The sequence below is a fragment of the Neomonachus schauinslandi genome, chromosome 3 (genome assembly GCF_002201575.2).
Source record: "Neomonachus schauinslandi chromosome 3, ASM220157v2, whole genome shotgun sequence".
Classification (NCBI taxonomy): Eukaryota; Metazoa; Chordata; class Mammalia; order Carnivora; family Phocidae; genus Neomonachus; species Neomonachus schauinslandi.
The window spans coordinates 97,156,978-97,301,156 of NC_058405.1; the positions used below are offsets into that span (position 1 = coordinate 97,156,978).

Genomic DNA, 144,179 nt, shown 5'->3' on the forward strand with positions numbered 1-144,179 from the left:
TTTCATCTGTAGCCTAAAGATGCTCTCCCAGTCTCTAAAACCAGTTCAGGTACTTTCTAATTCATAAAAATCCAGTTATGTCACTGACAAGTTTAAGTTTCAGTAGGAGATCTGCTAATAGGTACATAAATCTAGCTAATTTGGAGAGACATGGCCAAAATGTGCAAGAGCTCAAATATACTACTTGGCCTAGATCACAACAGTTCAATGTTTCAAAGGCTGTTCTGTATACAGAGCGGTCTCTTTTTTCTTTCTCTTTTTTTAAAGAGATCATTTCCTCATAACATCCAATTCAGTCTCCAACAGACTTGCTTAGTTTTAGGCTCTTGCTATTAGCTCAGCACTTTAACCTGCTAACTATGGGCATCACGCGTGATTTGGTAGACATATTGAAGGTCATTTAATACCTCCCTCTCATCAGCAGCATCTACAACAATAATGGTATCAGCTCTCCCAACTCAATGGGTCATTGCCAAGTAAATTTTGAGAAAACTATTTAATAAGCCATATGCTATTCAGTATAAATAAAACATTAAAAAAATCATTACCGAGTCTTATTCTGCCCCTAACTACTTATATGGCCTTTGCCAAGTCACTTATAATATCGGTGTGTTCCCTCATCTGTACAATATGATTAGGACTAGACCAAACTGAAAATTCCGTATTACTGATGTCAGTTGTTTGCATGAGTGGTCTCAACCTTAACTGCATCCATTTTTAAGTTGCAGTCCATGCGTGAGGACAGCAGACATCCCCAATGCAACCCGCCACTATTTCCAACTTGCTTACAGTCATAACACACTCACCCCTGCCCACAGTCACTAACTGTTACTCAGGCTGCTTCTTCCATACCTAAAATATCTTCTCTACCTACTCTCCACCTACCAAATTCTTACTCACCATTCAACGTTTTGGGAAAGAGAAATCAGTCTATTCTAATAGAACTGCTCTGTACTTTGGTCATCTCAAAAAGGTACAAGAGATCTCTAAGCATTACTGCACCAAAGCACAAGTCTCATATTTTCTTACTGCACAACCCTCTGAACAGTAGATTCTTAATTTGTTTGCAGAAGATACTGTGTACTCCTAATAAGAGAACGAATGTACTCTCAATTCCAGTATCAACTTTCTAATAAGCCTCCAAGAAAGAGGAACAATCTACCATACCAATGATTCTCATTCACTGAAAATGGAGGAAATTTGGGGGCACCTGGGTGGCTCAGTTGGTTAAGCATCTGCTTTCGGCTCAGGTCATGATCTTGGGATCCTGGGATAGAGTTCCGCATCAGGTTCCCTGCTCAGTGGGGAGCCTGCTTCTCCCTCTCCCTTTGCCCCTTCCCCTTCTCATGCTCTCTCAAATAAAGAAAAAAGAAAAGAAAATGGTGGAAGTTTTGATTTAAGTCATTATCTCTAAATTATCTCAAAATGGGATTTGGATAAGAGAGAATCAAAACTGGTCCACAAAAAAGCAAAGCTAGAAATTAGTAGAGTTTCTACTATTGTTGTTGAATGGTACCAAATATTTTAAAGCATTTCAGTTAGCATTGTACAATGCTCAGCTTTAGAGTGCACAATCATTTATACTACAAAGACTTAAAAACTACCAAAACCTAAAGAACTACTGAAGGCCCACTTCAGAAAATTTATGATCACTTAATAATCCTTCACTGTTTTATACAGAATATCACTGTTTTATTTAAGATAAAAACTAGAGGAACAGAAAAATGTAGTAATTCAGTTTTACTTCCTCGATAAATACGGGTATTTTTTAAAGGACCAAAAACTATATACACAAATTACTCAGTTTTAATTTCACAATGAAAGATGGATTTTATTCACTCATCCATTCATCTATCAAACACATTTACTGAACCACTACTATGTGCCAGGTAATATGTAAGGCACTAGAAATACCAAATGAATAAGAATGATCCCTACTATGAAATTACTTTCTTCAACTATTGTTGGATTTAACATTTCTCACTGTTTTAAGAATGTCAGGAACACATAAAAGACTAATTTTAAACAAGAGCCACACATTGTAACTTTTATCGTACTTAGCCGAGTTTTTTTCCCTCAAAACCACCACCACAACCAACATCATCTTTATGAAGAAAAATCCTAGGCTTATTAAGACATCTCTGAAATCTCACTCCTCTGTGTATTTACCACTACACTAGCTCAGGACAGAAAGTTTTATTCATCATCAGACACAGTGACTGAAACACAGTATGTGGTTAAGAAATGCCTCTGGGACTGGAGGCCCAAAACCTGATGCAGTACATGGGTAGTATAAATGAGTTGTAGTGTTTGAATAAATGTGAAACCATTTTGATTCAGCACCTTAGTTTTAATGTAATGTATAAAAGTCACCAAAAGTGAGAGAATGCTGAAAAACAGTAAAGATCAATCATTTGTTAAATCAAAATAACACAATTTTTTTCTAATTTTTAATTTTCTCAGTTTTTTCTTTCAGTTGCCATTTTTGCTAAATCATTCATTTGTATTTTTGTACCTTTTACTGCTGCTGCATTCACTTGGAGCAAGATTAATACAATTCTGAAATCAAATAGGTGTTATTTAATTCAGCTCCCAAGTTCCAAGTGCCATCAGTTAAACTGGGTTATGGCATAGAAAGTACCAGAGACAACCAGATTTTAATTTATTTTTGTTAAGATTCTATCAAGACCAAGCACATTATCATGAAAGTGCTGGTATGCTGATAAACAAATACTATGGAAGACGAATGAACAGTATTGAGGAATCATCAACAAAGAGTAGCAGAAATCCTTTCAAGTCTCCAGACCCTCCTACAGATTTAAAAATTCTTAAGATCAGCTTAGATGTGATATGGGCCTAACTATAAAAACCAAGTACTTATTTTTAGGATTTGCTGTAAAAGTTCCCCATAGCTTCTTGCTGACAAATCTGCCCATGGCCAAGAGTATAGGCTACATGCTATTACACTGAAATATGCTCTAGGGCACAGAGTAGGAGGTTTCACTCAGAGTTTTAAGTATGTTCGTTTCTGTGTACTTTAGGTAATATATTTAGTGACATTAACCTAAGTTGGGAATCTAGGTGCTAATAGCTACAGAGACTGCAGAAGGCTATTGGAGGTACTCAGGCATGGTGATATGAACCAGATAAAGGAGTAGAAGGTCACAGGAGTCAAAGCTGAGCTGGTAAGAAAAGCAGAAATACACTGGACTTTATCACGGACTGATTAGTCCAGTATTTAGAGGAACAACAACACTCTTTACAATAGCACAAATACCCTTTGACACTATAAATAATTTCATCAACAATGTTACAAAGTACTCTGGTACCACCATTATGGTTATCTGAATGAAGAAAGTTTCTATTTCTGTAGATATATTCTCTAGGACCTCTCTGGAGAAAGTAAATAAATAATATAATAGCCTATTATCCCTATACTTCATATTATTATTTCTGAAGATATTCCTACAAATAACTGCAGGAACAGTTATTTCAACTTGTTCAAGTAGCTTTGAAAGCAAACCAAAAAATTATATTGGTGGACCTGAACAGATAACTGCTGTATCTTTTATCAAAAAGGAAGGCAGACCGGAAGAAGGTCTATGCCATTTACTAAGGGGTAAAGATTAAGTTGTGAAAACCAGCTTACTGAAGAGTAGGCAAGTTCGAGAAACATCATCTACTTTATTTCTGTCCGTTAATATTTCCCAATTGATGAAAGCCCTGCCTATTAAAATGGAGACATCAGAAAACATCTTTACTATCACAAATGAATCAATTCTCACAAATCATAAAAACTGCATTGTTAATCCATACAATTCATATAACACCACCTTCTATGTAAACTAAATTAAGGTCCAGAAAGTTCAAAGAATTTGTCTAAGATTATACAAATTTATCTTCCATGTTTTAACAACAACAACAACAAAATTAAAGTTGAAGGAGTTCTAACATCAATTTGTAGAACCAGAATAAAAATTTCAATCACTGGTCTCAGTTTGGTGTTTTTCCAATGTACCACGCTCATGTAGCTTGACATCGAATCAGTGTTGCAGATTTGAATTCATCTTGGCCAGCATCTATACATATACAACCAAAGGTGCTGTAAGTTGAAAAATGATATACAGTGATAGGAAAGATGTGAAGAAATAAGAGCACTGTTTCTATCATATTATAGCTAAGTCCTATAAAGGCAGAGGAAAAGGGTTATCAAGAAATATATAGCAAACGTTTGAGTCTTCTTGTTTCCCTAAATACATGTAAGTTTAAAGGAAAATTTTTGACCTTCACATTTTTATATCAGTTAACATCTTTATAAAGTATGCATGAGATTGTAATCTGTGGCTCTGTAAACATGTCTTTTGAGCTTACTCATTTACTATTCAATAATACTAGGTGGAAAAGACATATTTAAGGCAATGCTAATAATACTTTATTGGACCAAGAGGATGAAATCTTTAATGCTTATCCATTTAGTTCTGTATCAAAAGATCTTTGAAAAAGCAGAATGAAGAACAGTATATGTAGCAAACTCTAATTCATGTTAAAATAAGGGAGCTATACTTCTTTCTATATACACAGAAAATTACAAGGACACAAGGACATTTCTAACTGTAATGGGAAAATAAGAAAAGATAGAGTGAAAAGGAAACCTACTTTCACTACTCTTTGGTACTGTTTGAATAGTTTTTTGTTTTTTTGTTTTTTTTAACATGTTCATGAACTACTTTTTTAAGTGAGGGGGGGAAAAAAAAAAAGATCTTTGATTCTGATACTACCACTACCAGAGGACATACACTTTGCTCTTTACTCCCATACTCAAAGTTTCACAGAAATGATTAATATAATTTTAAGTATCCTGCCTCATTCTAAATGAAATCTAAAGTTTACTCCTCAATTCTATCTTTATATTAAATACAAACAACAAAGACCCTTTCATTGTTCTTTAACTTTTAGATAGACATATACTAATTCTATGTGCATTTTCATGGATAATGAAGTTCAAGTGTTCACTGGCATTAATGCTGAAGTTCTAAAAAGCCTAAAAAACATCTTCTATTTTTATTCTTCTATAAATATAACTGGTAAAATTTCAAGTTCACAGATATTTTCTACCATACACATTATAGAGATTTCAATGAATTCCACTATTCCAACAGAAACAGAAATCATATAAAATACATACACACAAAGTAGAATGACACTGCTTCTAAAAAAAAAAAAAACATTAGAAAAGGTAATTCAGTTTTAATTTATTTTCATCACTTTTTCTTCATGGTCCAGATATTTTAAAATGCAAAGAAAATTAACTTTCCATGATATGTCAGGGACTGGCACTAAAAAAATTTTCAGACTGCAAATGAGTTATACAAATGAAAATATCAAATGGAGATCCAGTTATCAAAATGAAAGCACTCAATGTATTAAAATTTCACAATTATTTGTTTAGAGCACATAAAAAAGTCAGCTTGCTAACCAACTGTTGTGATTTTAAAGAACTATTGCAGAGGTTTGAAGAAAATAGATTAGTTAACTTATAAAGAGATTAAAGAGCTTGAAACAAGTATTAAAAAGAAATCTGTGCCTTTATTAGAATGGTGTTAGGCTTTAAATATACCAATTTTGGTAATCAAATTATTTATTTTTAATAAGAAATGACACTACAGAACTGCAGTACTGGTCCAACAGTCTTATCTTTACTTTTTCTTTAAAGCAAGAAACAGGATTCGAGTAATCAGAAAGCACTAGTGGGCATCAGTTAATCCAAGATACTAGCTTCTTAGTTCCAAAAGCACTTGCAAAGAAAACCACTGTGGGGTACAAGGGGGTGGAAGCCATTTGTAATAACTGGAATCCCATGAGTGTGTGTGTACGCCAAGTCTCATGAGGCTTTTTTTTTTTCTTAATTTATCCTTTACTTGGTCACTTGTTTTTCCTCAAATACTAGTTTTTCTTTGACTTTTTTCCTCAAAGTATAAAAAGTATGAAATATAAACAAGCTCTTGCATTGCACACTTAGAAGTGTACAACTCAAGCATTATAGAGCTATCTACATACCGATAAATCCCATCAAATCTTGGATAATTCAATAATATACAAAATATCAGGGGCACAGAAAGAACTAAAACCCACTTCTTTTTGTTACACATAAGATTCAAATATCCAGTCTAAAGAAAAACACTTAATCATTTTGGCTCTCCTCTACATTCTCATGTTGATATACTTATTAAAATATTCCTGTATAATTATGTTTGGTCTTCTTACTTCAAGTCAGGTTTAAAACCTCAAAACCAGCCATCCAGACAAAACAGGTAATCAGAAAGATTATTTCTTCCCCACCTCCCTAACCCCAATAATTATGAAATCAATTTTACGACATGACTCCAAACACTGGATTGTGACGACAAATGCTAGGTCCAATTTCTTCATAATCCTTTTTGGTGTGGCATACTTGGTAGAACTCGGGCTGAAAATAAAAACATGCATTTTTACAAAGGCCAAAAATGTACCACCCTCTCAGTATGCTTTAAAATAGATTTGTTAAATCTAAAATGTTTATTATTAGTCCATCTCGATATTTGAATGAAGCTTAAAAATTCTAGAAACCGTGACTTAAAATCAGCTATAAATCTTTATCAGAAATGAAGAGTAGGATTTAACACATGTCCTAACACATATCCCCCTACCTCAGCATGATTCTGAAATTCTGAGGACTGGAAGACTGATTCTCAAAAGCTCAGACTATTTTGATAAGATTTCCCCACATTGTACAATAAATCAGTACTCTAAAAAAGCAGCATTAATCTCAAATATAAATAAGGGGCACCTCAGCAGTGCAGTCAGTTAAGTGTCCGACTCTTTAAGTTCAGGTCAATGATCTCAGGGTCATGGGATCAAGCCCTCGTTGGGCTCCCTGCTGAGCGCTGGGGAGTCTGCTTCAGATTCTCTCTCCCTCTCCCTCTGCTCCCCCACCCCCAACACTCACTCTCTTTCTCACTCTCTAAAATAAATAAAATTTTTAAAATAAAATAAAATATAAACTCCTCTTAGTCATATACAAAAACTTCTAGATTAACTTGCTTTCCTCACTAAAGGTCTGGTATAGACAGAGGCGCTCTCTCTGTTAACTTCTTCAAAGGGCAAACTTACAAACTCACCAGGTTATTATATGGCACAAACAGAAGATAACTAAAATTAAGGAAGAAAGTAACTTTTACCTCTTATTTTTAAATGGTTTTAAAAATCCAAGTTTATGTAATTTTCAGTAATTCAGATAAAAGCTTCTTCATTTTATTTAATATTATGTGTACTACAGGATAAAGCACTGATATTTAATAGGCTAATGATGCTAAATTACCTTTTAAAGAGGTTTTAAGATGTTTTGGTTTGGGGAAAGGACCCTTAGAATAATTCCCTCTACTAACTTTTGAACATCACACTTCCTATGCAGTGATCTTAGTGTTTTTAAATATTTGCACAAAAAAACAATGAACCTTCTAATATCTGTATCATCACAAGATTAAAAGAACTTTCCCTACAGATGAATTTTAAAACTAAATTTTCACTCTAAAAAACAAGCAAAAAATAAAATCCAAATAACTTCTACTTTTTAAAATACTATGTACATATATATGTAACCAATTTTAAAACTTCCTCATGTAATATACAGATATATTGCAGATAAATTTAAAGAAATTTCCCTTGTTATTCTATATTATATATGTATTGGCTATTTCTTCTAACTGGAAAAAAAAAATCAAATTTTAAATGTAAGCTTTATCTCACCGTGGAAGCCAGCATGGATCCTCCAAACCAAACTGCATATCGCTGCATGTGGTGTGTAATGACTTGTACATCAATAGGTTTTGGCTAAAAATGACAAAGTAAGAGCAGTTCAACAGTAAATTCAAATAACAATTTCTGTATCATTTAATTTTTAATGTATATACACAAAACTGTATATTCAAAAGTAAATAAAACTTTAAAAGAGGCAGGATGCACATAAAGCAAAACAGAATACAACAGAAACAAATTCAGCTAATTTTATTTAAAAAAAAAAACAAAAACAGTAACAACCACACTGAAGTGGGGAAAGGGACTAACCCAAGTAATTTATGAACACAGTATTATGACTAGCCCTCTGTCTTAAGATAAAAACTAAGTAGGGGGCCTGGGTGGCGCAGTGGGTTAAGCCTCTGACTCTTGGGTTTCAGCTCAGGTCATGATCTCAGGGTCAAGAGACTGCTTAGGACTCTCCCTCCCTCTCATCTTTTTTAAAAAAGATAAAAACTAAGTAAATATTGAACTCCAGTTAGTATACTTCTCACTGTGTGTGGTATGGATTAACAATTCTGAAAGCACTATAATAAGTATTCTAGTTCGAGCAAAACATCAATACACTGTAGATAATGGAAGCCAAGTTTCTCACTGTCAGAGAACTGCATTACAAACATGAAAAAGTGGAAGGCTACAATGAACTTCTGGTATTCTGGAGCTAGTAGTATCACTATGAATTAAGAGTTCTTAATTTATATAAATACAAAACTGGATACAGATGTGTGTGTATATACATGCACACAAGTACATCCTAGTTCTGACTCCCAAGAAGGCTCGAGGCAGTGACCCTCAGTAACAATGAATATACCTAGTGTCCAAAATTTGGTTCCTTTTTTTTTTTCTTAAAGATCTTATTTGTCAGAGAGAGAGAGAGAGCATACACAAGCACGGGGAGTGGCAGGCAGAGGGAGAAGCAGGCTCCCTACTAAGCAAGGAGCCTGATGCAAGACTTGATCCCAGGACCCCGAGGATCATGACCTGAGCCGAAGGCAGACACTTAACCGACTGAGCCACCCATCCCCAAAATTTGGTTCCTTAATAGCATTTTCCACTAAAAGGAACAAGGGTGTCTCAGGGAAAAAAAAAAAAAAAAGGCTGATTCTAATATTGAAGAACAGAAAGTACAAGATGAATCTGAATTATTTTGCTGGGTCAAAAAGTAGCAAAAAGCCTAAAGAATACTAGGGCCACATCAAAAGGACAAAAAGCCACCTTTAATGGCTCCCACTGGCCAAATCTGAAAAAAATTTGAGCATCAAAATTAAAGATATTAATAGTATTAATGATAGGTTATTTTATCACAATGATATTGATGATATAGTCTAAAGAATAATATGAAAAATCAGGTTTTTATAGAGGTATTACTGAATGAATGAGAAAGAAAAATTCTTCCTTACAGTAAAATGAGACTAAAAACCATAGAAGGAATGATGGAATTTGCAAAATACCAGTTGGCAACTACCACACAGTGGTAACTATTTTAGGAAAGAAAAATGGATGTTAAAACCAGTGGTTGAAAGTTTGAAAAGAAACAAGATAGTCTGAAAGTATCTTCCCATAGGATTCTTATTACACATAAAGAAAAAATAATAACCTTATAGAGAAACCCAGCAGACACAACTTTAACCAACTGATCAAAATTAACATCTGGGACAAATTATACCATGTGTCTAGTGATACAATCCACTAAAAAAGGATACAATATCATTTCTGTGGTATTACTGCCAAAAGTACATAATCTGAACCTAACTAATCATGAGGAAGTATCAGACAATCCCAAACTGAGAAACATTCTGTAAAATAAATGGTCTGTATTCTTCAAAAGCAATAAGGTTAAATAAGAATGACAAAAAAGGGGCACCTGGGTGGCTCAGTCAGTGTGGAGTCTGCTTCAGATTCTTTCTCCCTCTCCCTCCCCCTCTAACCCTCTCCACTCAAGAGCACTTGCATGCACTCTCTTGCTCACTCTCTCTCCAAAATGAATAAACTCTTAAAAAAAAAAAAAAAAAAGAAAGAAATACAAAAAAAAGACTGAGTACTTGCTCCAGATTAAAGGGACATAATAACTAATTCAAACATGTGGTCCTAGACTGGATTCTAGACCAGTATTTTTTTTCTTCCTTTTGCCATAAAGGACAATAATGGAAGTGGTGAAACCTGAATCAGGTCTATAACTAGATTTTTTATTGTATCAAGATTAGTTTTGTGATTTTGACAACTCAATGTCCTGTTCTGGGACATACGCACTAAAATATTTAGGGGTGATGGGACATTATATTTCCAACTCACTCTCAAATAGTTCAGAGAAAAATATTTGCATGTGTGTATATTTGCATAGGTACGTATCTTTATAGACAGAGAATAAAGCAAATATAAAATGCTAACATTTGGAGAATCTAGGTGAACGATATAAAGGAATTCCTTTAGGTTTTGTATCTTTTCTGTAAGTACGAAATTATTTCAAAATAAAAAGTTTAAAAATATTTACATGTCATAAAAAATGGCTTTTTTTTTGTTAAGAAAAGCTATTTAGTTGCCTTTATTAAAAATTACAGATTGAAAGGCAATAAAGCCAGATTTAGATACAGATATATTAAAATGATATGAAAATCAGTAAGAATATCAAGTAAAATAAAAAGGGAGGCAGAGTCCTCCGGTAAACTGGATTTCTCCTGTATCATTAATGTCAGTACAGTGCTGATATCACGGAGGGGAAAAAAAATTCCTCATTTCTTGTTTTTTAAATGTACAAGCCTAAAAATGTTAAATTTTCACTTTATTAAAATATTACACTCAAAAACAGCATGTTTCATTTCGTATGTCTATAATGAGTCCATCCACAAACTAAACAACTACTTAAACATACTTTTTTACTGCTCCCCAAGAGATAAATTTAAGATAAATCAAAATTTAGGGGCTGAAAACAGTCAGTAGTCATGCAATTTCTAAAGCAGCAGCAAACCCTAGAGGATTGTATTTTACTTTTAAGTAATTTTGAACGACTAGTAGTCTCAGATGAAGCCCTAATTCTTGATAATTTTCCAAGCTGAATAAAACGTGTTATTATTAAGCAATGTATCCTCTAAATCAATGTTTTGCTTCAATATTCTACATTGAACAAGGATGAAACATAATATTTACTGAAAAAACTGTCTCATAAATATAGAAAGCAGATATCTGAGAATTTAAAATTAATTTTGATTTTGACAGCAAACCCAAAGTCCAGGACATGTAAAAGAAAAGTTATTTCTGCTAAACCACCAATTCGATTTCACACTATGAGGCTGCTGTGGGGGACGCTAGAATGAGTCTGTGCAAGCAGGCTTGACCCCACAACATCAGCTTCTCTCTCAACTCGGCTATGTTGTACTGCTATAGTACTATTTAAAATTGTGTGGATCCTTAAGGAATATTATCCCTAGAGTATGCAAGGAATTCTTCTCTATATACGTTATCTGTGAGAGACATATGAAATAATGTCACTCACACAGACTAAGAATATTTTCCAGAAATGTTGATGATATCCTAGAGGAATCAAATGACCAAGAATATCACAAATATGATATTCTTGAATGATTCCATATATGTAAATCCTTTAAAAACGTATGTTTTTCTGAATACATGCATAGTTAAAAACATGAACTGGATATACCTAAATTCATGACAGCAACTACCCTCAGGAGGAAAAAGAACGAACTGAAACCAAAGAGAGAAAGGAAAAGGTCTGAGGAAGGTAAGGTACTCTTTTTGTTAGTATTTTATTTCTTAAAATAAGATCTCAATATGATTAACCACTTTCCATTAGAAAGCCTGATAAAAATCCTTATTTTCCTAAATAAAAGCAAAAGTTGGCTGACATCTCCCATCCCTATTACAATAATCAAGGCACCATCAACCCTCCCCCTAATAACTAAGAAAACCAACCTTCAATCTGCCACCACTCAATTCCTCACTTAATTTCAGCCTGGCATCTACAGTTCTTTTCAAATCTCTTTGCAAGCGACGTCCAAAGTCCCTGAACATGGTTGAACCTCCAGAGAGGACAATATTCTATATTAGTGGAGAAAAATAAATAAGTAAGTATGACTTTTAGAGAGAAAGAGAAAAATAAAGACATAAGAAATAGTATTAAAATACTATCATAGGCTTTTGAAGAGAGGATTTTTAAATTTAATATTCAACAATGGACAGAAATATAAAGAAGTTTTTTAAAAGAAGACCTTGAACAATTTTGCTGTAAATACTGACCTTGTAGAGAGGACGTCTGACATCAATAGGGCAATTCTGAATTACTTCATCTACAACTTCTGAGATAGGTTGAGTAAAGTCTGGATTAGCAAACTGAAAAGTAAGTAAAGGTGGATATATGATAGAGATTAGATCACTACTAATACATATCACAATAAAAAATTAAGAAAGTTTTCAGTTTAAAAATAAAAGAACTTTTTACAAACAAATTCTGGTCTCTAATTCAAAATTAAAGACACAGAAATCAGAGATTTCAGAAGAAATCAAATTACAGTAATGATGATATATACCATTTCATAACTATCAGAATAGCAAAAATGTAAAACCACACATATAGCATGAGCTGGTAAAAATCTGTAGGCATGCACATGAGCAGAGCTCTGAAAATGAGTTGACCGACACATTTGTAGTTGAGGTCAAACAAGGAAATGCTGTCTATTCATTTCAGCTTTTATGCTGTAAGTAAGTGTCCTTTTCATGATCTATTTAGTGCCACAGTTTCCACATTTTTGCAGGTGATTTTGCTATTTAAGAGGGTCCCCGGGGCACCTGGGTGGCTCAGTCGATTGGGTATCTACCTCCAGCTCGGGTCATGATCCCAGGGTCCTGGGATCAAGCCTGCGTCGAGCTCCCTGCTCAGCCGGGAGTCTGCTTTCTCCCTCCCAGTGCTATTGTGCTCTCGCTTGCTCTTTCCCTCTCAAATAAACTTAAAATAAATATAAAATAAAATAAAATAAAAAGGGTCCCCAACCACAGTAGTGCCAAAGTGCCATCTACTGTTCCTAAACTTAAGGCTGTGATATATGTCATGGAGAAAATACAGTTTTGGATAAGGTGCATTCAGGCATGAGTCACAGTTTTGCTGTTGGCCGTGATATCAATGCTAATAAATCAACGATATATATTAAATAGTGTGTCTTTAAACAGAAACACAAATAAAACAAGGTTTCATGTTCAGCTGACAAAAGTGTTGGAATCTAAGGCTCACAGAACTGAACCGTTTCCCGCTATGAGCAATGGTTCAGTATTCACTAATTCAGCGTTCACAGCAACTTTATAGGAGTATCTACTATGAATAATGAGAACTGTATACTCACATGATGATACACCATAGTTAAACTATTTCCAAATAGCTGACACTCAAAAGCAAAACTCATTTTTTAAAAATATAACTTCATAAAAACTTGAGTTATTCCAAATATGTAAATCCTTTAAAAATATATGTTTTTGTAAATACATGCACAGTTAAACATAAGAACTGGATATACACTAAATTTATGACAGCAACTGCCCTCAGGAGGAAAAAGGATGGAAACCAAATAGAAAAGGAAAAGGTCTGAGGAAGGTAAGATACTCTTTTTATAATATTTTACTTCTTAAAATAAGATTTCAATATGATAAATATTAAAATATTACTATGTATTTATTTGGAATGGAAGGTACACGTATTACACAAAACTTTTCAGAATTCTTTAACAGACTGGATAGGTAGGTTTGAGATGTAAAGCAGTTTGACAACTTCAATTATTATGGAAACAGAATGAGGTTAAAAATTTTTTTAAAAATTTTATATACAACATCAGGTCTTATACAAGGAGAAGTAAGATTAAGGAAGGCTTCCTTTCTTCCCCATCATTTATTTTTACATGCAGGCCTATGACCCTCCAAAATCATACTGTGTATTTCCTAAGAGGAACTATACAAACATATACGTACATATATATATATACACACACACATATATATAAATAATTTGGAAATGTTAGATCTCAGAATTAAACTTGTATTCTGGAACAAAGACCTAATTTGCAAAAATATATGTAAGTGGCCATGTATTACTCTTTAAAATTAGAAAGGAAATGCTACATGGGATTTTTCTTTTTTCCTAGGTATTAAGGTCAAAATTCAGCTCTAATTTGTCAAAATAAACAAGCCTATTTTATTCAAATGAATAAAATTTAAAGTAACTGTCTAGAAAATGAGTTGCCAACCACCTCTCTTGGCCTCTCATTTTTCCCATTAGCTTGTCTAATGGGAGAAACAACATTCCTTTGTTCATTAAACGGATTCTATAACTTGACTGGTAACTATTAGATGTGTCCATTTTTTCCAGTTATTAAAATTAGTTTGAAGTTATTTAGAGTCTGGGCATACAATGAAAAGAGATTTAATGTTACTTAAGTGATGAAGCATAATGATACAAGATATTTTAATTTAGATGAAGTAAGATATCCCTAACAAAGATTCTACTGACTTCTGTTATCATAGTAAGAGAAAAAAATGGCAGCCAACATCTATCCTTCTGAAGCATGCTGATGAGTGTACATAAGAAACCCTAACAGGGATATAGAATTCCTTGGGATAATGAATACCTAAGAGTGGGTATAGAAATGTGGCTCATACTGAACCTTGAGAAAGCAACCTATGGACTAATTTGTTCTGTCAGAAGTTGTCCATATTGTATTCTGTGAAAATGGGAAAATATAACTCAACTTGGCTGGCTCTGTATGCCATGTATACACAAGCTTAGTTTAGAGGCAGAGAATGGCTCAGTCCACCATTAACTAGAATGAGCAAAAGAATTGGAATCCTGAAAATTTTATTTTGTGACCTGTAGAAATTCTCTAGATTTTAGACTATGAAATTTCTAAGGAAACTTAAGTTCTCAAAACATGCTTTTATGATCCCATAATGATACTTCAACCTGAGACCTTGTCATGAGATTTAATCCCCAAAATGTGGACAAAGAACATTAACAATAGAAAATATTAACGATAGAAAATATGTTCTACAATATCTTAGTATCTTATCAACTTATTAATACAGAACTTACAAATTCTCTACACTGTCTTTGTTAGCCATATTCCTTCAATATTTACCTAAACAACACACACACACACAGAGGAGCGCGTGTGCTCAACAGATTAACCCTCCCATAATTCTTTCCTTAACCTTTAAGACAGTTTATCTGCTATAACATGAGCAAGTAAAAGGCAGGAATAGGGTCATTCATTCCTGTGCTATGCCCTTCTCATAACAATTTTTAATCAAGAACATACAAAGGAAAGAATTTATACGAGCTTTATATATTCACATACTCATAATCAACCCACAGATACTCTGATTTGCAAAGAAAGAAATGAAGTCTGATTTAAATACATCTTCACAAAAAGCTCATGGACCATTGTGCTATATAGAATCCCAGGTGAGAATGAGTAGAATATGTAGTAAAGCAGCAAACAATGGATACTTAATAAAGGGAAAGAGTAAGAATTAACAATAAATTGTTGTAGGTTACTCAATACTTGACTATGCTCAACCTAGGGTCCCCACTAAGAATATTTTTAGGCCTTTTGGTTTCACTTTCAGCAAAAGGATTAGTCCTGTCTCTAAATGCTCTCTGATCAGGTCTTAATACTACTGCAAGTGGCTATCGAGGGAGGAGTATCTAACCTCTTTTCTGAAAAATTTAGAGAATACACCCAAGTAAACAAAGCAGTCCAAATAGCTTTGTCAAAAAAATTTAAATTTCCCTTAAAAAAAAAAAATCAGAGTGCCAACCCCATTCCGTCTAAAAACAGTTCTTTCAAGCATTTGTGATGAATTTAGCAATTCAAAAAATAAATATCCTTACTCTTTCATACAGTTTATGTTTAGTGTCCAAGTTTAGATACCTACACTTTCATCTAGCCAAAACAAAAAACAGAGTGAATTTTCCAAGTGACAGAGGATATCTAGAACTACAGAAGACAGAATCTTAAAATTCACTTGGGAAGTGACACAGTTCATAGTATACAAAAAAAAAAAGTCTATTCTGGAAAAACATGGTGAACTAATAAGCACACATATCTCAACTTGTTCTCCGTACTAAAAGCACCAATAAAGAAATTTTTTTAAAGATTTTATTTATTTATTTGACAGAGACAGACACAGCAAGGGAGGGAACACAAGCAGAGGGAGTGGGAGAAGGAGAAGCAGGCCCCCCGCCGAGCAGGGAGCCCGACATGGGGCCCAACCCCAGGACCCTGGGACCATGACCCAAGCTGAAGGCAGACACCCAATGACTGAGCCACCCAGGCGCCCGAAAGAAATTTTTTTAAAAAAAAGAATAATCCCAAATGTATGGAGAGAACAGAAAGAGAAGAAACAGCAACAAAATTTGGCAAACTGCAATGTTTGCAGATGGACAAGACCATACACTCCCTCCAAAACACTCAGTAAGTCATCAGTAGGGAAAGCCAAGAATAAGGCTGTTTTCTATCACCACCACCACCACCACCCCCAAAAAGAACTGGCTGTACCTATCAGCACTGAAAGTGAGGTAGAAGAAGGACAGGAAGGAACAATGGTTGAAAGCCTCTGTGAAAAGCAAAGTCACAGATCCCAACTACAGACGTCTATGAAATACCTCCTCCTCAGCCAAGGAGAAAGGTGGCTTATCTATTCTCTAAAGGGAATAAATTAGAGAGCCCCCAGACTCTTATACATGGCTGAAAGGAATGAAAGCTGGGGGCTTTTAAGTGAAGGTATGCAGCCCACTCCAACACACAAATGCTGACCCTCTTCCCATTTGGCTGCCAACCTCTACCCTCCAGGCAGTAATCTTTTTGGGAATCGAACCATCTGAAATGATCTAAGGAAACACACATAGGGCATTCCTCCAAAGTAAAGACCATAGTCAAAAGCCCTACCCACAAAGCTCAGATTTCCAATCAGGTTTTTAGTGTCCCCTTCTTAAATGAGTGGCCCCCAAAAATCTCTAGCATGAAAAATACAGGAATCAAAACAAAGAGAAAAAGCAACCTGGAACAAAGAGACTATGCAGAAAGAAGAAACCTTCAAAAAACCTAGACTAACATCCTCAGAGAGCCAGAAGATATGCAACCATGAAACAAGAACACAGCATCATAAAAAAGAAATATTCAAGAGCAGATGTAGGGGAAACCCTTGAAAATTACGTATGTTACCAGAAATAAATTCAACAGAAGGTTCAGAAGGTAAACTGAAGAAATCACCTAGAGAGGGGAACAAAAAGAAAAAGTACAACTAGAAGAAAAAACAGAGAGAGCACATGAGAATGTCAGGGGAACAAAGGGATAATCTACAAGTATCTGGAAAGAAAAAAAGCAGGCCCTGTACAAGGTTTAGAAATCAGAACAGTTTTTTACTTCAAGTTATAATGGGAAGCAACTGAGCTAAGGCTTCAAAATGCTGAAGAAAAATGATTTACAATCTAGAATTCTACACCCAAATTATCAGACAAGTATGAAGATAAAATGAATACATCTTCAGACATGCAAGGTCTTGAAATTTTCATCCCTCATGTGCCCTTTTTATCAGGAACCCCAATGGGAAATGATTTCCACCAAAATAAAGAAAGGGAAAGGTATGGGATGGAGGGAAGAGGGATTTAAGTGAGAGGCAACAGGAATCCCCACAATGATGGTGAAGGAATATGACAACTCTGTACCAGGTGCAGAAGGAAGCAGGTTCAGATTGGGACATGTGAACATATGCTCTGGAAAAATAAATTGCTTTTAAAACCCTTTGCATCTGAATATCCTGAGAAGACAGTTATAAAACTGGTGGATAGAGTTTAGAGGTGAATTAAGGATCATTATTTTAAAACTAAGCAAACAAGTTATTGTTTCCCATGGAAAACAAAATACAGGACAGGAAAATATTTCATGGTAAACTGCATGACTCAGATCTAATTAGAATTTGTGTTCACAGATCTGATTAAAATTTGTGTTCACAAAAATGTAGGCATTGAATTTTTACCTAACTGAAATTGTAATTATTGGGACAAAAAGGTATGGAAAGGTACTGTTTGTCATGGCAAAAAAAGGGAGAAAAGGCAATCCTCTTCCTCCATAGCTGGAAACTGATAGAAAATGCCTAAAACTGAAAAAACTTGAAGTTGCAATGCAACCAAAGCAAACTGTAGCTATGGAGGCAATCACCAAAAGAATCAACTAAAAAAGGTTGAAGTGCTTACCTCCAGGAAAAAAATTAGGGAGAGAAGTATGCAGGACACTCCTAGTTTTTGTCAGAATTTCAATAACTAGGACTTTTAAACAATGTGTATATACATAACTGATTTTAAAAAACAACTTTGAAGAAAAGAAAAACATGGATTTCTCACAGAAGAAATTATTTACAAAGAAAAAAATGCTATAGAGTAAAAGGTGTTTCAGAGTTTTAAAAAACTTAATGAAGAAAGCTTGGTGTATATCAAATGACAAAGATTAATAAAAAAAAATTATATATGAAACATTAGCAACAAGGTAAACTGACATCCAGACAATTATCCCTTTCCTAAGCAACACGGCACAACCAAAACAACACAGTTTATTTACGTATCTAACATGTCAAAGGTTTTTTTAAGACTGTCAAGACCTTAGCTGAGGATGTCTGTCAAGAGTACTGCACTCAAATGCTTCCTCCTTTAAAATCCAAGATATCTCTTACTTCCCACGCTATTACCTATCTTGGGGTAATGATCCTATTCATCTAGGACTTTGGTCCTGGATCTTCTATAATTCTCTAATTCCTGTCCACCACCTGGAGGTTTAGTATCTCTCTCCAGTATTTCAACTTCAACTGATGTTCCTTAACCCATTACCTTTAATTCATTTGACTTCAGCAGTTCACATACACATGACCCCAGAGAAAAATGGGACCTGACTGCCAGCTACGTGGTTATCTATCTTCTTAAATCACTACTAAAATGACAAAAGAAAATTACAAAAAAGGAATGTTACATCCTAAGTGCTTCCAGAGGGGCATACTGCTAAGAAGTCAATCCATTCACCCTGTAGAACCTTGAAGTCCCCAAAATTGAAACGATAAGAAACCACAAGGAAAAGTAAAACAAGGTTTTAAAAAACCTGTTAAATTTCTCTATATAGAAATAGTAAGACCCCCAGGATCCCTTCCAGATCTTGTAAAAACAGTTAATTACAACCTCAATGAATAAATGAAATAAATGAACAAAGAGAAAATGACACAAATGAAGAAATGAGGCAAAAATTTAGGAAAAGCTCAATTTTAAGAGAAAAAATTTACAATATTACAATTTTGCCTCAAAAGCAAAAAACATTAACAATATAATACTATTCATATACTGTGAAACTACTGATTTAGCTAATAAGTATAACATAACATACAGACAGGCTGAGGGAAGAGGGTCTAAGGAAATATCAACTAACCTAAAAGGAAGTTGGTAGATAATTACTTACATTGCTATGTCAAGAAATAGGAGGACAAATATCTGGAAATGTGCAGGTAATTACCAAGAGTGCTGGCTAAGTGAGAGCTAGTGAATGTTCTGCAGAACACAAAAAGAGTGAGAGTAGGGGTGGAGGATGAGGAGCTGCTGTTTTTGTTTAAGCCTGTCAGTGTTATGTGACTTTTAAAAACTATGTACATATATCCTTTTATGAATTTTTAAAGATTGCAAAGAAAATGTGCTAAGCCTTAAAACACCCATATACTTGTCCAACCACAATGCCTTATCCCAGGTGCTCACTCCTTTGCTCCCAACTTACAGCTATATGCCAATTCATCATGATCTCCAATCCCTGTTCATATCCTTCACATCCAGTTGTTCAAGTTACACATATGGGAATCATCACAGATTCTTCATATTCTTACTCCCCTCACATCTAAGTAATCAGTAAGTCATGCTGATTCTATTGCTTTTCTCTTACCTCTTTCTCATTCTTATTGACCTTACTTTCTCCCATGTGTTGGCTTCATTCTAAGGCTCCACTTGGTGATGAGCTTCTCTTCCTCAGATTCAAATCCACTAGGAGAGCTATGCTCTTCTAAGAGTACCTACAGAATCCCTGGGATTCGCTCTGATTGGATGGGCTCAGGGCACATGCCCACCTCTGAACCAAACACCATGGCTGGGGGAATGTCCTGCTCAGACTGGTTGGATCCAGGGGCATCCCTCCCAAGACCCACCCAAACCACTTGGCCTGAGAGCAGGGGCAGATGGGATCCCTAGTGTCAGAAGAGGGGGAATAGATGGAAGGCTTCATCCGGAAAACTGCAATAAAATCACCTGTTTCCAGTTTTTCATGTTAATATTGTAAATTTGATTTTAATTTCTAACTGCATCACACTCTCATCATTACCTGTTTCCAACACAATTCACTCCTCTGTATCAATCCACCCAACCCAGTGCAGTCAGAGTGACCTAATACCATACATGAATCTGTATCATTTGCACTAAAGATTTCTGCACAACTACAGAATCCAGTAAACTCTTTTCTACAGCATATTAGTCCCTCATGAACACCCATCTGGACCCATCTCCTACCAACCCCTTCCTTTATAATTTTATTATCTAGCTCTCTCCTATCCCAGACTTCTACCCAGCCTATCTCCTCTGTCAGAAAGATACTCCCCTAACATACCTGCCTGACAAATACATATTCATCCTCAACTATCACCTCCTCTAGGAAGTTTCCCTAGTTCCCCCAAGCAGACTTAGATGCTCTTTGTTCCTATGCCCTCCCCAAATCCATGCATATTAAAGCAACTACACCTGTTTAGATATTCATCTCCCTTATTCTGAACTCAGTAAGAGCAACATAAAACAATTTTTCATCTTTAAATATCCCATACTTAAACTGAGACCATGAAAATTATATTCACTATTTGCTAAGTGAATAAACAATATTTAAAAATAACCGTTTTTAATGCCAAATAAGCACAGTATGCATTTAATGTAATTCTATTAATAAATTTCTTATACTAAGTTACTAGAAGAATTTTTCATTTAAAGCACACATTTCATTAACTTAATAAAACCTGCATGTTGCTAACATTTCCTAGACACAGAAAACTATTTTACTAATATTTTGTTATGATAGTCAACTAATGGTTCTTGGTTTAATGGTTATTTTATATGGGGCCAGTGGTAGTTCTAGAACTTTTCCAAAAATATTTCATTTAAATGGTCATAAATTTTAAAGGCTCCCCTCTTTCCATGACCCCACATAAGCCACAAATATTAAAAAAGACATGTTTTAGTTTTCTAAATATGTGAAAAATAGTAACTTGCTTAGCCTATTTCACATAGGCAATTTTTCCTCTTGAAAATAACTCACTATAGCATTTTAGTAGACAAAAGAAAGTTCCTGAGATTAACTCTTTCCTGAATTTCTATGGTTGACTGATAATTTCTGCTGAATATTTCAAAACAATTCCATCTAAAGAAAAAAAAAAACTTACCTCTGGATGAAAAAAGATTTCAGGTCCCAAGAATCTCTCATAACCAACATCAATAGAAAATTCTTTCTTTGAGATAGCATTGATTCCAGTATATTGCTTAATCCACTTTGATCCATCTGTGTCATACTTGTTAAATTCTTTTACTAAATCTGGGCAGACATAACTATAGCGCTCCTAAGAAAACAAAGAAATGAGTAATTATTTCTTCATTTTAGGAACAGTAGAAAAGGATGACATATTTTTAGCAAACTAGAATCAAATGAACAAATATCTTCAGAAAATAAAATTAAGAAATTAAGCTGAAGAAAATTTTATGTTAGGACATTAGTTTATGTTTAGTACAAATAAACAACTCATCTCTCATCTCCTACACGTAATTCCTGGCTTCATATATAAAGTGAATAAGATTTGACCAACTAAAGAGAGAACCTCTACTATCTCATGAAAACATACATTAATGTCATTCAACATTTTATACAGTTCCAATAATTAATGGAGTTTGCATTATGAAGAGGAGAAAACATAAAATAAATACAGAACTGGAGAATAAGTAATAGTTGATATAACCCACAATATAGTACAGACCCTTAATCCTTAATACCTTCCTGGAATAAAACTGAATATGGTCTAAGTAAATGAGCAAGAGAAAAAATGCTGAAAATAAAAACTATTCTTTTTTACTATATCACCTGCAATGGTAAATTGTTGAATATCTGGTTATAAGTACTAAGTAAAAGTTTTCATCAAAAACGCAATTAAAAAATGTTATGGGTTATAACATTCTATTTGCAATTTATGGACTCCCAAATCCAAGTCTCATTTTTTTTTTAAAAGAAAAACACACATTTCACATATTTTTGTACATCAAGAATTCTACTCCACGACAGATGCAAACATTATTACTAATAATCGAAAGACATAAAAGGAAAGAATATGGAAAACAAAGGACAATTTGATTATGTTGTTGTAGCTCTTCTTTCTCCAAACGTTGGAAGTAGGAATTACATGGAAATGATAATTCTTAAAAGACATTCAGACTGAGCATCAGTATTCTCTCCAACAGATTTGAATCCTTGTTGCTTTTGTTATTTTTTAAAACTCCACAGGCTTCCCAAAGATGCTGAAGCAGTATTCATGTTAATTTTTTATATATTTAATTTTGATGCCACCCTTTGGATAAGTTTTGGCAGCCATTTCATAATTCCTTTACTACTAGGAAGTAGTAAATTCTTTTTCATTCCTAACCTTTGAAGAGTGAAAGAAACCCTATAATCAGGCAAAGATAGGCAATAAAGTTATTTTTGCTGGGGCAGTTTTGCTTTCACATACTGAAAACATATGAGAAACCCACTGAAATTTTTGTAGGTTGGCAAATGATAAATTTAAAAAGCAATGCTAAGTATTTTGACAGTTTACATGAAGCACTCACTAATCTAACAAAGACTTATATAACATACAAATTATTAAAACACCTTAGTCTTCACATTTTTCTTCTGTTTGCTATATCACTTGAGCCAAACACCACCTCTATTCTATAGTGAAATGAAACAATTACATAAAAAAAAAATTTTTTTTTAACAGAAAATTGTTAGGATTAAAATAAAGAATTCAGTGAAGAAACTGAGATACAAGGACTGTGAAGTGAACTAATTATTTTTACTACAGGGAATAATCACAAAAATGTATGCTAACGTCAGTTGGTACAAATGTTCTTGACTCGGGCGCCTGGGTGGCTCAGTTGGTTAAGCGACTGCCTTCGGCTCAGGTCATGATCCTGGAGTCCCGGGATCAAGTCCCGCATTGGGCTCCCTGCTCAGCAGGGAGTCTGCTTCTCCCTCTGACCCTCCCCCATCTCATGCTCTCTCTCTCTCTCTCATTCTCTCTCTCAAATAAATAAAATCTTTAAAAAAAAAAAAACAAACAAATGTTCTTGACTCAAATGTGAAATGTGGAGACAACAGGCACAGAGTTGATAATCCTGCAAAATTTCCTTACAAGAAATACAGAGAAAACATATATATAATTAAGATTATATATTACAATTGGCTAAACAAAAGGTTTTTTTAAGTACTGTTCTTCACCTGATAGTTTCTCATGTTAATATTGTAAATCTGATTTTAATTTCTAACTGAATCATACTCTCATCATTACTTTTTTACCTTTACTGCCTTAGCAGTTTCCAAGGATTGCTCTGGAGGGATTCCTACTTCTCGGTCTCTCAGCAACTGCTGAATAAAATATGTTATATCTCGTCCTGCGATTGGAATGTGCTTAATACAGCTGCCAATCACATACCCTTCAGCCTAGATGAAAAAAAAAAGTGGCAAATTTACTTTCAATGATTTCAAAATTAATATAACCTAAATAACCATCAAAGATTAATTTCTCAAATTAGTGTGTTTATATTCCCAAATATTGCTTTATCCTAGGAGAATTCTTCTAGTCTTTATTCTTCAACTGTATTCCTCACAATACTACATTATATAATTTATAATACTGTACACATATTATGAACAAGAATGGCCAGAACTTATTCTTTTACTGGTAAGAGTTTATAACCAAGACTGAAATGACTGAACAACACAGAAATTACGAATTTCAGAAGTTTTAAATGTTCTGATAGCAGACCAGATAGGAAATTATTTTAAAATCTTTTATAATTTCAATAAACAATTTAGATAGCATTGTAGGAAATTTGATCACTAATCCACAAACTCATTTTTCCTAATGAAGTAGGTACCAATTTCACAAGGCTGAGGCATTATATGCATTATCAATAATGCCAAATAATTAAATTCTACACAATGAATTCATAAATTTACTGATATGAGTCGGAAGTACAAAAAATAATGTGACAAAATTAAATTTCATTGGGGTGCCTGGGTGGCTCAGTCATTAAGCGTCTACCTTCAGCTCAGGTCATGATCCCAGGCTCCTGGGATCGAGCCCCACATCGGGCTCCCTGCTCAGCGGGAAAGCCTGCTTCTCCCTCTCCCACTCCCCCTGCTTGTGTTCCCTCTCTTGCTGTGTCTTTCTCTGTCAAATAAATAAATAAAATCTTTAAAAAAAAAATTTAAATTTCATTATCAAAGAGTATCATCTGGCCATGACAGAGTATTAGGGATTGGATTTATCCTCTCACCTTAAAGAAAAGAAACAGGACAAATTAAATGAAATAAACATTTTCAGACACTGAACAGGTACAGTAGGGCAGTGTTCCCAATGATAAGGGAAAACAAACAATAGGAGTGCTATAAACATCCCATCTCACTGCCTAGGAAGTGTTCCCAGGCAGCAATAATGGGTCAGAGAACCCAAGCAGAGTCAGATAGTCTCATTTTCAGGTATGATTAAAAAAAAAAAAAAAACAAAAAAACTACAAATCTATAGATTCAAGAAGCTCAACAAACCCAAACCCCAAGAAGAAATGGGAAAGGGAAGAAAAAAAAAAAAAAAACACCACACACAAACACATTTAGGTACATCACAATCTTGAAGGGAGCCAGACAAGTAAGAAATATCACAAAGAAACAAGCATAGGAATGACAGCAGACTTATTTTCAGAAACAATATAAACCAAAAGACATTAGAACTACATCTTTAAAATACTGAAAGGAAAAAACTATCAACCTAAAATTCTACACCAAGTAAAAAATCTTTCAAAAATGCAGGCAAAATGCTTTTCCAAAGGATGTACATAAGTTGAAAGAGTTCAGAGTCAGTAGACCAGCACAATAAGACATATTAAAGGCAGGGATGCCTGGGTGGCTCAGTTGGTTGAGCATTCAACTCTTGATTTCAGCTCAGGTCATGGTCTCAGTGTTGTGGGATTGGTCCCATAGGGCTCCCCGCTCAGTGTGAGTGTGCTGGTCCCTCTCCCTCTTCCTCCCCCTAAGCCCCTTCCTCCCCCCTACCCCCACATGCACACATGCTCTCTAAAATAAAAAAAAAAAATTTAAAAAAAAAAAAAAAGGCCATGTTAAAAGGCCATCATTCTGGCAAGAGAAAATGATGCTAGATGGAAATCTGAACCTTCACCAAGAAACAAGCACTGGGAATGCTAAGTGCGTAAATATAAAAGAAATTTATCTTTTTCAAAATCTCTTTTAAAGAGGAGATTTGTTCTCAGCTGACATGTCCTACCCCTCCCAAAATTCTTATGTTGAAGTGCTATCTCCCAATACCTCACAATGTGATTGTATTTGGAGACGGGTACTTTTTTTTTTTTTTTTAAACATATAATGTATTATCTGTTTCAGGGGTACAGGTCTATGATTCATCAGTCTTACACAATTCACAGCGCTCACCATAGTACATACTTTAAAGAGGTAATTAAGTTAAAATGAGGTGATTAGAGTGGATCCTAATCTGGTATGATTTATGTTCTTAAAAGAAGAGATTAGGACACAGACACACAAGGAGACCATGTGCAGACGAATGGAGAAAATTAGGCCACCTAGAGAGAAGACACAGAGAAGCCTCAGAAGAAATCAACCCTGCCAACATCTTGATCTCTGACTTTATTGCCTCCATCTGTGAAAAAATTAATTTTCTATTGTTTGAGCCACTCAGTCTGTGGTACTTTGTTATAGCAGCCCTAACAAAACTAATATACTACTTACAATGAAACAAATTAATAATGCACTATAAGTTTGTAACATGTAGAAATAAAATGAGTGACCATTATAGTGCAAAAGGGAAGTACATTGTTGTACACTTCCTATTTATAAAAGATTATTTGTAGTTAGATTATAAATTAAAGATGTTTATTATAAACCCTAGAGCAACCACCAAAAAATAAGCAAATGACAGTAACAAAGAAGTAGAACACAGCTAATAAGTCAATAAAGATAAAATGGAATTATGAAAGAATACTCCATTAATTCAAAAGAAAGCAAAAGGAAAAAAGAACAAAACACAGAAATATCCAATTCTTAATAACCTTATAAAAATTCATTCTTTTTCATGTTGATAACTTATATTTGAAAATTACCTATTTGAATATTATCAAGATACTGATATTACTGATTAGTTGTGCAGATATTAAGACCGGGGTCAGACAGAACCAGTTTGAATCCTAGCTCCAAAACCTACAATTTGGTGATCTAAAGCAATTCATTTATTTGCATTTTTAATGGATAAACTGAGGTCTTCAATATAACCTACATTATAGATTCTGAGGTTTAAATGAAAATCTTAAGAATCTCTATGTACCTAATAAAGAAAACTGAACTATAAAAAAAAAAAACATGAAATATTGGACACATCCCAATTTCCAAGATACTAAAATATCCCCCAATGACAAAATAAAATCTGGTATAGCCATAGAATGAAACATTATTTGGGAATAATAAGAAATGAAGTACTATACATGCTACACCTTGGATAATCTTGAAAACTTTAGGCCTCATCAAAGAAGCCAGTCACAAAAGAAAACCACAAAGTGTATGATTTCCATTTACATGAAATGTCCAGAAAAGGCAAATCTATTGAGACAGAAAGTATAAGAGTGGTTGCCAGGGCTAAGGTTATCAGGGGGAGACTGACTGCTAAGAGATACAGGGTTTCTTTTTAGAGTGATAAAAATGTTCTAAAATTGACTGTGTTGTAATGGATGCACTCTGTGAATATACAAAAAACCCACTTAAGTATACACTCTAAATGGGTGAACTACATGGTGTGTAAATTATATCACAAAAAAGCTGTTACTAAAAAAGGGGCAATTATTACTGAAACTATTGTGACATTGGGAGGGTAGATTATGACATCTAATCTAAAAGTAGTCACCCTGAGTATATAACTCTCAAAAGAGGTTGCCTGATGCATTAAAAATAGGAATGACTAGTAATGAAGAAATAAAAGTTCAAAATAATTTCATTTCTTACAGGATAGTCAATATAATATAAAAATTTTAAAAGATAAACCTTTCTATATATCTAATACTATCAGTATGATTCCAAGTAGTCATTTTTAGTGTATTAGGCAAAATAAAAACCCTAATTTGTCATTAAGAATTGGAAGCACAAGGGCCTTGGCAGAAAAAATGCTATCTCTAACAAATAATCCAATCTGGTGCATTTTTCTTAATAGGCTTTACTAAATCCAAACCATAAAGTACGATAATAACTCGAGCTTTTTATTCAAAAAAATAATTTCCAGGGGCACCCGGCTGGCTCAGTCATTAGAGCATGTGACTCTTGATCTCAGGGTTATGAGTTCAAGCCCCACACTGGGCGTAGAGCTTAATTAAAATAAAATAAATAAAATAAAATAATTCCCAGAAGTCATTAATGGCCACGTGCTTATAACAAACTGTTATTTAGTTAACCTATGCACCAAACTGAAATCTGTTAATTAAGGATAAGAGAGACTATCAACTGGCTAACCCATACAACACAGACACAGCCAAACCAGAAGACAGAATTCCATGTTTAAGAAAGGCAAGACTGATGAATCACAGACCTGTACCCCTGCAACAAATAATACATTATATGTTAATTTAAAAAAAGAAAAGAAAAAAAGGAAAAAAAAATTGTTTCAAGACATACATACATACATAAATGTAAAGAAAGGCATAGGGGCGCCTGGGTGGCTCAGTCAGTTAAGCGTCTTCCTTCGGCTCAGGTCCTGATCCCAGGGTCCTGGGATCTTGCCCCCACATCGGGCTCCCTGCTCAGCAAGGAGTCTGCTTGTCCCTCTCCCTCTGCCTCTTCCCCCACCGACCACCACTCATGCTCTCGCTCGTGCTCTAATAAATAAATAAAATCTTAAAAAAAAAAAAAAGGCATATTTCCATTCTGGTTACTCCAACATTTTCTAATTATGAATTAGAAACAATTTCTAATATTTTTAAATCATATTCTAATTACAGTATCAACTTAATAACAAAGGAAGATTTTGGAATTTGTTTATAGAATTTTAGTATTAATATGAACAAAATACAGCCCTAGCTGAACAAATGGCCAAATCAGAGTAAACTTCTCAAATATTTAAAATTTTTTTTAAAGTAGCATTAATTCATATCATTTAACTCTGCCAGATTTGTTATCTGATAGGACTATTTGGTAATTTTAAAATATCCTTACCACAGGAATGACATGGGTGACACCATCTCCACTGTCTATTACTGTACCGGTCAATGTCCGTTCTCCTACTTGTCTTGAGGTCCAAGATGCAGCTAAGGCAAGAACAGCCTTAGACAAAAAGAAATGTGACAGGCAAAAAAATAAAAACAAGCACAAACAGTTAATAGAAAAAAATATTTCACAAAGTACTTCAATTTTAAATGTACAGTTGACTCTGGAACAACACCAGGGTTAGGGGCACTGATCCCTCCAACACAAGCAGCTGACAATCCAAGTATAACTTCTGACTCTCCAAAAACTGAACTACCAATAGTCTGCTGTTGACCAGAACACGTAACAGTCGATTAACACATTTTGTATGTTACATCATATACTGTATTCTCACAGTAAAATAAGTTAGAGGGAAAAAATGTTAAGAAAATCGTAAGGAAGCCAAACATTTACAGTACTCTATTTATCGAAAAAAATCTGCATGTAAGTGGACTTATGCAGTTCAAACCTGTGTTGTTCAAGGGTCAACTATAGTCACCTCTGGCAAGACAATACACAAAACTCATTTACATTATTCAATAAAACTATTCACATCCTACATTTTAAGACAAACTTACAGGCTTATATTTACTTTTAGGGGCATATTTATAAATATTCCATGTTTTTACAAGGGTCAAAATGGGGAAGACCAACATGAAGTATCACAGTACTAAAATTGCCAGGACTTAAAATTATGTTTATATCGGCTAACCTGTATACAAACCACAAAGTGTAAGTAAAGAAATACACAAACACCCAATCACCAGTTATTCCACACACAGATGCCTATAAACAAGTATCTCTATCATAAGATTAGCTCCAAATTTTCTAAGTGCAACATGCATTTAGGAATATATAACAAGTTATTTAACCACAGAAAAAGCCATTATACACTTCTAAATATGATTTAATAGGAAACAAAGTTGATGAAATTACATTTTTCTATGAAAAAGACTGGCATGGGAAATAAAGTACAATTCTTTTTTTTAAGTTTACAAATTAAGAAATTAACACAGCTAACTGATTTTTTCAAAACTGAATTTCATACAATCCAAGCCTCCAACAAGATACATGGCCAATAATTAAAAACAGAGCTAAACTTTTACCTACTTGCAATGTAATAGCTGAAAGGGACCTAGAAAGTTATCTAGGCCATCCTCCTATTTTAACACAGGATCACACATCATAATCATTGTTACCTAAGAGAACTATACAATAGTTTACATACTTATTAAGCATTTGTGATATGCTAGGCATCACATTCACTACAGGGTTAAAAAACAAGAGGTGAGCTGTGATCCTGAGAGGTGGGAAAGAAGCCATTCCATGAAAATACATTTACAAAGTAAGTTCAATAAAATATTACAGGGATTTATGATACACAGAATACAGAGGGGCACAAAGGAGAAGGTGGTCAAATATACTTAGCAGTAAATCAGTCAATCAAAACAAACTATGAAAAAAGGACACACCAAATGCTTCAAGGATAAATGAATACGTATATAAAGTTCTTGATGTGGAATAAACATTCAATAAATATTAATACCCTTATTTCTGTCCCATGAAAAGCTCTGAATTATCTAAAGATCATTAACTTACTTCCTTCAACATTTCTTTTGCTGACTAACTCAATTTCGTATGATTTCTAAATTACTGATTCAGGAGAGAACTATGATATGCTTTGAGGCCATAAAAAATATATTTTTAAGAGTGAATTAAACCAGATAAAAATTCAAGAGTCAAGCTTATCCTGACTTGTGAACTTTCTTACCTGCACAGCAATGTACAAGCCTGGAACATTGAAGGACTCAAACATTATTTCAGCAGTATATTCCCTGTTTTCTGGAGTATTCAGTGGAGGTTCAGTCTATTAAATTGAATAACATTTTAAATCGACAAGACCAGATTATTTTGACAACTTTTAGGCAATTTTTAAATAAGAAATAATTTATGTCAAAATTTTATTTAAAAATCTTAAATTTAGAGATACAAAGATAGACAAATAGACCAAAGAAAAACTATATAAAGAACTCGAACAGATCTATGCATATATGAAAATAGTATAGTTATTCACACAAAAAAAGAAACCAAATTCCTACATTACATCATTAAACACTGATAGAAGGAATGAGAGAGAGAGAGAAAGGAGACCTAGTCAAATCATCTTATAAAAGGGTAATGACAGATCCTCAGGGAGACATACCAATGTTGTTTCTAGCAGCAGAATTCTCACCTATATATTGTAATGTTTTCAGCAGGATGTACCGGGTCTGTTTATAACTACAGTAAATAAGCCAAGATTCTACAAATTTATGCCATGCTTCTTGGAAACTGTTATTTAAGTTATATAACTGTTAAGAGTATTAAATTGGAGATATTTACATAGTTCTCTTCAGTTTATATGACCACATACATCATTTAGAAACCTGCAGATTAAGTCTGCGCCAGAACACATTCTAATGAGGTGAGAGAGGACTGAGGAAACAGTACTTGCAATCCTGAACTTCATGTTTCCCTTATGCCTCGTGATTACTTAAATCATTTAAATTATTAAAGCTTGAAACTGGGTAAGACCTCTGATTCTTATGAATCTGATTTGACCATTCTTTTTGTTATCTCAAATATTTAAAATGAAAGGCAAAAACTTTTAAATTTCATAAAAACAGAAGAATGATGTTTTTGACCGTGAGGTAAGAATGATTCCTTAAATTTCAAGAGCACAAATTACAGAGAAACATGGATAAAACCTGAATTCACTGAAAATTAAATCTTTTTGTTAATTTAAAAAAATACTATAAGGTGTTTTGGGTTTTTTTTGCACTAAAATACTATAACGTTTTTAAAGAAAATGGTCAACTAGGAGTAGACTTTGTGCCTAGGTAAAATCTTTAATAGCTAAACTACATGATGTGTTTTAAACTTATTTGAAAGAGTTTTGGATCTATGTTCAAGGCTTTGGAGATAATTTAGTGATAGATACATATAAAATTAAGCAAACTGAAAAAACTAAGGCAGTTAAATTATAAACTCTAAGAAAAACAAAAGTTCTATATAAAATAAAATATAATCAGAAGACCTCCCAAAGAAAATATAATAATAGCTAATAACACATTAAAAAATGCTAATAAAACATCATTAGTCATCAGGAAAATGCAAATTAAAACCAAAATGAGAAATCTTACACACCCACCAGAGCGGCTAAAATTAAAAAGACTGACACACCAAACGTTGGATAGAATGTAGAGCAACCAGATTGCTAACACATTGTTGGTGGGTGTGCAAAAAGGTACAACCCCTTGGAAAAAGTCCTGGAAGCACCTACCCTATGACACAGCAATTAGATATCTAGGTATTTATATAAGACAAATGAAAACATGTCCACAAAAAAACTTGTATAAGAATGTTCACAATAACCAAAATATTCGTTAACAGTCAAAAACTAGAAACAGCCCAGGTAATCATCAACAAGAAAATGGATAGTGAGGCATATTCATACAATAGAATATGATCTAGCAACAAATTACCGGTATATGCAACAATGTGAATGAGTCTCAAAAATTATGCTGAAGTCTTACCAAAGATCATATCTTGTATAATTCCATTTATATAAACCTCAAATATAGGCAAAACCAATCTGTGCTAGAAAAAATCAGAACAGTGGTTGCCTCTAGGCACAGGGGCAGGAATTAATCAGGAAAGGGCATCAGAAAACTTTCCAAGCTGATAGTAATGTTCTATATCTTGATAAGGGTTTAGGTTACACCGATGTATGCATCTGTTAAAACCAGGAGATGGGCAAATTGTATCATGCATCCTATAAGACAAATCCAGCTCACCACTTGTTTTTGTAAATACAATTTTACTGGAACACATTCAGGTATCATCTAAGGTTGCTTTCCTGCTACAACAGCAGAGCTGAGTAGCTGCAGAGACCAGATGGCGCTCAAAGCCAAAAATATTTGCTATCTGGACCTTCAGAGAAAGTATGCCAATGACTGGTCAATACCCACAGAATGGTAGAGTTAAGATTTATACATTTTATAGCATGTGAATTTTACATACATAAAAGAACTATAAACAAATAATGATCTCTAGTTGAGATAATGATCTCTAGCTAATGTATTTAGGGGTGAAACTATCTGCAAACTCATTCTGAAGTAATTAAAAATATAAGATGAAGTGATGGATAACCTGATATCTTATGCAATTATAATAAAATTAATACTTGAGTCTAGGTTGTGTACATTTATTGTAAAATTCTTTCAACTTTATGTGGTCTACCCATAAACAATATTCACAAATAACATTAAAATATAAAATGTACATTTCATATAACTATACTGTAGAGAGGGGGAGAACATAAGGATTCTGTGTTGAGAAGGAGGGTAAAAGAAACAAAAGCCTCATTTTTCCTACTTAGGAAGTCAGTAGGTAGTGTCTAATATTTAAATAAACAAACAAGAAATAGAAAAGATGTTTAAATTTGTGAGATAACTATCACAAAAAGCTCTTTAAAAATCCGAAGTGGTCTCTAGATAATATGAATCAAAGGCTGGGAAAGGTGAGGAAGGAGAGTGCTATTTTTTTTTTGTTTTAAATCTTACAGCATTTGATTTTTGTAAGCTATAAACATTCATTGCTTTGATAAAAATAAGAAAAGTTTAAAAATTACATTGTATTTTTCTTGCCAAGAATTACTAGTGAAATAATACATCAGTTCAATAAAAAAAGCGAAGCGCCATATTTCCAACTTTTTTTGAATCTTACTGTTCCTACCAAAAAGATTACATATTAATTATGAAAAGCACTTTCTAAGTGCCTAAACCTTGTTGCTTCAACATATTACAACTCTACTAAAACCCAGAACAGGATGATCTTAAAGACAATACAGCATTATAACAAAGTCTTTTAGACACAGGATAATAAACAACAAAGTATGCCCTAGTGAGTACAGATGTGATGAAAACGTTCTCATTGTTTCTTCAAAAATGTCCTTGGTGAAATTATAATTTGTACTTACCAAAAGAAAATAATGGTCTTCTGGTTCTGCCCTTAAATATTTAAAGATCACTTGTTCCATAAACCTTTCCATCAAGTCCCAATCTTCAACTATACCATGGCGAATTGGCCACTATTAAAACAAAACACAAATGAAATCTTATTAATGTCAAAAGTAAATAAAACTACCAAAAAATGGAGAATATTAAATCAGGACAGCATTTTTCAGGTGTGATTTAATGACACTGTAGATCATCCTTAGGAGACGCATACTTTACTATTTAGAGATCAATGAAATTATTCCCACAACATATTTTCAGACGGTTCAATTAAAATACATAATGTAAATATTAGGAAGATATCATCACAGCAATCCTGTGCTAGACGAATCAAGAAGGATGAAGATTATTATACACAATGGGATTAACAAAGAGCTTAATAATAATCTGTACTCAAAGAATCTGTACTCAAGAAACTAAATAAGAAGTTTGGTGGGTTTTTTTTAAGATTTTATTTATTTATTTGAGAGAGAGGGAGAGAGAGCACTCAAGTGAGCAGGGGGAGTGGGAGAGGGAGAAGAGAATTTCAAGCAGACTCCCCACTGAACCCAACCTCAGGACCCTGAGATCATGAACTAAGCAGAAATAAAGAGTGGATGCTTAACCGACTCAGCCACCCAGGTACCCCAAGAAGTTTGGTTTTAAAAGAAAGAGAAAAACAATAGCTAAAAGGCTGAGGAAAAGGAGTACACATAAAGATTGAGAGAAGTTTTACTGTTTGGTTTGTTTGTAGCATTTGGAAGACTTAAAAATGTGTTTAAGAGAAAACAATCAGTGAAGAAAAACTCTGGCCTCTTAGCTCACTGATTTCATCACCTTCAAAAATTTCTTTTCCATTTTGGCTGCAGTTTAGATCTCAGTATCACTATTACATCTCTAAATTCCTAAAATCCAAATTCAACCCTCTCTGATTACTACCTTTTCTCCTCCTACCATACTCTAGCAGCCCACTATACTCCTGATCACAATTAGACTTGCAGTCCACTGGCTTTTATTTATTTATTCCCTAGCCATCAAACCTGCCCAAACACACACACACACAGAGTTTAGATTTTATGCTCCATCACTTTGAGTATTCGTATTTCCTTCTGTCATTCCACCTATCAAAACCCAACCTAGCATGACACTTCACTAAATTTGCCTATACCCAGAATGCTGATTACACTGAAGGCACATACATAACTAGGTGGATAAAACTAAGAATTTGTAATTGCTATTCTCAAATGAACCTAACTTTGTGTGGCAAGTCTTTATTTCGCTACTCTGTTCATCTTCACTCTTCACAATGATAATTTTAAATGTCCTATCACTCATATTTCACCTTCTCCCCCGACTCCTTGGGCAGCAGAGATGATGTCACCATGTATTTCACAGAGAAAGCAGAGGCCAAAAGTCCGGAATCCGACCTTCCTCCACCAAATCTATAAAACTGATTCCATACTTATCCGTTTCACTTCTTTATAATGTAAGAGACCCTCCACATATCAATTAGATCATCTGTGCTCTGGATCCCATTCCTCTAGCTTTCTCAGAGACCTGGACTGGACTCCATCTTTCCTGTTACTTAAATCTAATGGCTCTTTCACATTAGCATTTAAACATCTCTTCCATCTTAACCCCACAACTTGTCTATTCAACTATCTTTGCCTCCCAACTGCAGCGAAACCTCACTGAACATTACTGTCATTTTTTCCTGGCCTAACATTCACAATCCAACCTACCTGAACCCAGCCTCACTGGGTTCTCACTCTTCTAAAACTATTCTTATTAAGGTTACAAATGACATCCTTGCAGCTAAAGACAGTACGTAATATATGGGCTCTAGCTTACTTGATAGATTCCACTATTTACATTCCTTCCTGTCTAGCCCAGGCTCTCTAACCACGGCTTCTCAGTCTCCTTTGTAGGCTTTTCCTTTTCTATCCAAACCTAACTGGTACATTGAACAGGCCCCATCTTGGGCCTCTTCCCAAGTACATTCCCCTAATTTCATCCTTTCTAGAAGTTTATTGATATCTTCCAAGTATTTGTCTCCAGCTGTCCTGTTTCAGAGCTCCAAGAGCCCCATTATTTGACTGCCTAACAATGTATAAGATGTCTCTAGGGTACCTCAAACATAACATTCAAAACTAAACATGTCTCTAGATACGGCAATGTGGAGGTAAAACAAAGCCACTCACATTGACAGCTCTGAGATCTAGTGAGTATGGAAAAGTAAATACTGCTCATGTGAGTGAAAATTTTCCTCTCAGGATAAAAAAAAAAAAAAAAGAGTTAAAGCAAGATTGGGAAAAGCTACAGGGAAAAAGAAATTTCTCTGGTGAAGAGGTTGAGGGTATCAGGCCTGTAACGGAGTAAAATTCCAGATGCCACAATCACTGAAATAATTTTTTTAAAAGATTGTATTTACTCATTTGTGAGAGAGAGAGAGTGAGCACAAGCAGGGGAGAAGCAGGCAGGGGGAGAAGCAGGCTCCCTGCCCAGCAAGGAGACCGATGCAGGACTCAATCCCAGAACCCTGGGATCATGACCTGAGCCGAAGGCAGACATTTAACCGACTGAGCCACCCAGGCATCCCAAACAAACTAAGTTTTAAAAGAAAATACTATTTTTACAAGTCATAAAAATATACCTTTGTTGCATACGTAGGTTTTTCTATTGCTTCATCACCAATAAAGAAGTCTAGGTCATCAACACCTTTCATCACCCTCCTTTGAGCTTGATCACCCACTTTTGCGGACTCCTTAATAGCAATACCTCAAAAATAAAAGTTATTTATACATGTCAAAGTTTGCTTTTTTCAAATGAGACAGAATTTTAACTTCTGTTTCTTCCATTATAAAGTATTACTAAACAAAACATGATCTAACACACTTAAAACTGTTAAAGCACAGAAGTCATTTAAAAAATTGATGACAAAATTCATTTAACACAATGAAATCTCAACTTCCATCCACAGTCAAGGCCTCAAGTGTAAAAGGCCAAAAAAGAGTACTGCTGTGGGAATGTTTCAGTTGTATTTTTTAAAACTATGTAAGATCTATTTCGATTTGAGTAAAATTATAATCCCACCAAGTCAATATATGCTTAATGGACAATCATAAAGAAAAAACTGGAAACACTAACAAATGAATATGGGAAAACTGCAAGGAGAATTTTTTTTAAAAAAGCTTTCTTCTATTTGCACTATTATGGACTGGTAATTTAAAAATAACACTGGCATAGGGTTCTGTTAAACTTTAATCACATATACAAAGGGAAATTTCAAATCATTTAGGTAAAAATCACAATACTCCCCTCAAATAATTTCAGAAATCCAGCACACAGTTCTTGACCTAAAACCTGTTATATATTTTTAATTGTTATAAATTTCTGAATCCATCAAGTTAAGCAGTCATTCATTCAAAATAATTATCTGCATGCACTTAAATACACTTCCATTTAATAATAATTATATCCCTAATAAGATGGGTAGAAAATACTGAATGAATGACATTCTAAATCCAGTCTACTCCTTCAAAATTTTAGAAAGCTTCTGTAGTAATTTATTTATAATGTACATAGACATCCAGATGGCTCACTATAAGTTTCCTGAAAAACAAAGATGTATGCAAATAACCTTGAACCATATAAACAGGCTTTCCAGATCAAATATCCATGCTCATCAGTGGCAATCAACTGTATGTATCTGCTGGTTAAACACTGGACTTGCAGCATTAAAATTGGTGGAAAAAAACTCCAAAATCAAAAATCTTCTTTCAGCAGGAAAATGGATTTTTAACATGCTGCAACTTCTCATAAGAAAGAAAATGAAAACTAAAATTGCACAGTTTAGCAAAGAGATGAAAAGAGAGACTGGATACAATGGTGATAAGATCCTAAGGTTCAAAAGATCAAGATTATATGGGTCTTCAACAAAGACAACACAGACACTTAAGAACATAAAACATCAGTAATCTCATGAAATAAATGTTTAATCACAACATAACCTTGTAAAAGATTATAAATTATGAAATAACAAAATTGGCATTTTATGGGTTGAACTGTCTTCCCAAAAGGTATGCTGAAGTCCAAACCCCCAGTACCTCAGAATGTGACCTTATTTGGAAATAGGGTCTTTTTTTGACAAGCCCAGTAATTTCTACCTTGCTCTCAACTTCACTGATTTGAAACCTAAGCTATTTTCACTACTATCCCTACATGTTTTTTCCATTTCCTTATTTTCATAAATTAAGAAGAATACAATACACAAAAATATTCAGTCACATAAACTCCTGTGTAAAACTGGTGACACTCTAGGAGTCAGCATCACCAAGCAATGGCTCCAAACGTTTTTCGTCTGATAATTTCAAGTCTTCATATGGCAGTAGGACAAGTAGATCAGAAGTACTACTATATAATGTATGAAAGGTAAACTGTTTGAAAGTCAAAAGTCCAAAAGTATGTCCATCAAGAACCAGATACATAATCCATGCTAACAAATGAGAACACTAACAAACCAAGTGTGAGAGTATTTCTAAAAACTACTGACAAACTACTGAAAGTCAATGGCCAGGCCAGAATGAAGTTAACAAGAGGACAGAACAAAAACAACTTAAGTATGGTTATAAGATACTAAAAAACAGCTAAAGTCAACATCTCTAAAAATGAGATGCCATCCTTCTTTTGAAACATGGACTCTCATCAGGGATGTCAATAAGCCTAAGCCTGGCAAATGGTAATCACGTCCACACACCAAAGAAGAGTCTGCATATGTATGTGATGGAGGATGCACTACTTAATATTTACATCCATGCACTGTTAACAGCAATATCCTCAAAGCAAAAAATTGTTTACTTATCAGCTCATTTATTTTTGTCTTTAAAAAGAGACATTTGGTAGATTTGGTAAACAAAGAACTAAAGAGCTAACATGAATGGTGAGAGGTGTGGAAATGAGGTCACACTTAGCAAACCATGTTTCTAAAGGACTAAATCTTATACAGTGTCAGAAACAATTAACTTTTACTGTATTACGAAAAAGATCTTTAAAACAGCTTATTTGTGACTTAAAAGAATACTTACAGGAAGGAATGATAAACTGTGGTTCTGTGTTTCCAGCATATCCTAGTTTTGTATACCTGCAAAACGAAAAGGAGAATTATGACGATTTCACTAATATCTTAGCGATTATGAACTTATTTCTCAGATGTCCATTTGTTATGAAGTGAGATTCCACTGTGAGTAAATATACAAAATTCTATAGGTTTGCATTTAAACATCCCTACTTTCCAAAGCTATACCAAAATTATACCCACAGCTTTTAACAAGAAATTCTACTTCTACAAACTGATCCTACAGGGATACTCATACATACCTGAAATAACATATAACAAGACCATTTGCTACAATCTTGCTTATAACAGCAAGAGACTAAAAATAAACATGAAATGAGAAACTAGTTAAATATGCTAAAATGTTATGCAGCTATTAAAAAAGGTTGAAGAAGCTTTTTATGGACTAATATGGAACAATCTCCAAAATGTATTGTTAATCGAACAAAGCAAGAGACAGAACAATGTTTTAAGTATGCTATATTTGTACAAAAGTAAGGAAGAGCGGTAAGAACATATGAAATATATTTGATTGTACAGGCACAGAATATCTCTGGAAGAATATAAAGCAACACTAATTTTGCTTGTCTCCAGGGAATGAACTGGGTAGGTGACAGGCAGGAGTGATAAGGAGATTTTTTATTAAATATTTCTCATACCATTTGAATGCATTACTATTCAAAATAACTGTAATTTTTAAATGTTTTGCCACAGTGGATTCAGCCTATAATCTTAAAATAGGAAAATAATGGTAACGATGATTAGGAACTATAAAAACTGAGCTTTGATAAGCGGCATGTTGTGGGCTACATAGGAGACAGCTGGACTTTTTCTGTGGCTATGCATGAAAACCTATTAACTATGAGCAGGCTTTAAAGAGAAAGTCACATTTTATATTATTCCATTTTCAAACTCACTGCTAAAGAGCAGGCAGGTAAATTGCTGTGAAATTCTTGGATTCTAATAATATCTGCAGAACTTTTTTTTTCCCCCCCTAATATAAGGAGGAGGGGAAAAAAAGCTCTCTCTGGGGGATATTTTAGTCCCAAAACTAAGTTCAAGAACTTAGAGTGCCAAATATGCTAAATCACTAAAAATAAGTAGAAAACATAAACTGATCCAAATAGGATATGCTCTGACTAAACCTCTTCCAAGATTCCCCACTGTCCACGTTTAAAAAAACCAACAAACAAAACTTCTTTGCAAGGCATAGAAAAGAGCTCCTTTAATATTTGCCTCTTGACCACCTTTCCCAGCAGCCCTGACACACCACTACACCAGTCTCCCTAGCCATAAAACTGCTAACAGTTTCTGGACAGACCAACTCATTTCATGCCACGGAACCACTATTAACACTGTTCCAACTACAGGAGATGCTCCCCTTTCAACACTGAATGCAGCTGCTAAACTCTTACCCATCCTACAAAATTCAAGTTAAGTATTACTGCCACTCTATGAAAACTTTTCTATCCTTCCAACAGTATACTTTGCCCCTACAGGAGACAAACGGAACTGACTTACGTCTTACTACAATAAAGACATAAAAAACAAGACACTCTAAAACTGTCTGAGCCACAACACTCTAAAAGTCTACTCTCTTAACACTTAGTGAAAGGATTAATACCTAATTATTCCTTCATCTAATCCCTCCACTTTTTTTGCCATTAGTCACCAAGCAGTTCCAGTCATTATATGCAATGCCCTAACAGAAGAGAATACCTTACTTCCAATTCTATGACCCCTACAAAGAATAATCACCCTAAAAATCATTGCCTAATTCAAAAATCTTCAAATGAAGCTGTACTGCCCACAAAATTAAGTACAAACTTGTTCCCATTTCTATAAAATGATTAATTCATTGTAATTCCTAAAGTCCCTTTCAGATAAAAAAAAATATATTACATGATTCTGATTCCTTCAGCTGAATATTACAGTACTTCACAATAAGCCACAATTAAAGTTTTTAAGTGTCTCCCATCATTTGCTTCCATGAACTCAGCTCAAAATACACTGCACTTGTTACTCATTTTCCCCTACATAACTTGCAATTTCCCATCGCATGTTATCTGTGCTTACATTGCACCCTCTCAAAATGCTCCCACCACAACTTAGGACTCCTTCATGAAGTCCTTCCTGATCATTTTAACTATTAGTCATTCAATAAACTCTTTTTCAACAACCACTCACTATACAAGCCTATATTGTTAATTTCATGTGCATAAATACCATCTCCCAAATGCGGCAGTAATATATTTGAAATAGAAACCATATTACAGAAGAAATTCCCTTAAGGAAACCTTCATGTATCAAGTTCACCAAATTAATCAACATTCCATCCCTGGTCGAAATCAAATTCCCTAGGCTGAGCATATTCATCAATAAATTACTTTCAGAATAAACACCAAAAGAAGAATCTAATGAACATAATACAGAACGGTCAATACATAATCAAAATAAATGTGCTCTTCCCAAAAAGACAAAAATAGCTACCTACAGCATATCAACTATATGGAAACATTTAATCATTTTCACTACATTCATAACAGCATAGACAAATAACTTCATGACACTGGATTTAGCAATGATTTCTTGAATGTGATGCTAAAAGCACAGGCAATAACAAAAAAATAAATCAGACACCATCATAATCTGCACCACAGGACACCATCAGCAGAGCGCAAAGGCACCCATGGAATGTAAGAAAACATCTGCAAATCATATACACACAGTTCCCAACTTAGAATGATTCACCTCAAAATTTTTTGACTTTACAATGGTGCAAAAGTGATATGCACTCAGGAGAAACTGTACTTTGAATTTTTAATTTTCATCTTCTCCTGGGCTAGCAATATGCAGTATGATACATCTGGTGATGCTGGGCAACAGCAGTGAGCCTCAGCTCCCAGTCAGCCACGCGATCATAATAAACAACCAATACACTTACAATCACTCTGTACCCAAACAACCATTCTGTTTTTTACTAGCAGTACAAGCAGTCAATAAATTACATATTACCTTATTATAAAATAGACTTTCTGTTAGATGCTTTTGTCCAAATGTAGACTAATGTAAGGTTTTGAGCATATTTAAAGTAGGCTAGGCTAAGCTATGATGTTTGCTAGATTAGATGTATTAAATACATTTTTGACATAGGATACTTCCAACTTACAATGGGTTTATCCAGATGCGAACTCATTTTTAAATGAAGATCTTTATCTGATAGAGTTAATATCCAGAATATATAAAGTACTCCTACAACTCAACCACAAAATAAACAAATACAATTAAAAAATGAGCAAAGCACTTGAATAGGTATTTCTCCAAAAAAGAGATATACAAAAAGCCAATACACACATGAAAAGATGCTCAACATCATTAATAACTAAGGAAATACAAATCAAAACCAAATTAAATGCCAGTTCATACCCATTAGATTGGCTATTAAGGAAAGGAAAGGAAAGGACAGGAAAGGAAAGGAAAGGGAGGGAAAAGAAAAGGACAAATGTTGGTTAGACTGTGGAGACACTGGAACCCTTGCACATTCCTGGTAGTAAGGTAAATGGTACAGTTGCTGTGGAAAACAATATGATAATTCTTCACAGAATTACCATGGGATCCAACAATGCCATTTCTGGGTATATGCCCAAAAGAAAAAGCAGGGGGCTTGAAGACCAGTGTTCACAGCAATATTGTGCATACAAGCCAAAAGGAGGAAGCAACTTAAGTGTCCATTGTCAGGTGAAAGGATAAACAAAATGTGGTAAATACATACAGTAGAATACTAGCCTTAAAAAGGAAGGAAATTCTGACACATGCTACAATATGGATGAACCTTGAGAACATCGTGCTAAGTGAAATAAGCCAATCACAAAAGGTCAAATATTGTATAATTCCACTTATATAAGGTACCTAGTCAAATTTTTAGACAGTAAGTAGGACATACCAGTCAGTTTGGAAGTTCCAGTTTGAAAAGATGAAAAAGTTAAGATGGAGGTGACAGTTGCACAACAATGTGAATATATTCAATGCCACTAAACTATACACTTAACAATGTTCTCATGTTATGTTATTTTACCACAATTTTTTTAAAAAACCTATACTTTGTAGCTACCTGGAAAAAAATTAAATTGGGTACATACTATACCATACATGCTGAAGTAATATAAATCTAAATGCATCAAAGATTAAAAGGGAAGAAAAATTAAACCATAAGTTTAAAATACAGGATAATTTCTTTGTAGCCCTGGAGTAGAAGAGGCTTTCTAACTATAATTTAAAAACCAGACACTAGGGGGCGCCTGGGTGGCTCAGTCGGTTAAGCGACTGCCTTCGGCTCAGGTCATGATCCTGGAGTCCCTGGATAGAGTCCCGCATCGGGCTCCCTGCTCAGCAGGGAGTCTCCTTCTCCCTCTGACCCTCCTCCCTCTCGTGCTCTCTGTCTCTCATTCTCTCTCTCTCGCAAATAAATAAATAAATAAATAAAAAATCTTTAAAAAAAAAAAGACACTAAAAAAGATTGATATTTCAACTATGCAAAAATTAAAAACTTCTTCACAAAACATACCAAAAGTAGCCAAAAGAAAAATAACCAACAGAGAAAAATTGTACTCAAAGACAAAGAATTAATCTCCTTAATATATATAGGATACCCAGAAGGTGATGATAAGGGAAAGAAATAAAGAGGAAAGGAGGGAAGGAAGAAGGAAAGGTAAAAGACAGTATCCATTTGAAGAAAAAGAAGTAGAAATGGCTATAAATGAAAAGGGGCTCAACTCCTTGCAGTTAAAAAAATGCAGATTAAAAGTACACTGAGGTAACATTCATACATTCATAGTTGGAATGCAAAATGATACGGTTATTTTGGAAAACACTTGAACATTCACTTACCATATGACCCAGCAATTCTACTTCTAGTACATACCCCCCCAAAATAAAAACACATGTCCACACAAAAATGTGTACACATTTGTTCAAAACAGCATTATTCATAATGGCCCAAAAGTGTAAGCAAAACATGTTCATCAACAAGAAAAGAGATAAACAAGGGTGATTTCTTCATATAAACCAAAATTACTCCACACATGAGGAATTTAAAAATGTAACCCATTCTCCAAGGGAAAGTATTCAACAGAAGACAAAATAACCCAAATGTTGGAATTATCAGATAAGGACTGGAAAGAAGCTATAACTATGACAATGAAATAAAGAAAAGTGTACTTGTAATGACTAGTAACATAGTAAACATCACCAGAAACTCTAAAACTATATAAAGAACAAATGGAATTCTAGAACTGAACAATGCAATACCAGATAGACAAAATCACCAGATGAGCTAAACAACAGAACATAGGTAACAGAGGAAATAATCAGTGAACCTGAAGGCAGATCAGCAGAAATTTCTAATCTGAAAAAGGAGGGGGGTGGTGGTTAAAAAAAGAAACATGAAGAAAAAAGAATAGAGCCTCAGAAACTTGGGAGACAATATGAAAAAGGTGATATACTGAAGTCCCAGACAGAGAAGACACAGGGCAGTTAACACTTTTTGAAGGAATAAATGACAGAAAACTTTACCAATTTAGTGAAAGACAGCAATTTATAGATCTAAAAGGCTGAAAAAAAAAAAAACCAGAGTAGTATAAACACAAAGCAACCATGCTTAGGCACATCATAGTCAAACTAAAAATCAAAGATAAAGAAAAAATATTGAAAGCAGCCGGAGGAAAAAGGTCCATTAACAGGAAACAAAAATTCAAATTACTACCACCTTATGAGAAACTACGAAGCCCAGAAGACAGTGGAAAAACATTTTTAAAGTCTGAAGAGGGTAGGACAACAGTGAACCCAAAAATCTATATGAACCAAAATATCCTTCAAAAATGAAAGTGAAATAAAGACATTTTCAAACAAAAGAAACTCACTGCCATCAAACCTGGACTAAAGTTCTTCATGCTGAGGGAAAATGATACCAGTGGGACAGTGAGGCATTAATAAAGAACATCAGAAACAGTAAACACATAAATGTAAAAAGACTTTTTTTACATTTAGTTTTTTGAACATACCTATAACTACAGCAAAAATCATATCTTGTGGGGTTATACTGTATGTAGAAGTAATATCTATGACAACTACAACATAAAAGGACAGTGGGAAGCACTGGCATGGGAAGCAGCAGGCAGGGGAGTTAATAGACTTCCTGAGATGCAAGGTCTCTACTCTGCACTTCTGAAGTTTTAAATTAACTCTAAAGAAACTGTGAGTAGCAACTTTTCTTAAAGATGTGTATTATAGTCCCTAAAGCAATCATTAAAAAATGCCAAGAGCTATGGTTAAAAAGCCAAAGGTAAATTAAAATGGAATTCCAAAAAATATTCAAATAATTCAAAAGAAGGAAGGAAAGAGGAAAGAACAACAGGGACAACAATTTTTTAAAAATAAACAAAACAGTACACCTAAGTCCAACCATAGCCATTATTACATTAAAAGAGACAAAACTCTCCAATTCAAAGAAGCATTGATTTAAAAATAATCATAAACCAAGCCCCAACTATATGTTGTCTGCATGATATGCACTTTAAATATAAAGATGGAGAATGAAAAATGATGGATGGATAGCAAAAAGCAAGCCTAAGAATGCTGGAGTGGCTATATTAATATCAAATAAAACTACTCTGTAAGAAAAAGAGTAAATACCAGAGATGGAGTAACTTTATAATAATATAAAGGATAAATTCATCAAGACATAACAGTCTTAAATGTGTATGTGCCTATTAACATAAGTTTCAACATACTTCAAATGTATCATAATTAAATGCTGAGATAATTCAACTCTTACAGTATCTCAGTTAATGGATAAAATGATAAATACACACACCGAAAATCAGTAAAAGCATAGAGGATCAACGTTAATAACCATTTTGATCTAACTGATACTTACAGAATATACTCAAGAAATGCAGAATATGAATTCTTACTAAGTACACATGGTACCTTCATTTGGACCATGGATGGGCAAATTATGGCCCAAAAATAAAATAAAACAAAAAGCCTCTGTTTTGGTATCACCAGTGAATTTAAAATGGCTTTTACTTTTTTTTTTTTTTTTTGCGTTTTTGGGGGAAGGAAGAGAAGTGAAAACAAAAGGGAGGAGAGGAAAGCAGCAGCAGAGACCATGCCTGGCCCACTAGCATAAAACAAAGACCATATGTGGCCCACAAAGCCTAGAATACTTACTATTTGGTCTTTTACAGAGAAGTCTGCCAATCTCTGACCTAGACCATATGCTAAGCCATAAAACAAATCTCAATAAATGTAAAAGATTAAAATCATAAATACAATGTTCTCTGACTAAAAAGGAATTAAGTTAGAAACCAACAATAAAAAGATACCTAAATAAACCCCAAACATCTGAAAATTAAACACTTCTAACTATAATCCATGACTCAAAGAAAAAACTGCAAGGGAAATTATTTCAAGCTGATTAACAGTGAAAATAAAAATTTTAACATCAAAATGTGTGGGATGCAGTTAAAATAGTGCTTAAAAGGAAAATTCCAAGTTTCAGTGCTTATGTTGGAAAAAACTGAAAGGTCTAAAATCAGTGACCTAAGATTCCACCTTAAAAAGTTAGAAAAAGGAAAGCAAAGTAAACCAAAAATAAATAGAAATAAACAATAAACAATAAACAGGATGGCAGAAATCAAGTTAATAGGAAATAGAGAAAATTAACAAGAAAAAGATGGTACCATGAAAAGATAGGCTGATCACGAAAAAATAACATGGAAATTGCCAACAAAAGGAGTGGGAAGCTGGTTAACACTACAGATCATATAGACATGAAAATGGTAAGAAAAAATATTATAAACAACCATGCCATCATAATAAACTCAAGATGTAATGAACAAATTCCTTCAAAGATACAATTTACCAAAATCAACACAAGATGAAACAAAAAATCTATTTGAATAAGCCCATAGTTATTAAAGAAATTATCAGTGACCTTTCCAAAAAGGAAACTGCAGGCCCAGGTTTCACTGGTAAATTCTATCACTCATTTAAGGAAGAAATAATCATTTTACATAAGCTCTTTCAGGAAAGAGGAAAAAACTCATCCCAAACCCTTTCATGAGGATAGCACAATTCTAATACCAAAATCAGAGACAGACATTTCAAATAAAGAAAATGGCAGGCCAATATCCATCATGAATACAGATGCAAAAATCCTTAACAAAACGAATACAATATGCAAAAAGGGTATATATATACCATAACTAAGTGAGCCTTAGCCTAAGAATCCAAGCTTGGTTTAACAGTTGAAAAATCAAGCCCCTGCTTTTTTAGAACATCTCAATTAATTTCACTAGTCTGAAGACCACTCCTCAACATGCTATGGTCTGATGCCTACTTACCTCCCCAGACTCCTCTAAATACCCACTTGACTTTCATATCCCTCAACCCCTGCAAAACACACTGTAATATCTAAAGTAGACGGAATTACTCTTATAAATCTTGATAATTATAGTTACGAACAGAACACATAAATCCTAGCACTTACATAAAATAAATGCTCATCCTTCTTTCCATTATTGTTTTTGTTTTATTTCACCCCAATCCTTCATTTCCTCGCAGGCCCTTTTCAAATCTTCCATTTTCATCATTCCTTTTGGATACATTCAATTTTCATAGTATGATTCCTAAGCAAAATTAGTAGAGTCTTAATGCCTTCCAACTTGCCATTCTTTAATAAATGGTGTGTACTTATGTGTGTTCATGTGTGTGTACTTTTATTATTGCTTAAAGTACACTTTGTTACCTTGCACTTGTTACCTTGCACTATCTTAAGAATACTTCAAACCTAGTCCTTTTTAATGTCAATTCTAAACAGGGAAATTACACTTTGTGAATACCCTGAAATCTCAAAGATACTTTCATGTGGTATCTCTTTTTGATGTCAATTGTAAACAGAAATTTACATTTACATGCAGAGTAAAAATACAATTAATTACACATCAAGAACAATTCTATTATAGAATGCTAGAATATGCATACATTTTTTCCTTCTGGAACTCTACAAAAGCAGCTGTAAATTGTGATTGTCTCCAGGCAGCAGGATGGAGAGAAGGGAGAATTTTGTTTTCTAAATATACACTATTCTGTCTTAAATGATCTAACCATACACATACATTACTTTTTTTAAGTACAAGAACTTTTAAACTGATAACATTTGCCCATCATTAAAATTTTAATAATACTGAAAAAATATTAATGTTAAGTTTCCAACCATGCCTATATCCCCTAGCCACCCAGTTGCCATTCCAAGAGTAAATCACTTACATATCCCAGAAATAATTCATGCATGAACTTGCATATGTATTACTTTGATTTAAAACCCGTCACTGGGTTATCTGGGCAGTCAAATTATGAATCTACTTTACTTCTCTACACTTTCCTGTATTTAAAAAGAAATTGTCATTTTCTAAATGGTTTTTAAAAAGAGACCATAAAATGAAAAAGGCGAAGCTAGCACAATATAGTATTTTGGAAAACTAAACCAAAATTTTCCTTTGTGACCCAAGGCAGCAAGTTAAATTTACAAAAACTCTCCCTGAACTATACAACAATGAAAAAAATCTCCAATGCTGATTTGGGCCAGCAAGGAGGGAAAAGGAATTGGAAATGGCTTAGAGCAAGAAACAGAGTAGAGAATTCAAAAAGCACTTTTGAAGTTATCAAAGGCTCAGTGACTAGAAGAACAGTAGTGGAAATGTAATGAAGTTACAGTGTAACGAAGTTACAAAAGAGGGATGACCTGCACTGGGAGTAATGAATGAATGGCAAAAAACAAACGAGTTTTATGTAAGAAATGGTTGGTCTATCATGGTCCTAACTGCCTCTGGGGTAGGGGAAAGTAGATTTGGGAATGGTAATAGTCATCAGTAATGCACTCTCACTCTTAAAAAGAAATGAAACAAATATAATAAAATGCTAGCAGGCAATAATTCTGATAAACAGGAGTATCTGTCCTATTATTCACTGTACTTTTCTAAAAGAAAAGAATCCGTTTAAGAAAAAATATGTTCAAGTAGTAAAACCAGTTATGCTTGTTAAAAAATATTAGCATGGATATTATTTTTAATTGTTAGATATTATTTTTAATTCTGCAAATTCAAATTTTACTTATTAAAAGCAATATGGTTGACAAAGAGTACTTTAACTTAATACAATGGTTCATATTTCTTTTTGCTTTGAAAATCATCTCACAGCAAAAAGCTATTTGAAGATTCCAATATGTTACTGATACTGAACCACTAAACAGAAACAAAATCTTAAAAAAAAAAAAAATACAGTTCAAAATGAACTAGAAAAAAAAGCTATGATAAAAAATCATTCCAGAAAAAAACAAACATGTATTGAGGTTACCACACTAAATCCAGTTAATAATCTACAGCCTATGCTAGGGAGAAAGAGCACTAGAATTTTAACTTTCCATGTTTCCACAATCTTAAACCATATAACAAAATGAATATAAGACCCTCAAACTTTAGGATAGAAAGAACATTAATGATATAGTGCAACCCATTTTCCAAAATTTCTGAGTATTAACCACCAATTTAAAGTTGAAAGAATTCTATCTCAATATGACCAGCTTCCACCTTTACTGTATCATAAAAATAAAGTATATACTAAGGATAAATATCAAATTTTAAAAGAAAATGGAGGTCTACAAATGAAACCCACTGCTTAACTTCTGTAATACCTCAATTCTCAGCTTAGCTATAGTATTCTTTGTACTTCTAGTGTTAGGAACTTTTAGGACAAGAATGCAGTGGCTAATTCACAGGGAATATTGGCTATAAAGATAATTAGCAATTATTTGAAAAGCATTTCCAATGCCCTCCAATGTTCCTCTCATTACATTAAAGTCAATGTTTAACGTGACACACAAAAAAACTGATAAAACTGTTGAGTGGAAGAAAGTGGACTCCTTTGTGTTTAACAGAAATGGAATTCTCCCAGTCCTTTTAGATCTAAAACTTAAAATCTAACTCCTTTTCACTAGTGGGGAAGAAAAAATATGGACCTTAGAATCAAAAAGTCATGAGTGAAATGTCTGTTCCACCATTTACTATCCTATGATCATAGACTTTATTCCTAATTCATAAGGAATAAAACTGAATTCACAAGACTGCCATGAGGATTAAAAAAGGTAACAGTAGATGGCACTAAGTATTCAGTAAATTCTCCCCACCCCAGATCCTTTTCCTTTATCCATGAGCCTCCTTTTATTTCTCTACCCATCCCTATAATTATTCTAAGACTTAGCAATGTTTTCCCAACCTCTTTGCTAGTACACCAGTCCAACTATCCACCACTTAAAGATGTAGATTTCCACTTACATGAAATGACCACGACAGGCAAATCCATAAAGACAGGAAAGAAATTAGTAACTCCAGAGGGTTGAAGGAAAGGAGAATGGAAAGTTTGACTGTTAATGCGTATGACGTACTTTCTGGGGTGATGAAAATATTCTAAAGTTGACTGTGGAGATGGTTACACAAACTTGTGAATAACTCAATTATACACTTTAAAAAAGTAAATTTTACGTACGTGAATCATATCTCAACAGAGCTATTAAAAATAGAATACAAGACTCAGACTGATACTGAGTTAAGTTTAACTTTTATCAATCTTCTGCTTAATGATCTACACAATCTACTGCCAATCAAATCAATTCTAAACCATTGTTTCCCATTTAAAATCCTTCCGAATAAGTTAAGATATAAATAAAATTAACTACCTGCTGTCCCACAGCTCCAAACAGGGTCAACTCCAAGTAGGGCAATCTCCTAACTGATCCCTCCCTCAAATATTTTGAAACTCCTGCCTGACTTGCCTTCATCAATAAAATATTTACTGAGCATTATTAAATACTATGCACGAGGCCATAACTTGGAGAGAGTGAACAAAAAAGGCATCCTACCATCATAAAGCTTCCAATTTAGCTTCCAATAACAAAGCTTCCCTTCCCTTCCATCTATCATAACCTACTTAGTCGACTTTTTCCAAGAATTTGAGCAAGTTCAGCTCCTTCATAAACCATCCTCCCAAAAACTACAGCCTTTATTAATCTCCCCAATTAACTACTAATATACCATCTTTAGTTATTTCACATACATTAGTTTCATCTCTGGAACTAAACTGTAAGCCTAAAGAATAAAATCATACCATGGCTTTCTGTATGTACCATAGTATTCAGCATAGAACTGAGAATTCCAGTGGTGAAATAAGTAGTTGATTACTTGCAATACCTTTTTTTTTTTCCCCACATATATCAACAGTTCATTCCTTTTTATTGCTAAGTATTATTCCATGGTGTATGTACCAGTTTGTTAAACAAGTTAAAGGACATCTAGATTGTTTCTAGTTTCTTGTTGTTGTTGTTGTTGTTGTTTTTAAGCCTTCTAATGACTTTATTTGGGGTTTTGCTGTTGTTGTTTTGGTTTTTTTTTAATTAACATATAATGTATTATTTGGTTCAGGGGTACAGGTGTGTGATTCATCAGTCTTACACAACACCCAGCACTCACCATAACACATACCCCTCCCCATGTCTGTCACCCAGCCACCCCGTCCCCACCTCCTCCCCTCCAGGAACCCTCAGTTTGTTTCCTAAGATTAAGAGTCTCTTATGGTTTGTCTCCCTCTCTGGTTTCATCTTGTTTCATTTTTTCCTCTCTTCCCCTATGATCCTCAGCCTTGTTTCTTAAATTCCTCCTATCAATGTGGTATATATATACACAAAATGAAATATTACCCAGCCATCAAAAAAAATGAAATCTTGCTATTTGCAATGACATGGATGGAACTAGAGGGTATTATGCTAAGCGAAATAAGTCAATCAGAGAAAGACAATTATCATATGATCTCACTGATTTGCAATACCTTCTTACAGCAATTTTAACTATAGCTGCCATTGTTACTGTATGTCAATTATTTTGCTATGTGCTTTATAGTATCCCTAATCGCTATCAAAACCATGCAAAATGGATCTGTTTCCATACTGGGGAAACTGCACCTCACAGAAGAAGAAACCACTGCAAAGAAATACTAAAGCTAAGGGCGCCTGGGTGGCTCAGCCGTTAAGCATCTGCCTTCAGCTCAGGTCATGGTCCCAGGGTCCTGGGATTGAGCCCCACATTGGGCTCCCTGCTCCGTGGGAAGCCTGCTTCTCCCTCTCCGACTCCCCCTGCCTGTGTTCCTGCTCTCGCTATCTCTCTGTCAAATAAATAAATAAAAAATCTTAAAAAAAAAAAAAATACTAAAGCTAGAAATGAACTCAAATACCTATCAGCTCCCAAAGTCAACGTCTTTTGTACGGTCTCCTTTAAATATGAGTGGTTACTTCCAAAATAAAACCAGAGAAAACTAACAGTATAGTTTGTCATGCTAACTATGGGATCTTCCCCACTTATTCTTTCTGTGTCAGTTTCATCTTTAAAAGAGAGTAACTACCTACCTTATAGGATTAGGTAGCAAATGAATTAATACATATAAAGCAATTAGAACAGTGCCTGGCACACAGTATGTACTATATAACTGTTAGTTATTATTTTTATCACCATAAATCACCATAATGAAGTCACCAAATATACTTCCTATTCTCATAAACTTGGTTTATGATAGATTATGGCTTCGTACTACCTACAATATAAATACCAAAGCAGTGCAGAATTCAAGGACTTTCAGACCTCCATAATCCAGCTCCAACATATCTCTTTCATTCAACTCAAGAAGCACTTACTGAGCACCTATCATACCTTAGACACTTTCACTACTTTCCTGTACCATATCGAGTATTTCACTACTTCTCTGTACCATATTAAACATCACTATTTCCTTGTACCATACCAAACCTAATATATCCAAATTCAACCTATACTTTTCCACCTCACTTTGTTTCCTACCACTGTTCTCTTACCTTGTACACTAGTCTTATTCCTGCCTATCAGTACTTTATTCATCCTTAAAGGCCTACTTCAGTTATTATCTCTACCAGGAAGCCTTTTTACATCTTCCCTGGAAAAAGTAAATTTTCCTTCACCTATGATTCCAAAAAAGTTTCATTTATACCTGGCAGAGCATTTACCATATTGTTATTATTATGTACATGTAAGCTTCCTAAAGGCAGGCATCATTTCCTAATCATCCTTATATTCCCTATAACACAAGTACTGCAAAAGTATGCATTTGCACAGATGCTCACTAGCGTTACTGAAAAACAATTCTTCCAACTATCAACAAAATAGATGTAAAAGCTATTTCCTACTTCCTAGTTTTTTTGTTGTATATAAATAAATATATACGGCCCATTATCTCTGAAAAAGAAAAAAATAGGGCAGTTCAAATTCTCTTAATTATAATTCAGGTTTACTATTCTAAAAAAAAAAGGCTTAAATAAATGGCCTATCGTATCACTGCATTTATCAAGTTGGTCCTACTTTCCAAAATATCCCATAATCCCAAAATTACTAGACTGTTACACCTCTGTTCTAATGAAAAATCCAGTATTATTCACACCATCATTAATTATTCCTTTAAAAAACTGTTCTTGATTCACACATTTAGAATGAACACTGTGTGAAACTCACTCGGTTTTTGCACTTTTGGAAAGAATGTTCATTCAAACTCCTAATTATTAAAAAGGATCATGTAGTTATCAAAATGAAATGAGGAATTTAAGGCAACATAAAGAAAAATGGACAACAAACTTCCCCTCCTCATCTTTCTCCCAATAGTAGACACTTACTTTTTCCGCCAGCATCAAATCCCTACTCCTATTCTGATGAATCCACCAAGGATTAAGGCTTTGCAGGTCACAAAACCTCACATCCCTTTATAGAATCAGGACCCGATACTGATACATTCTACTCCTGCCACCTACTACACATCACATGATTGATATCTATCTAACCAATCTGAGCTCAGGTCAGAACTTTGAATCTTGACCGAATAACTACAAGATGAAGAGATGTTTTATAATTTATATTGCTAGTATCTAGTTGCCAGCATCCTGCCGAATTCCCGCAACATGACTTTGATAGCAGACTCTCGCTGCCTGGTCTCTCCTTTTCTCTGCTTTTCTGAGCCTGGTTCTCCAGCCTTCCCATCAATTTTGTGATCTACACTTACATACCCTTTCACAATTATTACTTTTTTGGCTCACATTAACTAGTTATTTTGTTGTTTGCATCCAAGATTTCTCACTGATATAACCACATTACATTTCTCTCATTTCTACTTCTCAGAATCTTCCTATCAATTTAAATCCTGTTTCACTACTAAAAAAAAAAAAAGTTTTGTTTTACTTTTAAAATAACTTTCCTGACAACAAGGCAACTTGAAACAAGTAAAGCAGGCCCCTTCGAAATGCATTTTGGAAGCAATAAAATGCTCAACTAGTCCATTATCTGAAAAACAGGTTAATCAAGAAAAGAAAAAAAAGGCCTCTTTCCTTTGCTCTATTACCTCTACCATTTTGATTAATATGAAGCAAAATTTTAAAATACATACTTTCAAACAGGAAACATAAGCTTCTACTAAAACTGTGTACTTTTTAGATAAAATGCATCAAAATTCATCCTAAACTCCAGAAGATAACAATCTCTTTAATTCTATTTTAGGAAAAAAAAAGTTACTTTCTGGCAACCCATGTGTTTCTCTCAATCTATATATTCACTATTTTCAGATTCAAATACCAAACATTAAGTACTCTGAGTCTAATAAAAAGTTTCTTTTTTATAATCCTATATTCTTAAGTTCGACTATTTCATTTGTTTTTTTAATGCAGGCATTAATGAGAGAAATAACTTTTGTATGGCATCAATTATTCAAACTGCAGCTTCAGAAATATGTATACCTTTATTCTGAAGTTATATGTAATTAAACATCACTTCCTTAGTTAAGCTGTCTTGAATTAACCAGCAATTGTCAGCTTTATCATGTTTCATATAATGCCTGTCCCTGCAGTTAATAAATAATTCTATGTCGATTAACTTGCTTGTGTTTTGGGTTAATCAAATCAATGAATTAGTCACTAAGACTTCCCTATATATCTCATATTTGTACTAAAAATTAACAGTTCTAAAAACATTTTTTTTTTTAAAAAACGTATGTTTAAATTTTAATACTCTTCAAAGACTAGGTTAACAATTTAACCACCGATACTGACTATACCCCAACTGAAGGCAGTATTAACAGTGGGCTCTGGAACCAGACTGCCTAGTATTAACAGTGGGCTCTGGAACCAGACTGCCTGAGGGCTCGATGCTAGATCTACTACTTAACTGTAGCTACATTTACTTGAGCAAGTTACTTAAGTTCTCTATACCTCAGTTTCCTCACCTTTAAGATAGTTATTATATCACAGTACCTACACTTCATAGGGTTTCTGAAAAGGTTATAAATAATTATCTCAAAAACATAACTCCTAAAGGGCTCTCTGAAAGGCTGATTTGTACACATCCCACGTAACATTTTAAATAACTGAAATCCAAAAACTAAATTAAGTACTTCTAAAATTTAAATGCCTGAAACAATAAAAAAGCGTATTTCCTTTAAAAAGGCATTCATTTTATGAAAACAGTTTCTGAATTTGTGTTAAAATGTTATGATGGGGGGGCACCTGGGTGGCTCAGATAGTTAAGCGTCTGCGTTTGGCTCAGGTCATGATCCCAGGGTCCTAGGATCAAGCCCCAAGTCAGGCTCTCTGCTCAGCGGGAAGCCTGCTTCTCCCTCTCCCACTCCCCCTGCTTGTGTTCCCTCTCTCGCTGTCTGTCAAATAAATAAAATCTTTAAAAAAAAATACGGTATAATGGGAAACAAAATTAGTTTTGCATCTGTGCCATCTAGTATGCATTTGTATTTGTATTACAACAAAAACGCTTAAAGATTTCTGAAGCATGTATTGAACCAGGCCTCAACCAAACTACTTTAACTATAAAAAACATATATTGTTATTTCAACCGGCAAAAAGAAACTCCAACGACTATAACTCATAAATGTGAACTCCTAAGAAAATTTAAGAGAATTCAACAATGCTATCAATTGATAAGTAGGAGCAATCCTGAAAAACATTTCTCAACTCTGGACCTCTGTCTCATTTATAAATAAAAGAGGGTTAAATTATTTCTCAGTCTTTTTCATCTCCATAATTCTATGTAAGTCATTAGGCACTTCCCTTAATTCACTAAAGTAAGTTTCACAAATACACATTAAATGCTATTTTTGTGGTCTTGAAATAACTGAAGTTAAAAATGCTTCAAGAGGGGCTCCTGGGTGGCTCAGTTGGTTAAGCGACTGCCTTCGGCTCAGGTCATGATCCCGGAGTCCTGGGCCCACATCGGGCTCCCGGCTCAGCGGGGAGCCTGCTTCTCCCTCTGACCCTATCCCCTCTCACGCTGTTTCTCTCTCTCTCTCTCTCTCTCAAATAAATAAATAAAATCTTTTAAAAAAATAAAAAATAAATAAATGCTTAAAGAAAAACGCATCATATTTAATTATACTAAGCTCTAAGACTTTAAGCAAGCAAACAATAGTTTTATCATGGACCAATACTAAAGACACAGTTTGTAATTTTACACAGTTCCAAAACCAACCGTGAACTGTAAGGCATTCTGCACCCTAATTCCCCATCTTAAGACTTTCAATCTCCTTGTAGCAACCTCTCATTCACACTAAGTACTGTAACTGAGAAAGTCTTAGAGACAAGGGCACCTGGGTGGCTCAGTCGTTAAGCATCTGCCTTCAGCTCAGGTCAGGATCCCAGGGTCCTGGCATCAAGCCCCACATTGGGCTCCCTGCTCCATGGGAAGCTGGCTTCTCCCTCTCCCACTCCCCCTACTTGTGTTCCCTCTCTCACTGTCTCTCTGTCAAATAAATAAATAAAATCTTTAAAAAAAAAAAGTCTTAAAGACACCCTTCCCAAGGGAATTGCATTTCCACAATGGGCAAGAAGACTTAAAGGAGAGAATATTTAAAGATGTAATGTTCAGCATCAGAACAGATGAAGAAAATATTTTTGTGAAGTATGTGTTAGGGGTAGAGAGGAGTTAGAAAGGAAAATATATCAGACCACACAAATTCAAGGCTGTTCCTTTCCTATATAGTATATAAGGAGTATGTAAGAATGACTTGAGTTTAAGTCAACAGTTATGAAAGGTTTTGAAAAAAATCTTGAAAGAAAATAAAATTACATGAATGGTCCTCTGGAAAAATTAAGATATTATTTGGGTTTTTTTGTTCTGGTATTAATCAATTATGGAGGTATCTTTTATATATTTATTATGATATAAAGGTCCATATAAATATATAAAACCACCAGCACACAAAGTAGTATTAGTCACTATCCTATTTTGGAGAACCAAATTTAAACATTAATCCAATAACATCACCTTATCTTGTGCTGTTACTTAATAATACATGAATTTGTAAGTGCTTGATAAACTATAAAGCGTGTTAATGTAGTGTTATTATTACTTAACTGCTTTGGTCTTGCCTCTTTATGCCAGTGGCTATTATAGATCAGTAATGTCATTAAATAGCCTGCAAGTTCCAATAGAATTACAGACAAGCATTCAAATGCCTTTATTATAGGGGAATTTGGTTTCAGAAAACATACTGCTTGAAGCTACATTTTAACCACTCCACACTCCTGCCCCTACTCCGATCGTTCAGCTGTGTCCACCTGTTGGTGGGGAAGCACACTGGACAAGGAGGAGCACTGTGGAGGGAAATTTAGCCCTATGCTGAGCTAAAATCTCCTCCTATGGATTCTGCCTCTTAAAAAGTGGGATGAAACAGAAGACTGGCTGTCAGCATACCTGATCACTCATCACTTCCAAGCCATGTGTGCTCCCTCATTCTTCTCACTGTGATGCTCAAGAAGCCAAATTACATATCCAAGATTTTTAAAAGGAACAGTAAAATATCCAATCTTTTTGTTTTTCTTTATCATTTTATTAGCTTCAATTTATAAATTGTAATGATGATTGCCACATCTCCACCTTCATTCTTGAAGTTCCTGTATTTTCAACTTCCTCTAGAATATTTCCAATTATGATAATCATCCAAATTCAGTAACAAATTCAAATAACAATTTTACTCAGCTTCTTAAAACCAACTCCCTTAATTGTCCCACTCAAACTCAAAATTCTGAAATCTTCATTGATGACTACAATCTACCAAAATCAATTGCCAAGCCCTAGCAATACCTCCATCTTTCAAATCAGCAAAACATTCTAACTGTGCACTGTGTTAGGCCAAGCAGTGCAAAAGAAAAATAAATAAGCATAAGACACCGTGTTCCTGTCCTTAAAAAATGTCAATTCAATAAAAGAGAACTAACCGATAACTGTAATAATTATGATGTATCAAGTTTTTACTGTGTGTCAAGCAGTGTGACTAACCATTTTCATGCATTATCTCAAAAAACAAGAAACAAACCAAAAAACCCCACCCACAAGGTAGATACAATGATCTCCAAATTACACATGGAAAAAATGTGACCTGCAGAGTTTAAAGTGTACAAAGTCATACAACTAGAAAAGCTTGAACTCAAAAACAGCTATGACTACAAAGCCCTTGCTAACCATAATACAAAACAACTGCAGAAGTACAAACAAGAAGCAACCTTTCCCAAATTTCTCTCTTCTGCTCTATTCCCACTGCCAATATCCTATTTCAGAATTTCTGCAAAGCTGGTGCTGAGAGGGCTGCTTAAAAATCATCTAGGAAGATCATCTAAATTTATATTCCTAGGCCCAACCCTTGAGATTCTGAGTCACTGGGCATGGGGTGTTTCCCAGGCAGTTTTTTTTTAAACCATACCGCTAATTCTTGTTCCGTCATTCATTTGCTCGCTCATTCAACAAAGATGTGAGTTCATATTATGTGTCAAGTTCCATAACTTCATCCCAAATACCTCCTCTACATCCGATCCAACTGCATTCCATTCTGCAAATATTTTAAAAGCCCTATTTACAACATTTAACTCCTCTTGTAAAGGATTTTTATTTCCTATCAAGTAAAAATATTTTGAATCAAAGTTCTGCTGCAAGTGCTCAATAAATGTTAGTTCCCCTTCACATCACATAATCTAGATGTGCATTATTACATGGTCCTCAATTCCAATGGAAGGGGGTGGTGCAATGTACGCTAACAGGGCTAAACACAAGAAGCAGCTACTCTCTTCTTTCTGCTGTATATGCTTTCCCTTCTCCTGTATATATCCAAATCCTTAAAAGGAGAGCGCATACCCTACCTTCCCTGCAACTTCCTTGACTCTTCCTGACCACAATAATCTTTCTTACAACCTACAGAGCAGCTATTACTATAACAAAAGTAAGTATCTTAACATTTGATAAAGTTCAGTCTTTTATCATCCTAATTTTTTAAAATAATTTTTAGCTCTTATCTCAAGATTCTTGAGAGCAGACTGTATTACACATTTTCATTGTAATTCCAAGAGTGTCTGACCGGCCGCCAAGTATATAGTAAGCCTTGATTTGGCAATACCACCTTTTCTATGTGTGCAAGTAATTCTTAAATTACTAACACTGCTTCCTGCCTTTAAAACATCATAAATGAATTCTCTCAAAAAAATATCTAAATGATTTGTCAAAGGCTCATCCTCTATGTAAGGAGACTATTATATATAGTAGGGGCTGTACCACATTTATTTGTTATAATACCTTGGGCAGATAGTTTAACTTCTTCTAAACCCTAAATTTTTCTTTAAAACAGAAATAATTCTCAGGTTGATGTGAAAAGTAAATGAGATAATAAAGCGTTCAGCACTGGGTCTGACATGTAATTCTTAATAAATATCAGCTGTTAGTATTTCCTGATTAAACAAAATGTAGAGAGTAAACTTTTTCCAGAATTTCAATTTAAGCAAAGTGACAAGGAAATAAGCTAGGAATTCACATATCCACATATACATACACACACATATATGTATATATACACATATGTACATATATATACATATATATATGTATGTATGTATCTCAAATCTGAAAGATTTCCACAAGAATGGTTTCTCTATTTCATTAAATCAAATGCATAAGGCTAGGATTTATAACAATATTTTAAACAAGAAGAGAATTAACCTTACTAACAAAAACAGAGAAACGTGCATAGTTCTGATAAGGGGCTCAGGAATCCTAGAGTGTAATAGAACACAGGGCTTCAAAACAGAAAAGCTCAAGTCCAAATAGCAACTCTTACCACCTGCTAACTACAGCCACTAAAAAGGTAATTTAAATTTCTCTAATCCTGTTTGCTCACTTGTAAAATGGGGTAAAAATGACAGTCACAAAACTAAATAAGATAAATAAAAATCCTGACCAGCAGTCCTCCACTAGTGGAGCTTCCCATTCTGTGCTTAAAAATAAATTTCTCGGGGCGCCTGGGTGGCTCAGTTGGTTAAGCGACTGCCTTCGGCTCAGGTCATGATCCTGGAGTCCCGGGATCGAGTCCCGCATCGGGCTCCCTGCTCGGCGAGGAGCCTGCTTCTCTCTCTGACCCTCCCCCCTCTCATGTACTCTCTCTCATTCTCGCTCTCTCAAATAAATAAATAAAATCTTTAAAAAAAATAAAATAAAATAAATTTCTCAACTGTGTTTTACAATTAGGCTGTAAAGTTCATTAGATTACATATATATATACACAACACAAAGTCAACATTTCAACACAAAATGTGCATGCAGGGAAAGAGACTGGTGGGAAAGGAAAGCAGAAAGATTTTAGGTAAGTCTAAGTAAGAAAGTGACTTTAAATTCCCATCACCCAGATATGCCATCCCCCAACCCATCTCCCTTTCTGCAACCCTCACTGGGTGTTATATTAAACTAATGAATAACTGAACATAATATCAAAAACTAATGATGTACTGTACCTTGGCTAATTGAATTTAAACTTAAAAAAAAAAAGATGCTAAAAAAAAGTGACTTCTCAACAGGAAGGAGCCTGTTACACTTACTTCAAAGGGCATGCAAAACATGACCCCTAAAGGAGTAAGAATTTCAGTGTTTTTTGGTAACAAGATACTACAAATGTTTCTGCCCTTGGAGATGGCTGGAGAAATAGTGTTATTATTAAATATTATGTTCAGAATTCACATAGGAAACATGAACTTCCCATTTATGTTTTCCCCCACCCACTCAGCCCTTCCCCATTGGTTCTCAAAGATCATCCTATCGATACTAATTGCTAGAATGTGACCACAGTATGAATTATATAAGCTCCCCATCCACTGACTCCAACAAAATATTTATGCTTACATTTTAAAATTATGCTAGGAAGCTTAAGTCGATTATGGAAATTCCTGAATTCATTCTAAATCTGAATATATCTAGATACCAATATATAGTTCTACAATAAGGCCGTATTAACCTCTGCTATCATAATGGAAATAATTTACCAAAGCAGTACTGATCAGGTAAAAAAGAAAGACATAAAGGGGAAAAGGAAATTTAACAATGTAAAGTTCTGTAATCAAGCTATAGCATAAAATGTATATAAGGAGTTCCTTTATTTGGCCTGAACGCTGAAGAAATGAGTGAAAACATGCAAAAAATAATTTAGGATCCTCTTAAATTCGCAAGTGTAACAATGTTATAAAATAGCTTTTGAAAAAAAAGTTTCCCTCACCACTGGTAGCAGATTTGAGTTCCTTAATTAGTTCTAAAGCAACCAGTTCTATCAATGAAAATCTCTACCCAAATTTTTTTTCTACAGTACTATTCTAATGCAAACCAAAAGTGTAGATATGATATCATTCAGTATTAAAGAAATAGTTCTTTTTAAATTCTTTTCAAAAGGAGTTACTTTCTTTTATGCCCTGAGCTTAGGTGATTCTTTATCTTATGTTGAGATAAAGGATCTTTGCTGGAGGATCTCTAACTTTAAGTCTGGGGATTAAGCCGCATGTTTCCTAACTCCTACAGCTTTTCTTATCGGAGAACATCAAGTTTCCTAGATGGCCACTTTTTTCAGTCATCTTTTTCCTAACTTAATAAGTTAGGAAAAAGATGACTGAAAAATGGAATGAGCTGAATGGAATGACTGAATGATGGAATGAGCAACCAGGTTCAAGTTATAGCTTTTCACTTATATTAAGTGGGTAATTGTAATTATAGACCAAATAGATGAATGCATTCTCTAAAGCACAAAGAAACACAAATTATAGGCGCACAATTTGCATCTGGGGATCACAGTACTCTGCAACATAAAACTCCCTATGAAGGCCTTCCTTAAATACGCTTATTGCAGGCCCAATCTCAACGAGCTATCTTCTATGTGCTAATAAAGCTGCAGGTGTGACTTTCCAGGAGTTGCATTAATAGGCAACACAAAAGACCAAAAAACTTTTGAAGACCAAAATAAATGGAGCTCTGACAGATGTTAAAAAAGGTGAGAGGCAATGGGGAATCCTAATCAGTTCCATTTAAATCATGAGTGTCCAGATAACTACCTCACCTTTGTGAGGTAAAACTAATGCAATAAAGTAAAATGTAATAATGTAGTAATAACTGAAAATATTAAAACAAAAATAATCCTAAGTATAGATTGAACCCCTCCTGCACCTCCTGGTTACTCAGCATGTGTTTCAAATTCAGGGTGGCCCTATGAGAAGGAGGTCACTTAAGGACAGTTAACCTCAATGAAATACCTAGTATACTAACTCAAAAATAACCAGAACTGATTTCAAAAGAGGAAAAATAGAATGAGGAGAAAGTAACATCCTACTTGTTACCCTGTTACTTATTAGGATTACAATTATCTACACTAATTTTATTAACAACCCAATAGTTTCTAAAACATAAAATATTAATTATGTAGCAGTATTTTTCACTTTAACAAAATGCACTTGAAAATTCCTTCTCACTGGGGCCAAATCTAATTTTAAAACTGACCCTAAGCATGAAACTACTCACCAATTAGACTGAGAGAGAGGGAAAAAAATACTGGCTCAAGGAAATTAGGACAAAAAAATAATAACTTTAATAAGCTGTCCATCAAAACAATACATTTGGAAGTTCTAAGGCTAAAGTAGGCTGGTGTTTCCCAAAAGAAAATGTTAATAAATCAGTTGTTTCCACATGCATGGCTGGGATTTTAGAAACTGTCACACTGACAGAAGTTCTGAGCATGAAGATTAGAGCTGTTTTACAGAGAGCAAATGGAATTAGGAGCATACACAATCCTTTAGGCAACAAAAGTTTGCTTTTGTCTACCTCTCACAACCCACGCCCCCCCCCACTGGATTATGTTGGGAATTAGAAATGTAAAAATACATACGCACAGGACACACACACACACACACACCACACACACACTCCTAACACTGTAACATAAAGAAGTCATTCCACATTAAAATATAGACAGTATTTTCTATGAAAATACAAAGTGTGCCAAACTCTAAAATGCCTATTTATACACTTTAACGCCAGTCTACATGTTAAAAGGCTACCCTACAGATCTGGTAACTCCTTGAAAAGCAACCACGTCCCTTTATAGTTCTGTACCTTCCTTCTCAATCTGAGATACCTTCACAGAATGAACACATACGAATTATTCTCCTCGGTGCTTCCCTTCCTCCTTCCCCGCGAAACACTAATACATATATTTTTAAGTTCACATAAACTGGTAAGTAGCACCAGTAATTCAATCTATTTGAAATATGCTTAATTTTTAAAGTTCTAATAAGATGTGTTCAGGTTGGAAACGAAAAACTACCTTATAAGGGTATAAAAGGCCGAAAGCAGGAAGCGGCTTTGACAAAACTAAGGAAGTTGCAGCGCGCTTGCTCACTGGGGGACTTTTTTGAGGCAAGAGAAGTAACACATGACATCTTTCTCTCTCAAATTAAAATGTGACTTGGTTCACCGGTAAAAGCGCAGTAGGAGATGGAAAAGACCCGGAGTCGGAAAGGAAGAAGAGGTGGGTGGTCAAATAAAAGCCCCGACTAGGTTCCCATTTTCAGAGTCCGATTCTTCCCTTTCCCCACCCACACCCTGGACAGTGTTGTCACAGCAATCTTGCAAAACCTACAAGGAGCGCTTCTCTTTTCTCGCTCTTCTGCCAGGCTGTCCCCGCGCTCGATCCACTCGGTCCCCAAATTCACGGGCAGGAAGGGACGTGGAGGAAAAGGAGAGCCGGGTGCCCGGGTCGGCGACCACCCCGACCGCACCGTGGGCCCCGGTGGGGCGACCGGCCCCACGTCTCCTTGGGCGGCGCTGCCCACCGCGATGGGGGAAGGGCCGGGAGGGGTTGCGCGGAGCAAGCCGCTCCCAGGGGGTTTCTCGGCCCCGCGCCCCCCGCCCCGGTCCCAGTGGGTGAAGCGAGGCAACAAGGGAGGCCCTAGCTCCGGGCCCCACCCCTGGCAACACACAGCGGCTAAGACTGACACGGCCGGCGGCAGCACCTTACCGCAGCACACATCTCCCGACCTCTACCCTCCCCCGCCATTTTCCCACCTCCGCCTCAGTTTCCCCCCCCCACCCCCCCCCCGCCCGTCAGCCCCCTTACCCCGTGCCACAGTCCACCACACAGGCCGGCAGCCGTCCCGCCATCTTCCTCGCCTGCTACTGCCGCTGCCGCCGTCTGCTCCGTGCTGATTGGGGCCAGGGATTAGCGGCGGGAGATCGGAGCTATCTGACCATCCACAGCCGGGTCGCCCTCTCCGTCCAGGGGGGAGCCGGGAAGCCGAAGCAGTAGCGAGAAAGCAGCAGGCTCGGTCAGCGGCTACCACTTCCGCAACCCAGGCGGGCAGGCAGTCCCCGCCCTGCCCCGCCGCGGCCTCCTCCCCCTCTCTCTCCCCTCCTCCTCCCTCTTGCCCCCACCCTACAACTTCTTCCCCCACGCCGCCTTGCCCCGGGAAGCCAAGATGGCCGCCGGTGCCGCCGCCCCGGCCAGGCCAGGCCCAGGCCGCGAGCGCTCCCCCTTCCGGCTCCGAGCGGGAGGGGCGAGAGAGCATGCGCAATGACGTGCTGCCGGCGGCCGCCGCTCGCGTCCCAATGTTAAGGAAGTCCACTTCGGGTTTTCCCAGAGGGTAGGGGCGGGGAAATCGGCCCGAGCCTCCGGTTTTCCAGAAGCTGGTAGGGCCTTTTAGTTTCAATTACTTCTGTGCGAGGTTGAGAGAGGAATGGAACTGCCTCCCGCAGCCGTGAATACCTTCTCCAGTGCCCCGGGGAAAACTGGCCTAATAGAAAACGTTCTCAGCGGCACACAACACTCTTGTAACTTGAAGAGTCTGCTTTTCTGAGTGGAAAAGAGCGATATCAGACCAAGGGTGAGCAGTCGGGAGGGATGGGTGAACAAAGGCTTGCACCGTAGCTCTTCTGCCTTCGCGCGGAGTTTTTAGTCATTTACACCTGTGCATTGTTACAACATTGCACATAACAAGTGTTAAAACATTGTCTAGATTGCAGGCCCCCCAGGGCCAGGCCTGTACCCACGAGGAAAACAAACCTCCTGGGGGTACGTTCTACATAATGTACCCTACACCAATAGGCCGTTATTCAAGGCTTTTGGATGATGACAGAGATTCCGTCTGCGGTAGTTTAAGATTCTACTATTTTACCAGGAGGATTATACCAAGAATTAAGGACAAAAAAAATTAACTAGGAAAAAAAGGCTAAAAACTGGAGAGCCTAGAACAATGGTTTCCAGACTTAAATGTGCATCAGAATTACCTGGAAGGCTTGTTAAAACAGGTTGCTGGGCCACATCCCCAGTGTTTTCTGTTTAGGTGGTCCGGAGAAGGGCCTGGTAATTTGCATTTACAACAACTTCTCAGGTGATGGTGTGGGACCCCACCTGGGGAATCTAGAAGTTTAACAGCTTTCCCCCAGGCTAATCTTCTGATAAATCATCAATTTGCTTATATGGCTGAAATAAAAAATATTTTCCCTAAGAAAGGATGTCTTATTCACAACAGAAGATAACAGTAAGTTGTTAGACTGGGCTGCGGTATGGAAAGTGGGTTTTTCATTCATTTGACATAAGTATTGCTCACCTACTCAGTTATGGCAGGGACCGTACTGCCCCAGAATAGTCACTGGGCACAAAATAGATTAGGTCCTTGCTCTTAAGAGTTCTCAGCTTAGTGGGAAAACATAAATTGTGTTAAAAGCAGTCGCAGAGAGCAGGGGGCTATGAGAAATGGGGAATAAGGGTGGGAGAATGGGAGAGAAGTGGAATATAGGTAAGGCTTCTCTGACAAAGTGACATTTTAAAGGTGAGGTGGGAGATAGAGGAAAGGGTGAGGAGGAAGGGGAGCCCTCCAGAACAGGGAACAGCAAGAGTCAAGGACCTGAGGTGGCAAAGAGCTTGGCTTCTTTCACAAATTCAAAGAAGACCCAAATGGTCAAAGTGATGTGAGCTGGGGAAGATGCAATAGGAGATGGAGCCGGGGAGATAAGTAAGAATCAAACTGCAAGGATCTGTATACTTCTCCACGAATCTTAAAGTTTAGCCTAAAAGCAGCCTGAAAGCCATCAAAGAGATTTAAGCAAGGAAATGTGACTGCTTTGTAGGGAATGGACCCCACAAAGTAAAGAGTAAAGTGAATGGTCTTATAATACATCGTGTGCTATAAATCAGGGATAGAATTATGTTTGCAGTAACATCCAGATGGGATCAAATATGTGCAGAAGAGACAACTTAGGGGAATCATCATTACCAACTAGAGCCCAGCACATCCACAGCTACTCACAGAAAATAGATAAAAATCCTCCAGGGAGGCTTTTCTCAGTGACTGTCTAACAAGAAGTCATGCAGAAGTGGTTCTCTGTTCAGAAGCATAGTTGTTTTTTTCCCTACATTTTAGAAGATACTAAATGGGGATTCTTTGCTGCCTTTTACAACATCAGGTATTTATGGTCATTTGGGAGAAAAGATGCCTGAAGATCAGCTGTGACAGAAAAGGGACATGTGGGTTGGTTGGGGTAAATAGTTGTTTCCAGCATTACTGGTAGTAAGTCGGAGTGAAAGGATCTTACCAAAGGGGTCCCAAGAACAGAGGTTAGGAACTTGAACAGGTTGCTCAGGAAAACCCACACTGGTGGATCCTCAAGATGGCTGCTCACACACAGGTTTTGTGTGGGTTGTCACAGAAGTAGTTACATCAAAGGTCAAGAACTGGAATGCTCCCAGGGTCCAAGCAAGTGCCATTATGACTGAAGGGAACCCTGAGGATTTTTGGCAATATGGAGAGTCCACATCCCCAGCAAAGGCAGTAGAAAACTCTTGCTGTGCAGAGATGTAGACCCAGTGTTGCCTGAGCTTCCCTTTGTTCCAGAAAAATTGAAAATCTGTATTTTTATCTGTTGGTAACTAATTCTCTGCAGGCTATATCTGACCTGCGGGCTACCAGTTTTCAACTTTTGATTTGGGAAGCTGTTTAACATTTACATGTATATTGCATTCCAATATGCAACTCAGGTCAGTGCTAGATACTATATCTCATTGGCATGAGGAAACCTTCTAGGATAGTCTCATGTAGTCAAGTCTGCCCTTTGTAAAGAATGTGACTGTTAGAAACCTTTGGAAGCTTCTAACACTCAGAAAAATGATTTGTGCTTATTCCTCATAATTTGTCTACTCAAACACTTTGCTTGCTTAAGACCCCTCCTACTTCCTACTTGCTAGTGCCAAAATTGGTGAACCTCTGTAGTGCTGCTGTGATTCAGCCTTCCTCAGCAGCATGCAGCCTTCAGATGCACATCTAGCCGGAGCACGTCTGACCACCCTGTTTGCATATGTACCCTTCCTCCAAATACGGAGAAGCAGAGGCTGTCGGAGCTAGAAGAGCTCACAAAGATGATCTTGTTAGACATGAAAAGGAAAGCAGTGGTGGATGGGTGGGGTTTGCTTGACTGCCCCATATCCATTCTTCCCTAATAGCACCCCGATTTCTTTTTAGTTCAGATCAACCAGGTGCTTGTCACTTTCTAAGCCTGGTCCCCAACATTTCAAACATTTGTGAGTCTTGTAATATTCTCCCAAGAAAGCCCCTTTTGCTTAAGTTGGTAGTAATCAGCTTTCATTACTTACATCAAATTTAAGAATACTAAGTGATACAGAAGCCCAGAGAATGCAAGTGACTTTCCCAGTATCTTAGAGAAACTAGGGAACAGGACCCAGACCAAAGCCCAGCTCTTTTCAGGGCTCTTTAGTTGTAATGTCACAGCATTGTTTAATTTTGACTGATATGCTGGTTACCAGTTACTGTGAGATTTCCTAGGTTATTTGTGCTTTAAGGCCAACTTAGCAAATGTCTCTGGATTTTAAATGTCCAAGAAATTCATATATCCCTCAATCTCCATTATTTTAAAATGGGAAATGTTATTATTTTTAAATCAACATAATTTCTACAAGAATGACTATTTGCAAATTAGCAGACCAATCAGATCCACAGAGAGTATTGATTAAGGGCAGATAGATAAATGATCAAGCTGTCCATGCAGCCTAGTGGTTAGAGGGAGTGGCTGTGAACCTTGGCTTCTCCCTACTCCAGTTGTGTGATCTTAGTCAACTAACTTAGTGTGTAGAGACAGCACTGAACTTAGAATCAAGAGACTTGAGGGTGGGGGAGCCTGGGTAGCTCAGTTGGTTAAGCGTCTGGCTCTTGGTTTTGGCTCAGGTCGTGATCTCAGGATCATGAGATCAAGCCTTTGTCCAGCTCAACGTTCAACATGGAGTCTGCTTGAGATTCTCTCTCCCTCTCCCTCTGACCCTCCTGCTCATGCACTCGCTCTCTCTCTCTCAAATAAATAAATAAATAAAATCTTAAAAAAAGAGAGTCTTGAGTGTGAATTCTTTAATCTATTGTCATCTGTAAATTTGCAGAAATAACTAACCTATGGGGTTGTTGTAAAGCTTGAATTTTAAGGAAGCATAAGTTACAGAATGATCTTATGGACAGATCAAGAGGACTGTGGTTTAATTGTAAAGTAATGACTCTTTTACTTATTACCTAAACATACAGACTTAAACATCCAAAAATGTGTCCTCCTCATCACAGAAGTTATCTTGGGGCCTATGGGTTTACTCTTTTAATACTACCATTGTGCAGAATATTTTTAGAAGGTCTCTTACAGACTTGCCTTCAGAGCCCATGGCACATTCTCTTAAATGTCTCCGTTGGTGGCAAATCTTGGCCTTTTGTGGGTAGATTTGATTTTTGGAATTGGTCTAAAGTCACTTTTTTCAGAGCCCAAGTCCAGTGAATAAAATGGCTGATTAACAAGAGCTATGTTTTTTGATCAACAGCTTTGTGTGACTATAAAGTAATAAAACTGGTTTTCATAAGTGACTTACCAGCTGCTGCTGCCCGTGAACTTCTAAAAAGAAGTTCTGGAAGGATTTTACTCAATGGCCACATCCCTGGGATAAAAAATGTTATACTCATTATATGCTTGATTTCAATTGAAAATATATTTCATATAGTAATAATATCTGTACAGTGTTTGAAATGAGGTGAGATGCTGTGGGATCTATCACTGTCTCGTTTCCCTCACCACTACAAAAAATGAATAATTTATTTTAAATAAATAATTTTAAATAAATAAATAATTTATGTTAAATAAATTAAACATGTAAATCAATATGAAAGAAAATACAGGTTAGATTCCCAACCGCCGCCCACCCACACACATCATATTACATATAAACACAAGTTCCAGATGGACTACAAATCTGCAGTATAGAGTAAAATCCATATTCCTCGTGGTAGTCTGCTAAGCCCATCGTATTCTGGTGCCTGCCTCCCTTTCCAACTTCTGCTGTCCCTCATGAGTTAGCCACATCAGCCTTCTTGCTCTTCTTCACACACACCGAGGCCATCTCTACCTGCATCTTTTCCTTGGACTTCTGCCCTAATCATTAGTTATTGCAGAATCCATTTAAATCTTACTTGCTCAGGACAGCCTTTCCTGACCACCTGTTCTGAAGGAGCCTGTCTCACTCCCACATGTCACCATGTTTTAATTTTCTAATGAAATGCCTTACTTATATATTGATTTATTTGCTTATTATCTCTCTCTCCCAACTAGAAAACGTGCCCTCTATAATTTGAAAAGGAACTGGCTCATAATAAGTGCACAACAAATATCCATTGAATGAATGAGTTGAATAGCAAAAATAAGACTTTAAATATATTGGGAGAAAATTTGGGAAAATATTTGTATAATCTCAAAGTGAGGGAGACTTTCTTAATTAGAGACCCATAGCCATTAATGGAAAGATTTGGGGGCCATCTGGGTGGCTCAGTCATTAAGCGTCTGCCTTCCGCTCAGGTCATGATCCCAGGGCCCTGGGATTGAGCCCCGCATCGGGCTCCCTGCTCCGCGGGAAGCCTGCTTCTCCCTCTCCCACTCCCCCTGCTTGTGTTCCCTCTCTCGCTGTGTCTCTCTCTCTGTCAAGTAAATAAATAAAATCTTTTAAAAAAAAAGAGTAAGAAAGATTTGGTTACATGAACAATTGGATTTTCATTGACTAAGGGTTTTTTTAGAAATTATAGATTAAAAAATATTTATATTAAATATAACAAAAGTTAGTATTCTAAGAGTTAAAAAGAATTTTAAGAAGTGCAAATAATCCAACAGAAACATTGGCAAAGACCATTAACACAAACTCCCTACAGAGGAGTAGGATAATTAAAATGGGCAATTGACATAGAAAAAGAGGCTTTTCATTGCTGGTAGTAAGGGAAATACAAATTAAACAATGATTAACCCATCATTGACAACATTTAAAATGAGATAAAAGGGGCACCTGGATGGCTCACTCAGTTAGGCGGGTGCCTTTGGCTCAGGTCATGATCTCAGGGTCCTGGGATGAACCCTGAACCCGGGCTCCCTGCTCAGCGGGGAGTCTGCTTCTCCCTCTCCTTTTGCCCCTTCCCTCCCACTTGTGCGCATGTGCAAGTGCGCTCTCATTTTCTCTCTCTCTCTCTCTCTCTCAGATAAATAAAACCTTTTAATAAATAAAATGAGAAAAAAAAAATCCAGTGCTGATAAGTGTATAGAAATGTACATGCACTGTACACTGTTCCTGAGAATGTGAATTGCCCTACCTCCTACAAAGTTAGCTATCGATATCAATTCATTTATTTCTATGTATTAGTACATATTAGTCTTAGGAATCCCATTTTGGCGAATCCGAAAAAAAGTACTGTAACAGAAGAGAGAGAAGATTATGATCATGAAGAACTATTTTAGAGGCACCTGGGTGGCTCAGTCGGTTAAGTGTCTGATCATGATCAGGTCATGATCCCAGGGACCTGGGATCGAGCCCCGCATCAGGCTCCTGGCTCAGCGGGGAGCCTGCTTCTCCCTCTCCCACTCCCCCTGCTTGTGTTCCCTCTCTCACTGTCTCTCTCTGTCAAATAAATAAATAAAATCTAAAAAAAAAGAATTATTTTAAAATTTGGAGATTTAGAAATACATTCTTCAAGTGCCTCTCTGACCAGATAAATCTCAGGTTTCTTTTAACATAGAAGAAGGGGAGCTTGGGTCTTGAGAGGCATTCACAATTTCTTTCATATGTCAGTAATAACCTGCAGGGAAATGTAGCAGAGATTGATATTTTTGTTTTCTCCTTAATAACAATACCTGGATTTTACTCGGGTACCTATGTGCCCGCCAAAAGGCGACATTTCTCAATCTCATTTGCACCAGGTTGTGGCAGTGCCATCAAGTTATGGCCAGTGAGATATAAGTAGAAGTAGTTGAGTGGAGTTTCTAGAAAATAACTTTAAAAAGGGTTTACTCAGAATACCAATTTTTTTCCCTTTACTTTTCTTCTGCCTACAACATGGATAAAGTACATGGAGCTCTTCAGCCACTATGGATGATTAACTGACCTTGAGACTAGAAGCCATGTCCTAAGGAAAATGGAGCAGAAAAAAATGGAAGGAGCTCAGGTCCCATATTGCCCTGAAGTGCCATATTAGCCCTTGACCACCCACCTTCAGACTTATTTTACGTAAGAGAAAAATAAACCCTTAGTGGTTAAGCCACCATAATTTGGTATTTCTTTTATATGCAGCTGAATCTAATCCTGATTGATAATGCCATGATACAATGCTAAATACAAAAAGCAAGTTGTTACTGAGCAACTGGTATGGCTTAATATCAGAAGGATATAAACTCAAATGCTTACAGGTGATTAGTGGGTGAGCAATAGGGAATGGAGAGGACCACGTTAAATTGGAAAGCCCATGCAGCATCAGTAATATCATTGCCATGTAGGCATGTGGAGCCAGATCTTCCAGTTTTTCATATTAAATATTCCCTAATGTTTTGCGAACAAAACATTTTCTTTGCTCTATCTAGACTGTAGGCCACCAGTTTGTGACCTTTGATCTGTAGTGTGATCGAATATTTGGAAAAATAAAAAAAGGAGAGGAATAAGAGAGGGAGAAAGGAAGGAAAGCTCTATTGATGCAAAATGAACAAACCTTTAAGAATCTCTAAAAGTAAGAAGGAGAGTTTAATTCGAGCCCAAGTTAGGACAGCTGCCCAGGAAACACGCTCTTCACAGGGAAGAAAGTGCTCCGGAGAATGAACAGTTTTTAACACAGTTAAGTACTTTTTTTTTTTAGATTTTATTTATTCATTTGACAGAACAAGAGAGCACAAGCAGGAGGAGTAGCAGAGAAAAGGAGAAGCAGGCTCCCCACCAAGCAGGGAGCCTGATTTGGGGCTCAATCCCAGGACCCTGGGATCATTACCTGAGCTGAAGGCAGGTGCTTAACCATCTGAGACACCCAGGCACCCCCAGAATTAAATACGTCTTGTCAAAGCTCAACATACAATAGATTCACATACAGGGAGGAATCATAACTTTTATCGTAAAGGCAGTGGGAGCACTGATGGACATCTCAAGGACAAGACGGTTTTCCATTGGGCTGCTCATTCACAAAGCAGATGTACTATCCATGCGTGGCGGGCCATAAATCAGGCTTTGGGTTTGAACTAAGTTTATGTACAGTCATGTTGACTTAGAATGAAAGCTAAAATGGCTTCCCTTGTATATCAGGCCTTTAGAGAGTTTTTCTCTCATTACTTTATATGTACCTTAGTCCCGCCTTTCTGTCTTGCTTTCCATGGTTTCAGTTACCCAGGGACAGCCATGGTCTGCAAGCAGATGAAGCACCTGAGGTAGTTTCAAAGGTCAATGGTAGCCTAACACTACATCACAACACCTGTTTCATTCCCCTCTTACCTCATCATGTAGGCATTTTATAACCTCACAGCATCACAACAAGGGCAATAAGATATCTTGAGAGAGGGGGGCGCCTGGGTGGCTCAGTCGTTGGGTGTCTGCCTTCGGTTCAGATCATGATCCCGGGGTCCTGGGGTCAAGCCCCGCATCGGGCTCCCTGCTCAGCAGGAGGCCTGCTTCTCCCTCTCCCACTCCCCCTGCTTGTGTTCCCTCTCTTGCTGTCTCTCTCTGTCAAAAAATAAATAAAAAATCTTTAAAAAAAAAAAAGATATCTTGAGAGAGACCACAATCATATAACTTTTATTACAGTATGTTGTTATAATTGTTCTATTTTATTGTTAGTTATTGTTAACCTCTGACTGTGCCTAATTTATAAATTAAACCTGATCATAGGCATGTACGTACAGGACAAACATATATAGGGATCAGTACCATCCACGGTTTCAGGAATCCACTGGGAGTCTTGGAACGTATCACCCAAGGATCGAGAGGGACCACTGTACATACTTATATGTGGTATAAACATAGAGACGTTACGGAAGGTTGCATAGAAAACAATGGAAACCTAAAAGGGATGAGATTGAAGAGGGAGGTTATTAACTTTTTCCTTTTACTCTGTATTTTCTGTCTTGTTACAATAAATACACATTAATTTTGTAATTTAAAAAGGTCTAATAAGATAAGAGGAAAATCGCTGAAGTTAGCCAGACTGAAACTCCAATGCAAATGTCACAACATAATCATAGAAAGCTTTTAGGATAACCCAATCAGAGGAAGTTCGATTTGTCTTAGGAGCAAGTCATTAATTTAAGTATTAATACCTAAAACTAAAAAATATAGATTTGAGAGGGAAAACATACACACGTTGTAGGTTACAGTGATTTTTGTTAGGTGTAGATGAACTGGAGGTCACATATATATGCTTGCCAATTAGAGAAAAAAATGTTCCAGGAAATGGTACCTTGATTATTTTTTCAATGAAAGATAAAAACAAGTATGTTCTTAGTCCTCTAAAATTACAATGTGGCCAATGTGTACATTGCATTTAGCTTAACATATTATGCTATTTTATTAAAACTGATTCTAGTTTTCGAGCAACTCAGATTTTTAAATATTTATTGCTTTTTTTTTCTGCTTGCCTCTCAGTCATTACAATGCTCTTGAAAACACATATTTGAAAAATGTCTGGGCTTCTTATTTCAATCTAAAACTGCATTTGGTTCCAGTTTGAGGAGAAGAAACTAAATTGTGAATACATTTTTTCAGACACATTTATATTTATCCTTTAGTAAATTTGACAACCTGTGACAGTCCTCACATTTCTGGAACAAGTCCACTAATTATAGAAGAACCTAATAATGACAACCTGAAAAATAATAAATTACTTAACTGTTTGGGGTTTATCCAAAATGAAGTTATCAAACTTTCTCCTTGTGCTTTCTCCCCCTAACCCCAACCCTCCCTGACATACACCATGTACCACCGCAGCATTTATGCCTAGGAAATTATGGTCCTTAAATAGTAGTCAATTGATCTAACATCGAGTTGATGTTTCTCTCATAGAATAATAATTTTACATGAGAGGCTTGGTATACCTCCCCACTTTAGCAAATGAGGGAACTGGAACACAGAATTAAGTGACTTATTTAAGATCTCACAACAAACTAGTAGAGTGTACCTCTACTTAAATATATCTCTAGAGATTCATAGAGGATAAAAGCTATATAGAAAAATCTAAACAATTGGGGTGCCTGGGTGGCTCAGTTGGTTAAGTGCTGCCTTCGGCTTGGGTTCTGATCCCAGGGTCCTGAAATCGAGCCCCATCTCTGGCTCTCTGCTCAGCAGGGAGCCTGCTCCTCCCTCTCCCCCTGCTTTCTCTCTCTCTGTCAAATAAATAAATAAAATCTTAAAAAAAAAAAAAGAAAGAAAGAAAATCCAAACAATTCTTGTGAAATATAACAAATTCAATGATGCTATAAAATCTTGGCATAATTTCCAGTGGGTCAAGACACTTACGGTAGTAAATAAGAGAAGCCAAACTCAAGTCTGCTCAAAAATAAAAAGGGATTTTTTCTTTAGAATGAGTGGATTTCAAATAAGTGTAAATTCCGAGAGGCATATGGGTTCAGGCATCTCTGGATGCAAAGCTCAAAAATATCAGAATCTGCCTTTCCTTCATTTTGGCTTTGCCTGCCACTGTGTTGGCTTCATTCTCAGGCAGCATTACTCACACAGTGGCAAAAATGGCCTATGTTCTAACAGTTTATCAACAGCAGGACAGAGAATACATCTTTCTCAATGGCCCCAACAAAGAAATGGGGAGTAACACTCATTGGCTGGCTTGGATTGGGTGTCCTTCCTGGCCCCTTCCTGGTGACTAGTTGGCTAAGCCTGGGTCACATACTCTACCTCTTCCCTACCAACCCCACCAAAAAGAAGCACGTAGATAGGAAGTGGAGGAGAGGTAGTCACGCAGGGGAAAAAGTGTTTATTACACTTTTTCTTATTACTTATTAAGAGAAGTAATAATATATAAGGCAAACAAAAACAAAGTCTATTAAATTTGTAACTGAATTTAATTGTAAACTGATGCGATTAAGTGCTGATTTCTTGCTTAGTCATTGGGGGCTCATAGTATTTTCATTTAAAAAAAAAAAAAAAACTACCAGCCCTCTAAAAGAGGAAATTGCAAAACCAAAAAAAAAAAAACAAAAACAAAAAAACAAAAACGGAAATACACTGAAAAATACTGATTTTGCAAAAAAAAAAAAAAATGTATGGCATGTATATGTCTATATTGTCAGTCCACAAATGAACACAAAGGCAAATGAAAAATTAAGATGTCGGACATGTGCCAAACATTATATTAATTTTTTTTTTATTTCTTTTTTTTTAAGATTTTATTTATTTGTTTGACAGAGAGAGACACAGCGAGAGAGGGAACACAAGCAGGGGGAGTGGGACAGGGAGAAGCAGGCTTCCCACGGAGCAGGGAGCCTGATGCGGGGCTCGATCCCAGGACCCTGGGATCATGACCTGAGCTGAAGGCAGACGCTTAACGACTGAGCCACCCAGGCGCCCCAACATTATATTAATTTAAATGCTTAATTATTCCCTCAATCTTGCACTGGGAAAGCAATCATTATGGTTTTGCAGTAGCATTTGTTTATTTTTGTTTCCATTTCATCTCTAATGCTGATGAGCTTGTGCTAACTTCACTTAATCGTATTCCAGTGGAAGGCATATAATTATTAAGTTCATAAAGAGTAATGGCCTCATACATAGCTAATTTTTATCACAGTGTAACTAGAACTCTGCTCATTCATTTATCCATTCGTTCATTTACTTATGGGCCAGTTACGAACCAGGAACAGGGCTGGACATAAGATTAAAGAGATGAGTAATTCGCAGCCTCGCCCCTTGAAGAAGTCAAGGTGCAGGTAGGGAAACAGACAAATAAATGTTAAAGTACACCGTGAAAAGGGATTTGTACAGGACTTTAGAAGCAGAGGAGGACCCATAACTCACTGAGAGACCAGGCAATGCTTCAAAAAAGAAGGTGTCGGGCATTCTTGCCAGGGTAAAGCAGGTGACAGGCAATTCTGGAGAGAATGACGTGTGCAGCGACACAAAAGCTTAAAGGAACTGTGGGAGTTTAAGAAATGGGATAGAATTGCGGCTGTGGTATAAGCTGTGTACAGGGTCAGGGTCAATGTGAATGACTTCGTGTGCTAAGTTTGGACCTGATCTTGCAGTTCCAAAACTCTGGTTCCCAAACTAGGACCCAGCTGACAGCAAAGAGCCATCTGGAGAGCTTGTTAAAAAGACAGATTGCCCAGGCACCACTTCTGGAAGTTTGGGTTAAGGAAGAATCTGTGTTTTAAGCAAGTTCCCTCTGTGATTCTGGAACACGTGCAAGTTTGAGAACTACCGTATGTAGACAACGGGGATCCTCCAGAGGGTACTGGGAAAGAGAACAACATGTTTTGGAAAGATAGTTCCTTGCCAGTGGAAAGTTGCAGTACAGCAGGTCAAAACAGGAGATGGAGAGACCAGATAGGAGACCGTTGTGAATGAACAAATTAAGAAATGGCTAGCACCCACACTACAGCCGAGGCCGTGGGGGTGCAAAGGAGGTACACACTCAGAGATATTTCTGAGAAACGTAACGCATGGGCCTAACGATCTGTTTGATGTGGGAAGTGGTGTGTGTGGGCGGATGGGGGTGGAATCTAATTTATGAGGGGTGCCCTTGAAAACTGGAAGTAAGAGGCAAGCAAGGAGGCGCAGCTGTGTGTACAGCAAGGTGATGTTAGCTCAAGGTGGGAGACCAGGCTGGAGCTTGGCACAGGCAGGAAGCCAAGGCTTGGGATTGGGCTGTCCAAGATCCAGAGGCTCGGATCTGAGTTTGAAAACTTGGTAATGATCTCCACCGGGGGATACCCCCTTTCTTTATGCTACGTGGGGTCCCTGCCAGTAGTCATTTCTCACAGCCCCTCTAGTAGCTACTTAGGCTTTCTCTCTCGCTTATAAACTGAAGCCAGGGATTATGTGACTGTATGTTCTCAGAGCCTACCCTAGTGTCCGCACATACTTGATGTTCGTGTTTCTAGGTGAATGAATTTTATTAATTACCTAGGTAATTACAGCTACAGCAGCCTCATTTTATCTGTATAGTCTTAGGGCCTCGTGTGTGTGTGTGTGTGTGTGTGTGTGTGTGTGTGTGTGTGGTTATAGAAACTTACGTTTCTATAATTTTACATGCTTCCTTTATTACTTTCCAAAATGCACATTTTTATGATGAATAAGAGTATGCCAGATACAGTGCTTTCTTCCAAACATTAATTATTGCAAGATGCATGTGTAATTAGTGAACCAGGCATCTGCCACAGATATTTAAATTCTACCAAAAAGAGCTTAATAAAAAAAATTACTTTTTGAAACTTTTAAGCTAATTAATTAAAAGACAAGGAGTAATTTTCAATTCAATTTAAGTGCATATGGATCTACAGAGATTATTTTTAAGTAGATCACTTTAAGGTATCAATCTTTTTCTCATATGGTGCTACATGGAATAAATAAGATAATAAATAAATAAATAAGAGTCCCCAAGGAGTCACTGCCATGCAAAATAAATAATAGGACAGAAAATGTAAGGCTAACTTGAAAGTATATGCTTTCATTCTGTTCATTGATTAGATCATTCATTTTTTGTTTATTCCCTATTATTTTTGGCTTCCTTATTGCAGATAAGTGCCCACTGAGTACTAAACAGGAACATCTTTTTTTTTTTAAAGACACAAGCAGGGGGAGTGGGAGAGGAAGAAGCAGGTCTCCCGCTGAGCAGGGAGCCGGACATGGGGCTCGACCCCAGGACCCCGGGATCATGACCTGAGCCGAAGGCAGACGCTTAATGACTGAGCCACCCAGGTACCCCTAAACAGGAACATCTTACTTACAGAGTTTCAAATAGACAGAAAACTCAAATAGTTACTTTTCTTTATAATCTACTGTCATGAGAAAAAGCAATGACAAGTAAGCAAGTTAATATCAGCAATTTCAAAGTGCAATTTCCAAGCAGATGTGGGAATTAACTTCAGATAACCAAAAAATGTAAAATAGCAAAGATATCAGCAAAAATTAAGAAAAGTATTTTGGGGGGGGGGCACCTGGATGGCATCCGCCTTCAGCTCAGGTCATGATCTCCAAGTCCTGGGATCAAGCCCCACGTTGGGTACCCAGCTCGCTGGGGAGTCTGCTTCTTCCTCTCTCTCTGTCTCTCCCCACTGCTCATACTCTCTCTCTGTCTTTCTCTCTCTCGTATGAATAAATAAAATCTTAAAAAAAAAAAGTATTTTTTGGATTCTAATGCCTACATTTCAAACTGGGTATTTGTACTAAATTTTTACATACTGAATTGTACCTCTCTAAGCCTATTAACTCTTTGTTATTTCCCAGTGTGTGTAAATGTACTTCATAGAGCCTCATTATTGTGAAAATCTGTAACTTCCTGTTTCCCCTGATCTCCAGGAGGTTGTTTTAATGCTTCTCAATTTACCATTTTCGGTATGCGTGTGCTAGTTTCTTGCTCTTCTCTTGTTCTAGTTATATTGAAGGAAGTTGGTTCCTGCCAACTCCATTTGCTAGGCTCACTTGCCTATGCCACAAAGAAATTAGGACAATGAAAGATAAAAAGACAAAGTAGGAGCACTGGCAGAAGAAGAGGAGAAACCAAGGTATTTCTCCTCCTCTCTGATTCAGGGAGCTTCTCCCACAGTGGCTGCCTCTCTATGATTCCCATTCCAGGTCCAGCCAGCATCAGTGGCTCCAGGACTCTGTTGACCCTAGGGATGGATAGGAGAGGCTTCCTGCTATGGCTACTCGCTGGGGTGCCCATCCTTCCCCAGTTTGGTTTTCCAATCCTTCCAACACCTTTGTACCTAGTTCCTCGTGTTAAATTCCCTCAATTGAACTACCTCACTTGGGCTCTGATTTCTGGTTGGACCCCATCTCATACCCTGAGGACACAATACCTGGAAAGTGGTTAGGCAAAGAACAAAATAATTATCATCACAGAAGAATTTATGTAGGTACTGCAAGGCTCACATCCCAAAATGTCCAGTAGAGATATAAAATAACTAATGAATGTGTTGTTGAAAATATATAACACAATGGAAACAGTTATTTAATTTTTTTAAAGCCACTTTCACTTAGTTCTTATCTTCATTCATTAGTAATCTCCCATCAATAGGGAAACCTCAGGGAATGGGGCAGAGTGAACAAAGAATCATGCCCACTCTGAGCCCGAAATAGTTCCAAGTAGAGTTGCCTGCACAAAAGAAAGAAAGAAGTAATCAGCACCCAGGGTAGGAATCAAGACGCATTTACACTGTTACTGTTAAATAACAATGAAGACCTTGCTAAAGTCCCCTGCAGCTCTTCCCAGACACTCTTTCTCTCTCTGCATTAATTTGAACTTCCCATGACACAAAGGCAGTCAAGCTTCATTGGATGCGAGAGTCTAAGACAGTTGTCAGTGACCTAAAGGGCCTGGGGGTGAGCCATCCTTTGAGATAGGTTTTGAAATCAGATTTTGTGCTCCATGCAAGGTTGAGGCTGTGGTTTCATGATCTTGAGCAGGATTCAGTTCATCAGGTCTAGCTCCCAAGCAAATCTGTTTCTGGTTTTGTTGAGATGAAGCCAAACTGGAAGCCCCATAAGGGACTAGTTTTATTCTCCAAGGAGTGATGGGCCATGTGTTAGTTTCCTGGGTCTGCTGTAGCAAAGTACACAAACCAGGGGGTGGGGCATGTACTTAAACAACAGAAATTTACTGTCTCACAGCTCTGGAGGCTGGAAGTCCAAGACCAAGCTGTGGGCAGGGTGGCTCCCTTCTGAGGGCTGGGGGGAAGAATGTGTACCAGGCCTCTCTCCTCACTTCTGGTGGTTTGCTGGCGATCTTCATGTTCCTTGGCTTGCAGAAGCATCATCCTGATCTCTTCCTAGCATTCTCCTTGTGTGTGTGTGTGTCTCTCTCCACCCCAATTTCTCTCTCGTCAGGACAGCAGTCATTTTGGATTAGTGCTTACCCTGATGATCTCATTTTAACTCAATCACCTCTGCACAGACCCTATCTATAAATAAAGTCACATTCTGAGGTACTAGGGGTTAAGACTTCAGCAAATCTTGTTGAGAGGGACACAGCTCAACTTCTAACTGGTCATTTATACAGATTAGCTCATTGTCTCTTGCTGAACCTTTCTTCCCATGCCCACCTACCCATTTCTTTCCACCACAGTCTTCTGGTAGAATTTAGGTTGGGAGCCCATTTGGTAAACTGATTCATATTGAAGTATAATTCAGTAGAATTGTCTTTGTCTATTTATAAAGTATAACAGTCCAAAAGGATATGAAGCAGCAATAAGAGAGCAATAAAGTTTAATATGCTGTCCCTTCTGGAAATATGTACCTTTTATCAAATCACAAGGATATACCCATTCCTCACTGTAATGTGAATGGTAGCAACACTTGGGGTTATAAGTAAAAACTTGCTAAGCAGCCCTTGGTTTTCATTGTAATTAATATAAGAACTGCGTTTTCTATTATTGGCAAAATAAGGTTAGATTACATGTTATTGAGAGAATGATATGCACTCATAATTTCTTACTGAAGATTACTGTGAACTTCTTTAACACTAACAAAAAACGTAAACACTGCTGAAGGAACTATAAACTTGGTAGCTACTGCCACATTATTTATTTCATAAATGGTACAAGATCTATGAAATTGGCAAGATATTTGAACCACTCAAAGCAGCAGTGGCTTTCTTTTAAGTCTGTGCCCTCCTATAATACCTCTACCCCTACCATTTAAAAGCTATGTTTGCACTGCAATGGAAAATTTATCTTTTTTAGGCTCAAAATTGTGGGATATGATGGCACAGCTATCATAAGTTTAAGAAAAACTTAAACTGACACTAAGAACTAAAAAGTAAGATAGGAAAGCTTTATGTGTTGTGCTCTAATACACAGCTGATTCTTAATAGTCACAGGATCTATATTGTATAGTCTCTGTCACCATGTAATTAGCAAGTACTGAGCCATTGCTCCTAAGGGAAATACAGGGTTAGGTTCCTATGTGGCTCTGGTCACAACATTTTTGTCAACCAAATACATAATCTTATTTTATATGTGCTTCTGTTTAAAGGCACATTCCTTAATATACATTGCTGATTCATGAATATTAAACTCATGGCCAGCAACACTGCAATTCCTGCCTGAATGAAGCTTGTCTAACTGTTTTCTCCTTCAGGCACATCACAGATTTCTTGCACTTAGGACCAGCCGGCAGCACATCAGCACTCTGCTTGGGGGCCATTTTAAACAGCAAAATCAACCGCAAAAAGCACAAAAATGCAAAAAATTAGCAGTAGATAGACCACAAAAGGGATGTTTATTTATAGTATCAGAAGGCAAAGAATCCCCTTGTTGGACCTTAGCTGGGAACATGCACAGTCAGCAACTCAAATTTTGCCACTCTGTTCATGTCTGGGAATGAGCATGAAAGTGTCATGGGTATTGATTTTGGGGTTACAAAAAAAATTTTTATTGAGTAGGAGAATTTCCAAACATGGAAGTCAAGAATAGTGACGTACTTTAATCTGGCTTCCATGACCCATAAGTCAAAAGAAAACAAAAGGCTCTATTTGTCTAACAAAATAGGTTATTTACATTTAAGGTTCATATTTGTAATGTGAGACCTTGTAGAGTGGTGTATAAGTATAATTAATGTTCGAGCCCTACTACTGATTCTCTGAGTGACTTCGGGCAAAAAGGCAGGATTTCTGTGGGCCTCAGCTTCTTATTCATTAGATGATAGGCTTGGACTACAGCTAAAACATGTGTAAGTATATACATACATAGGTTCATATACATATAAATACAGATACTTTTAAAGCTATCTTAGAATTCTAACACACACAACAATGCTCACTTTTTTACATGTGTTTACCATCAGGAAAATATACAAGAAATAATACCCTAGATAGATGGAGGGCGGTGATGTGATGGGAGATGTCTCACTGTATTTCTTCTGGTGTTTGAACCATGAAAACATATTAACTCTGTAAAAAATTAAACTGTATAAAGAAGAAAGAGAATAAGAATTAGACTTTTAGAAGAAGGAAGGGGGAAGAGGAGGAGAAGAAGCAACAGGAGAAGGGGGAGGAGGGGAGGAGGAGGAGGAAGAAGGGCAAGAGGATCGAAGGAGAAGAAAGAGAACTCCTAATAGGCATTTCATATTCTGTGTAGTATGGAGCAGATATTTTAAGCTCAGATTACGCTATGACCATTAGATCACAGGGTTTTATTTACATATCTTTTTATATTTTTACATATTTATTAAGCACTTACTAAACACAAGGGACAGTACTAGAACATTATTCTATTTAATTTTTTTCTTATGTCTGTGAAGTAGTTATTAGGTTGTATCACAGGAAATTGCTGATTTTTAACAATTTTGACCTACAAAAATGTCTGTTGCTTACATTCAACTAATATTAACATCCTCGTTTTAATGATGAGGAACCCAAGGTTCCCAAAAGCTGAGTAACTGCCCAGTGGCACACACAGCTTCAAGAGACTCCTGACCTGAACTGAGATCTGTTCCCACTGAGTAGTGTATATGAATTTCAGGCCATGAAAATAAATGTACAAGAACTGTTTAACTTTCTTTTCCTATATGTGACCTTAAATGCCACCAAGTGGTAGAGATGTGACATCAGCTAAGTCAGGATTTTCTCCTCTCACCACTTCCCACTCACTCCCTAGAATTGTGCTAGGGAGGTACCTCAGGCTCAGGAGCCCTGGTGCTCTCCCAGTCATTCCTTCTGCTTTCTGCTCCTTATTGGCCGGGGAACAGAACTCTGGGATCCCACTGCCTTTACCTTAGCCTGGGAGGCTCATGTTCCCTCTGCTCTTGGGCAGAAAGTGTACATCTCTGAAACCACCACTGGCTTCCTCACTGGCTCTCCTGGATCCAGACCCTTGCTAGTCTCAAAAGGCAGAAAAGTCTGGCTCTGACATATTATACACAGTCCAAGCCTTGATTCCTTTAAGGCATTGGCTTTGAAATTTCAAAAGCTTAATCTTCTACCTTCACAGACTCAAACTCTTTCCTGCTTAGAGTTTCAAAGTCTGTTTTTCTAACTAAAAAAACCCAAAAAACAAAAACAACCCAAAAATCTGTGTTTGCTTCCATTCTTTTCTTGAGGCAATAAAGGCAAAAGAATTAGTAGCCTGGGGCGCCTGAGTGGCTCAGTCATTAAGCATCTGCCTTCGGCTCAGGTCAGGATCCCGGGGTGCTGGGAATGAGCCCTGCGGCAGGCTCCCTGCTCCACGGAGAGCCTGCTTCTTCCTCTCCCTCTGCCTGCCGCTCTGCCTATCTGTGCTCTCTCTCGATGTCTCTGTCAAATAAATAAATAAATAATCTTAAAAAAAAAAAAAAAAGAATTAGTAGCCTAAAGGGTGAGTGTCAGGGAAGGGATAGGGCTAACAGGAAAGATGGAAAGAATGGATGGGAAAAGAGGAAAACGTAAGTTAATATTCAAAATACTGTCCTGCCAATACATGTGTTATTCTTCTCTCAACACAACTTCTCAGGTAGTTGTCAAGCATAAGGAGAAGGGGCACCTGGGTGGCTCAGTCGGTTAAGCATCCAACTCTTGATTTCAGCTCAGGTTGTGATCTCAGAGTCCTGAGATCAAGCCCTGCATTGGGCTCTGTGCTGGGCATGGAGCCTACTCAAGATTCTCTCTCTCCCTTGCCTTCTGCCCCTCCCCCTGGCTCACTCTCTAAATAAATGAAGGAAGGAAGGAAGGAAGGAAGGAATGAGGATGTCCAAGAATTGTCCAAGGAAGTTGCACAGACCCCACTTTATTTGAAGAATACTAGTCTAGACCCATGGAAATATGGTTATAGTAATTTTCATTTGTGACCATGTCCAGATTAAAACAAGACCTTGCCAATCTGACTAAATAGAAGGGATCTTTTCAGGCAAATGTAACTGAAACTTACTTTCCAACCAAGAGTTGAATAGCAACCTGGCACTGTTTGAATAGGAAAGCCCATTGTGGCTACAGCTCTGTGGCCCTTTTGCTTTGCCTGTGAAGCAGTTCTTTCAGACACAGATGGGGTGCTGGGACACCATTTAAGCAAGACTCATGTAAAATGAAATCCATCAACATGACATGACAAATCAGAGAGCAGAATCAAGTAAATGGTACTGCTATGCTTCATCTAAATTGCAAAAGAGAGGAAGAATGGGAAAAACGGTGTAATTAGAGGCATTTAAACTCTCTTGTAGAAGGAACAGCAAAATATACTATATTTGAAATTGTAGTGGGAACTTGAAGTTCTAAGGAGGTAGGGATAGGAATAAAGGAACAAGGAGAAGGGTAGAATAAAAAGAGAAAGGCACAATGTGCACTCAGACTCAGAAAAGTATTTGATCAGATACCTCAAAGAATCAGGGAAGGAACAGCAAAAAAAACCATTTCTCCTAAGTACAGTGAGAGATGTTAAGATTGGAGAGGAAAAGAATGAGAAGTGGCAGGGGAGGGTTTGACAGGGCACTAAGAAATTTAGTGGAAGGAGAGTGAATATAAGAGATAAAATAAAAATTGATTTTTTTAAGTAAAAATATTTTCATGGTACAAAGTCCCTAGGCATGCCATTAATGTTTATTTTAGATTATACAACTTTATCGCACTCGTTATGTATTTTTCTAAAAATAGTTTGAAAAGTGCTACCCAACCTTCTTGGCCACAATTCAGAATACAGTTATGGAGCCTCATATAGTCCCAGAGAGTTTCTTCTCCTCAAGGTTAATTTTGTTCTCTACCTGCCAAACTGAGAAAAGAAGCATGAGCTGTTTCTTCATCAAGGAGCAACTGTTAAACCTGCTCTAGTTCTTGAAGGAGAGGCAAACATAAGGATGTTTCAAGTTTCTCTGATAAAGTTTCTCCTTGGGGCACCTGGGTGGCTCAGTTGGTTAAGCATCTGCCTTTGGCTCTGGTCATGATCCCTGAGTCCTGGGATCGAGCCCCACATGGGGCTCTCTGCTCAGGGGGAGCCTGCTTCTCCCTCTGCCTTTCACCCCGCTCATGCTTGTTCTCTCATGCGCTTGCACGCTCTCTCTCAAATAAATAAAATCTTTAAAAAATACATAGATAAAGGTTTCTCCTTGCACAAAGGATCTCTCACAATTGTGGGGTGTTTCATGCTCTTAGAGCACTTTCAGATGACTTACTTCATTGGAATTTTGGTGAATTCTATCATAAAGGGCATTTTCCATATCATGTGTTTTTACATACTGCTTTTCCACTATCAAAACCAATAAAACAGGGGTGCCTGGGTGGCTCAGTCATTAAGCATCTGCCTTCGGCTCAGGTCATGATCCCAGGGCCCTGGGATCGAGCCCAGCATTGGGCTCCCTGCTCCACCGGAAGCCTGCTTCTCCCTCTCGCACTCCCCCTGCTTGTGTTCCCTCTCTTGCTGTGTCTCTCTCTGTCAAATAAATAAAAAAATCTTTAAAAAAAAAAAAACAATAAAACATTAGACCTGGTTAATTCATTAGTTTCTTATACCCTAAATACTCTCAACCTTTCTTTGTTTTCACTCAGTTTTGCCTTTTTCTTTCCATCTGATTAGAGAGTTCTTATGCCCCTGGTCAGTTCTGTTGATGCTCTAAATTTCTAGTCTTTCACTTGGCAAAGTAACACAAAACCTAGAAGACCTAGAGAAAGTTCACAATGGGATAAATATCTGGACCCTAATATTATAGTCAACTGCCCAGCCCTTCATTGGTATCGTGAGAGCCACTGCGGCCATTTGAGGTAGTCAAAGGGCATCAGGGGCTATCAACCAAAGTTTTGAAGCCAGGCTAGACCCGACTTTTAACCCTGGATTTACCACTTAATAGCTATATGGCATCCTACGTAAAGTGGTGATATCAACTTGCTACCATTTATAAAGTTTCTTTCTTTTTTTTTAAGATTTTATTTATTTATTTGAGAGAGAGAATGAGAGAGAGAGCACGAGGGGGGGTCAGAGGGAGAAGCTGACTCCCCGCTGAGCAGGGAGCCCGATGTGGGACTAGATCCCAGGACTCCAGGATCATGACCTGAGCTGAAGGCAGTTGCTTAACCAACTGAGCCACCCAGGCGCCCCAAGTTTCTTTTTTTTTAAGATTTTTTTATTTTTCATTTGACAGAGAGAGAGAGAGAGAGCGTACATGCAGGGGGAGTGGCAGGCTGAGGCAGAGGGAGAGGGAGAAGCAGGCTCCTCACCCAGCAGGGAGCCCGATGCAGGGCTTGATCCCCGGACCCCAGGATCATGACCGGAGCTGAAGGCAGACGCTTAACCGACTGAGCCACCCAGGTGCCCCTCATTTATAAAGTTTCTAAGTGCACTACAGTTTCTGCCACATAATAGACATTGAATGAATATTCATTCCTCTCCCTTACCTCATAGAAGGACTGTTGAAGTGCTGAGTCACACACAGTTTACGTGACAAGGGCTGGGGCTTGATCTCCCTGCCAGAAATAGAGGTGGAAACTCTACCCTCAAACCCCAGGGTAATTGTGTGTGCTGCTGAACTCTGACCAATCCACCAAGCCTGCCGAAACCAGGGCATCTGCTGACACCCAAGTGGATGACATAATCTCCCTCGGGCAGGTCATGAGGCACCTGCATCCCATAATCCCAAAATAGCCCAAATGCATACTGTATTCCAAAGAAGACCATCCTAATTAGCCCTGTAATTACACAACAACAAATGCAGATATCACCAGCCAAACAACATGACTCAAACCTTTTAATTTGTTAATATGGGACAGACAAAGTTTAAGAGTTTTGGCTTTAAAAGACCTACCCCCTGGGGCATCTGGGTGGCTCAGTCAGCTAGGAGTTCTGGGATCAAGCCCTGCATCGGGATCCCTGCTCAGCGAGGAGTCGGCTTCTCTCTCTGCCCCTCACCCTGCTCGTGCTCTCTCTCTCTCTCAAATAAACATCTTACAAAAAAAAAAAAAAAAGACCTACCCCCATTCTCCTTTCCTAAATCTCATCTATGAGGGGCTCCTAGACCTCTGCCTCCTGTCTAGATCAAGTTCCCTGCTTTTCCACTTCAGCACTTAATCTTAGGTATCTAATAGTCTTATTATTATTATTATTTTTTTTTAAACAGCACATAAGAACAATTAGCATCAGCCTTTGTGGCAAAGACTTGGCCTTTCTTCCCGTATAGAAGAAAGTAAAAGAAAGCCCCTGTGAACATAACAGGACAGATGTTGATTCTCTGCATAAAGAAGAGAGCCACACTGGGAGAACTGGACTGGAAGGTAGGAAGAAGGTGCTTCGACAGTACAACTGATGTCTGAGACAGACAGTGGCTAGGTTTCCGTGAGGACACAGGGTACGTCTATTGGCCAAATACTGCACTAGCTGCCAGAGATATGAAGATGAATGGAACACAGCCCTCATCGTAAGGACTTCAAAGCCTAGTGGAGGAGGACAAATGAAGCACATAGGACAACACATCATGATTGCGACGGATGCTAAGAAAGACTCAAAGTGAAAGTATTCTGGGTCATAGAGGGGAGCAGTCAACTGTGATGGGGGGAGGGAAGAGGGTGGAACAGGACACCTCACACAAAGGGTAGTCCTGATACTAATTAGGATCACCATGTTGGTTCTAGCCAGCAGTTATTTTTGTGAAAACGAGAAAAATTACAGCTTACTGACATTTCTGGTCTGTCCTAATTCTTGTATCTTTTCTTAATGATCTTTTCACTTTATCCATAAATTTATATTTTATAAATATATGTGTGTGTATGTGTGTGCATTATATACATGTGTGTGTTTGTATGGATGTGTATGTATGTGTTTGTACATAGATATATTAGAAATATTGTGCTTTCTTTTATGACTCTTGGTTCTGTTTCTCTAGCCTATGTTAAAAGTGTTTAAATATGCTTGAAGCTATGCTTCTCCATTGTAGATACTAATGGTAATTTCTTCTAAATAAGTTGAAATTGGAGTCAGTATGCATATATATATATATGTACCCCTATTAACACTAATCCCCCAAAATATCTACCTGCTTGCTTGCTTGCTTGCTTTCTCTTTTCTTCCTTCCTTCCTTCCTTTCTCTTTCTTTCTCTCTTTCTCTTTCTCTCTTTCTTTCTCTTTCTTTCTAAAACTTGCATCTTTGTTGTCTTTTGTGTTTTCTTCACCATGTTTTTTGTCAGCATCAAATAGCCTGTAATTCAGCAACATACCTCAGGATTCCTTAAAAGAAACACCTGGAGAAGCTCAGCATTGTGGGCTTAACATGCAGCCTCTGTTCCTGTTTTCATACCTCCACAGACACTGCAATTTCCAGATAGGTGTGCACTTTGGAAAGCACTGCTGTCTTTATTGTGAAGAGAAGCCCTATGTCCCGTATTGCTCTCTTGATGGCTCCAAGAGTGTTTTCTGTTAACAGTAGATTTGCTGGAGCTCTCAGCTTTGACCTGTTGAAAGCTGTTCCTGAGTCACACTGATCTAAAGAAAAGGCATTTATCACGTTCACATTTTCATAGGAAGAGAGACTGAAGTAGTGCGACCTGATAAATATTCCTTAACTGGACTGAAGACTACTTTCTGTGCAGCTCAGGAAGGACCAAAGACTACTTTCTGTGCAGCTCAGGAAGCCCCCTCTGTAGCTGCTGCTACTTCATTCCATATGCACCCCTGGGGAGTGGGGCAGCCTGGGTTGAAGCTTACCTCACATCTCCCTATTCTATAGGCCACAAAAGCACTTTGCAAACTCTAATGCATTGCACAAATGTAGAGTATTGTTGCAATTATGTTAGAAACAGCAGCGCATTAAAGACTGAAGTCTTCCTTCGTAGATCACACCCACCCCTCATTCCTTTATCACCATTTACGTGAACTGCCTTGAACTAAGTTGCCTTGTTGTTCCTTGGAGTCCTTAAGAGGCTACCCATGTGACTGCAGAGGATCCAAAGGAGACTTCAACTTTTCAGGGGTATTTCTTTATTTAAAAAAAAAAAATGATGAACTTTAATTTTGGATACATTGTTTTCCTATCATCTGTGGGGATTTTTTTCCTGCACTAAAAATATCTTCAAATTAAAAGAAAATTAAAAATACCCCCAAGCAGAGCGGCATATGTGCTAAAACATACACAATTAATGTCCAAGAAGCAGGGACCCAATTCCGCTGAATCAACTGGCTTCTAACTCTCCCACATTTACCTTTTTCCTTCTAAAAATGCTCCTTTCCTAATTTTTCTTAGTATCTCCACCCCTATTTATGGTGAGAATACCCACCGTGCTTACAGGAGCATATTTATAACAGACAACTGAAAAGGTACTAGATGCAGACATTAAAAAGACTAAGCTGGAGTGCCTGGCTGGCTCAGTCATTGGAACGTGTGACTCTTAATCTCAGGATCGTGAACTCAAGCCCCACGCTGGGCCTAGAGCCTACTTAAAAAAATAAAACAAAATAAAATAAAATATTAAATATTAAATAAATGTTAAAAAAGAAGAGTAAATCTAATAACAAACTGTGTTAATGTAAACATGAAATTTTTTTTCTTTCTTTTTTTTTAATTCTTATGTTAATCCCCATACATCATTAGTTTTAGATGAAGTGTTCCATGATTCATTGTTTGTGCATAACACCCAGTGCTCCATGCAGAATGTGCCCTCCTCAATACCCACCACCAGGCTAACCCATCCTCCCACCCCCCTCCCCTCTAGAACCCTGTTTGTTTTTCAGAGTCCATCGTCTCTCATGGTTCGTCTACCCCTCCGATTGTAAACATGAAATTTTAATAGTGGCATACTGAATTGTATATTATGCTATGATTAAAACCAGGTAAATATTGTATACATACTGTGTGTGTGTGTGTGTGTGTAGAGGGGGTTGTATAAAATTATGAAGGAATCTGAAGAAACAAAAGATTACTGTATAGTAATATGGCAATTGTGGGTGGCTTTAAAAAAATCTCTGTAGGGGCAGAGATAAAATCTTTAAAAAAACAAGAAAAACGAATGTCCTTACATTTATATATTTATGGCATTGAGTTTTCCTTTGCCTCCCCTTCTTTTAACTTTGAACTTGCTTTTGTGACAGTCACTTCTGCTTCTCTGGCATGTGCTCAATGTTCAAATGCTAGATGGTAGGCTTCTTCTGTTACACATTCTAGCTCTACTGGATGGCTTCTTCTGCGTAAGCTGAAAATGGGGTCAGTACACAGATCTCTGGCCCTTCCTTAAATTTCATTTCTCTGAAGTGTGATCCATACTGTTACGCACCACAAAGATTAGCCTTGCCTCATGTTCTCTGACACTCTCTTGCTACCCATCCTGTGTGTGCAGTGAGGAGACTCTGCTAGGGAATGTCCTCTTTAATCTCAGCCCTTCATTTCTTTCATGGGTGGCCCAATCTTAAATCTGTATTGGTGCAAAATTAAAAATCACTTTCCTGATTCGTTCCTTTGGCCTATCTCATAATTCCTCTTAAGTCATCAAGCTATTATTACATTTTACTCTTTTACGGTATACTTTGTCCCTTGTGAGTCATGCTCTGGGAACTTTCTGCTTGCTCAGAGATAAGATTTGACCAAAAATCTGGGAATTTAGAATTACTCGTACTTCCCAATTCCCAGTAGCTTCCATGTTTCTTTTGCAAATGTCATTGTTAATATACAATCTATATATGTATATAATATATATGGATGCCAAAGTATGTGTCAAAAGTATAAAATCATGCATTAGAATGATACACACTGAACTAACAAGAGAGATTTTGATATAATGATAAACACTGACATGGAAGAGAAATACGGGCAGTCATTAGCATAGAGGCCCTCAATGGATTGGTAACACTTTCTTTTTTTAAAAAGTGGAAGAAACTATGTCACAATGTTAAGATCTGATAAAGCTGAAAAGTGGATCTATATTCTCTGTAATTATGGGTATGTTCCCACATTAGTCTTTATTATTGCCTACATGCATGAAATATTTCACAATTTTAAAAATGTCATTGTTAAAACTTTTTATTCCATTGTGCTGGTCGTTTACACTTCTTTATTGCTATGTTACAGAAAACATCAGTAAGAGAATTTTGGAAGAGGAGGGGACTCATACAAAATAGAGTTGAGAGATGTAGGTTATAGTTAATGGAACAGGAAACAAAGTTACATATGTTGAGAAAGGTACAAAGAGGAAGTAAAGTAAATGCATTACCTATAATTACACTAGAGGAATTAAAAATAGTGAGGCAGTCATATTGTGGGGGAGGGTGTAAGTGAACTAAGCACTCCTCTATCAGAATGGGAAGGAAGCCCACAGATAAAGTCTGTCTGATAAATGAAGAAGTGGCAATTCGACCGTATTACTGAGAGCTAGGGAAGTAATCATGCAGAAGAATTAAGAATATTGTTACAAAGTTAAACTTGGTTCCTCCTCAAGTCTGGGTCTAGGGTTTGGGTGGAAAGCAAGGGGGTGGGGTAGGGCTGGGATGTAGCAGCAAAGCATTCTGACCTTTTGCAATAAGCTCTTCAGCACCATTGATTTTTTTGTAAATGTGCACCTCTACTGCTTTGATTTAGAAGATAGCACAATGTTAAGATCATTGAACCCAAGAAAATGTCCCTCCCTTCAATCATCTGATCAAGTTGGTATTTACTTCTTAAGCTATGTTGCCTGCTTGCTGATAAATTATTTACATCTTCATCCTTTAATTGCTATCCTAGAATGATCCTTTGTTTTTCTTTCTCTGTTTCTTTTCTTTCTTTTAATTTGTACCCTCTGCAAACATTTTAGCAATGGTTTCTCTATACAAAAATTTAAAAACTATTTATCCACTTATGGAAAGCTTGTTTCTGATAAACTATTAAGTGAAATAAGGAAGTCGCCTCCAATTCAACTGGCTTAAAACACGCCTATGACAAACACAAAGAGGTAGAAAGTAGAACCCAGAGCCGGAGGCATGGGGATAGAGAGTAACTGCTAATGGGCTTTTGAGAAGGGTGGGGTGACGAAAATATTTCAGACTTAGTGGTGATGGTTGCACGTCTTTGCGAATACACTAAAAGGACTGAATTGCACACTTTACAGGAGTTAATTTTATGGTACATGAAATATATCTCAAAAAAATATGCCTATGAAAAAAATACTACCAGGGCATAAACTAGAATGATAGTCATGCAATATGCAGGGAGTATTTTTTTCTTTTACTTCCCTTAAGCTTTAGTAATGTGATATAACCTTCATAATTTCAGAAATATTTTAAAGTAACATCATTAACATCAGTGTGTGGTATCATCTTGTGTCTAACTTTTCCTCCTAATTCCATGACACTTCTTGTTTTCTCATGCACTCCTATGTGCATAATTATTTGCATTTTAATCTATTTTCTTTATAGCTTTGCCTTTGGTGTTACTCTCATTCTTGTTTAACTTTTTCTGTCTTTTTATCACCTTGATGCTGCCAAATCTTTACTTGTAATTTGCTTTTTCTGCTCTGTTTTCTTCACTCACTGTAACACTTCGCTTTGCTGCTTTTCTTGAGAGCTCTCCCCGACATACATATAAATGCTTTAACCCAACTGTGACTTTGTGAAAGAGGAGCTAGACTTTCCTGCCTTGAATCATTCCTCAGTCCAATCAAAGCTGGCAGATAATCTGGAGGAAGGGGGAAAGGAGAACAAGGAAAGTAAGAGGAGAAGAAATATATTTATTGAGCCCCTTCCATCTGCCAGGCTCTGTACATGCATTTTCTCAATACTCCCTCAAGCTGGGGAGGCACTGTTACCCTCTCCTTTTCAATGAGGACCTGTGACTCAGATCACTTAAGCCACTTGCTCAAGGTCATGCAGCTGGTAAATAGCAGAGGCAAGTGTCAGACCCAGTTCTGCCTCAGTTCAAAACCAGCACTCTCTTGCCCTACACTTTCATGTTCAGTTAGGTCAGTTCTATTGAGACATATTGCCAAGATGGCCTCCAACGGTTGTACCAACTTATACTAATGATCAGTGAATTTTCATGTTTATTGGCCACGTATATATTTACCATTAGATTTTCTGATGTATGTTAGCCATTTATGTAATTTCTTCTCTGAATGTCCTGCTTATTCCCTTTTCCTGTTCTCCTACCGTGTTATACATTATTTATAATTCTAATTGATTTGTAGCACTCGATCTCTATCATGGCTAAGGATTCTTTATTTTCTATGTTGTAATTGTGATTTCCTTGATTGTCATTCACTTCCTGGTTTTGTTTATAGTACTTTTAAATATAAATTATAAAACATATAATTGTTCACATTTTACCTGGTCTTCTTTAAAGTTACATGTTTAATGTTACTCCAAAAAATGATTTTAGCACCTTAAGTTATAACAACATTTTTGTAGATTTTGTTTTTAGTAGTTTTATAATTTTCTCTTTTATTAAAAAGTGTTCGGGTCCTTAATCTATCTGGAGTTAAGCATATGATATGAGAAGAAATGAACATTACTCTTTGTCCTAAACAATAATCAGGTGTCCCAAATCAGTTCATTTCACTTTATATACTGAATTTGTATGCCCCCTTTATGGAATTCTAAATGCATACACACAACATACATAGACTAAATTGAGATACACACACACACACATCTATCTCTAAATTTTCTAGTCCATTCCATTGATTTCCTGCCTATTCTTAAACCAGTAGCATGCTATTAATTTTGAAATTCAGTAGAACAAATCCTATCTTCTTACAATATCTTTTAAAATAATAAAGAAGCCCCCCAAAATCTCACGAATAAATAAGTAAATAAATATTGCACCCAAAGATGCTAAATGACTTGCTCAAATGCATGTATCATTAGAGATAGAGTTCAGAGAGCACTCTGTGTCTTGAATTTGAGTCATTTATCCATTTATTTAACACATTTTTCCTGAGCACTAACTATATGCTGGAAGTTGTAGCTTCTGAGAAGCCGGCAGTGAAGGAAACAAAGAAACAAAAAAAATCTACGCCCTCATGGTGTTAATACATATTTGACATTATTATTCATTCTCAAATAGATATATCCTCCTTAGACCTGTGCTAAGTTTCCCAGTTTTTGAGAAATATATCTTAGTTATTATTTCAGCATTAGTAAAGGAGTTAGTCTTGCACTTTATATTTCATAGCCTCTTTTTCTTGCATATAAAAATTTTCAAACTCTACAGTTTCACTTCCTTTTTTTTAATGCAAAGTAATATCTCTTCTATATCCAAGTTTGGTTTCTAAAAACCTCTTTGTAGAGAATTCATTGTTAAGGAGCTTAAGGCTTTGTGAGGAAAAACAGTTTAGGGAAATCAGGTCATAATTAAACTAGAAAAAAATACATATTTTCCTTAAACATATATTAAAATAAAATAATACATCTAGCATGTATTACACATCTGAAGTTAGTAATTAATTTCCCTTCACCATTTTTTACTTTGGGGGAACTTTCCAGAACTTCTCTTTTATGAAATTTCAGCAAGATGCATGACTATTTTATTTTATAGCACACGATATTCATGATGAGTCTTTTCCCTATTAGTTTTGATCCCTACATTTTAAATTTTATCACTTGGAGTAATTGACTCCCACTCTCTAGTCCCAAAATGACCCTAAAGAAAGTCACTCGACAGTAGTTAAATATAATTATATATATTTGGGATCTGAAGTTGTACAGATCTGGATTCAGAATCATCTTTACCTCAGAATCACTGTGTGACCTTAGGCAAGTGAGGTAACCTCTCTGAGTTAGGTTTCTCCATCTATAAATTGGTGAGAATAATAATACTGCTTCATAGATTGAGAAAATTAAATAAGCTGAATATATAAAGTTAACAGCCAGTGTTTTTCACATGACACATGTTAAATAAATGTTAGCCAATGTTTTTATTGAGACGGTTGTCAATATCCTTACACTACAAAAACTAATGGTTCATTTGGGTGATAGAAGCAGGGGTATCTTTTTTTTTTTTTTAAAGATTTTATTTATTTATTTGAGACAGAGAGAATGAGAGACAGAGAGCATGAGAGGGAGGAGGGTCAGAGGGAGAAGCAGACTCCCTGCCGAGCAGGGAGCCCGATGCGGGACTCGATCCCGGGACTCCAGGATCATGACCTGAGCCGAAGGCAGTCGCTTAACCAACTGAGCCACCCAGGCGCCCGGGGTATCTTTTTTTTAAATTTAATTTTATTATATTATGTTAGTCACCATACATGACATCATTAGTTTTTGATGTAGTGTTCCATGATTCATTGTTTGTGTATAACACCCAGTGCTCCATTCAATACGTGCCCTCCTTAATACCCATCATCAGGCTAACCCATCCCCACACCCCCCTCCCCTCTAAAACCCTCAGTTTGTTTCTCAGAGTCCATAGTCTCTCATGGTTCGTCTCCCCCTCTGATTTCCCACTCTTCATTTTTCCCTTCCTACTATCTTCTTCTTTTTTTTTTTTTAACATATAATGTATTATTTGTTTCAGGGGTACAGGTCTGTGATTCATCAGTCTTACACAATTCACAGTGCTCACCATAGCACATAACCTCCCCAATGTTCATCACCCAGCCACCCCATCCCTCCCACCCCCACTACTCCAGCAACCCACAGTTAAGAATTCCTCATATCAGTGAGATCATATGATAGTTGTCTTTCTCTGATTGACTTATTTCGCTTAGCATAATATCCTCTAGTTCTATCCACATCATTACAAATGGCAAGATTTCATTGTGGTTTTTTTTGATGGCTGCATAATATTCCATTGTGTATATATACCACATCTTCTTTATCCATTCATCTGTTGATGGACATCTTGGTTCTTTCCATAGTTTGGCTATTGTGGACATTGCCGCTATAAACAGCGGGGTGCGTGTACCCCTTTGGATCACTACATTTGTATCTTTGGGTGCAAAGATACAAAGTGCAGTTGCTGGGTCATTGGGTAACTCTATTTTCAACTTTTTGAGGAACCTCCATACTGTTTTCCAGAGTGGCTGAACCAGCTTGCATTCCCACCAACAGTGTAGGAGGGTTTCCCTTTCTCTGCATCCCTGCCAACATCTGTTGTTTCTTGACTTGTTAATTTTAGCCATTCTAACTGGTGTGAGGTGGTATCTCATTGAGGTTTTGATTTGGATTTCCCTGATGCTGAGTGATGTTGAGCACTTTTTCATGTGTCTTTTGGCCATTTGGATGTCTTCGTTGGAAAAATGTCTGTTCATGTCTTCTGCCCATTTCTTGATTGGATTATTTGTTCTTTGGGTTTTGAGTTTGATAAGTTCTTTATAGATTTTGGATATTAGTCCTTTATCTGATATGCCATTTGCAAATATCTTCTCCCATTCTGTTGGTTGTCTTTTGGTTTTTTTGACTGTTTCCTCGAAGCAGGGGTATCTTGAGGATATTCATGGAAGTAAGGGCTCTAAGAACCTCCCAGGAATTCAGGGGAAGCGATGGGGTTAGACCTCATGGATATTGGCAGTCATTCAGGCACTAGAGGCATCCTAGGAAGAGTCGCTGACCTGGGTCATCTTGGCGAGCTCAGGGATCCCATAACCACCGTGACTCAGCAGTCCTCCACCCGCACCACTCCATTTCCATTCCTACTCACCAATTTCTCAACTCCCCTGTGAATACCTTTTGATTTCAACTTACCCTGGTTTTCGCTTGTTCATTAAGTGTGCTTGCTCACCTTTTCTAATAATGCAAAGCTTCAACTTATTCGCAACTTGTCAGTTCCGTATCAAATTTCTAGGAGACAGAGTCTGCTTGACCTGATGATATCCCTCTTTGCATACATGTTCTATGCCAAAACATCTCATAGGCCTTTGACACATCTAAAAATTGTTTGCGGGCTAACACTGAGGTGGGAGAAGTGGGGGTTGAGGGATTAGGCAGGGGTTGGATCAGTTGTGGGGTATGGAACATGCCTACCTTCCCAGTAGGAGTCACAGGCTTTGTGGTTCCCCCAAAGAGCTGTGTAGTGACTCGCTTGTCCATAGCTATACTTTGAGTAAATTATATCTAATCTATTCAACATAGCCAAAAAGGAATCTTCCTTCCATCTGAAGGAAGTAATTAATTTCCCTTTTCCATTGGTTATTTTATTATTTAGGTTGGTTTCCAACTTGGTATAAAATGGGGAAATTTTTAACTCAGAGGATCCAGTCAAGGATTAAAAAGTAGATGCCCAAACCCAATCTTTCTTCCTATATTACTTTGTTTCTTATTTTAAAATTATTCCTTGGGGGCACCTGGGTGGCTCAGTTGGTTAAGTGTCTGACTCTTGAGTTCAGCTCAGGTCATGATCTCAGGGTCCTGGGATAGAGCCCCACATTGGGCTCTGTGCTCAGCATCGGAGTCTTGGGATTCTTTCCCTCTGCCCTTCACCTGCTTGCACTCTTTCTCTCTCTCTAAAATAAATAAATAAATCTTTAAAAAAATAAAATTATTCCCTGTTTCTTTCCTTTCTGACCTCCAGTAACTCTAAATTTGAGGGATCTATTGTTATTTCAATGACCTGTTTCTGGTTTATATAATGCTTGGCCCATATGTGTATGGTTTATTTTTAGCTCCTCTAGGCTTACTTTGAACTCCTTTTACTTCCTTAGATTCTTAACTTTTTACTTCCTTTAGTCTCAGGACTCATGTTACTTCCTCTTCCTCTATCCTCCTGTCTTCAATAGCTTAGGCACTCTCCACGGGGCTTCTTATCTCCTTTGGGCTTCACCTCCATGGATTTCCCTGGAACCCCTTTCCTCCTACTTCTTCCTGCCTCTGTCATTGAGCTTATAAACTTTTCTCCTCCATTGACTCAAAACAAAGGTATCTCTGCTGGAGTACATAATCTTGCTACTCTTTCCTCAGCAAAGGTTCATCTTGGCAATCACTGTCCACTTTTTCTTATTCGTTTAATTTTATCTCCACCATTTCCTGAAATTCATCTTCTTGTTTTTATCTAGCCTCTTCGATTGCCCCTTTATCTCCTATTTCTCTTATGGAATCAGTTAATTCCCTGGCATTCAAAGGGCAAGTGATACCAAACATTGCCTGCATTAATTTTCTAGAGCTGCTATAATAAAGTACCATGACTGGGTGACTTGAACAACAGAAATTTATTTTCTCATAGTTCTGGGGGTTGGAAATCCAATAACAAGATTGGTATCTTCTGAGACCTCTCCCTGGTTTGTAGATGACCTCCTTCTCCCTGTGTCCTCACATGGTCTTCCCCTCTGTGTGTCTAAGTCCTAATTTCCTTTTTTTATAGGGACAATAGTTATATGGGATTATAGCCCACCCTAATGACCTCATTTGGAAATTACCCTTTTAAAGACCCCATCTTCAAATACTATAATATTCCGAGGTACTGGAGGGTTAGCACTTCAACATATGAAAATTTGGGGGAGGGGGGACATAATTCAGCCCTTAACAGTGCCTATTCTTTAAAATACAGATCGACATTTTTCTCCTCCTCCATGATGTTTTCTGATCCCCAAAGCCCACAGTGACACGGTCCTTCTAGAACTTGTGTGGAAGTTATTATCCCTACCATCCATCTGGTAATCAGTCATGAGCTCTCTTGTAACATCTCTTGTTTTGCCATATTAAGTTATTAGGTATGATTTGCGTTGGTAATTTCTTATGTTTCATTTCCTAAATAGGGTAAATGAGGATGAACATACCTCTCACTCTCTGAATCACCATGATATCAGGGCCAGTACTTTGCATGTCATTTGTTCTCAATAAGTAAATTTGACAATTTTAGTCAATGTTCTCCCACTTTAGATTCTTCTAAATTCAAACCACCTTAAAGCTTGTCATTAATTAATTATTTTCAGTCAACTAAAAATGTTTTCTTTGAGAAGGGGCCCTGTTTGCCCAAATTAGCCAGAACCCCATCAGGTAGGACAGGACAGCGATGAAACATGGTTGAGGCTGATTCTATAGGGGTCAAAAACAACTGAGATTACTGGTAAGGTCTGGATGGGGTCAGTTCAGGACGAGATCCTTAATAAGACTGTGGTCAGAGGGTAGGTGATGGGGGTCCATTTGACTGGCAAGGTGAGTATGGAACAAAGGACATGCCCAAGTTGCAAGTCAGGCTTTTGTTAGTGAAACAGGAAGAAAGCATTGCTAAGGGAACAGCACCGAGGGGGTGGGTGTTGAGAAAGAAATGCTGTCTCAACGCTCAAGTGCTCAAGAATCCCTTCACTGACAAGGCACACAGTTGGAACAATGACACATGTATAAGATGTCATCCTTCTAGATGGCCCAATGAGTGTGGCCTTTCAGAGATCCTCAGTTTCTATCTCACCGGAGTCTTGTTCTACTGGTGCCTCACTTCCTCTCCCACCAAATGGCCCCCAAAGACCAGAGGGCTTGAGGCCTTTTCCCATCAGGCCACATCTGCCTCACTAACCATGCTCCCTCTGCAAGCAACATGTAACTTCTTTCCCAACAGAACCCTTGCTCCTTGTGGCCTTTCTTTCTCAAATCTGGTCATCCAAAATCATTTATAATGTTTTTAAGTTTATTAAGCATTTACTAAATGTTAAGCACTATGATAAATACTTTAGAAGCATCTTTTTTTTTTAAGATTTTATTTATTTATTTGACAGAGAGAGACACAGCGAGAGAGGGAACACAAGCAGGGGGAGTGGGAGAGGGAGAAGCAGGCTTCCCGCAGAGCAGGGAGCCCGATGTGGGGCTCGATCCCAGGACCCTGGGATCATGACCTGAGCCAAAGGCAGACTCTGAGGTACTGGAGGCGCCCCTAGAAGCATCTTTTCATTACAACCCTCTGAGATAGTATATTGGTTTTCTATTGCTAATATTCTGTAACAAGTCATCACAAACCTAGTGGCTTAAAACGACATTAATTTATTCTCTCACAGTTTCTGTGGGTCAGGAGTCCAGGTACAAGTTAGCTGGGTCCTCTGTTGCGGGTCTCACAGGCTTAAACAAGGTGTCTGCTGGGGCTGTGAACTCATCTGGGGCTCTGGTCCTCTGGTTTTTGGCAGAGTTCATTCCTTGCAGCAAGGTGACCAAGGTCCTGGTTTTCTTGCTAGCTCCCAGCAGGGGACTACTTTCAGCTCCAAGTGGCCACCCTCAGATTCTTGCCATGTGGCTTCTCTTCTCGTGAGTTGTTTGATTTCTTCCATGTCAGTAGGAGAGTCTCTCTGAGGCTTTACCTTCTTCTAAAAGCTGATAGGTCAGGCTCACCTAGGATTATCTCTCTTTGATTAACTCTAAGGCAACTGATTAATAACCTACTCACAGGAGTGATATTTCATCATATTCACTGGTGCCACCCAATACTTGCAGGGGAGCGGCATGCACACCACAGGGCAGAAATCTCGAGGCCGTCTTAGATGCTGCCCACCACGTGGAGGTACCACTGTGACACTCCAGATTACAGATGCAAAGCATAGTCACACAGCTGGTAAGTGACAGAACTGTAGAATTCCAGGCATTTGGATTCCCAAACCACTGAAACCAGTGTATGAGGCCACTTTTATTAGCTTGACTTCTGCCTGCAACATTGTGCTTACCCCTATTTCTGCCTGTAAAATTGCATTTGTTCTGTCCACGTCCAACATCATTCTCATGTCCCTCATAAAGTCTTCTTGATTAACCAAGCTTGATATTGACCACAACTAACCATCACATCTCTCATATGTTTTCAAAACCATCTGTCCGTTAAATATTTACAGGACACACTAAGTATCAAGAACTAATGTTCTGTGTTTATGCTAGAAACATATTGACTATTTTCTGTAACCGACCAGTGCTTATCAAACTTAGCCTAAAGAACACTTTCTCCCTAGGCATAGCTAGAAATAAAAAAAAATAAAAGATTTGTTTCCACCCCTCAAAAAAAACCTACAACAAATGATATGCCCTTTGCCCAAGAGATAAACTATACTGGAAAGAGTGAAGTGTCATTTGGGAGTTGGACCAACACGTTGTAGTATCAATGCAACTAAAAACTCTAAATCAAGCTAAATGTGTCCAGGAAAGTTGGTCCAAGAGTCTTGCTTTCTAATGCAGTGGTTCTCAAATTTGAGTACATCGGAATCACCTGAAGGCTTTTATTAAAATATAGATTTCTGAGCCCCCTCCCCAGAGTTTCTGTTTAGCAGGTCGGTAGCAGGGCCTGTGGATTTGCGTTCCTAACAAGTTACCAGTTGGGTCTGGGGGCCACACTGAGAAACGCTATTCTGGAGGGGAGAACAAATAGGCAGAAACTATAGAGTAGCTAGTTTTAGCCAAAGATTTAGAGGGATCTTTTCTTAAAGCCATTGTTACAAAGGACAGGCTCTTTAGTGAAGAAGGGAACTTTCCATGAGTAGAAATAAGCAGATAGAGCACCTGGGTGGCTCAGTCAGTTAAGCCTCTGCCTTCTGCTCAGGTCGTGATCCTGGAGTCTTGGGATCGAGTCCCGCATCGGGCTCCCTGCTCGGCGGGGAGTCTGCTTCTCCCTCTGACCCTCCTCCCTCTCATGCTCTCTGTCTCTCATTCTCTCTCTCGCAAATAAATAAAATCTTAAAAAAAAAAAGAAAGAAAGAAAGAAGCAAATATTGGATGATTGCTCAGAGGGGAAATGGTAAAACTGATCACTATAATAAGGAATGGTGTCCTGGGTCCAATCCATGAAGCCAGGATTGACCTGGGGGAATTGGTAGGGCAGAGGGAGGGGGATATGGAATTTTCCAGGACACAGCATCAGAAAGCGAAGCCGAGGTGCTGAATCAAATGAGCTTGGCACTGTCTGGAAGAGCTTTTTAACTCACCAACAAGAATGAGAAATTAGAGCAGTAAGTAGGAAGCAAATATTAGACCAAGCAAGGAATACTGGACCTACATCATTCCAGAAAGGATTATGTGGCTCGTAACTGAGGGGTAGGTAGAAATGAAAAATCAAAGCAGAAGGAGGGGAACAAGGCATTTCAGGATGATCATCCACAAATGCTCGGCATCCCAAACAGTGACCCTATGGTACAAGTCTAGTCAAACATTTCCAGATTGGGACAACGGGTGGAAGATTGATTGGGTGAGCACCAGTCACCAAGGGGAACTTTTAACAATACCAGATCTCAGAAGCCCAGTGAGTTTAGGATCAGCAATGCAGGGTCACATGTACTGGGAGACAGACAGGAATCTGCCATTCCCAGCCATCTTCAGGTTTGTAATTCACTAGCCCTAATGCTCTCCATCAACATTAACATTTGCTAGTTGTCCCTGAAGCTCTTTCACAACAGGACACTTGGTCCTGTGAGTTTTTACTCCTTGAGCAATTCCATCTGGTCCTCTTGCTGAGAACACACTTATTTTTTTTACAAGCAGGCCACCGAAAGGAAACCAAAGTGCTTCTACTTTAACTTTTTTTTTTTTTTCCTGTATTGAGCTGTGAGGTGATCATTTTATTTGCATTAAAAAAGACTTCTGCTTTTAAAATGAAAGGTTTGAAAACAACTGGGGAATAGTGGAGGAAAGAATGCCAGTCTTTGAAGACACGCAGACCAGGTTTGAATCCCAGCACTGCCACTTCTCTCTGCAGTAACATTGGGGGAGTGCCTTCATCTCTCTCGGAGCCTTGCTTTTCTTAACAGTATGCGGAGAAAAATAGGCCAAGCTTTCCGAACTATTTGAGGTCACTGTTGTATTCCTAGTTCTTGGCACATGGGAGTTCACAAAAAAACATTTGCTGAAGGAGCTAATAATTTATTTATTATTATTATTATTTTTTAAAGATTTTATTTATTTGACAGAGAGAGAGACAGCGAGAGAGGGAACACAAGCAGGGGGAGTGGGAGAGGGAGAAGCAGCCTCCCTGCTGAGCAGGGAGCCCGATGCTGGGCTCGATCCCAGGACCCTGGGATCATGACCTGAGCCGAAGGCAGACGCTTAATGACTGAGCCACCCAGGCGCCCCTGAGCTAATAATTTATATGTAGACAGTAGCACAGCACCTGCTTACTAAAGGGGAGTTAGTGTTATTATTACTGCAAGCTACCCCAACCCCCTCTTTTTTGGGGGCTCATGTTCAAATACTACATGTGTCTTACTTCACATTTCAGAAAAAATCATTTGAGGAGGTATTGAGATTTGGATGTGGTACAGTTGAGATGTGGCCAAAGGGGACTTTATTTTGACCTATAACTTTTATAATTGTGGAAGGGAAAATATATTCATGTATTATTTGTTCAAATAGGGAAAAAAATAGAAAAAATTTAAAAGTAAACTAAAAATCTCCCTCACATCACCCCATGAATGGTCTGCCAACCAGCTTAGGGGTTCTTCTTGGATTTTTTACTTATAGTCACACACACACACCAGGCCCTCAGCTTTCCATCTAATTAGCATATTTTCCTTTTCATTAAACAAATTGCTTTGAACCCATCTTCTGGAGAAATATGTTTAGCTCTTCTTATTCAACTGTTGCCTCACCCTCTGCCATCTGTGCCCCTTATCATCATGTTCAGAACAATTCTGATTAATTTATTTAAATCTTTTATCTTAAGGACTCCAGTTACAACATCTCTCTCTCAGTGGTGTGTGCTATTGTATGCAGACTGGGCTGAGGGTGGTCTCTCTCTCTCTCTCTCTCTCAAGATTTTATTTATTTATTTGAGAGAGAGAGAGAGAGAAAGCACAAGCAGGGGGAGCGGCAGGAAGAGGGAGAGGAAGAAGCAGGCTCCTGGTGGAGCGGGGAGCCTGATGTCAGGCTCAATCCCAGGACCTTAAGATCATGACCTGAGCCCAGGATCCTGAGATCAGGACCTGAGCTGAAGGCAGATGCTTAAAGGGCTGAGCTACCCAGGTGCCCCTGAGAGGGGTCTCTTAATCCTTTGCTGCCCCAAAGTTCTCCATTTAATAGCCATCAGTCCAAAATTTTCTGATTTCCTGGCAGGAGCACCCAGGTTGGGTCTCACTTGACCTAGTCGTCTCTTTCTCTCATGTGTAAACTCCTCAACTCCTCTAGTGGATGATGAATTCCTTGGGAGTGGAGCCTAAGCCTACAACCTGTTGATGTCTCTTTTGCCCAGCAGTCCCTTAGTCATGTAGGAAGCACTCCTGTTGGATGAATGAAACTGGAGTTTTGATCTTGTATTTTTTTTTTAATTGGTCTGCTCACTACTTTTTATCTACAATAAATAGAAGTTGGGCCCAGGGAGCAACTTCCCCTTTTTATAACAGGTAATTTCCAACTGTCTACTATTTCTCAAGGTCATTTCTAACTTCCGATCAAGTTTTTAAAATGTGAATGTTGTAACTTCCATTGGCCATGTGCTTAAACCTGTCCTGGGTTTTATTCTGAATGCCCTATTAATTTTCTTCCCTCCCTATTAATTTGGCTAAAGACATCCTTAACTTCTGTTCTCTTCTTGCAGAATATGCTGATTTTATAGCTTATTTTTCATGACAACTAAGTCAGTGGATGTAAATATTGGATAAATTTCAACATCTTCTCATCCAGAGGGTTTTTCGTTTGGTTGGTTTGTTTTTGGTTTTTCTTAGTAAAGACTACTAGCCTTGGGAAGTCCTGGGTTTGAATCCTGGGTCTGCCATTTAGTAGTTGTGTGGTTGTGGACTACTCATTTCACTTTTCAAAGTCTTATTTCCTTGTTTGTAAAAGTAAAAGAAAAAAAACAACAACACTGCCCGTATATAATTATTGTGAGGATTAAATGAGAAAATGACATTAAGGACTTAGCTCAGTGGCCAGTCCACAGATAATGCTTAATAAATAGTATCTATGATTATTACCCGGGTAGATATCATGGACTTTATTCACTCATTTATTCATCTATTCATCCAGTTATTATAGTGCACCTGTTATAGCAAAGCCACTTCCCTAGGCACTAGAGGGAAAGAAAAATGATCAAGACATTCTTCTTGCTTTTACTAAAGGACCATATGTGTGTGTGTGTGTGTGTGTGTGTGTGTGTGTGTGCGCATGTCTTTTACTATCTCCATATATTTAGCTATACAAACGATGGTGATAAAGTACTGGCAGTAAATATGCTTTTTTTTTTTTTAATTGAGGTATAATTAACATAGAATGTTATATTAGTTTCAAGAGTATCCATGCTTTTTTATGTTCATCATTTAACCAACAAGTCTCTATTAAATAATCTCAATACTCACTACTCCAAGGACCTGAGAAGTGCTATACACAAAGCACTCCTTACAAGAAGTTTCTATGAGGCTGTAAATACAAATATAACAAAGAAGGACTGCATATAATCAGGATATCAAGGCACAAAATCGCAGAACAGTGGTTCTCAGCCTGCTCTCAGCCAGGACACAACTGCAGGACTATGATTCACACTCTCCAATTAATCATGGTTGTGTCAACATCTGTTCTGTCCCCTATTACTCTTGCTCAACAGGATTGAATGAGTAAGTGCAGTGCAGAGATAGGGATAGTTCTAAACTCAATCTTCTGAGCTGTGAGGTACAAATTATTTGGCTGAGGTTGAGAAACAGTCAGAAAAGGGTCATAAACTGAAATGCCTGCAGGAAGTGAGGTGAGCTAAACATGAGAACCCACAGAAAGCCATTGGAGAAAACCATGGTGCACAGGATTACATACCTTCTAAACAGGGCTGTGCTCACATGGCTCTATGAATCATAGAACTGGTATCGACAGCAACTCTGATGTCTCAAAAAACCCCAGATATCTGCAATCTTAGGTGAAAATTTTGGACTTGAATGTTAATTCAAACAATTTTAAAACAGTGTGAGACAAATCAAACGTGTCAGTTTGTGACCAAATTTACAGACCAAAACTCTATTGATTTTATATCCTTGTCAGTAAAAAAAAATATTGAACATGCAATTCAGAATGTAATTTATAAATAATTTACATGTACTCAAAAATCTATGAATTCAATGTGAATAATGTCTACTTTCTTTTAAGAATAAAGTAAATCTAAATAAATGTTCTCACCTTTCCCCTTTTCACCCTAGTGCACCGTGGTGTGGGGTACCATGGAGACCACCACCTGGACTCTGGCCGCTGGAGGAGTTTGAAGGTCGTGGGACATAGAGAAGTGAAAAGTAAGTCTCTCTTGCTCTCTCATGCCTGACACCCAAGTTCCCAATTTCCTTCCCCAAAGCAGCCACTATAAATAGTTGGTGTGTGTGTATGTGTGTGTATTTTTGTTGATTAATTTATTCAAGAGAAATGTATTAATAGCTGCTATGCACTAGACCCTGTTTTAGGTGCTTGGGGGATAAAGGCAATAAACAAAACAGACAAATATGGCTTCTGTCATGGGACTATAGATTGTAGGGTTCTTCATGGGACACTAATTACATTCTGTTGGGAGAGATAGCTAATAAACAACTAAATATTAAATATATAATTAAATGTCAAGTGGTCCTAAGTGCTATGAAGAAAAATGAATGAGGGTGGGGTGATAGACAATGATAGGTAGGTGGTGTGTAGGGAGGGAGGGTACAGAGAGAGGAACTAGGAAAGGTCTCTCTGGGGAGATGACATTTGAGCACGGATCTGAGTGAGAAGCCAGCCTCACAGTATCTGAGAAAAGCACTCTAGGCAGAGGGGCTATGAGTTGCAAAGACTCTGAGGTAAGAATGAAGTAGAACAAGAAAAACTGAGGTCAGAACCAGATCATATGAGGCTGTGGAGCTCTGGTGAGGAGTCTGGTTTTATTTGGCAGATTGAAAAAATACTTTAAAGGTTTTGAACAGGGGGATTGTGTGATTTAATTTCTCCTTTAACTGGATTCCTTGGGCTGCTGTGTGGAGACAAGACCTAAGGATGGAAGCAGGGAGGCCAGTCAAGCAATGAGAGGCTGCTAACCTAGCAGAGGCATGACATGATGGCTTTCTGAAGGATGAGAGCGATGCAGGGAGAGATATGGCTGGAATTGGGATTTATTTTGAACGTAGACTCAACAGAGCTTGCTGTTGAATTATTATAGACACACACAAAATATATATTTATATCTGCCACTCCATTTTTAAAACATAAATAATTGTTTAATATACAAGTTATTCTGCATCTTGAGTTTTGTCACTTGATATTAGAGACTACTACATATCATTCTGTATTAAAGACATTGATCATTTTATTTTCTGTCTCTTTTCTTTTTTTATTTGTATTTAAGTTAACATGCACATGTTGAATACAAATATTTCTGTACAGCTGATTGTGAAACACAGCAGGTCCTCCTCCCCCCACTTATCATTTCCTCCTTCCCAGAGGCAGCAGCTTCTCCTCTTTTACCTGATTGTTTTGGTATTAGTACCCATTTCTGTAGGTAGCATTCTTGCATTATTATTTCTGGACTCTCTAGTTTTAAATATGATGTCTTGATTTTCCTTCAGGAAGAGGACCAGAGAGAAGGGCTCCACTCTTTAATCTTTCCTGCCCCACTATCTATACCCACTTTTTGCACCCCATTTTTTTCTCCTAATATGGTCAATCTGTAATTTTGGTTAGTTCAATATTCAGTGTTGACTGGCATATGACTAAACACTACCAGTAAGTCTGTTGCAAACTGTGGTTATTTTTATTTGCTGAACAATGTCCTGATATCCTCAGATATCCTGTTATTTTTCCCCCCTTGCTTAGTTATCTTTATGATTCTCATAAGTTGAACATCAAACTCTTTGACAATTGTCTAAATCTTCTCTCAGCATGTTCAGACACATTGAGAACATTTTGCCAATTTTGTCATCTTAAAGAATTTTCTCCTGGAATCTTTTGCTAAGCTCAGTGGTAGATTGCTAACAAAAATGGTCAACAAAGATTCCCTTTCTTATATCCATGCTCCCTTGCTCTATATAACTCTGAGTACAAGTTCCACTTTGATTCTGAACTTGACCATGAGATTTGCTTGGGCTAATGAAATGTTAGCAAATGTGACACAGTAGAGGTTTGAAAAGTCCTTGTGCTTTGGGCTCTTAGAACCCTGCTGCCATGTGAAGAGCAAGACTCACCCGATTGAAGAGGAGAGAAACATACCCCATGCACCCTGATGACCCTAGCCAACACCCAGTCAGCTGTCAGACATGTGAGGACGGCCATCTGGAACCAATCAATTCCAGCTGAACTGCCAACTAACCACAGATGCATAAGTCAACCTAGCTAAGGTCAGTAAGAAGAACTGCCCAGCAAAATGTGAGCAAAGATGGTTGTCTTCAGCCACTACATGTTGGGTTGATTGGTTATGAAGTACTAGATAACTGGTACAATCTGCAGTGTGGACTGGTTTGCTCAGGGTTATAATTAACATCCTGGACTCTTTACCATCTTCATCATTGTCTTTTGCTTTTTTCCCCTAAATTGGATTTCCTATTTCCAGTAACCCACATCTTCCTCTTGGTTGGTTTCTTTCAGTGACTTCCACAGAAAGGGTATATGAGAAGTAAATTGTTTAAGATCTTGCATGCCCAAGTTAGCTCGTGAGCCAGCACAGCGAGCCTCTCCCTCAGAAGACCAACACAAACCCCAGCATATACCAAGTCTACTGATTAAAGAAAGCTCCAAAACATCAGCTTCTGGCTTAACTTCACAAACAAATCAAAGCATACCTACTTGAACAAACACTCCCCACTACAAGCAAGGAGGAACTCTGTAGAAGGAAGAACCAGTGGGAAAGAGCAGCCAAAACACAACAGCAGAGTGTACACAGCATATACAAGAAACACTTGCTAAAGTTTTTGTTGTTGTTGTTGTTGTTGATATTATTGCTGTTTTTGCTGCCTTTTTTTTTTTTTCTTTCTCTTTCTTTCCTCCTTTCTTTTCTGGACAAAATGACTAGAAGGAGAAATTCACAAAAAAGGAGAAAACCAGAGGAAATACTCTCTGCCATAGATATAATCCATATGGATATAAGTAAAATGTTGGAACTAGAATTCAAAACAATGACTATAAAGAGAGTAGCTGGGGTTGAAAAAAGCATAAAAGACACTAGAGAATCCCTTAGTGCAGAAATAAAAAGAATTAAAGTCTAATCAGGCTGAAATTAAAAATGCTATTACTGACATGCAGTCAAAAATGAAAGCTCTAACTGCTAGGGCAAACAAGGCAGAAGAGAGAGTGATAAAGACAAAATGATGGAAAGTAAGGAAGCTGAGAAAAAGAGAAAAACAACTACTGGATCACGAGGGGAGGCTTTAAGAAATCAGTGATACCATACAGGGCAATAATATTAGAGTAATAGGGGTCCTGGAAGATGAAGAAAGAGAGGAATAGAAGGTTTATTTGAACAAATTATAGCTGAGAAATTCCCTAATCTGGGGAAGGAAACAAGCTTTCAAGTCCAGGAGGCACAGAGAACCCCCCTCAAAATCAATAAAAATAGATCAACACCCCAACATATAACAGTGAAGTTTGCAAATTTCAGAGATAAAGAGAAAATCCTGTAAGCAGCTCGAGACAAGAGGTCCTTAAGCTACAAGTATAGAGACATAAGGTTGGCAGCAGACCTGTCCACAGAGACCTAGCAGGCCAGAAAGGACTGGCATGATATATTCAAGATGATAAATGAGAAAAATACTTTATCCAGCAAGGCTGTCATTCAGAATGGAAGGAGAGATAAAAAGCTTCCAGAACAAACAGAAACTAAGAGAATTTGTGATCCCTAAACCCAACCTATAAGAAATATTAAAGGGGATTGTTTAAGCAAAGAGAGAGCCCAAAAGTAGCATAGACCAGAAAGGAACAGAGACAGTCTACAGAAACAGTGACTTTACAGGTAATACAATGGCACTAAATTCCTATCTTTCAATAGTTATTCTGAATGTAAATGGGCTAAATGCTCCTATCAAAAGACACAGGCTATCAGATTGGATAAAAAAGTAAGACCCATCAATATGCCGTCTACAAGAGACTCATTTTAGACCCAAAGACACCACCAGATTGAAAGTGAGGGGGTGAAAAACCATTTATCATGCTAATGGACATCAAAGGAAAACTGGGGTACCAATCTTTATATCAGACAAATTAGATTGTAAACCAAAGACTGTAATGAGAGATGAAGAGGGACACTATATCATACTTAAAGGGTCTATCCAACAAGAAGATCTAACAACTGTAAATATTTATGCCCCTAACTTGGGAGCAGACAATTATACAAACCAATTGATAACAAAATTAAAGAAACACATTGATAATAATACAATAAAATAGGGGACTTTAATACCCACCTCACTGCAATGGACAGATCATCTAAGCAGAAGATCAACCAAGAAACAAGGACTTTGAATGAAACACTGGAGCAGATGGACCTCACAGATATATTCAGAGCATTTCATCCTAAAGCAACAGAATACACATTCTTCTCAAGCGCATATGGAACATTCTCCAGAATAGATCACATACTGGGTCACAAATCAGGTCTCAACCAGTACCAAAATATTGGGATTATTCCCTGCATATTCCCAGACCACAATGTTTTGAAACATGGACTCAATTCTAAGAGAAAAATTGGAAGGAACTCAAATACTTGGAGGTTAAAGAGCATCCTACTAAAGAATGAATCAGTCAACCAGGAAATCAAAGAAGAATTAAAAAAAATTCATGGAAGCAAATGAAAATGAAAACACAATAGTTCAGAACCTTTGGGATGCAACAAAGGTAGTCTTAAGAGGGAAGTATATGGCAATATGGGCATTTATCAAGAAACAAGAAAAGTCTCAAATACACGAGCTAACCTTACACCTAAAGGAGCTGGAAAAAGAATAGCAAATAAAACCTAAACCCTGCAGGAGTAGAGAAATAAAGAAAGATTAGAAATAATAAAATTTAGAGCAGAAATCTGTAAAATAGAAACCAAAAGAACAGTAGGAATGAAACTAGGAGCTAGTTCTTTGAAAGAATTAATAAGGTTTATAAACTCCTAGCCAGAATTATCACAAAGAAAAGAGAGAAGACCCAAATAAATAAAATCATGAATGAAAGAGGAGAGATCACAACCAACACCAAAGAAATACAAACAATTATAAGAACATATTATAAGTAACTATATGCCAACGAATTAGGCAATCTGGAAGAAATGGATGCATTCCTAGAAACATATAAAATACCAAAATTTACCAGAAACATATAAATTACCCAAAATTCCTAGAAACATATAAATTACCAAAACATATAAATTACCAAAAATTAATTAAATTACCAAAAATAAATTACCAATGCATCTAGGATGCATTCCTAGGAACACATAAATTACCAAAAATAAATTAATAAAACATATAAATTCCCAAAATTAATAGGAAGAAATAGAAAACCTGAACAGACCCATAACTTACAGCAAGGAAATTAAAGCAGTAATCAAAAACCTCTCAACACACAAGAGTCCAGGCCTGATGGCTTCCCAGGAGAATTCTACCAAACATTTAAAGAATTAATACCTATTCTTCTGAAGCTGTTTCAAAAAATAGAAAGGGAAGGAAAACTTCCAAACTTGTTCTATGGGGCCAGCATTACCTTGATTTCAAAACCAGACAAAGAACCCAACAAAAAGGAGAATTAGAGACCAATATCTCTGATGAACATGGATGCCAAAATTCTCACCAAGATACTAGCCAATAGGATCCAACAGTACATTAAAAGGATTATTCACCACGACCAAGTGGGATTTATTCCTGGGCTGCAAGTGTGCTTCAACATCTGCAAATCAATCAACATGATACATCACATTAATAAAAGAAAAGATAAGAACCATATGATCCTCTCAATTGATGCAGACAAAGCATTTGACAAAATATGGCATCCTTACTTGATTAAAACTCTCCACAGTGTAGGAATAGAGAGGACATACCTCAATATCATAAAAACCATCTACGAAAAGCCCACAGTGAATATCATTCTCAATGGGGAAAAACTGAGAGCTTTTCCCCTAAGGTCAGGAACACAATTCGATGTACACACTCACCACTGTTGTTCAACATACTACTGGAAGTCCTAGCCTCAGCAGTCAGAGAACAAAAAGAAATAAAAGTCATCCAAATTGGCAGCAAAGAAGTCAAACTGTCACTCTTTGTAGACGACAGGATACTTTATGTGGAAAACCCAAAAGACTTCACTAAAAAATTGGAAGATCTCATACAGGAATTCAGCAATGTGGCAGGATATAAAATCAATGCACAGAAGTCAGCTGCATTCTGTACACTAACAATGAGACAGAAGAAAGGTGAATTAAGGAATTGATTCCATTTACAATTGCACCAAAAATCATAAGATACCTAGGGATAAACCTAACCAAAGAGGTAAAGGATCTGTATTCTGAAACCTATAGAATATTTATGAAAGAAATAGAGGGAGACACAAAGAAATGGAAAAACATTCCATGTTCATGGATTGGAAGAAAAAATATTGTTAAAATGTCTGCTACCCAGAGCAATCTATACATTCGATGCAATCCCTATCAAAATACCACTGACATTTTTCACAGAGCTGGAGCAAATAATCCTAAAATTTGTACAGAACCAGAAAAGACCTCGAATAGCCACAGGAATGTTGAAAAAGAAAACCAAAGCTGGTGGCATCACAATTATGGACTTCAAGCTCTATTACAAAGCGGTCATCATCAAGACAGTATGGTACTGGCACAAAAACTGACACATAGATTAATGCAACAGAAGAAAGAACCCAGAAATGGACCCTCAACTCTATGGTCAACTAATCTTTGACAAAGCAGGAAAGAATATCCAATGGAAAAAAGTCTGTTCAAAAAATGGTGTTGGGAAAACTAGTCAGCAACATGCAGAAGAATGAAACTGGACCATTTCCTTACACCATACACAAAAATAAATTCAAAATGGATGAAAGACCTAATGTGAGACAAGAATCCATCAAATCCTGGAGGAGAACACAGGCAGCAACCTCTTCAACCTTGGCTGTGCAACTTCTTGCTAGACACATCTCCAGAGGCAAGGGAATTAAAAGCAAAAATGAACTATTGGGACTTCATCAAGATAAAAAGCTTTTGCACAGCAAAGGAAACAGTCGACAAAACCAAAAGACAACCAACAGAATGGGAGAAGATATTTGCAAATGTCTTACCAGATAGAGGGCAAATAACCAAGATCTGTAAAGAACTTATCAAACTCAACACCCAAAAAACAAAAAATCGAGTCAAGAAATGGGGAGAAGACATGAACAGACATTTCTCCAAAGAAGACATACAAATGGCCAAAAGACACATGAAAAAAATGCTCAACATCATTCAGAATCAGGAAAATACAAATCAAAAACACAGTGAGATACCACCTCACACTGGTCAGAATGGCTAAAATTAACAAGTCAGGAAAAAACAAATGTTGGCGAGGATGAGGAGAAAGGGGAACCCTCTTACACTGTTGGTGGGAATGCAAGTTGGTGCAGCCACTCTGGAAAACGTTATGGAGATTCCTCAAAAAGTTGAATATAGACCTACCCTATGACACAGCAATTGCACTACTAGGTATTTACTCAAAGGATATAAATGTAGTGATCTGAAGGGGCACCTGCACCCCAATGTTTATGGCAGCAATGCCCACAATAGCCAAACTACAGAAAGAGCCCAGATGTGTATCAACAGATGAATGGATAAAGAAGATGTGGTGTGCATACACATAATGGAATATTACTCAGCCATCAAAAAGGATGAAATCTTACCATTTACACTGATGTCAACGGAACTGGAGGGTATTATGCTGAGCGAAATAAGTCAATCAGAGAAAGACAATTATCATATGGTTTCACTTACATGTAGAATTTAAGAAACAAAACAGAGTATTATAGGGGAAGGGAGGGAAAAGTAAAATAAGATGAAATCAGAGAGGGAGACAAACTATAAGAGACTCTTAACTATAGGAAACAAACTGAGGGTTGCAGGAGGGGAAGTGGGTGGGGGATGGGGTAACTGGGTGATGGACATTAAGGAGGGCACGTGATGTAGTGAGCACAGGGTGTTACATGCAATGGATGAATAACTGAACTCTACATCTGAAACTAATGATACACTATATGTGAACTAATTGAATTTAATAAAATAAGTTTTAAAAAAAGATCTTGCATGCCCTTTTAAAAATTCTTTTATTTAAATGATAGATCATTCTAGGTTATTAATTATTTTCCTCATATTTTCAAAGCCATTATTCATTGCTTTGCAGCTTTTTTTTTTTTTAAGATTATTCATTTATTTATTTGAGAGAGAGAGGCATGAGCTGGGGAAGGAGCAGAGGAAGAGAGAATCTGAAGCAGACTCTGCGATGAGCGCAGAGCCCAAGGTGGGGCTCGATTCCATGAGCGCAAGACCATGGCCTGAACCAAAACCAAACTGACTGAGCCACCCAGGCTCTCCTCTTTATAGCTTCCAATGCTCCTGTTCAGAAGTTAAAATACAATCTATGTCGAAGGCTGATGAGACTCAATATCTGAAATAAAAGGACAAAGCTAATGTTACCGCTCACTGTAGTAAGGAAGAGCTACGCTAGCTGGCACAGTCTCTCCAAGCAGAGCCGACTGACGAACTTGTCTAGGATTTGGGGGAAGCATGAAGTTCAGGGACTGGTGGACTTTGAAGGCATCAAAATGGGTTGCTATCATTTGTAGTGATTCTCACACTTCCTTGGGTGTGTTTGCTGGAGCGAATCCATCCCTGAGTGGTCAAAGGTCATAAGTGAAGGATTCATCTGATTCATTGGCTGGCAAAGGCATGTTTACTAGAGAGAGGGGACTTCCATCATTAAATGAGTTTAAAACCAGTTTTAATGGCTACTTGTTACCATGACTACAGAACAATAGCCTTTACTGAAGTTTTTAGAAACATTTTTATTCTCACAAATTGCTCATCCTATGTATATGATCTGGATACTTTCTTTCCTCTTTATAGTAGCGCAGGATCTTCTCTTCACATTCAATATTTGAAAACGTTACACTAGACTGATCTGTTTTTACTTGGTGAATGTTTCAGTCTGGAAACTCAGATTGTTAACTATCTCCTCCTCTCCATTTTCTCTTTCTGGCTTTTTTTTTTTTTTTTAATGCCAATCTTCCTTCATCAATTTCCTAATTGTCTTAGTTTTTATCTCCTATTTTCCATCTCCTGTTCTTTTTTTTCTGGTAAAATTCCTCAGCTTTATATTCCAATCTTTCTATTGAAAATTTTCATTTCTCCTCATGGTTAATTTCTAAGGCCTTCCTTATGTTTTTGGAACATTCCATTTATTTACCTATTTGTTTATTTTGGGGTAGAATTCCTTTCTTGTTTCAGAGTTATGGTAGCTTCTCTTTGTGAGGTTTTTGATACCTATTTGATTTTTTTTCCCCAAAAACCCTTTTCTCTCTTTATTTTCTAGCTTCTAGGTTAAAGGCTTTCCTTGGACATCTCACAGTTTTTGTACCTGATAATATTTAAGAGTGAGATGCTAAAACACCAGCTGGAAGCTCTGAGGATATGATAGGGGGGCGCTGGTCTGATATGAGATTTACTATAGGAGCATCAGGGTGGGTTTGTTGAATGAGGAAACTTCCAATGTCAGTATCTTTCCAGTGTCATGTCTTTCCTCATGGGCTAGCTGTGTTTCCCGGAGAAGCCTTTTTCAGTGTCCTGCTGGAAGGGTGAAGGTCTAGCTTCCCATGTTTGGGCTCAGAGCAGAGAAAGACAGATGGGGCCTGTTCGGTCTCTGAAGCTAATCTGCATACATTCCTTTCATCCCCTATTGTTAGTTCTAGATCTTTGGATAGTCTATCAATCAGATTTGTTGTTAGCTTTTTCTGTTGCATGATTAAATTCAGTTTATTAGCTCTGTTCATTCTATCACTCCATATTCATCTGCTTCCCGGCTTCCAAAATGATCTCTTCTCCAGTTCTCTCCATTCATGGAGTTTAAGCCTTAAAATAATCCCTTCACTGGTTGTGTTAGTGGGGTTTTAGGAAGGTGAGAAAGTCAAGGTGCATGTTAAATCTCCTATCTTCCTACAGAATTTGTTTTCATTTTCTATTCATGTGAGGTGTGTTAATGGCTTCATAATTGAATCTAGCTTATCATTTATTTGTGATAGATCAAAAACTGGTTAATGAAAGATGGCTCCAATTACAATAAGCTTAAACCAATGTTCCCCTCCTTAACAAAACAGAAGAGAAAATGTAATTCACTAACGCAGTGAAGGGGGACACATAATTATGAATCAAGATTAATATGCCTGAGAATATTCTTTCCACGCATTTGTATGCCCTTGCTAAGATGCGTATTGCATAACAACCTTAATAAAAAAATTCCTAAGCTTGTGCAAACTTGTGAGAGAGGTGTAGTCATGCATAATCTCACACTAAAATCTACCAAGGCAGTGCATACTATGGAATTTATAATTTCAGGTTTCATTCCACACAGTAGCTCAAAGCTAGAAACATATGTGCTCATGAATCTTTGTCAGGCTAATCACTTTTCCTTGCTGCACCAAAAGTTTAATACAGCTTTCCTTACAACCTGTCACTAGAGTAATCTGCTTACTAATCATATGATAAATCACACACAAGGTAAGTTAATGTTGTTCTGTAAGTAAATGTTGCTCTGTTAATTGCAGTCATTTTTTCCAGAACTCTGCTCTTCAGCAACCCTTGGGGGAATGACTGGCCTCCTTACTCAGAGCCAAGCCAGACAACAACGCACTGTAACACTGTACAACAAAAATAAACAGTAAAGTACATGTAGACAGTTAGTCCTTCTCCCTCTGAAATGCTTCCCTATTCTCTAGCTGAAACCATGATCTACTCTCCCTACCTTAAGAAAATATTCCCTTGATTCTGCCACCTCCTGAAAGTTGCCTTTGACCTTCCAGAGGTCTTTTTTCTTTTACTTCTATCCTCTTTCATCCCTAAGCAGTATTTGCCAAGAACACTCCGACCCTCTTTATTGAAAGATAACTTACAAAACAACTCAAATAACATGAGCCTTAATAGGAAATCTTGATATCCCACCTCAAACCTAAACCTTCCCTTCTTTAACCATATCCCAGTTGGTGATAGTAAAAGCTTTTATTGAACAGTTATTTAGATATTGTGCTAAGTACTTTACATACAGTAACTCTTTTTACCATCATAATAACCTGATGAAATACAATCTATTATTATTATACCCAATTTTTAAAAAAATTTATTTATTTGAGAGAACAATAGAGTGCACAAGCAGGGGGAGCTAGCTGCAGAGGGAGAGGGAGAAGCTGACTCCCCGTCAAGCAGGGAGCCCTACCACGACGCTGGGCTGGATCCCAGGACCCTGAGATCATGACCTGAGCTGAAGGCAGACGCTTAACCGACTGAGCCACCCAGGTGTCTCAATATACCTAATTTTATAAATATGATAACTGAGTCTAGAGAGTTATGTAATTTGCTGAAAGAAAAATGCTGGTCAATGACATGCATGTATGGATACATGTGTATCCATGTATGTGAATGGTACTTCCAGCCATCCAGTTACCCAAGCAGGAAACCTAGGGATCAGTATTAATTTCTCTCTTTTCCTTTCTCTCCACATTCTTACCATCTTAGGCCAGGTTACCACAATTTCTCACCTGAACCAGCCTTCCAACTATTTCTATTCATGTTCCTTATAGACTATTGTCCACATAGCCAACGTGTGATTTTGATAAATCCACAATCATAATGAGAGATTTTTAACAAACTTCTCTCAAAAATCGATTCTATGCAGTCAAAATAGTCATATGGATAAAGATGTCTCTTTATTGTGTAGATAATACAATTAACCAAACAAATCTGATGGACATACTTGACAACAACACTCTCGTGCCCCATGCCTGCTTCAGGCATTAACTTTGTGCTGGTTGGTATACTCTAGAATTTATATCCCCTGCCCTGGCTTCTCTCCCGAATTCCATTCCCATGTTCATAGTTGTGTACAGGACATTTCCCCTTTACGTTTTGAGAATACCAAACTTAACATGGTTAAAACTAAATTCATCATCCTGCTTCTCCCCCACCCCGCCCCCTCCAGAATCTGTGTTCTTAATCCTCTGCCCGACCTCTCACTTGAAACACCCGTCCTTAAAAAGTCAGATACCTTTGGGGGCAGGGCCTGCATCTCTTTCATAGTAATGACCTATGGTCCAAGCACAGAGCCTGACATGTAAGAGGCAGGCAGTAAATATTTTCTGAATTCTTGGAAGACTCCACCCTCTTGCTAATTCCATATCCTTTTCATTTTTTTATAACTGTAATTTCCTCTGAAATCCGTTCTCTTTCTATTTGTGTTGTAACTAGTCCTCTTGACCACTTACCTGCAGAGGTGGCAGGACAGACTGAAACTCCGAGTTAAATTACAACGAATCCCATAGCAGTGTTTAACAACAGCCATGTTAAAGGCAAAATGCTTCCTAGTCAGCAGGAAGAGGGAGACCTGGCTGCAAAGTTCTTAAAGCTGTTAACATAATTGAGAAAGAATGTGTTGATCAGAAGGGGAGCTGGTGTAAGGAAAACCCTGCAAAAGCTAATAATGATGACAGCAGAGCCCGGTCAAGCTGTGTTCAGGATGCTTCCCAGTCCCAAGGGCTCAACTTCCTCTGGTGGTGGATATAGCCCAGTTGTTCTCAATCATCATTGCTGGTGTTGCTGTTGTAGTATTTAACTTTTCTAGAGCCAAATCTAACCAGCCTCTAAATTTCTGAGAATCCCACAACTATTCCTTCCACTATGCAAGCTCGGATTATAAAAATTATCGCTGACTCTTGTTCACCTCTATTCTTCATAGCGACTTGATTCATCCTTTTTGATTCTGACTCTTTCCTTTTCTGTTTTTTTTTTTTTTTTCTTACCTCCTCCTTACCAACCATAATTTATCAGGTGCTCGCTAAAACACAGCCAGATTAGCCCTTCAGTTAGATCTCTTTGCCTCTTTCCACGTCTCCTGAGAAACCTGTCCATGGAGCCAGATTCCTCATCCTGGTGTTGCTTTTCATTATGTAATGATGTAAGACCCAGGAGCACACAAAGATCCCCAGTGGCCTTTCCATCCTGGCATTTAAAGCAGGCACAACTTAAGTCAGCAAACCCAATGCTTGCCCTCTTCCTGACATCGTTGAACCCTATAGCAGTGGGTTTCAGTCAGGTGGAGTTCTCTACCCTCTCCTGAACAGATTATGCTCATACTTGCCCCCCAGGCATTGCACACAGGGTGATCAGATGAGAGCCATTCTTCAAAGCCCCATTGCCTCCTTCAAACTTTGCTGATACACCTGCCTTACACGGATTCCTTCCTCCTCTGGCCTTCTGTAGGCCCAAGGGCATTTGGATGAGGTGATTTACCGTGAAGCTAATTAAAGCTTACATTTGAAGGCCCCCTACTTGGACAGCCCCTTACAGGACTGTGCACCTAATTTTTATTTAGAATTTTGTATTTTTCTCTTAAAGAAGATTCTCCAAGTTGTAAAAACCTTGGGTCCCACGTAATCTGGATCTTCCCCTGCATTTAAGCATTTAATTGTATTCTTTCCTTGAAATATTTTCTAACTGATTAATGTATGACAAACTTGTTTTCTTAACTTCACATGAGCTTCTTGCCATGCAATGTTATATAGTGTATAACGTGGCAATCAAAAGGGTTATTGGTGGAATTTCACAGATTTATATCCAAAAATCACCTCTGCCACTTCCTCGCTGTGTGGCAAGTTTTAGTTCCTAACTTTATTGAGCCTCATTTTCATCTGTTAAGTGGGAATGATTATGGCAAGGGCTGCTTTATGACTTTCAGAGACCTAAGGCCCTTTGGTCCTCATGAGCCCCTTACTCCATTAAAAAAATTTACAAATTATATTTTATGACTGTGTGGTATAAAGACTAATATAATCCAGGGTGGATTATATTATTTTTTGAAGGATTATTTTGAGGAATAGATGAGATAATGCATATGAAGCAATTAGGGCTTTGCGTGGCACAAATTTGGCATGTAATAAATGTTAGATATCATCACTAGGCACAGTGCCTAACGCAATATGTGGCATGTAGTAATTGTTCAAAATATGGTGAATAGTCAAAAAAGACAAAAAACCCAAACTGTGGTAGGTATTCTTACTATGTTTTTAAAATTTATTTTGCTTATTTTTTTAAAGATTTTTTTTTTAATTCATTTGAGACACAGAAATACAGAGAGAGAGAGTGCACGAACAGGGGGAGAGGCAGAAGCAGGCTCCCCGCTGAGCCAGGAGCCCGATGTAGGGCCCCATCCCAGGACTCTAGGATCATGACCTGAGCCGAAGGTAGACGCTTAACCATCTGAGCCACCCAGGCACCCCTGCTTATTTTTTTATACCTGTAAAGTTTTCCTTGTTATTTGCCTGACATTATTTGCAATTATTTCTTTGTTGTAAAGAAAAGATAATCCCAAATTGAAGGACATTCTTCAAAATACCTGGCTCAGACTCCTCAAAAGTGTTAATGTCATGAAAACAAAGAAAGATCAAGAACTACTAATACTAATTTTCTGATAATTGAGAATCAAATATTCATTAGTCTGAAATTATGTTAAAATAATTAGTTAATAAGTATAGGTAACGTAGAAACACTGTGATCCATTGCTAATAGCATATAAATTGATGTGACTTCTCTGAAGGATAATTTGGCAATACCCTTCAAACGCAGAAATGGATGTACCCTTTGACCCAGAAATTCCACTTCTAAATAATTATGCTACATAGATGGTTCCATATGTGTGAAATGATTCAGATAAAGAGGTATATTCATTGTAGGTATTAATTATAAGAGGAAAGTTCAAAAACAGCATACATGCCTATTAGTAATGGAATGCTTATGCAAATTATGATATATTCATACCACAGAATAAAATGAACATAATAGACTGTTCTAAATGTACTTTTTGGAAAGAAGTTCAAGAGAAGGGAAATTGAGAGAATAAAGTTTAGAAAATTGGGCAGAATCTGCCCCCTGCATGTGGGGAAAATGTATGAGTGTATGCATGTATGTGCATTGATTTTATATGCTTCTATTTCTATTATGTGTGTATAAAACATATATTTGTATACTATATGTGTTTATATACAGATTTTTAAATATATTTATACATGCATGTATTTATAAATGCATAGAAAAGCTCTGCAATAATGCTTCAGAAAGTTGAGAAAATTGTTGGCTGCAGAGAGACTACATTGTTCGGAGATAGAGAATGAGATAGACTTACTGATGTTGGTATGCCGTTTTGTGCAATATTCAGGCATTACCTATCCAAAAAATCAAAGAGAAAGGACAATTTAGAGTGTTGGAGAGCCAATCTGAAATCAGTTGAAAGGAGTGAACATTTGTTAATAACATGAGTGCAAGCAGATGGAGAAGGATCTTGTACTGAACAATACTCCAAATATAGAAATAGTGTACTTTTTTTCCCCCAAATGCAGAGGAACAATGGAGCAGGAAACCAGAGAAAGTCGGACAAACATGGCATGTTCAAAAATCTGTTTCCAGCTTAAAGGTTATCTTTGTATGGGGCAAGGATTATCATACGACCCATTTCTTCTTTTTTGCAAAACTTAAAGTGGCTAATTTTATTGGGATGTGAGTTAAACCCCAATTAAAAAATAAATTAACTTTCAAGAATTTAATGGTGATGACACATCCATACCATGGAATACTACTCAGCAATAAAAATGGAAGTATTGATACATACAAGAACTTGGATGAGTCATAAAGACATGATGCTAATCGAAAGAAGCCAGTCTCAGTAGGTTACATGCTTTAAGATTCCATTTACATGACATTCTCAAAAATACCACTGTAGGGAGGAAGAACAAATCAGTGGTTTTCAAGGGCAAGGCATGAATGACTCTAAAGGGATAACAGGTTGGAGTTACAGGGGATGATGTAATTGTTCTCTATTTGGATCATGGTGGTAGTTGGACAAATGTATACATGTGTTAAATAAAATTCATAAAACTTTACATCAAAAGAAAAAAAATAAAATATTTTACTGTATAATCATTTCTTTTTTTTTTAAGATTTTATTTATTTATTTGAGAGAGAGAGAGAATGAGAGAGAGCACATGAAAGAGGGGAGGGTCAGAGGGAGAAGCAGACTCCCTGCGGAGCAGGAAGCCCGCTTCTCCCTCTCCCTCTGCCCCTGCTTGTGTTCTCTCTCTTGCTGTGTCTCTCTGTCAAATAAATAAATAAAATCTAAAAACAAATAAATAAATAAAATGTTATAAAACAAAAACACTCTAACGTGTGGGGGCTCTTGCAAGAGCATAGTCCCAAAGTAGAGTTCATAATTTTTTAATTTAAATTTTCCTTCTGTACCAAAGGTCAATGAGGTTTTGCTGGTGATTTGATTTTGTGGCCATAATAGTCCTGTCCTCTTTCCACATGATAACCCTGACCCTCTCCATGGCTCTCAGAAAGAGTTAGGGAGTCATTCCAGCCCTATGTTTACAGAAGCACAGTGGCTGCATCCAGTAATTGTCCTCCCCTGTGAATGAGCCAGCTAAGCAGACACTGGTGGATGGTTTCAACACACCCAGTAACACCCTTTTACAATTCACTGTCACAGCACACCTTAGGTGCTGATACGAGGATGACACAATGCAGCTAAAGAACTTGGGATTCTCAGAGGGTGTCAGATTTAGTAAAGCAATTCTAGCACAAGTTCCTTTCCCCAGAGCGGCTTTGCAAGGAAAATCAAGTTAAACAAGCCTTCTTGAAGACAAAGTATGAATACCAAGGGCCATCTTTTGTTCCTGGTGATGATACTAAGTAAGTATGTGTTGATAGGAACTATTATACATTGTCCCTACATCTCACCCAAACAATCAAAAATTAACTATCTTCTTGGAAATGTAGATAAAGCAAAATACCTGTCTATCATTCTTTTATTTCCCCTGGTATTCTTTCATGGCCTACTTATTTCACACACTTATGTCAGGCTTCATCCCAAATAACTCTAGAAAAAGCCACTTGTATCAGGCAAGAAGGGCTGATGGTTTGAATTATGCTCCCATGGGCGAAGAAATTGTCCTGAAGAGAAGGCTGTAGAAGGAACTTCTCAGTTGAAGCGAGGGCTCTCTCGAGTCAGAAGTCTTGAATTTGAATCCTAACTCTAAAATGTATCAGCCATGGGACTGATACATTTAAGTTTGTAACTGAACTTCTGTGGCCTTAGATCCTGTTCCTTGTAGGCACTAAGAGAGACTCCTTGAACTGTGAGAAGATTAAATGGGAAAATACATGTAATGCGCTTAGAACTAGGTCTGATGCTTAATGCATATTCAGGAGGTGTGAGCCATTTTCATATGCTAAGTCATTTTCATGTGTGTGAACATGAGGGGTGGGAGGTCCTGGGAAGGCGTTTAAATCCCTTTTGGTGCTCAGTTCCTTTACTCTACTTAGGGTGACCTACAACATTCCCAGGGCAACTCCCCCTGCTTCCCTGCCTGGCTGGTGTCCCATTCCCTTATGGCCTTTGCTGATCTGCCAATCAATCCAGTAAGCTAATCATCGTGGAGATGTTAGTGACTTTGACTTCTTAGAAACTGATGATCTAAGAAGTGTACTCCAGGCTGGGGGCTTCAGCAGCCCTCAAGTAACATCTCTTCCCACACAGATCAGCCTTGCTGCCTGGGTTGTGCCCCCCGTGGGAGGTGGACACCTTACACTAGTGGCTGCTTGGGTGGGTGGGTGAAGTCATCCTTTTCATACTCCAGGGTCCTTGTGCACGTTCATGACACCTGTATCTCTGCTTCCCTGCCTTTCCTCTCCCTTCCCTCCCAGATCAGAGTGGAATAGGGCTCATTAAAAATTTATGGGGTAGTGCCAATAAAGAACTTCAGGAGCTGGGCTTGGTCTGGAGAAGAACCATTAGTAAAGACCAACTGTATGCTCTGGGAGCCTTTAGACAGCTACTGCTTCCATTGGTGTTTAATATTTATTGCTTCCTCATAATCTTTCAGCTGTTATTTTGTTGATTTTAGGAAGACTGGGGGAAAAGTCCCATGAATATTTATTTTCTGCCCCATAATATATTTACTATTTGGCTTGAAAGTTTAAGTTTTATGTTTCTTACATAAATTATGAATAAAAAATAAAAATCATCACCATGGCTTTCAGGACAAATGTATATTATCATGCAACAATGTATTATGTACAAGAATATCACACAAATTGCAAAGGTAAGTCCTAGAAGAATTTGACACAACACAATGGTAACACAATATTAAGATAGAGCTGTGAATGTAAAAAGAATTCTTAAGTCCCCAGAACCCATGAATGTATTAGGGTACATGGCAAAGGGGAATTAAGGTTGCAGACAGGATTAAGGTTGCTGATGAGTTGACTTTAAGATATGACGATGGTCCTGGATTCTCTGGTGAGCCCCACGTAATAGCAAAAATTCCTTCAAGTGGGAGGAGGGAGGAAGAAGAGGAGGTCCGGGAGGAATTTGAAGATGCTGTGCAGAAAGAACCCCTCCTCTTCTCTGTACCTATCTCGAACAACTGCTCCACTGTTCTCTCTCCTTTCATAGCTTAACTTCTTGAAAGGGTTTCTGCGTTCTCTGCTGGGACTTTCTTACTTCTCATTCATGACTTAATCTATGATGCTTGCCTTTGCCTCCATGTTCTACTGAAATTGTATCCCCCATGTCAACAGTTACCTCCCAGCAGCTAAGTCCAGCGACCATTTTTTGGCTTGTCTCTTATAGACCCCTGAGAACTCCATTGTCCTGAGATACTCACACCCACGTTGGACTTCTGTGGTCCCAAATTCTGCTGCTTCTCCTCCCACCCCTCTGGCTGTTCCTTTCCAGTCTTACTGAGGCCAACAGTTTTGCTGGCTGTTCCCTAAATGGTATTTGTTATGACAGACCCTCCTCCTCCTCTACATACTCTTTTGAAAATCATCTACATCTGAAACTTCAATGGGAAAGCATATACGGATGACACCCAAATGTGTGCCTCCCATACAACACAACATTTGCTCCTGAGCTCTAGACCTTCACATGCATTTTGCCCTCGGGAAACTGCACGTGGTGGTTTCACAGTCACCCTTATCTTAGGCTCTGACACTCTGATTTGGGTGCAAGTAGTTTATTTTGGAAGGAGGTGACCCCAGGAGGCCTTCTAAGGGAGTGGGAAGTAAGACAGAGAAAGGAGGAGACCCAACAGGCAGTGTATTAATGAGCAGGTTATCACTGTTGGCCATTGGGGCTCAGTCTCCTTGGGGACCCTCTGAGACACTGGTTGGAAGACACCTCAGACCTGATGCACAGAGGGACAGGAAAGCTGAGCTATTCATTCATCAGTTCCCATCCCTCACTGTTGATGGTCACTCCTGGGACTTCTCCCTGGAATTTCACACCTGACTGCATATGTCCTGCAGCCAAGCTAACTCAAGTGGCCAAAGAATGACCTCAGGCAGAAAGATGCAGAGGCTGTCTTCACGCTGAGGAACTATATGCAGACCACTTCAATGGTAGGCTAAGGGGACACGAGTAGGTCACTGACAGTGTCCTCTATACACCTCAAATGAACACACCCCCAAACTGAATTCAAGGGCTTAACCTCCAAGCCTGCTCTTCCTCCAGGGTTCCTTGTTTTAGTAAATGATCCCACCATCAACCTAGTGCCCAAGCCAGAGACCCAAGCAATCTCAGTGTCACGCTAAATTCCTCTCTTTCCTGTTCTGGCTATGTCATGTCTGTCACCAAATCCTGTCAATTCTACCTTTTAAACTTTCTCAGATCTGCCCATCTGTGCCTTCCACAGCCAATACACAATCTCAAGTGACCATAATCTCTTTCTTTTTTTTATTATTATGTTATGTTAATCACCACACATTACATCATTAGTTTTTGATGTAGTGTTCCATGATTCATTCTTTGCGCATGACCATAATCTCTTACCCAGGTATCTACATAACCTCTGCCCCAGTCTTTCCATCTCTTATCTTCAGACTTTATCTCTCCCAATCTATAGTCAACATAGCAATCAGAGTGACCTCCAGAAACCAATCCAATCATGCCACTTCCCTGCTAAAAAAGCTATTCAGCTATACTGTCCATGGAGATAGAGGCCACACTTACCAACATGTTTTGCTAGAGTGTCCATGACCTTGCATTTGTTTGCTGCTTTATGTCTCTCTCCCTTATCTGTACAATTACTTTCTACCCTCAGTCCTTCAAATATGTCATGTTCTCTCCAACCTCAGGGCCTTTGCTCATTCTGTCTTCCTCTGGTTAAGACCGACTGCCACTGAGGTCACAATTACAAGTCATTTCTTTCAGGAGGTCTTCCCTGATCTCCTCACTATGAGATTCCCATACTACCCCGTGTGTTCCCATCCTGGTATTTCTCACACCAAACTGTAGGCTATTTACCCATGTAGACCCACTTCCCTTCCCCAAGACTGAGAACTCTATTAGGTGAGGGGCTATGTCAGTCTTGATCATTGCTCTATCATTGGTACATAATACATATCTGTCAAAACAGGTCTCTCCTTCCTGTAGCAAAAGCAATGAATATGTAGATTTGGCTGATTGTTGACTCTTTTCCAAATACCCAAAATCTGAGAGCCCAAAGCAGTTTCTGTATTTGAATACCACATAGTAAAGAAAGGCCTGTCTTTGAAGTCAGTGGGCTGGGAGAAAGTGTGAGATCAATAGACCTACCTCCCACCTGCTGCTGGAGGAATTTATCATAACTCTGAAGAGTATCCAAGAAGATATGTTTCCCAGAAAAATCAAACCAGTGATCTTTTCAGAGCCACCACTTTAGTAACCCAGTACAATCGGTCTATTCATCTTTCTGGTAATGATTTTTTTCTCCTCGAAGCACTCAATTCATTTTCCATTGCTGACATGTAATCCAGAAATAATAGAGGTCAGTTTAGTATAACTCATATCCAAAAAGGGAACGTGCCAACACCCTGAAAGAAAAGCTCTGAATTAAGTATGCCCGAAAATAATTCTCAGCAATTCAAGCGATATAAAAAGGCCTATTCAGTTGTAGATGATATTTCTTTTTGTTGTTTATTATAAATATGGTTCCCCAGTAGAAAGTTATGTTTGAAAATACCGCTTTGGCAGTCTTTGTAATTACATCTCAGAGTTCAAATGTGAATATTTTTTTCTAGTTCTGTTTGCTAATAAAGTCCTACTCAGAGGTGCTAAAATTTGAACCAGTCTTGGGGCGCCTGGATGGCTCAGTCATTAGGCGTCTGCCTTCAGCTCAGGTCATGAACCAGGGTCCTGGGATCGAGCCCCGCATTGGGCTCCCTGCTCAGCGGGAAGCCTGCTTCTCCCTCTCCCATTCCCCCTGCTTATGTTCCCTCTCTTGCTATGTCTCTCTCTGTCAAATAAATAAATAAAATCTTTAAAAAAATAAATAAAATTTGAACCAGTCTTTAAAAACTGTAAACACTGGGGTGTGTAGGCAAAGCCAACAACCAGAGCCCCAGTGAATGTATAATAGGAGCAAGAAATAAGTCTTTGTTGTTTTAGCCATTGAGATTTGGGGGTTCTTTGTTTCTATAGAGGTGATAATTGCCTGTCAACCCTCTGAGTTCAAAAGCAGTTGAGAAGTAGACACAAGAATCAGATAACTGGAGAACAAAATACCCAGTCTTAGGGCTCTAAAGGGCCAGTTTGGAGAATGGACATAGATATCAGCCACAATTGGGTTTTTTAGTAACTTTCTCTCTGAATTTACCCTACCCATCCCAAACTTCAAGTCTGTGCATTACAAGGCCAGATCCTGACATAGAAAGCTCACCTCATGGAGAAACAGAATGAGAAATTCTCGACAATAGGTAGGGCGGAGAAAGAGAACAGTAAAGCACAGAGGCTAAACTGAGCATGTTCAGTTCCTTCTTCTCATTCACCACAGAGATAAGGCACATCTCCAAGAGAAGCATTCCCACACTTGCCTGTCCTGAGGAGAGGAACTTCTTTCCTCAGGATGGAAAAACTCATAGTTGAAAGAATGGGCTGTTAATCCAATGAAGCCAAAGAGCAAAAGCTAAAGGGACTTACGGGGTCTTCTTTTACCTCAGATTATTTTGTTTTATTATGTTATGTTAATCACCTTCGTGTGATGTGGCATTTGTCCTGGGACATAGAGAGTGCAAGATCATCTGTCTTCAGGGAAAGCTCTATACTTCCTGGGATTGTGAGATGCTAAATCAGATAAAACCATATCTGGGTGACAGTAGGTTCGTCTGAGCTCCAAGACTAGATCTGAAGGAGAAAATTCCTAAGGGACAACCTGGATAGAGAATTGTGAAAGACAGTCCTATTATTTTGACTTAATTTAGACAAAGGGCTATAGGCCTGGTTACAGACATATCAGCCTCAATGATTACGGCAGCTGATGATAGAAGCACATGCTTTCCTCCATTTGCCTTCCTCAATGGCTGCTTTCCCCATTTACCAGATGAATGATGTTTAAAACTATTTTTTTAAATCTGGTATTTTATTGTACACTTCATTATAGCAGTAGTATGGAATTTGCCTTAGTTCATGACAAAGAAGTGTCTTGCTGAGGAAATGGGCAACACTGAAGCTGAGCAGTTTTAAGCTAGGGAAGAAGAAGCAATGATGGAGTGACACCTTGGAAAAAACAACCAACTAATCCTATGATTGTCATGTGGGATTTATCAATTGAGTAACAAACATGTGTTTGACTTCCAAAACAACAGAATGACTTTGGCCTCTGCCAAGTTGTAAAACACACACACACACACACACACACACACTCTCTCTCTCTCTTATAGAAATTCAAGACAATAGATAGATTAATAGCTAGATAAATAGGAAAGAAAGGGAAAAAAAAAGAAAGAAAGGGGGAGTATTTTTCCTCCTTTTAACAAATTTATAAACCGTTCAACAAATTGAGTCATTTTTGGTCAGATGCCTTTTTTATGTGTAACAACTAAGAAACCACGAGGTCATCATGTGAAAAGGAAGACTCTGGCATTATATCTTCAATTGTAATTATCTTCTGTGCGTGAAGAGTGGAACAAAGTTTTTTGTATTAGTTTATTTTTGTAAAATAGTCTGCTTCAACTGATCCTAAGACATCACTTGGATGGACTACACAGAAGCCAAGAGACTGTCAGGGTAGGCCAACATCATTGCTATTGCTCTTGAAACTTTCTCTTTCTTCTGCATAAAACATTTCTACTATTTGCTCATATACTTCACAGTTTTTTGTTTAGTATGTAGGGGTCTGAATAAAATTCCCCAAACAGTTTGTTTTGTACCTATTTTCAGATGGCTGGGTTTTTTTATTCTGAGGTTTCACAAACTCAAAACATTAATGTTTCTCATTGCAAAAGAAACTATGTTTTCTTAAATGTTGGTAGCTGATTATGAATGGATGTTATTTCTTTCCTGGAGAATATAAGTAGTTTAATTTTGATGATAATCCTTTAGTGTTATATTGCTTCATTCTGTAGGTCAGATTTCAGTTTAGGCATAAATTATATTAAAAGGATGCTTCAGAGAGCTATGATTAGCCTTTAGGAAATTTTTAGCTGGAGAAACACACAGCAGTTTGAAAGGCTCCCTCATTAATGAACACCTTTTATGAATAGTTTTAATTTCAGGTTAGAATTTGTGATATATTTTGTTTCTGCTTGTCGGCAAGCATTCTATTTATACTATAAATTTCCCTGTGGGTTTCTAGCATGGCTCTGATATGTGAGTGAGACAGAATTCTACCAGCCATTTCTGGTGCTTTTAAACTTGAATTATGATTTGCTATCTTGGATTGTTTCTGTGCTCCGGTCATTCTCCCAAGGTGGGTAAGGGCAGCAGTGAGCCCCAGGACCCTGGGGGAAAAAGAAGGGAGTCCATTTTCTATAGCAAAAGAAATTGTAATAATTTCTTCCCACTGTGGCCTGTTTATTACAGGAATAAAAACAGATAGCAGCTTTCCATGGGCCATTTGCTCTAGCTGGTAGTCCTAATTTACCTGGCACTGATTGGGTTGATGTGGGATTTCAGTGCTAAAACCTATAAAGTTCTAGATAAACCAGGACAAGCTGATCACCATAGGTAGTCCCAAATTCTGAAAGATAGCAATCCCTAATTCGGAGAATTTAGAGGTCTGACTACCATAATGGAAATGTATATATGCAAATGCAGCTCATTGGCTCCACATTTGCCTTAAAATGACACAGGGACACCATATCTGTTCATGGCTCAGAAAGGGTTGGGGTCTCCTCCCAAAAGCCATTTTCTTCTCTTAACTGCTGCCACACTACTAAGAGGTTCATTCTTGGTGTTAAGAGTCTGGCCCTACGCACCAGGTGGGTTGCCTTTTCCTCTTTAAGGTTTTCATGGGTTTCTGAAGTAAATAATAATAATATGTCAACCATCTAATATTTAAATAAGCTATCTTCCTTTTAATTTGTAAATAGCTTTATTAAGACATAATTCACATACTATATAATTCACTCATTTTAGAAATACAAATCAATAGTTTCAGTATATTCACAGAGTTTTCCAACCATCATCACAATTTAAGATTAGAACATTTTTCATCACCCCCAAAAGAAACTGTACCTATTAGCAGTCACCTCCCACTCCTCCCCCAACCCAGCCCCTGGAAACCACTAATCTATTTTCTCTCTCTGTGGATTTGCCTACTCTGGACATTTCATACAAATGGAATTACACAATACTAGTTTTTTTGTGTGTTTGGCTTCTTTCAATTAGCATAAGTTTTCAAGTTTTATTCATATATTAGTATTTCATTCCTTTTTATAGCTGAATAGTATTTCATCGTATGCTTACATTACATTTTTTTAATCCATTCATCCATTGATAGGTATTTCATTTGTTTTCTCTTTTTGGCTATTATGAAAAATGGTGCTGTGAAGATTCATGTAAAAGTTTTGTGTGAACATATGTTTTCAATTCTTTGGTTACATTCTTATGAGTAGAATTGCTGGGTCATATAATAACTCTATGGTTAGCCTTTTGAGGAGCTTCCAGATTATTTTCCAAAGTGGCTGCATCATATTACATTCTTATCAAGCAGTGTGTATAAGGGTTCGAATTTCTTGACACCCTCACCAAGAATGGTTATTTTCTTATTTTTTATTTTAGGAATCCTAGGGTATAAAGTGGTACCTCATTATGGTTTTAATTTGCATTTCCCTGATGACTAATGATTTTGAGAATCCTTTCACATGCTTTTGGCCATTTGTATATCTGCTTTAGAGAAATGTCTATTCAAGCTGTCTTATTTTTAGCTAAATTGAATCAAACAAAAAACAAAAAAATATAACACATCAGGTGAACTAAGTTTCTAGGTACAGGATGGATAGACTTAGGTCCCCTGAGCATCTCCTTTTCTGTCATTTCTGAGATAAATTAATCTTCTGACAATAGCACAAGTATCTGGCCAAGGTGATATACAGTGAAATGATAAACAGATCAAAAGTTCACCCAGCAACTCCACTCAACTACTATGATAGGTGACATTTAGAATTCTTGCAGAACCAGTAGGATGTCAATTAACCTGGCCCTTGACCCCTCACTCATTGGTCAATCCAAGCATGTAATGCAATCTTTCCTCCAGTGGCAAGTAAGCAAGAAAGGGTTGGGGATGTCAGCTATGGGCTAGGTATTAGAAAGCAGGAGATGCCTATTGTTCATCATTGCAATTTTAGTTGGTTGCATTTGGACCTGGTAGGAATAGAGACAACTTGTTACCGGGGAGAGGCAATATTTTAAACCATTCTTGTCCATAGTTCTTGTGATTTAGTCTTTCAGCTTAGTAGAAAGCATTATAGAATCTTAAGCCAAAAATTTATAATGTGCAATGAGGAAGTAAGAAGAGTCCTAGAATACTGACTGGTGGATGAACCCTATTGGGGGAAAACTTTAGGGTGCCTCGAGGTGGCATAAAATTATTGGGGCATATTTCAAGGGAGACAGAGGTTGTAGGGTAATTTTGGTCGTTGTTGATTCTGTCACTGACCCAGAATGTAGACTAAGAGAGGTCTTGTGAGATGCTCTCTTACCTCTCTGTTCTTGCTCAGAAAAATTTAGGGTAGGAAGGAGCTGCTTCTAGAGGAAGGGGATGTCAGGGATTGATATATCAATAGCATGAAAAGCCTTCATTTGGGGCACATAGATCCTGGAGTCCTTCATTCTGTAGCAGCCTGGAGGTTAGCAGATAAATGTCCTTTAAGAATTTCCCCTGAAGTTGAATTCTTCTGGACCAAGACAGCCTCAGCCTTGGGACAGCTCAGTAACCTCTTGTAAGAGATGGCTGGCTTTACAGTTTATCAGTATTTGTTTCCTCCCTCTTAAATACAGAGTACAGGTACCAGGAAAACAAAACTCTTTAACTGTAACAACAATAACAATTGGTTGAAAGCTTACAGCACTCCAAATGTCCCTAGTTTTCCTAGAATACTTCCCTAGTTTGCTTACCATTTCTCTGTCGATATTTTGAAACCCTTAAGGAAAAGCCACCTGCATACCAGACAGTAGGTTTTTGTTTCCATCTACACTTTCAGATGGTGAACTAAAGACAAATAGAACACCAGGATCTAAGATGTAGGATCTCATCCCTTCTCTTTTTGAATGTCAATTTGCAGTGTTTCTTCCTGTTTTCTGCACCAAACAAAATATTATCTATTTTTTTTAATTTACCTTATATTAACTTTGTTAGCTATAATTCTGTGGTTTAAAGAGGAAATAAAGTTTAGGCAATAAAAATACCTGAGTTAATCTGAAACCTTAATCTATTATAATGATTCTTTTGGCATTGCACATAATACTTTGACTTAATGACCTATAATGAAATTATTAAATGAAGAGTACTTTTATTCCAACAATCTACCTTTATTCCAAGAATCTATTCTGTTCCAAGAATTTAGTAGATTCTTATTAATTTATTTTAAAAATTTACTGAGCACCTAATGTGTGCCAGGTATTTTTCTAATTGTTGGAGATAGAGCAGGAAAACAAACAAACTGGCCAATGACATGAATAGGCCTATAGCTATTAAAGACATTGAATCAATAATTAATAACCTTCCAATTCAGAAAGCACCAGGACCAAATGGGTTCACTGTGAATTCTACCAAACATTTAAGAAAGAAATTGTACCAATTCTACACAATCTCTTTCAAAGAATTGAAGCAGAAGGAATACTTCCTAACTCATTCTATGAAGCTAGCACTACCTTAACATCAAAACCAAACAAAGACATTACAAGGCAAAAATATTACAGACCAATATCTCTCATGAACATAAATACAAAAATTATCAACAAAATATTAGCAAATCAAATCCAACACTGAATAAAAAGAATTATACAAGACAATCAAGTGGTTTTATCCTAGGTGTGCAAGGCTGGTTTGACATTAAAAATCAATTAATGTAATCCACCACATCAGCAAGCAAAGGAGAAAAATCACATGATTATATTAACAGATACAGAAAGAGCATTTGACAAAATCAACATTGATTCATGATAAAAAAAATTCTCAACAATCTAGGAATAGAGGGAAACTTCCTCAACTTGATTAAGACCATCAACAAAAAACCAGCTAAATCATACTTGATATTGAGAAACTTGAAACTTTCTGTCCAAGATTGTGAACAAAGCAAGGATATCCCCTTTCACCACTACTTTTCAATATCATACTGAAAGTCCTAGCTAACACAATAAGACAAGGGGGAAAAAAGGTATATAATTTGGGAAGGAAGAGATAAAACTGTCTCTGTTCACAGATGACATGATTGTTTATGTAGAAAGTTTGAAAGAATTGACCAAAAAACACATCTAATAAGCAATGATAGCAAGATCACAGGATACAAGGTTAATATACAAAAGTCAGTCACTTTCCTATATGCCAGCAATGAACAAATGGAATTGGAAATTAAAAACATTATTATTTACATTAGCACCCCCCCAAAAGCAAATACTTAGGTATAAATTTAACAAAATATGTGCATGATCCATATGAGGGAGACTAAAAATCTCTGATGAATGAAATCAAAGAAGAACTAAATTAACAGAAAGATATTCCATGTTCATGGATAGGAAGACTCAATATTGTCAAGATGTCAGTTCGTCCCACCTTGACCTATAGATTCAGGGCAATATCAACAAAATCCCAGGAAGTTGTTTTATGGGTATCAGAAACTTATTCCAAAGTTTATATACAGAACAAAAGACCCAGAATGGCCAACACAGTACTGAAAGAGAGCCTAAGTGGAGGACTGACATTACCTGACTTCAAGGCTTTCTCGAAAGCTACGGTAATCAAGACAGTGTAGTATTGGTGAAAGAACAAATAGATGAGTGGAATAGAATAGAGGGGCCAGAAGTAGATCCACAAAAATATAGTCAACTATTCTTTGACAAAGGAGCAGAGGCAATATGATAGACAAAAGATAGTCTTTTCAACCAATGGTGCTGGAACAACTGGACATCCACATGGAAAACAATGAATCAGACACAGAACTTATACCCTTCACAAAAATTAACTCAAAACAGATCACAGATCTAAATGTAAAATGTGAAACTATAAAACTCTACAAGATAACATAAGAGAAAATCTTGGTGATGAATTTTTAGGTATGACACCAAAAGCATGATCCATGAAAGAAATAATCGATAAGCTGGACTTCATTTAAATTAAAAACTTCTGCTCTGTGAGAGACACTGTCAAGGGAATGAAAAGGCAAACCACAGACCCGGAGAAAATATTTGCAAAAGACACATCTGATAAAGGACTATTATCCAAAATATATAAAGAACTCTTAAAACTCAACAATAAGAAAAAACAAGCTGATAAAATAAATTGGCCCTAACAGATAACTCAGTAAAGAATAGTTACAGGTGGCAAGTAAACATATGAAAAGATGCTGCACATCATAAATCATCAGGGAAATATGAATTAAAACAACAAAATATCACTACACACCTGTTAGAATGGCCAAAATTTGGAACACTGGCAATACCAAATGCTGGTGAGGATGTGGAGCAATAGAACTCTCATTTATTGCTGGTGGGAATGCAAAAATTGTAGTCACTTTAATTTTATAAGAAACCACAGTTTGGTGGTTTCTTATAAAATTAAATATATACTTACCATTTGATCCAGCCATCATGCTCCTTGGTATTTACTCAAAGGAGCTGAAAATTTATGTCTACACAAAAACCTGCACATGAATGTTTTTGGCAGCTTTACTCATAATTGCCAAAACTTGGAGCAGCCAGGATCCTCCAGAAAGTGAGTGGATAAATAAACTGTGGTACATCCAGACAATATTATATTATTCAGCCCTGCAAAGAAATGAGCTTCCAAACCATGAAAAGGGAGAAACCTTAAATACATATTACTGCTTGAAAGAAGTCAATCTGAAAAGTCTACATACTATATGATTCCAAGGATGTGACATTCTGGAAAAGGCAAAACTATGGATCAATAAAGAGATCCCTTGTTGCCGGGGGTCGAGGGGAGGAAAGGAGGAATAAGCCAGGCATAGAGGATTTTTAGGACAATGAAACTACTCTGTATGATACTACAGTGGTGAATACATGTCATTATAAACTTGTCCAAATGCATAGAATGAACAACACCAAGAGTGAACCCTAAGGTAAACTATGGACTCCGGGTCTCATGTACCACTGGTGAGGAACGTTGACAATGGGGGAGGCTCACGGGAGTAGAGGCTCAATTTTGCTGTGAACCTAAAACTGCTCTGAAAAATAAAGTCTATTAAAAACAAAAGAACAAAACCACAGGCCAAACCCTTGCCCTTGTGACACTAACTGTCAGGAGCTCTGCTGAGCTGGGAGAGAAAGAAAGGGGTCAGCGTAGCTGTTTAAAGCAACAAGCCAAAAATCAGAGTTGAGCCTTCAAATCCCTTACTGTGATGGAGTAAGCAAGAATCTAAAGCTGGAGAAAGGGCAGACTCCCTCCTGTTTCATTTCCCTCACTAAATGGCACACCAGTGAGGATCTTTGATGGGTTCATGGATTCTGGGACTGAAGCAGGGAGGTGGGGGGATGGGGAGAAGTTGGCAAGGTGGGGGAGGGCTAGGAGTGAAACAGTACTGTGTACTGAGTCAGAGTGGGGAAAAGTGTCTTCAAGGTTACCCTCTCCTCCCCACTCCCACCTCCATAAGGAGGACTCAGCAGAAGCCCCTTGAAGCTCTGTGCCCAAGGCCTCGCAGAGAGAAAGCCAAGAATGATGGTCCAGAGCTAGAAGTGCAGATCTGTGAAAAAGCATGTCTGGCCAGGGGCCCTGGGTCCCTGCCTGCACCTCCCTTCCGAGACCCCGATGCACTGGCTGTGAACCAAGTCTGCTGCAGGAATAGCAGCTTTTTCCCTGTGAGCCTGTCAGGTTGGAGCCTTTGAAATCGCCTCTGGTCAGGCCTGAAAAATCACCCATAGGTTTTGAACCAGGACAGTCACATTCTAGACGGTTATAAGGGTGAGCCTGTAAAGCAGGTGCTCTACCACATAGGGGTAAGTGCTAACTTACTAAATAAATAAAGCAGGGGAGGCAGATTGGAAATACCTGAGAGTTTGGGGGTGGGGGTGTGAGAGCAATTTTAGACAAGGGAAGGCAAAGGAGGCCTTGTGAAAAGGTGGCATGGTGTTACAGACTTCAGAATGAGCCTTGCAGAAACCCAGGAGAAGAGCAGGTCATGCAGAGGGAGCAGCAGGTACCAATTGCCGGAGCCAGGACGGAAGTCCTTGTGTGGTACTGGAGGAGGCCCATTTGTCTGGAGTGAGGGACCAAAGCAAGGGGAGCAGGGGATGGGTGATGGGAGTGAGAGCTAAGGAGGGACCAGTCCCATGGGGTCTTGTAGCCTCTGACTGGGGATTTGGATTTTTTCTCTGAGTGAGAGGAGAAGCCACCGGGATTTATTTATTTATTTATTTTTAATAATAAATAAACGTGTGGCTCAAATAATAAATAATAAATAAATTTTGTGTGGCAAAAATGAATGAGGTCCCCAACTCACAACCTCCCATGTTTTTTGAGAAGATGAATAACTAAGTCTGCTTAGAGCTGGAGCTTGAAGGATGGGGCTCAACGTGGGGCTCAAACTCATGACCCGGAGATGAAGAGTCACACTGGAGACCACATGCTCTACCTACTGAGCTAGCCAGGCGCTCCTGACTGGGGATCTTGAACAGAGGAATGACATGATTTGGCCCTAGCTACCCTGTTGAGAAGGGCTTTAGGAGAGAGGAGGAGATGGTAAGGGCAGAAGCAGGGGGACCTGTTAGAAGGTTACTGTCATCATCTGGGAAAGAGATGATTGATGTTGGCTTGGACCAGGGTGGGGGACTGGAAGAAGGGAGAAGTGGTTAGGTATGGGATGTATTTTTAACACAATGCTCCCATTGTATCCATTCTAAACACACCTTTTAAGATACCTGAAATCAGAATGCATCTTACAATGGGGTGGCACCTCCTGATTGCTCTCAGCTGAGTGGCAATCATGATGCAGCTGTTCAGTTAGATAAAACCCTCCAGTGACAAGGTCTGGTAATTGCCAGCATCAATCCACAGGTATAGATATAGTGTGACAATTTCTGATTTTAGGTGACTAAATTTCAAAGTTCAATATCTTTGCTCAGAAACACACCATACGTGTGGCTTCTCCACTTTATTTCTGGCCCTCCTCCTTTTGTACCTGGACATTAACTTCGTCCAGTTTTCTCCAGGCTTCCAGTCTCTTACATCCAGTGAGCATCACAGATTGGTGCCAGGCTTATCTCCCTGAAAACCAAAGCTGATCATGTCTCTCAACGCCTGTGTCTTGGATGCTCTATGGTGCTTACAGAATCCGTTCCAAACTCTTCAGCTTCATAGAGGACCCTCCCAATCTTCTCCCACCTATTTCTCCAACTTTATTTCCTGCCACTCCCTAACTTGTACTTCCTCCATAAGCTATGCTGGAACTCTGTTTCCCGTGCAGCCAGAACCTCGTCCCAAATGTCCCACTTGCACCTCTTCCCTCTGCCTTTCTCCCAACTGCAGCTCATCCTTCAAGCTCCAGCTCTAAGCAGACTTAGTTATTCATCTTCTCAAAAAACATGGCACCTGGAAATTCTAGTCATCTGCTCACCCATCTATCTCCTCCAGGAGGTTGTGAGTTGGGGACCTCATTCATTTTTGCCACACAAAATCCCCTAACACAGCACTTGGCACAGAACAAGTATGCAATATTTGTAAGAGTCTTTATTATAGTGCATTTGACCAAAACCATAGTAGACAATGATAGAACCTACCTCATAAAGATGTTTTAGGAGTTTTGAGGATTTTGTAAGATAATGCACACCCCAGGTACAAAGAACAGTGCTTGGTACATAAGTGCTCAATAAATATTTGCTCTTTTCAGAGTTTGTATTGCATTGTGAATAATATTACTATTATGTTTTAATTATCATAATGCACTTTTAACCTCATCTGAAAAGTATAACATCTATTTTCAAGCCTCAGAATGGGATTTGTCCCATCACAGAAACTTCTGGTGTGTTCAATGAAAAAGAAAAAAAGCAGTGAAAAGAGGAGGTAATCCCATTTAATTTCTCTCTTGGTGACAAAGTGCTAGAATCTATGATTATTTGAACATTCTAAATATAGAGCACTGATGACCCAAAAGCTCTTCTCAAATTTCATTTTTTTTCTAATAGCTTCTGAAAAAACACTCCCAGGAGTGTCAACTCGTAATGTCAATTTAGGTAGTTGATGTGATTTACAGCAGCATATTGCATTTTATCTCATTGACTTTATCTCACAAGTGTCTACTCATGTCCAGCCTGCTCTGGTCATGATAAATACATCATCCAATTACTACTTTAGTCTGTTTGCTAATATGGAAATAAGCAATTTAATGCATTGGTAAAGTCACAAAAGCAGACATCATTGGGCCTCTGTTAACTCTGACTAATATGCATGACTCTGAACAATACTTTGATGTGCACTTCCTTCTATGACTTGGAGTTCTCCTGATTGCTAAACTGACGCTAATGAATTTTAATACATGATTATTAAATTCCTCTAAGGCTTTTAAATAAAAGTCTCCAATAAATTCATCTTGATTGGTGCACTATTGTTCTTGATATTTATAATGGCTCCCGCTTTGCTCTTTTTCTTATTTGAGATGTTGAGAAACTGTAGAGTTTATTGAGTAAGTGGGAGTCTATACATGCATAATTTTCAAATTAGCGTGATCAACATGAGATGTAAAATACACTTGGGGAATACATTTTTAATCTCCCCCTTCCTCCCTTTCCTTCTTACAGATAACCTTGATTCAATGCTTCATGGGAAATAGAAGCAAACAGGTACTTTCTCCTCTTCCTCCCACTCTGCAGCCTCTTGAATCAGGACCCACTCTCCGTCTTTCATCTGCTACTATAGGAGGAAACATCCCTTCTCCTTGCTAATGTCAACCCTTCCCTTGAGTTCTGGATCTCATCCTCTTTCACCTTCTCTAGCACTTTTCTCCTACAAATAGACCCCTCTCTCCTGCATTATTATTATTTTTTTTTAAAGATTTTATTTATTTATTTGACAGAGAGAGACACAGCAAAAAAGGAAACACAAGCAGGGAGAGCGGGAGAGGGAGAAGCAGGCTTCCCCGTGGAACAGGGAGCCCGATGCGGGGCTCGATCCCAGGACCCTGGGATCATGACCTGAGCCGAAGGCAGACGCTTAACGACTGAGCCACCCAGGTGCCCCTCTCTCCTGCATTATTGATTTCCCTCTCTTTGGGTTTGTTCCCATCAGTCAACAAAGTGACTCTTGACCCTCCTTTCCTGTCTAGCTGCTGCCCCATTCTCCTGCTCCCTCACAGCAAAACTTCTCAAATGAAAGCCCTCCCCCCATTACATCACCTACTTTCTTTCCTCAATCCATTTCAGTTAGATCTTTGTCCTCCCCTCTACATCTGAAACTGCATCAGTGGCCTCCATGTCACCAAATGCAATGGTCAGTTTTTGCCTTCATCCAACTCAGAATCTTAGTGGCATGTCTCCCAAGCGTCCACGCTCTTCTTGAAACTCTCTTTTTTGGGGCTTTGATGATAACCTGCTCCCCTGATGTGCTTTTTATTTTACTGCCTATTGACTGTGGGCTGGTAACTCCCAAACATATATATTCGGGGCACCTGGGTGGCTCAGTCAATTAAGCTTTTGCCTTCAGCTCAGGTCATGATCTCAGGGTCCTGGGATTGAGCCCCACATCAGACTCCCTGCTCAGTGGGCAGTCTGCTTCTCCCTCTCCCTCTGCCTGTCACTCCCCCTGCTTGTACTCTCTCTCTCTGTCAAATAAATAAAAATCTTTAAAAAAACCCACAAAAAAACAAGAAATACATATATTCAGATCTGACCCTTCCCAGGATCCCAACTTGTATATCTAAATACAATTTGGCATCTCCACTTGAATGTTTAATGAACATCTCATACCTAATTGTTTATTATGATCACATTTCCATGTAAATATATACATTTAGAATCCTTCTGCTGTTCACTCTGCCCAATATTCTCTTCCCTCAACCTTTCCCTTTATTTCCTGTCCTTTCTCCTAAACCAGTGTCCAGTAGAATTGGTCCCTGGGTGATTCCATAGCACCCAGTAGTTCTCTTTTTAGTAATTAGCACACTTACAATTACTTAAATGTATTATTATCTGTTTAATGTGAATCTTACCCCTTTAGTCTCTAAGATTCTTCAAGCCAGAGCTTTTCTGTGTTGTTTAGTATATTTTGAGTGCTCAACACAGTGTCTTGCACATATTAGGAGCTCAATAAATATATTAATTTTTTTACCTTTGTATTTCTATGTTATTTCCTTTTTTTCACCATTATAAGTAATTCTACAATCAACATTCATATTGCTAAACATTTGGCATGTCTTTAATCCCATTCTCAGAACAATCCCTAGAAATAGAATCACTGGTTATACTGATACACATTTTCAAGTTTTTTGTTATAGTGTGGTAGTCTGCAAAATGGCCACCATTAACTTCTTCCCTCTATGAGCAAGCCACTCATTCATTAAAAGGTGATGCCTCCTTCCCTTATCTTTGAATGATTTGCTTTGACCTTCAGAATGTGATAAAAGTAGGATCACCAGAAAAAAATAAAAGATGCCCAGTAAAACTAGAATGTCAACTACACAGAAAAAAATGGGATATACTCATACTAAAATTATTTGTTATTTATTTGATACTCAAATTTAACTGGGCATCCTGTTTTTTATTTGCAAAATCTGGCAACACTAGGTAAGTATAATGATACTACACTAGGTTGGTATAATGATGCTATTCCAGTTTTAGGCCTAGCCTTTAAGAAACCTGGCAGTTTCTACTTTTGCCCTCTGGAAGTCAGCTACCATGCCATAAAGAACTTTGGGCCAGACTCCTAAATGAAGAGGTCACCCAGAAAAGTCTAAGAGGATGAGATGTCATTTTGGATGTTCTAGCCCCAGCTGGGTCCCCAGTCCTGGGAGAGTAGGATCTAACAGCATGTGTCCAGGTAGATTTCAGAACTACTATCTCCCTGTTGTTGAATGGGAGTGTCTATTGTAGGTTTCCTGTCCCTTTTTCACCTTTGTGTGCCTGGTGGGGGGGTGGCATGGATGGGGGTGGGCAGCCAAGGAGGGGGTAGAATGAGGGAGAATTGGGGAGGGGCAAAAAACAGTGCACAGTTCTCCAGATCCAGAGTTGCTGCACCCATATCTGGACATGATGCAGATCATGAAATAATGAGCTTTGAGTCTGATGCTTTCGTGGGATGCGATTTTGAGGGATCTCAGAAGGTGGTGAGTTGTTTTTGTTTTGTTTCTGCACGTGGAAAGGATAGAAGTAATTTGTGATCAGAGGGCAGACTGTGGTGGATTACATATAACCACAGATTCTTTGCCACTTCTCTGATTAAGAGGTGGAGTCTGTTTCCCCTTCCACAGGGACCCTGGAATGGCCTGGTGATTTACCCAAATAAAATAATTTACCTAAAGAATGTGGTGATGTGAAGTTACGTGACTTTCAGGAAATAGCGTTCTGGAAAATCAGCTCTGAAAACTTTTTCTGAAAGCCCTGATTTATAGCATTTGCCAGTTTCTGTGATGTTAATATTGCCATGCTGACTGATTTCAAACTACCAGTGGGAGATCACTGAACATGGAGCTGGAAAGAGATCTGCATCACCAGCTTTTAGAAGCCGGTGGCGGTACTGGTGAACCACTGCTGCCAGACCTAGGCGTTGAGAGGTCTGTCGGCTTCCATTTTTGCTTTCTTGGCATCCAGCTGACATGAAGGATCCTTGGGCTCGTGTCCTGAATGATGAGGGGCACATGGAGAAGAAAGGAAGCCTAGAGCATTCCAGCTGAGTGCAGCTGCTTGAGTAGAGCTGGACAACATTACGTAGTGAGTGAGACCTTGTAGCCAACTCAGAGAAATGTGAGAAACAATACACTGGTGTGGATTTAAGCAACTATATTTTGGAAAGGCTTATTAGTCAGCAGTAGGTAACTGCCATATTGCCAAGTTGCCATAAAAAAGTTGTTTCATTAGTCCTGTTAGCAATGTATGCAAGTGCCTTGCTCTTTACACATTAGCCCACACTCTACATGAATATTACCGGGTTTATAAGTTAGGAAAAAAGTACACTGCCATTTAGTTTGCATTCTTTGAAAATGAGTTTGAATATTTTTCAAATGCTTATTGGCCATAAACTGACTCTGCCCATTTTTCTTTCCATTTTTAAGGGCTCTTTATATTTGAATAATAGTAACAGCAAATGGGGAATATTTTGCTGGGTATGTGGCTACACAGTTTGCTCGGAGGCTCTTGCAGTAAAAGTTTAACCTATTTATACAAGAAATAGTGCCCGACTAGACAATTTTCTGAGTGTTTCTTGTAACACAAGCATATCTAGTTTTTGGCTTGTATGCTTGTTTTTAGTATTCCTTAAATTATTCTAATATTTTCTCTGGATTTTCTTACTAGTGATTTTCTTCAAATGAAAATTTCCGCTGAAACCCAGTACAACACATTCCGCCCCTTCCCCTCGCCATTCCAGAGTGAACCTACTGCTTGGGCTACTGCAGTAGGTTAAGTCTTCAGCCATCCTTGGGTTAAACCTTGTGGAAAGTCTTTGGATAAACTGCAGTTATATTTCATACCAATTTTAATCTCACAAATTTAAAAGAACATGACACAAAGATGTTATTAGGTTTTTTTAAAGATTTTATTTATTTATTCAAGAGAGAGAGGGAGAGAGCATGTGGGGGTATGGGGGGCAGAGGGAAAGGGAGAAGCAGACTCCTTGGTGAGCAGGGAACCCCATGCCATGGATCCCAGGACTCTGGGATCACAACCCGAGCCGAAGGCAGACACTTAACAGGCTGAGTCACCCAGGCACTCCAAAAATGTTACTAGTTTGCACAAATTTCAAACACAGTTGGTCCTTGAACTGTATTTGCTGACCCCAACCTCTGCAGTTGAAAATCCCCTTAGAAATTTTGAGTCCCCCAAAACTTACTAATAGCCCACTGTTGGCCAGAAGCTTTACTGATAACATAGTCAATTAACACAGATTTTGTATGTTATACATATTATATACTGTATTATTACAATAAAGTAAGCTAGAGAAAAGAAAATGTTATTAAGAAAATCATAAGAAAGAGAAAATACATTTACAATGCTGTACTGTATTTACT

The 144,179-nt window shown here is 37.6% G+C and overlaps 1 protein-coding gene across 1 annotated transcript; it reads right to left on the reverse strand.

Moving 5' to 3' along the window:
• Window positions 1-5,566: 5,566 nt before the first annotated feature.
• On the reverse strand, window positions 5,567-64,454 carry ACTR3 (actin related protein 3). The gene is made up of 12 exons (XM_021695921.1): window positions 64,182-64,454; window positions 38,566-38,621; window positions 36,135-36,259; window positions 33,466-33,576; window positions 30,217-30,312; window positions 28,416-28,523; window positions 23,490-23,633; window positions 21,331-21,504; window positions 12,085-12,177; window positions 11,761-11,886; window positions 7,786-7,869; window positions 5,567-6,466 (listed from the first exon to the last, which is right to left on the reverse strand). The coding sequence occupies exons 1-12, from the start codon at window positions 64,223-64,225 to the stop codon at window positions 6,371-6,373; spliced, it is 1,257 nt and encodes a 418-aa protein (XP_021551596.1). The 5' UTR covers window positions 64,226-64,454; the 3' UTR covers window positions 5,567-6,370.
• Between the last annotated feature and the right edge of the window lie 79,725 nt (window positions 64,455-144,179).

Coding starts and splice junctions, on each gene's coding strand:
- ACTR3 (XM_021695921.1), bottom strand. CDS start 64,225: ATGGCGGGACGGCTGCCGGCCTGTGTGGTGGACTGTGGCACGGG. Junction 21,505..23,489: donor AAACTGCTAAGGCAGTAAAG/GTAAAAAAGTAA, acceptor TTGTTTTCTTAG/GAGCGCTATAGTTATGTCTG. Junction 6,467..7,785: donor GATCCATGCTGGCTTCCACG/GTGAGATAAAGC, acceptor TTTTATTTTCAG/CCCGAGTTCTACCAAGTATG.